A 143,021-nucleotide genomic window follows, 5' to 3' on the forward strand; every position below is an offset into this window, starting at 1 on the left:
AACAGGATATGGTCCTTAGCCTTCCAGTATAGTGCAGATCCAAACCAGGATGTTATCTCCTGAAGATTAGACGTGGCCATTTCCCCAGGTCTTACCTGAATTGCAAATAAGAGCTGGCCCTGGCTGCATCAACTCCTGGTCCACTACCTGCAGTAACATTCACACAGGCTCTAAGTCATTTGCTTACTTCAGGTTCGGGAAAAAAAAAAAAACAAAAAACCGAGGTCTGCATCCACGTCATTCCAGTGTTGCCATCTGAGAAAACTGACATCCAGAGAGATTGAGTTGACCAAAGCCTCATGGTTACTGAAAGGCCCCATATGATCCGTTTTCTTACGACCCCCTGGACTCTACTTCCCCTAAAGCTTAGCACCAGCTCTGGGCAACAGCAGAGTACTCGCACCTGCCCTGAAGGCTTTGATCTAGAACGACTTCTTGTGCGGTCGCAGTGCGGGGTCGTCTGGGCGGGGCGAGGTCGGGGGGTGGGGGGGGGGGGCGGGTCGGAGACCCGGACTGCGCGCGCCCTCTGGCGGTTACCTTGGAGACTAGACGTCTGCTCTTCTTTTCCTCCGGGAAAAGAAACGGGAAGTGGCCGTGGGCCGGGGAATTCCGTGTAGTGGCCAAGGTACGCACCGCCCCAGTACTATGGGGTGGGCGTCCTGGGATTCCTGGGCGCACGGTTGGGTCCGCCGCCCCAGGTTTTCTGTCGTCCACCGCCCTGGGTCTCTGGGCTGCGCAGGAGGCGCCAAGGCTGGGTTTAGGAAGGCCATGTTTTTGGCGTCCTAAACAGGAAGAGTCTGGAGCAATCAGCTGAGTCTGGGGCCTTTCTTCCCAGGCAAGGCGGTCCCAGGCCAGGCTATCGGGGTCCGGTTTGAACCCCAGCTCTGTGACCGCGAGCAGACTTCCCCTCGCTGAGCCTCAGCTTCCCCATCTGTGAAGTGGGGATGATGACGCTTACCCCTTTGGAGCCAAGACTGCCAAGTAGCCTGATCGACATCCAGGCAGTCTTGTGGGGTCTCAGGGACTAAGGGCTTGCAGGTGGGTACCAGTTCTCCACATACTGCTCCCTCCAAAGCCTGGGAAACCATGCACCCTCAGCCCTCTGGGAGACTAGGGTCAGGGGTACAGTGACATTCTTTACCTTTAATGTCTTTATTAATACAGAAAACATACACTAATTTCTCACAATACCAAAATAAATTAGAATTTGAGTCGACTGCTTCTAATACTGTCCATTAAAATAGTATTTAGTTATTCCCTGCTCAAAATGATTCATGATACAAATTACTTCCACCATCACTTTATCTTTTTTTATGTTTCACGAGATAATTTGACCCCTAACAAAATCCAATCCTTGCGTTAAGGATTTTTCTTATCTGGCTAGGTTATAGTTAGAGTGGGAAAATATATTTGCATTTCATCAACAGCTTATTTTAAGGTGATTTTATCTGTTTAATTCTCAGCTTTGTTCCAAAGAGGGGGAGGTGGTGACAGTCTCTTGCCCACTGATGTGTGCCAGACAGAGCGCCAGGCATGGGGGCAGAGGTGAATCAGATGACAGCCACCTCTCACCATGAGGAGTGGCTGAAAGTGTGACTGGACTACAGGCAATCCTGGCCTTGGCAGGTGAGACCTAGTGTTGTACTGAAGGAGGGTTTCCCTAGCTCATCTTCTGGTCACCTCCACAGGTGAGCTCTACTGTGGCCTGGAGGAAACTGTGATCCATGGAAGGCATGTGAGGCCTGGTACCCTCATTTTAGCTCAGCTTCCAGGACAGAGAGGTCCACTCCCTGCAGCTTTACAGCTATTCTGAAGGGTTGGGATAAAAAGAGGAGATGGAGACTGGACACGGCGGCTCACGCCTTTAATCCCAGCACTTTGGGAGGCCGAGGTGGTTGGATCACCTGGCGTCAGGAGTTCGAGACCAGCCTGGCCAACATGGTGAAACCTTGCCTCTACTAAAAATACAAAAAATTAGCCAGGCATGGTGGCGGGCACCTGTTATCCCAGCTGCTTGGGAGGCTGAAGCAGGAGAATCGCTTGAACCCAGGAGGTGGAGGTTGCCGTGAGCTGAGACCATGGCATTGCACTCCAGCCTGGGCAACAAGGGCAAAACTCCATCTCAAACAAACAAACAAACAACAACAACAGCAACAACAGCAAAAAACCCAAAAAGGAGGAGATGGGAGAAAGAATCAATGGGAAAGACCAGAATGCAGAGAATGTTGCCAAATGCCAATTTACAACCTTAATTTCCTGACCAGATTTGACCCTTTGGTGTCTGTGGCTCTCCTCCCACTCACACACGTGCTGGTGGCCTTCCTAGAAGAGAAATAGGAGGGCCTCCCCATCCCTGGTCCTGAGGGATGTCATTCTAAGAATGTTTTAGACTGGATGCTTAAGCCTTTTCCTTTTTTTTTTTTTTTTTTTTTTTTTGAGACGGAGTCTCGCTCTGTCGCCCAGGCTGGAGTGCAGTGGCGCAATCTCGGCTCACTGCAAGCTCCGCCTCCCGGGTTCACGCCATTCTCCTGCCTCAGCCTCTCCGAGTAGCTGGGACTACAGGCGCCCGCCACCACGCCCAGCTAATTTTTTTGTATTTTTAGTAGAGACGGGGTTTCACCATGGTCTCGATCTCCTGACCTCGTGATCTGCCTGCCTCAGCCTCCCAAAGTGCTGGGATTACAAGCGTGAGCCACCGCGCCCGGCCTAAGCCTTTTCCTTATTGTGCCCTCCACATGGCTTCAGGAAAGCTTGTGCTCTCTCTGAACCCTGCAGCATGTTTTTCAGAGGCTGTTGGTTGCCAGATTCTGCAGTGAGCTGTGGATGGGAGGGAATTCAATAGTGGGTGGGTGTGCAGACAGAAAGGGAGCAGGAGTGGGGCTCTGCCTTCCCTGTCATGCAATCATATGGTGACATGAATAAAACCCAGGGATAAACAGTTTTCTCTAACCAGTGTTCTCCTTGAGGTTCTCTCTCTCTTGTAAGCGCTAAGTACTGCTCCTTTTCCTGGAGTACAATTCCTGACTAAAGAAAGAGTACAAATGGGCTGGGCATGGTGGCTCACGTCTATAATCCTAGCACTTTGTGAGGCCGAGGCAGGCAGATTACCTGAGGTTAGGAGTTCAAGACCAGCCTGACCAACATGGTGAAACCACGTCTCTACTAAAAATACAAAAAATTAGCTGGGTGCAGTGTTGCGCGCCTGTAATCCCAGCTACTTGGGAGGCTGAGGCAGGAGAATTGCTTGAACCTGGGAGGCAGAGGTTGCGGTGAGCCGAGATTGCATCAGTCACTCCAGCCTGGGTGACAGGGTGAGACTTCGTCTCAAAAAGAAAAAAAAAGAAAGTACAAATGGCCAACAAATACATAGGAACATGATCTACCTCATTCGCAACCAGAGAAGCCAATTAAGGTGGTGATAATACGATAATGAGCAGTTTGACAATTTTAAATGTGCATAATCCAGCAATTCTGATTCTAGAAATGTATAAAATCATTGAATCAATGTGTCAAGATAAGTGTGTTAGGGTATTTTTGAATCACTGATTCTAACAGATGACCCTTAGCATGGGGTTGTTTAATAAGTTATAAAGCATGTATAGGCTGGAATGTCACATAGATTAAGGAGCTTGTCGCCTCATTGTTTCCTCCCTGTTTCACCAAGACCCATGTCCTGGCCTCATCTCAGCCCCTGGCACCCCTGACTCTCTTGGCCAAATGCTGGACATCCCTGCTGTGCGGGCTGAAAACAACCCAGGGACAGGTACCAAGAATGTGAGGGAGGGTAGGGAGGCACTGAACCAGCAGCTCCTCCAAAGGAGTGATGTGCTTCTTGAGGTCTACTCACAGAAGGCTACTCCAGAACAGCCTTCTGTGGATCCTAGCTATTCTGGTGTCTGAAGAGGGTATGGTAAACCTCACTGGGTCTGGCTGAATTCCTGAATTCCAGACAGTGAGGTTAAAAAAAAAAAAAATTCTGCCCAGCATCTGGGTCTTGAGGTGGATGCTGTTGTTTGGGGAACCCAGCACCCATTCTCCCTCCCCCTGACAATAATGTCAGTGTTTCTTTGGGCAACCACTGTTTCACACTTCCAGCCCCTGAAGTTCAGGTGAGGCTGGCTCTACTCCTTGGTTCTAGATGTGGCTACTTCCAAGCAAATCCCCAGGACTTCTGCTAGCATTACCAAAACCGAGTTCTCTTCCTCCATTAAGCCCTCCAAGGACGTGTGGGCAGGGTGGTGGAGATACAAGCCACAAGGGAAAGTGCAGGAATCCTGTGTTAGCAGTGGCTGAGCTTAGGCCAGGCCAGACAAGGAGAGGGAGAGGATTCTGGGCCCTGGAAGGAGAGTCACATAGAGGAGGCTGCTCTGTTGAATGGACGGAGATGACAATTTCCAAGGTCTCCTGAGGCAAAAAGACCAAGATAAGGCTGGGTCTGGGGGGAGTTCTGTGCAGCAGGAGCCAGGTGGTAAAGACAGAGTGGAAGAGAAGGCCAGTATGGATTTTATTCTAAATGGCCTTTGCATAAAAGCCACCATAGAACAGTTTTATTTATTGATTTTATTTTTATTAATCCTCCTCCAAACACAGAACACATAATTTTACTGTTTTGTTTGTTGTTGGTGGTGGTAGGTTTGTTTGTTTCTTTTTAGAGACAAGGTCTTACTCTGTCACCCAGGCTTCAGTGCGGTGGCAGGATCATAGCTCACTGCTGCCTCTAACTCCTGAACTCAAGCGATCCTCTAGGATTGGCCACTGCACTCAGCCTAGAGTTTTAATTGGGATAAGTCAGTAGTCTGATTTGTGTTTTTGGAAGATCACTTTGGATCCAGGCTGGAGAAATGTATCGGACACGGGGACAAAGTCAGAAGTAGAAAAAGGCTTTAGGAAGAGGAGGTGGTGTTCTTGAGGAAGAGGGTAGTGGAGAGGGACAAAGTGGGAGAGTTTAGGTGCTCAGATACAAGGCAAAGGGCTGGGAGGAGTGCAGCGAAACGCTGGATAGCTTGGGCTACTCCACTTCTCTGAGCCTCAGTTTCCTCTTCCAAACAGAAATAATATCCACTTCATGAGGGTATGTTTGACAAGTGTAGTAGCTGAGAGCATTGTTTTTAGTCAGGTTTGGATTGGATCTCAGGTCTGGCAGGTAACAGCTGTGTGACCTTATGAGAGTCAGTTAATGATAGATTGTAGCCTTTATGGAGCACTTGTTATGTTTCAACCAACAGAACTCTCCCCAGACTAGGATACTTATTCTAGCTTCCAGGAGGGTGATGGGGACAAGGGGGGGGGGGGGGGTGAGGAAGTACTGTGGAGACAGCAAGGCTTTTGTCCAAAGTCCTACTAGTAAATGTGGAGCCAGGATTTCTCTGTCACGTTCCCCTAACTTTTCTGCGCCTAAAACTGGGATAACAATAATACACTTCCCTGTGTGGTTGGGAGTATATAGAAAGGGGTCTGGCACATAGCAGGTGTTTATTAAATTATTATTAAAATTATTATTATTACATTCTTTGTGTTTTCCTCAGGTTTTGCATAGAGTGAGCATCACTTGGACAAATTCTTTGGATTAAAAAAGGATCTACTAAGTGAGGGGGAAGAAACTGCGGCTGCCAGAGTCTCAGCGGGGGCTTGGGGCGTGACCAGAGAGGCGTGGTCTGCGGGGGCAGGGCCACAACTGGATGGCCAGGCTGTGGGGGCGGGGCCAGCACAAGAGGACTGAGGGTGGGGGCGGGGCCCGGAGAAAGGGGCGGGGACCGGGCTGGTGACGCATGCCCAGTGCGGTCCCCTTCGCTGCCGCCGCCGCCGCGGCCACCGCCCACTCGGGGCTGGCCAGCGGCAGGCGGCCGGGTCGCAGAGAAGGGCCCGGCTGGACGAGCGCACGGCCATGGCCCCGTGGCTGCAGCTCTGCTCCGTCTTCTTTACGGTCAACGCCTGCCTCAACGGCTCGCAGCTGGCTGTGGCCGCTGGCGGGTCCGGCCGAGCGCGGGGCGCCGACACCTGTGGCTGGAGGGTAAGGCGAGGGCGGCGGGTTTCTTGCAGTCGCCAACTCGCGGGGGACGCAGCGCGCACAGGTGCTCGCGGGGAGGCGAGTCCGCGCCAACCTGTCTGCTCTTCGCGGGGTCCGCGGCCGGCCCGGGTCCCACTCCTCCCGCGCATCCTCCTGGTTTCCCTCCCAGGGCGCGTGTCCTCCGGCCCGGGCCGGGATGAAAGCGGCTGCCCGACCCCGGCTTTGTGTTGCTAATGAGGTGCGGCCGCCGGCCTGGGTCCCATTCACAGGGCGGGCGTGAGGGGCGGCGGGGCTGGGCCGGGCGCCCCACCCTTTGTTCTTGGCCCGGGACCTCTTTCGCCCCAGGGCTGCGTGTCCTGGGCTGGGATCCCCCAAGCCACCCGGACCGGGTTGCGCTTTGGAGAGGGAAGTGGGTATTCTCCTGGACTTGCAGTCCACAACTCTGCCAGGGCCCGGGCGAGCGGAGAGGGGACTTGGAGCACCCGGGAGGGATGCGCCCCGCTCTCCTGGTAGCTTTGTTCCTCCTCGCCTGGGGCCGTCACCCCACTCCTACCCCTCCTCTGACTCCGGGACCTCCTGAGAAACTTCGCCTCCCGGTTCAGCCCTTCGTCTTGTGAAGGTCTCGCGGCTGATATCCTCCTTCCCTGCTTCGAGTTGCGGATATTTTTCCGCCAAAGGGCCGCGTGGGTGTCACCTGGGTGAGGTGCCTGAGACGAGACTGGAGAGGTGCCCAGACTTTCGCCGTGTGCGTTGAGCCGTCTCCCTGGAACCGAGCGCTCCTTTGACACTGTCTGGGCGATGTGCGCGGGTCATTGCCATCCCCCTCTCAGCTTCCCGGCACCCTAACCTGGGCTTCTGGCCTTGGGCGGCCCCAGAACCCAGAGATTATGTCCGTCTGCCCCGAGTCTCCCACCGACGCCAGAGTGGGCCCGGCGTCAGGGCACTCACGGCCTTAGGCCTTGTGGAGAAAACTCAGGCTTTGCACTCAGGCAGCAGGGACATGACCTTGGCTCTGCTCCTGGGGAGCCATGAGCCTCAATGTCTTCATACGAAAAATGGGATGAAATGAGAATTTCCTTGGTATTGCTGGGCTGAGGGATAGGTATGGAGTGGTTTGCTTAGGCCAACGTTGACTCAACCTCTTCTGGGTGGCTCTAAACAGCCTCAGCATAGTCAAAACCTAGGACATAACACTCCCTTAGGCACACAGGCTGGTGCCTCCAAGCTCACTTGCCCCACAGTCCCAAGAAATGTGGTGCAGAAAACCAGGTGTGAGCCAGACAGCTGGGATGTCTTCAGACTCAATAGCTAAGCTATGGAGACAGCTATGACCCTTTCTCTGCCTCCGCCCCCGCCCCCGCCACCCCCCACCCGCCCCGCCCCGCCCCGCCCCGCCGCCCCATTAGGCTCTGTCATTCCTTCCTAGTTGAGCAAAGCATCACATTTTCTTACTCTGTTCCATTTTAGTAAAACATCACTGCTCTTGTTTTATTGTTTAAAAAAATTTTAGTAGCTAGCAAGTTTCCTCAAGGCTAATCTCATGTTGACTTACGGATCCTACTAGAATTTTGGATTTAGACTCCTGTTGGCTTTTGAATGACTACAATATCACAGGCGTTTTATTCTGAGTGTTCATGTGATGGCATAGGTAAATCAGTCCGATTTGCCGTTTTGCTGCAGTTGCCAAGGTGGCTTCTTATGCCACCGTACAAAACTCGTGAAGTTTTAATGCTGTGGGGTATGGTAGTGCCCCGACGGAGCCAAGCTGGTGATTTTCTTCTACCTGTGCGAGTGTGTTCTCCTCTCCCAAACCTGCACCCTCATAGAATGGTGGCTCTGTCCCAGTCACCTCACACTCATGCTGACCTTTTCTCCACCACAACCCCTAATTGGGGGTGACTTTTCTCAGCTGCTCCTGCCTTGGCCCCACCAATCCTTTCCTTGGGTCATCTTCATTCCCCTCCTGGATGATCGTAGAGACCTCTGGGCCATGTTCCAGATTCCAGACTCATCCAGGCTGATACATGGTTCCTTCTCTCCTGGATTTGCTGCATGGTGCATTTCATGGACCCAGTTTCCCCACATGCTTTGCATTCCCACCCTTTCCAGCCTCACCCCCTATCCCTCTCATCCTGCTCCTAACTCCGGATGGATGCCCTCTGTGCTTCCAAGACATGCTTTTCCCCCCTCCCAGGATGCCTTTTCCTTCTTTGAGAATTCCTTGCCTAGCTTAAGACTCAGTTCAGGTAGTATCCCCTCCTGAATGCCATGCCCCTTGCTTTGCCTGCTCATGCAGGTCCTTGCACTTTAGCCTTATCAGACCGCTTTGTCAGTATTTGTTCACTTCTATGTCTTCAGACTAGTTTCTTTAGCCAGGCACTGAACCTCATCTTGGTGGCCTCAGAGCCCTGTTAATATTGGCTGAACCAAATTAGATCCTGCTGCCTTCCTGCTAAATCCTGTATTTCCTGATAGATTTTAAGAAGTAGAGGCAAAGATCAGGGCATCAAGGTCCGTTGTCTTTGCAGCAGGCCTTTGCACGTGCTGTTCTTGCCTGTATTCCTTCGCTTTACACCTCTGCAGCTTCGCTTCTCAGCCCTAGCATCACTTCTGCAAAAAATTTTCCCTGTCCACACCTCCCTAGGTCATGTCTTCTAGAAGTTGCTCTGTCAGGGAGTCAGCTAGAAAGTACTGGTACACAGTGACTAGAGTATTTGATTCATGTTTGGGTCCCCTACCAAATAATAGGTACTTAGTCCGTAGATGTTGGCCTCAGCTCTAAGGTTGCTTACAGTGGGGCTATAGGAACATAAAAGGATAAGGGTCGACTATATGTGATGCAAATCAGAGGAGGCTTCCTGTGGGCCTGTGCCATACTCAGAACCTGAGAGGGGGCGCAAGGTGCAGCCCCAAGTCCTGAGAAACCAGATTTGGGTGCTGGAGCAGAGCTGAGCAAATGACCCCCTTGATCTCCAGGGAACATTTGTTGCAGGAACCCTTGCCCTTGCAGGAATGTGTATTTTTTTTTTTTTTTTTTTTTTTTTTTGAGACGGAGTCTCGCTGTGTCCCCCAGGTTGGAGTGCAGTGGCGCGATCTCGGCTCACTGCAAGCTCCGCCTCCTGGGTTCACACCATTCTCCTGCCTCAGCCTCCCGAGTAGCTGGGACTACAGGCGCCCGCCAACACGCCCGGCTAATTTTTTGTGTTTTTAGTAGAAATGGGGTTTCACCGTGTTAGCCAAGATGGTCTCGATCTCCTGACCTTGTGATCCGCCCGTCTCGGCCTCCCAAAGTGCTGGTATTACAGGCGTGAGCCACCGCGCCCGGCCATGGAATGTGTGTTTTTGCAAGACTTGCAAGGTGACTGCAGCCAGCCAACCCTCTGCAGCCCTGCTAACAGACCCTTCGGGGCTGCTCCCAGAGGAGCCAGGGGCTGGCCTGATTTAAGTGGTCAGGTTTCACAACCTCCCCGATTATTAGTGGGGCAATTAAGAGGCTGATACCATCTTGAACATAGGTCAGTATTTTAGAAATGAGTCGTGGGCACACTTCCTCAACTACTTAAAAAAAATTCTCTTAGGGTCCTTGCCAGGTAAGGTTGCTCTTTGAGTAATAAATACTGTGTTCGCAAAGAAGTAATGATTTGTAAAACCTCCAGAGGGACCGCCATCCTCATTTACACTGGCTCTTGCTTCTAGAGTGGAATGTTTTTGTTTGCAACTAGAAGCAAGTTTGGTTCATAACTTTAATTATGTCAGTCACTTGTAGTGACGTTCTCCCTCCCCTTGTCTTGCTGGTCTAGAAGCCTTTTTATGGAACAAGGAGTTAGGAATCTACTCCCACAGGTTTTTATTTAGTGACTTTTCCTGCAGTGGGGGAGGAGGGAACATTTCTTGCCTCCTTACCTAAATGGGGTACACCTTCTCTGGTCTATTATCCCTGGGACACAATTCCTACTCCCCCTGCAAGAAAACACTACTCCTTCAGGAAATCGGGAAGCCAGGATGCTGGCATCATCTTTACAATGAAATGCAAGTTTCCCATTTAAGGCAAATACTTCATCACAAAAGGTAGGAAGGAATAGGGTGGTACTTGGAAAAGAGAAGTTCCAGCTGGTTAAAATTTAGGTTCCTGATAAAAGTCCAATCCAAGAATTATCCTTGGCTGTGGGCCCAGGCATGTTTATTTGATTCTGAATTGGATGCATTTTCATTCACTTGCAGCTCATGGCTCCCAAGCCCACATCTGGTCTGCCTATCCTATGGCCATGTCGTCCATGTTACAGATGCTCTTGTGTCTGTTACAGAATTCTTGGTTAAAAAATTACTCAGCCCTGGTTGATACATTTTTTAGAGAGACGTTTTTATAAGCAGTGCAAAGCTTTCTTCCAGCCTGTTTTGCCTAGTTAATTGGGAACTCTTCTGGCCCATGTCCATCTTTCTTGAGCAGCCCTCCTTTCTCTCCCCACCCCCACCCATCCACCCAACCCCAAGCCCCTGCAGTGCCTGGGGCATTGTGCTAGTTATTAACTTGGGCATATAGCTCGGTGATCAGGAGACCAGCAGTTAACTTCTCCAAGTGACACCCAGGGCCTTCTAGTATCAGAATTGCCTCAGGAGCTTGTTAAAATGCAGATTGAAAGCTAATGGGATCAGAGTGAGAGTGAGGTGGAGCCCAGGACCTGGCATTTTAACAAGTTCTTTTGAGGATACTCATGTTGTAACCAGGATGATACCTATTGTTTAGGGGACAGGGGTCCCACAATTCAGAGAAGGGGAGAACACACATTCTAAACATTTTTAAATCAGAGTTTGGCTTTAAATTATGTCACTGGCCTTAGAGAAGAATGTGAAGACTTTCTCAGAGCCCTGACCAATAAAAGGGGCCAGGCTGGGTGGGGAGTGTGAGGATGGGAGGAGGGGGGAGGCGGAGGGAGAAGCTAGTTTGGATGGGTGCCTCTGGCCTGGGGCTGATGAGGAGGCCTGGAGTGAAGAGGACTTGACACTTCCCCTGAGTTCCTCCCTAGAACAGCTGGGTTTGTCTGAAAACAGTCTCAGGAAGGAGTAGCACAGGATCCAAATCAGATTCTCTGCAGTTCAAATCTTAAAACTTCCCAACAAAGGAAAGAACTGCTAATGCTTGTAAGTATTTTTCATGCTTCATTTGGCCTAAAAAACATGTTTTTTTTTTCTTTTTTAAAGCTTTCAAGGCTTTTTCCTCCTCTGTCCCTGAACTTTTTATATGCTGTGTCCCAGCAGATGTCTGCTCCTGCTGGGGCTACCCCATCAACAATTTTATTGTCCTCCTTCATTCCCTGCTGCCTCTTTTTTTGAGACAGAGTTTCGCTCTGGTGCCCAGGCTGGAGTGCAGTGGCATGATCTCAGCTCACTGCAATCTCCGCCTCCCGGGTTTAAGCGATTCTCCTGCCTCAGCCTCCCGAGTAGTTGGGATTACAGGCGTCCACCACCACACCCAGCTAATTTTTGTATTTTTAGTAGAGACGGGGTTTCACCATGTTGGCCAGGCTGGTCTCAAACTGATTTCAGATGATCTGTCCACCTTGGCCTCTCAAAGTGCTGGGAGTACAGGCGTGAGCCACCGTGCCTGGCCCACCAGTGCCTCTTCAGCCTGCTTCTGATGGATGGGTTTTTAGGCTTCTAGAAGTTTGAGCCTCCACCTTTGATTTGTAAGAATGTGGGGTGAGGAGAGGGCTCAGGTATCTCCAGGAGCTTGACAGGTTGAGAGGTGCAGTGGCCTTAGAGCAGACCTCTCTCGCCACCGTGCCCTGGCAGCCAGACCTTTTCCATTTCCCATCTACCCGCAAATTTGGAGAGCTCCTGCCCTCAGTCAGCCGGGGGGCTGTCTTTGCTGGAGCTACAGGCCCCATCTCCAGCCAGCCAGACTTGCCCAGCCAGTGGGAGGCATTGTCCTCCTGGGCAGTGTTTGTCTTGGCTGCTTGGATGTTCTGAATGGGCCTGACACACGATTAGGTGACTGATGGCCTCCGAAACACATTGTCTCCTCCGGGGCCCACAGCCTTTGAAGCTCTTCCCGGTGGGAAGTAAAGAGACTATTTGCTCTATTAAAATGCCTTGGTATTTCCTCTGTTTAACCACAGGCCACTTCCCCTCTGCCACTCTAAACCCGGCAGGGCCACCAGCTGATTGAAAAGACACAAGCCCTCAAGTGATCACATCCTATTGAAACAGATAGTCTTACTGCAGGTTAAAGCTAGGGCCAGTCTTGAAGAAACAAATCCAAGTGGGGAATCTTTGAGATGGCTCCTTATCTTGCTCAGAATTTAGTCTGTTGAACAGAATTCACACTTGAAGTCCTGAATACATAAATGTAAATGTGTCTTTAAAAAAAAAAAAAGAAGAGATATTGACATTGTAAATTAAGTCAGTGTGCGTTTTAATCTATATATGGCAGGTTAAAGCAATCCAATCAACAATTTCTCATTGTGTGAGTTGGAAACACTTTGGTGTCTGGGAAGGGCATGATGTCTGTTCATAGAAAACCACACCCTGCTGCTTTCTCTATTTGCAGATTCTATCTGTTCAGTCATATGCTGAGAAGTCCAAGAAAGAAAGAAGTCTGTAGCTTAAATAATACCAAGAATATCTCTGGGGAGACTCCTTCATCCTTTCCCAAACAATATATTAAAAGAAGGTTTTTAATTAATAACACCAGGCAGGAAACTAAAAATTGAACAATTAAAAAAATTACCTACGTAACAAAAACTCCATTTGTACCCTGTTTTTGTGAAGTGGCCTAAAAAACGAATAACTAGTTTCTTATAGAGACTGTTAACATTGATGTTTGCAACTCCATTGTTCAAAGTATCCATGATAAAAATGGATTCCCTTTTCTTTGGTTCCTTGTTTGGAAATGTTGGGGGAAGGTGGATGTAGCTAATTAAGGCTACAACATTTAAAGGGGGGACTTAATAGGTACCAGCTGTCCTCAACAAATCACTGGGTGGACGACAAAATAAAGATGTGATGTGAACACACATGTAATTCTCTTCTAAAACGGAAATGGGCTCATAAATTTTCTGATTTAATAGTGTAAATGAAAACCACCTCTACTGTGCTTATTTAAGAAGCATTCATTTTATGGTAAAACTAATGCTAAAATGTCTTATTTGCATATGGCTGGTGCCTTAAGACTTGAAAGGGCAGTAGATGGCAAGTATTATTGGAAGCTTAGTAAATTGTAATTTTATTGTACCTTTCTTCATCTGAAACCTGATCTAATAGACTTTAATCATGAGGCTTTTCATTAAAACTACTGCATGGTAGGGAAGCATGCTTGAATGTACCAGAAAAGCCATATAAAATTCAAGTATCAACTTTGAAAACGGAATGGAAATTGGTAGCATTAATTAAAATGTTTGGATGGATATTTACATTTCACACATTAAATGAATACTTCATATGAATCCTTTTGAAATCATGAGGGATTAGGCCTTAAATACAACTTTTTTTCTTTAAAAAAAAAAAAAAAGTACTTCATTGCCTTCAAAGCTAGGAGTGTTTCCAAGTGTTCTGTTTGGTCATTTTTGTAGATCTTTTCCCCCCATTGAATAGTAACCCTTTAAAAAAGGCTGGCAGTGTCCCCAGGCTTCTGTGCTGCGATGGACTGTTTTACTTGAGAGTGGGAGGGTTAATGGGATAAAGGGAGGGCTTCCTTGGAATGAAGAGGTGTGTTTTCCTGAGATAGGCCATATGGTTTAGAAACCCTTTCCCTGTGATTTTATTCTGTCTGGGTGATTTCTGGTTTCTCTTCTCCCGAAATGGCCCCCTTTTATCTGAGGAAAATGCAGTGCAGCACAGACCAAATGTAGCAGCAGTCCACCGGCTGAGCATGGTCTCTGTTGAGTGACGGTTTATGGCCCCTTCCTCTGGAGTGTGCACATTTGCTCCGGGTGGAGCACAGGCACTCACACGGTTAGGATTTATTGTAACTGCTCAGTATCTGAAGCTCAAAAAGACTTATTTGGAGTGAGGAGGCAGGAGACCCTTTTTTTGAGCAGCCACCCTGTGTTAAGTTGTGGGACCAGGGCCCCGTCCACAGTGGCTGCCTGTCTGGGCTGGGAGCAAGACAAAGGACTAGGGGCCTGGACAGCAGGGAAATTGAGGAAGAGATCCTGGGGCCACAGTACTGAGCACTCCCCATCCTCTCTCCACACTTCCCTACTTATTCCAGAGAAACATGAATGGGCTTCTGCTGCTCCTCATCCTAGGACTGCCCCGTGAAAAGCAGTTTGTTGACATTCAACTGCCTGAGGCCCTGCTTGAGGCCACCTTAGAACTCTGGCTTTTTAGCCCATGTCTCAGTTGGTTCCCAGTAACTCTGGCTTCTTGCTGTGCCTCAGTTTCCCCTGCTTTGGAGGAGGCCCTCTTTTCTCTGTGAGGCTTCTCCATACCACTCTCTAGCTTTCCCGTGTGCCACAAAGCCTGGCTGACCCCATCATCCCTCCAGATTTCATGAGAACGTGTCCAAACATTGCAGTGATGCATTGAGAAACAAACAAATTTGATGTGTTTATAAAGACGAAATTGAATTTCAATGGTTCGTGGGAGGCTTAGATGAAGAAGACAGGTCTTACCAAAGGGACTTTGAGCAGGGCCTGACCAGTGAGTGGACCCAGGTGCTGGGGGGACAGTTTGGGCAGAAAGTAAGATGTGGGCAAAGCTGGAGAAGGGGGCTCATTGGTGGGGGGATGGTAAGGTTGAAGATATAGGTACTAGATAACAGGGCACCTTGAAGTTTGCCTGTGTGTGTTCTGTCAGAAGTGGTGAGGCTTGGAAGATTTCTTCAACAGGTGAATGGTTTGATAAGAGGGACACTCAGTGGCCATTGATTCATTGAGTGAATATTGGTGCATTCTGTGTGTTAGATCTGATTTCTAGAGCTTAGATTTTATTTTATTTCCAGAGACAGGGTCTCTGTCGCCCAGGCTGGGGTGCAGCAGTGGCGTGATCATAGCTTATTGCAGTCTTGAACTCCTAGGCTTAGGCAATTCTCCTACCTCAGCCTCCCGAGTAGCTGGGACTACACGCAAGTGCCACCAAGCCTGGCTAATTTTTTACATTTTTTGTAGAGATGGGGTTTTATTATGTTGCCCAGGCTGGTCTTGAATTCCTGGCCTCAAGCGATCTGCCCACTTGGGTTTACAGACGTGAACCACCATGCCTGGCCAGAGCTTAGATTTTAGTAGGGGAGACAAATACGGTAATGAAATATCAGACCTGACCATGCTGTTTCCAGTAGCAACTTGCTGCTCACTGTCCTCTTTTCTTTTTTTTTTTTTTTTTTTTGAGACGGAGTCTCGCTCTGTCGCCCAGGCTGGAGTGCAGTGGCGCAATCTCGGCTCACTGCAAGCTCCGCCTCCCGGGTTCACGCCATTCTCCTGCCTCAGCCTCTCCGAGTAGCTGGGACTACAGGCGCCCGCCACCACGCCCGGCTAATTTTTTTTTTTGTATTTTTAGTAGAGACAGGGTTTCACCGTGGTCTCGATCTCCTGACCTCGTGATTCGCCCGCCTCGGCCTCCCAAAGTGCTGGGATTACAAGCGTGAGCCACCGCGCACGGTCCTCTTTTCTTCACTTTTTCTCTGCAGAACTTTTCACCATGGGACATACATAGTATTTTCTTTGTCCATCCTTCTTCCCCATTGCAGTGTCAGCTCCATGTGGGTGGAGACTTTACCTGTTTTGTTCCCTTCTGCATCATGAGAACAGTGCCTGGCACGTAGTAGGTTCTCCATACATGTTTATTAAATGACTAAGCACTCTACGGGAAATTAAAATGAGGCAATAAGAGCAATGGGTGTTTGCAAGTAGACACTCTCCAGTGGCCTCTCTGAGGAGGTGACATGTCAGTCAAGCAACTGTAATAAAAAGTTCCTCTGGGCAAGGAGTGGTGGCTCACACCTGTAATCCCAGCATTTTGGGAGGCCAAGGCAGGCGGATCACCTGAGGTCAGGAGTTCAAGACCAGCCTGGCCAACATGGTGAAACCCCATCTCTACTAAAAATACATAAAGTAGCTGGGTATGGTGATGTGCACCTATAATCCTAGCTACTCAGGAGACTGAGGCTGGAGAATCACTTGAACCCAGGAGGTGGAGGTTGCAGTGAGCCAAGATCGTGCCATTGTACTCTAGCCTGGGCAACACAGCGAGACTCCGTCTCAAAAAAAAAATAATTTCCTCTGAAATTGCTTTCTTAACATTGGCTAATCATGTGGCAGTTAGTGCTGAGAGTAGCATAAAAATATGCTTAATTTATTCATTCACACCACCGTTATTGGCACTCCTGCCAGGGGCCACATACTGGTTAGAGGCTGGGCTTCAAGCCAGGTTCCCACTCATGACAGGGAGAGTGTGGGCTGGTGTTGTGTGGGAGCTACACCTGGCCGAGTGTCTGTTGCTTGAGGGGGTTGCTTGGACCGTCCACTTTACCGTGCACTGTGGATGAGAAAAATGTGAAAAGTTACTGCTAAGCACTAACTAAGCATCCTGGTTTTGGACTTTCTAATCTCACTCCCTGGCAGCAGCCCGAAGTTTGTATGAAACTTTGTCTTCTTAACAGAGGTGCAGGTCTCGTTTTTGTTTGCTTTGTTCCCCTCTGGTGGTGAATGCATTTCATTTTCTGAAGCCACTTGAAGGTCTGTCCATAATCAGAGGTGCTCTTTGCCTTCTTTCCGGGGCTGCGGATTTGCCGGCCAGCTGTGGAAATGAGTTTTTGCCCGGCTTTGATTTTCATGGCTTGCCTCCCCGTGGGAGGAACCAGATATTTCTGATCTTACCTCTGCTCATATTCAGATCCAACCAAGCAATCAGTGACTTCCCGGGCTTTTTTGTGGGAGACTGTGGGAAAAGTCCTGGTTGGCTGGTTATGAATTAATGAAATCCTTAGAAGCCTTCACTAAAGATAGCTCCTGTGGCGTACAAAAAAAAATGGCATTGCCTTTTTAATTTGAGAAGGAGGTCATGGAGTTTTACTAAAATTAAGCAGAAAAAATGTAACATCTGTTTGTGCTGGCGGAAGACTGCTTCAGGGCCTCTGGAGCTATGAGTTCCCAGTGCTGGCATGCCCAAGGTGACTGTCACTGGCCCCTATAGTGCTGCTATGGACAGGCCGCCTCTCATTGTTCTCCTCCTTGGGTTTTGAAGTCATTGAGAGACAAATTCTACCTCCCACATCTTTTCACTTGAGCACATTTCCCATCTACTGAGCTTTCTTCTTTTAGTTAAAGGGTCACACATTTTAAAAAGTACAGAGTTTTCGAGTTGATCAAGACTAGTGTAATCATTGCTTTTATCTCATTAAAAAAGGATGGGGGTGGATAATGGGGGCAGCAGGCCAGCGAACTTTTGAAGAGTTCTGAAAAGTTTTTAAATTAGTAGGAATTCTGATAAGAGGAGAGGGAGAGTGGTAAATTGCTGGAGAGGAGTTTTAGGGAAAGGCAAATAGGAGATTTTAAATGAATTTATGACGTGTGTGTGTGTGTGTGTGTGTGTGTGTATATAAATAATTTTTTTTTTTTTTTTTGAGACAAGGTCTCTGTCACCCAGGCTGGAGCGCAGTCATGCAATTATAGCTCATTGTAGCCTTGAACTCCTGGGCTCCAGCAATCCTCCTGGCCCAGTCTCCTGAGTAGCTGGGACCACAGGCGTGTGCCGCCAAGCTTGGCTATTTTTTTACATTTGTTTTGTTAAGACAGAGTCTCACTGTGTTACTCAGGCTAGACTCGAACTCCTGGCCTCAAGCAGTCCTCCTGCCTTGGCCTCCCAAAGTGCTGGGATTACAGACATGAGCCACCATGCCCTGCCTAGGGCACACGTTTTCTGAAACGATACAGGAAGATGAAGTTGTTGCCATCCCAACCCCCCAACCCCTCAAGCAGGCAGCTAGTCACCTGTACAAAATACAGGTATATATAATGTATAAAATGTAAATATAAATGTATATAGTGTGTAAAATGTATCTATATAATGTATAAAATACAGTCACCTGTATATTAGAGTCCCTTACAGCCCCACGTTGGGGATTCCCCATTATTGTGCTGTTTCTCCCATCCTTTGTATTCTGAAAATTTTCGAACCTGTAGAAGAATTGAAATAACAGTAAAATGAACACCCATTTCCCCTTTGTCTAAAGTTACCAATTTGTAATGTTTTGCTACACATACCTCACTTGTCCTTTTAATGTCATTCATAATTTCTTTCTGCATCACATTCTAGGGGGCAGAGAAGGGTCACTCATTGCTTTTTGATGTCCTGTCTCTTTAGCCTCCTTTAATACAGAACAGTTCGTCTACCTATTTTTTGGTCCTTTATAGCCTACACATTCTGAAGAGTCAAGGCCACTTGTGTACACAATTTGGATTTTTGTTTGTTTCCTCATGACTAGGTTCAAATATTTTGACAAGACCCCTCTAAAGGTGATATTGTGACTTTGTTGGATTTTACATATCAACTGGTAACAAATGTGGATGCAGTTTTAGCAATAAGAAAAATTTGTTTTTTCTGCGTAAAATTGTTGTATTTAGAGATCTATACTAATGGTAGTACCCAGTCTAGTCTTGTGTTATTTGTCTTTTTAAAAATGCAGTGTTTCACATTAAGCCTTCCCTTTTACTTTATTGAGAGTCTAAGGAAAGTGCAGGATGTCATTTGTGCTATTCTGTAATAAACTTTTTCCTTAATGATTATTTGAAATCAACCACGCTCTCTCAAAATCAGGCGTGCTATTTCTCAAGAATGCTCAAGGCTTTTGCTATTCACATGGGCTTGTTGCAGTTATAGATGTCGCCCTCAGAGACGGGGAATGAGTTCCTATTAAAGACCTGTGTTTGGCCAGGGCAGGTTTACGGTTGACTGCTTCCTCACACCAAAATTCAGCCATTTCTTTCCTTTGTGCTAAGAAAACATTGAACTTTATTTCCAGTAAAGGCTACTTTACTAAAAACATATCCTTCAAGTCAGTTTCTAGCCTTTTAGTTCTGTGATTGCATGTTACCTGCATTATTTTATTAGAATCCCTTACAGACAGTTCCATTAGTTTAACTTGAATTATTATCTTCTACCTAATTACATGGCTTTTCTTTCTTTCATTTTACCCCACTCCAGATTTAAGGGCCAAGACATGTAAAGTTAATATTGGTCATTTTTCAAAGTAAGTTAAAATGTCAAAAAGTGACAAGTTGTTATTCTTACAGGGTACCAGGGAAACAACAGAGACAAAACCTCCATCTTTTATTCATAAGTCCAGAGAGACTACGAGGGCGCAGGCAGGCCTGTGTGCCGGGCGTTTGTTCAGCTTTCAGGACTGGGCCTCCTCCCCTGCTGGCCATGAAATGTCATGCCGAGATGTAATAGTGGGACATTCAGCATCCAGAGAATGGTCCGCAGAGATTCAACTTTGCTTTTCATTTTCTTTTCTGGCACCAAGTCCACAGTCCCCTCTGTGGCCTGACAGTGAAAGGCCAGAAAGCAGCGATTTAGATGCTGGCAGGAATGGTGTGCAGCCTCTGCCCAGCGGGCCGGAGCTCCTGGGCTGGAATGCGTGCTGGACACAAAGGTCCGGTGAGGGTATGCTTTGGTGGGGGGCGGGGGGCAGCTTGCCTTTGCTTGGTCTCGTTTGCTGTAGTCACAGCCGAGAGAGTTCTTGTTTCTATGGCTGTGCTACCTTTAGTTTTGTGGAAGAGGGAGTGCAAGGTGCTTTTGATTTCAGAAATCACTCAGGGTTAACCATTTTTGTGTAGAAGGAGGCACTGGGGGCACAGTGCTGAGGCTGCGCAGCTCCCCAGACTCTGACATTTCCTTCGGATGAAGAAAACGTAGGCAGCATTTGCTAAACAAGCCTAGACTTTGATTTAGAGCAGTGGTTTTTGATTGGGGGAATTTGGAGAATTTCTTTTTTTTTTCTTTTTTTCTTTTTTTTATTTTGAGACAGGGTCTCTATCAACCAGGCTTGAGTGCAGTGGTGTGATCACAGCTTACTGCAGCCTTAACCTTGATTTGGGGAATTTCTGGAGACATTTTTGGTTGTCACAGCTGGGGTAGGCTGCTCCTGGCAGTCAATGGGAAGGGCTCAGGGATGTTGCTAAACATCCTGAAATGCACAAGTCAGTCCTCCATGACAAAGAATTACCTGGCCCAAAATGTAAATAGCGCTGAGACTGAGAAACCCTGATTTAGGGGTCCCATCTTAGTATTTTGATATCTCAGCCCTCTTAGCCTCATAACACTTTTCAGCTTCCTATCTGTTTAACAGAAGCTGCTGGTTCTATAAATTTGCACTCAGGATGAATTTCCATGAAACTCTCCAAGACATATGATTAAACTATTGTGGTGCTCCTTGAAGATATGCCCTGAATGCAACTACTATTTTAAATGCAAAAGACAATTTTTTGCCATAATTTGATCAAAGTAGCATAACCTGTGCCTCTGTTTTTGTTACTCACTGATGGTCTGTGGATAACGTTACATTTTTTCAGCATGAAACCCAACACTTCAAATCCCTAAAGCAGTCTCAAATTTATGGTTAATAAAAGCATTTATTGTACTGGATGTCATCTGTTATATCACTCTGGGGCTAGAAACTGGCAAGCAGTGGACAGGAAATATTTTCATTTCAAATCGCTTCAATCTTATGGTCTAGGGGCAAAAGTGTCTGATTTCAGGAAAGCCGCAGTGAATAGCATAGTAATGAATGCATTTTTAGTTGATTAAGCAGGCATTCTCTCCCTTTCAAACAATCTTCCCTCTTTGGCTTGGAGGGGCTAAATAAACATGTGATATTAAATGATAGCATTTCTTGTGTTGGCCGTGCCTTTTCTTTGATCATCTTAAACTTTTCAAAGTGTTTTCCAGGAATCCTCAGCAGAGCAGGAGCAAGCCAGAGGAGAATGGCTAAACTCAAGTTTTGGCCCCCTTCGTAATTGTTTACTTTCTGAGCGGAGGAGGTTTTCTGAGAAGATGCTGACTCTTCTGAATTCCTCTTTAAAAATGGAATTTGGTACCTCACCCTTGGGATCATGATTTTAGGAGGAAAAAATATTTTGAGTTTTTGTTTGTTTTCAAAAAGTCTGCAATTTTATTGTAATTGGAGTCCCGATCTCTCACATCCATCAAGTAAATAGGGTGAGGAGAGTTCCATCCAGAGGAAATCTGGTGAGGTGATGACATATCCGGGACAGTGTACCTTTCGTCCTGGCTGCCCAGCCTTTGAACGTGTTACCTAAGTCATCACTTCCCAGCAAGCCTCGGAGGTAGATAGTTATTTCTGATGTGGTTCCGTTTTTTCCAGATGAGGATTCCATGGCACAAAGAGCCAGGAAGGGATTAAGATGAGAATCCATGTGACTAGGAGAGGCCTCTCTCTGCCAGAAACCAGAGCTGCAGAGTTCTTACCCTGCCCGTGCCCCCAGCAGTCGGGCTTGCCCTGCCTTCCAAGCACCCTGTCTCAGATGGACGGCTGCCATGTGCAACAAAGCAACTAATAGGGGGTGGGAAGAGAGCAAGACTAGATAGCACTTTGGAGATAATTATATTAAACTCAGATTAGGCAATTACCCCAAAGATTCCCAAACCTGGCTGAACACCAGAATCACCTGAGGAGCATTCTTGGAGTGGGGGGAGATTCCGGGCCTCACCCCAGACCTGCTTAAGTGGGATTTCCAGGGGAAGGCCAGGAATCTGAGTTTTTAAAAAAGCTGCCAGATTAGTGATTGCCAAGGTTTTGGAGGGATGGAGGGAGGGCTTGACTACCAAGGGGCAGTACAAGGGAATTTTTTGGGATGATGGGACTGTTCTGTATACTGATTATAGCAGTGGATACGTACATGTATATGCATATAACTTGTGGACCCATACACAAAACTATCAATTGTACTGTGTGTAAATAAAAGCAAATATGCTGCCCAGGTGAAACTGAGTTATCTAGGTGTCAGTTGAGGTGGCCTGTGGTGCCTGGTGACAGCTGGGAAGAGCTGCCCAGCTATGAGAGAGTGTCACCTGTTATTGCAGAGGCAGGCGTGGGCAGGTGCTGAACTCTTTAGCCCAGTGCTATCCAACAGAACTTTCTGTGACAAAAAATGTTCTTCCCGGCACTGTTCAATTCAGTAACCATCAACCACTTTTGGCTACTGAGTACCTGAAATGTGGCTAGCACAACTAAGGATCTGAATTTTTAATTTTACTTAAACTTAACTTAAATTTAAATTGTCACACATGGCTAGAGGCTACCCTATTGGACAGCTCACTCTCAAAGGTAGACATGGTGATATCCTGGAGCTTTGGCTCTGTGCAGGATGCACACCATGGTACTTTATACTTGAGGGACAATAGTAAGTCATCCCAAACATAGGGTAAAATGGAAACATGGACAGGACTTACCAATATGGGTAAGTACAGAGAAGAAGGAACCTTGAGATGAAGACTGACCTGAGATCTGCCCAGGCAGAGGACAATTCTGCCGAGTGAAGGAATCTGCTTTTTTTTTTTTTTTTGAGATGGAGTTTCGCTCTTGTCTCCCAGGCTGGAATGTAATGGCGTGATTTCAGCTCACTTCAACTTCCACCTCCCGGGTTCAAGCGATTCTCCTGCCTCAGCCTCCCATGTAGCTGGGATGACAGACAAGTGCCACCACACCCAGCTAATTTTTGTATTTTTAGTAGAGGCAGGGTTTCACCATGTTGGCCAGGCTGGTCTTGAACTTCTGACCTCAGATGATCGGCCCACCTTGGCCTCCCAAAGTGCTAGGACTACAGGCGTGAGCCACCATGCCTGGCCAGGAATCTGCTTTTTCTTCTCCAAAGATAGCACCATCTTTGGCCCACTTCCTTCCCCAACCTTTCAACCTTGTTCATTTTAAAAGGTGCAGAGGTTAGTTGGGATGCTCTTGAATTATGCTCCCATTCTTCTGCAGTGACAGGATATACAGGAAGCCATCAGAGGGGCCAGGTGAGCCCAGTGCAGAGAGGTGAGGGTGTTCTGGGCTTCACTGGGCCCACCAGCCTCCCTAGACAGAGTGTGATGAAGAACCTGTGTGGGCATATTGTATTCCTTTTTGGGGAAGGAGAGCATATAAAAAAGGCAATTAGGCATAAACTTCCTGCTTTATGCTTTGAGCACATGACCTTTACCTTGGCTTGTGTTCAGACGCTCCTAAACCCACCTCCTCTACCCCCATTGATTTATGTTATCTTAGTGTTACTTTTCCAAATGTGTTATAAAAGAATGAGATTCAGGGAGTGTGGACTTTTATTAGTACAAACCAAATGATGGCAGAAAGAATGTTCCAATTCGTAAACATATGTGTTCTTAAATAAATTTGCTAAATGGGTAACAAAAAATTTCATGAGCTATGGGCTTATAACTGGAGGTTTTGTTAATCTGATTTAAAAATAGGACTGACTTGAAAGTGTAAAAGTGGGGAGGTAGCTTTAAAATTAGTGTGTCTTCTTTCCTTTTTTCTTTTCTTTTTTTTTTTTTGAGATAGAGTCTCGCTCTGTTGCCCAGGCTGGACTGCAGTGGCGCCATCTTGGCTCACCGCAACCTCCGTCTTCTGGGTTCAAGCGATTCTCCTGCCCCAGCCTCCTGAGTAGCTGAGATTACAGGTGTGTGCCACCACACCTGGCTAATTTTTGTATTTTTAGTAGAGACGGGGTTTCACCATGTTGGTCAGGCTGGTCTTGAACTCTTGACTTAGCGATCTGCCCCGCTTGGCTTCCCAAAGTGCTGAGATTACAGGTGTGAGCCACCGTGCCCGACATTCTTTATTTTTTATATGAAAACTTGACTTCTTTAGATCAGGAAGAGAACATCCTGGATGGATCGTAGCATCTCTAAGGAGAGTTTCCTTGTGTTGCCTTTACAAATTGGTTACTTCTACCTTATAAGAAAAATGAAGCTTACTGGGTATTAAGCTCCATTACATACTGATTCTTCTACCTTTGAACACACAGACAGATCTTAATGCATAGCTGCTATAATCACTGTATGTATTTTATTTATTTATGGTTATTTTTTACTTATGTTTGTTTTCCAAAGATATTTCCACGTATTGATGTAGTGCACAGACATGTCACTTTTAGTGGCCATATGGTATGTTCATGTAGTAAGCTCCCCTCCCCTTTTTGCCAGTCCTCACCCCACATTTGATGAGGCATTTGGGCTGTTTCCAAGTTATTACTGTTACAAAGCTGCTATGAACATCTTCATACAGATGGGTTACCTGCCCATCTCCCTTGCCGTTTTGGTTTATTTCCTTGGCACTTATTCCCCAAAGTGGAATTACTGGGTCAAAGGATTTGTGGCTCTCATTACATACGTGTTTACCAGCTTGTCCTGTATAATGACTGAACCAGTTTACTGGGACGAATTGTGTTTTGAGAAAAGAATAGGTTTGTTTCATGAATCCCAGCTCCACCATTTGCTACCATTTATTTAGACCTTGGGCAAATTTTTCCCTGAGGCTATTTCTTCATCTGTAAAATGTGTTATTAATAGTTCATCTCCCAGGGTTGTTGTTTGTTTTAAGATGTAAGCAAGATACTGTTTTTGAAACATCCAGCTCTGTGCCTGGCCACATGGTAACTGCTTAGTGACTGGCTGCAGTCTTTTTATCGGCAGTATACATGTACTCATTCTTCTCCATCCTAATAATATTGACGTTTATCGGCCGGGTGGGTTAAGTCTGTGATCCCATCAGTTTGGGAGACCAAGGTGGACGAATCACCTGAGGTCAGGAGTTTGAGACCAGCTTGGCCAATGTGGTAAAACCCTGTCTCTATTAAAAATACAAAAAAAAAAAAAATTAGCCGGGCATGGTTGGCGGGCTCCTGTAATCCCAGCTGCGCGGGAAGCTGAGGCAGGATAATTGCTTGAACCCAGGAGGCATACGTTGCAGTGAGTCAAGATTGTGCCATTGCACTCCAGTCTGGGTGACAGAGACTCCATCTAAAAAAAAAAAAAAAAAACCTCTCACACACACATGAAATATTGATGTTGTTTATATATATATTTTTCTTTCTTTCTTTTTTTTTTTTTTTTTTTTTGAGATGGAGTCTCACTCTGTTGCCCAGGCTGGCGTGCAGTGGCGTAATCTTGGCTCACCGCAACCTCCACCTCCTGGGTTCAAGCGATTCTCCTGCTTCAGCCTGCTGAGTAGCTGGGATTACAGGCATGCACCATCACACTCAGCTAATTTTATATTTTTAGTAGAGATGGGGTTTCTCCATGTTGATCAGGCCGGTCTCGAACTCCCGACCGCAGGTGATCTGCCCACCTTGGCCTTCCAGAGTGCTGGGATTACAGGCGTGAGCCACCGCACCCAGCCCCATGTATAATTTTTCTTTACCTTTGTTATTTTGGTGGTAGCTTATACTTGTTTGATTTTGGATTTATTAGAGAAGGACTAAATCTTTCACCTGGTGATTTACCTTCTGAGTATGTTTTAGTGCCTTTAAGTCTAGTAATATTAAAGCTAGGTGTGGGCGAAATGTCACTTAGTAGAGAGTGTTAGGGAAGATGTTTTAAGTGAATAAATAAGAATTTAAAGTAAGAATTTAAAATAATTATTGATTAGTAAGTCTAAGAATTATTGATTAGTGAGTCTTCCTGACTTACCAGCATATTATGAAAATAATTGAATCTGAATATTATCATGGAAATTCTATTTGTACTGCCAATTTAGCCAGCAAACCTTTGTTCCTTTGTGCGTATGTGTGTGCGCGTGTGTGCGCGAGTGTGTGTGTGCGTGTGTGCGTGAGAGTGTGTGTGTGTGCACGTGAGAGTGTGTGTGTGTGCACGTGTGCGTGAGAGAGTGTGTGTGTGCGTGCACGCTTTCCCCAAAGTCTTTGGATTAATCACACATTACCCATAAAGAGAATATATATTAATTGTGTTTTATTGGAGTTTAAAAAAAATCCCGATCTTGGGCTAGAAGCCACCCTGGTTAGGCTGTCTCATTGAGGTCACGGCGACATGTGTGATGAGAGCATCTCAGGCTGACTGCTTGTGACTATGGACAGGGCAGGTGACCCATATGGCTGTCAGTTTCCTTACTACCTGTGAAGTGGGACAGTTAGACTAGAATTATTATTAAGATTTTACCTATTATTTTTATTGAGGTGATTTGAACCTTTAATTCAGAGGGTGTAATTGTCCTGTCCTACCCACTCCGTGTCCTTATTGAGTTGCCCACCTCTTTTGCTACCTAGACTCTTGCCCCCTGCACTGGGTGTCTGTTTTTCATCTCACTTGGGAAAGAACACCCAACCTCTGGCCATTGTTGCAGATCTTTCTCTAATACAAGAAAAGCATTTGTCCTACATATAGTTTTTATTTTTTAAATTGAGACACAGCTTTATTTTTGCAAAATGTGGCCTGTCGGCTCTGCTGATCACTTTTGATGTGCCTGTGTTGCTAGCATACATGGAGGGTGCCCACGTCTCCACCTGCCTCCATCCTTCACAATTTCATGTGTAATCACCCAGCTCATCCACATGGCCAAAGACCCGGTGCATCTCCCAATTTTTAACATCAACACTATTGTTAATGATTGATTACAACCCATTTAGTCTTCTGGGCCAGGAGCTTTTAGGGCCCAATCAATCACTGAATCCATAAACAAGGGGACTGCTTCAGACTCCCTGGGAGCTCTGAATCACACTGGGGTGTTGACAGTCCCAGAGGCCTTTCTGTCAGCAGCTGTCTGGGTTGGAGAGGATTTGGGTACTGTGCTAGGTGTTGGCAAGGGCAGGAGAAAGGCAGCCACACAGATATAAAAATAGTTTATTTGACAGTTGATCTGCATATGGGTAATTGCAGAACGGAGTCGTTGATTTTTTACCCTCTTTACTCCCATTTATACCAAGCTGTCTTCTTGTCAGGAAAGCTGGAAGTCAGAATAGTGATACACACATACACACACACCTACACCTTCCTTACCTGTTTTTAAAAATGACTCCTTGGAACCCCAACATGAGGCAGATAAGACTGCAGCAGCTCTGGTTGAAGAGAGTGGGGAGAAGGACTCTGGCTGAGCCCCGCCCCACCCACAGGTCCTTGCCCCTCACGCAGGCATGGCTGTTCTGTGGGTTTCCTTCTCAGTCCAAGAACACTTAATCCTGAGTGATTGTCCACCTGCCCTGGTTGAAGTGGCATTGCTTTAGTAGGTCCTCTGGGGACGATCCCTGGATATGATAAGAACATTTCTGGAAGAGCCCTGTAAAAGCAATTCCTTCCCCTCTACAAGGGTGAGTCTGCGACTACACTTAATACACCAGAGTGAAAATCCTGGACTTAGAGTACATGGGTGGGTGGACTTAAAGGGACCAGGGAGACAGAGAAGATGAAAACAGAGATAAGCTTTAAGAAGATAAGGTTATGGCTTGCACTGGCATCCTGTCGTGGGCAGGAGAGGAACCAAGAATGCCTGATAGGCTGTCAGGAAGATGGACACCTCCACAGGGTCTGTGACACAAGCCAGAGGAGGAAGAGATGGTGAGCAGCTAGGGAAGAGGTCACTCATTCAGAGACCAAAAGGGTAACTGTGTGTGATAACAGGCCCTAGAGCATGAGGGCACCAACAAGGCTGACTTGATGAAATACCTTATCTCCAGGGGTCACACCCTGTGGAAGCACGCTGAGCTTAGACAGGAGTGATGACAAGTTGTTTTGGGAAGGGACCGTGGTTGAAACCAGTGCCTCCACCTGCAGCAGTGGCAGAGCAAAGGTGTCTTAATCCTCTGCAGAAAGGACTGAGATGTGCATGGTATGTGCAGCTCATACCTCTGAATATCCTCACCTCAAATAAAGCTTGCTTGTGAACACCTTCTAAGAGTCTTTATCCAATACCCCGTGATTTGGCAGTCCCTCTTCTGTGGCTTATACCTCATGGTCCTCTGCCAGCAGAAAGCCGGACCCACTGGCCAGTCCTTTATGCTTGCAGGAGCCTTTGAGGTTCTCCCCAATGCTGGTCACTCATTGCATGAATGTTCATATCCTTAGGTGGCAGGGGCCACACTGCTGCTATGAGGACAGGATGCAAGGAGGGGAAGAAGAGGGGTCTCTTGCTTGGAGTCCACTCGTTACTAGGGGCTCTTTGCCCTCATTCTGCCCTGGGCTGATTGAAGCTTCAGCCACCTTTGCAGAAAGCTCTTGGCTCCTGGTGAGAACATCTTGAAATGGGCCTAATGTCTGTGGAAACTGAAAAATGAGACCAATGGCGTGGACTGTTTGCACAATTCTGATGCGCCTCTTGCCCCTGTAGGTACAGAAATATTTAACTCCAAATAATTGACTTGAGTTGTAACGCTGTGTTCTAATTTGGAAACGTGAAGCTGGCCACTTATAGAAGGTGCCCCCCTCGCCTAGTCTTCACTCAGAAAAGCCGGATGTGTCTCTTCCACCCCGAACATCACTGCCTTAGGCACATGGCACTCATTTTCCTAGGGCCTGGCCCTGGACTCTGCACATCCTGGGAGCTCTATGAAGAAGGGCAGGATTACCCTATTGAGTGCAGATATTCCTCTCACACACAGTGAGGGCTTTGGGTTAAAGTGGTTTATGTGGGGCCAGCATTTTTGGGTACATATGAAGCCTAGGGGAGTTGTTACTTGGCAGATTTGTGTGTAAGCACAGCTCCCCAGCCTCCTGCCTACTTCTGATAGGGGTACTGGCAGCCTTCAGGGATTGAGACTGTAGACCCTGGAGATGTTCCTCGCACTCTAGGGAGGCAGTAGCAGGGCACCTTCAGGACTGGCTCCCCTGAGGGAGTCCCTGTTTTTACCTCATCACTGATGAGAATGACGTAGCCTTTGTCGAGGTTGTCAAGGTAGAGTGGAGATAGTCCCTCCAACACGGAGGCAGTTTTTTGCCTGTGCAAACGAAACACTTCAAAAAGGATACTGCCCCTGCCTCCATCCTGGTGTGAGATGGCAGAAGGAAGCAGTGGCTGACAGCGGAGTTAAACACACTTTAAGGTAGGTCAAATTTTTGACATACCATTTTCCTCTGCCGTACCAGCAGCTGCTCTCTACTTTGAAAGGGGGCTTAGCTGCTCATATAAACTTTGGTTTGTGATAATGTAAACTATTATTAGGATTATCTTTTTATTCATAATATATGCCTGATTCTCTGTCTACTTTATTTATGCTCTGTGTGAAACACTCATTTACCTTCAATACTCAGAGCCAGCATCAACCCCTCTGAAAATGATGGGAAACTTTATAACAGATTATTTAAATCTCTCTGTGGTTAAAAAGGACTGGGAATGAAATCATTGGGTTGAGGAAGCTTCAAATCTCAGCAAAGCTTCCAGGTTAAAACTGGGATGTGATGTTGACAAAACATTCCAGTTTAAAGTTTTGTTTTTTTTTTTAAATGAAGGTTTATCCCCAGGGTGGTTGTTTTCATAAAGAAATGCTTGATTCTCGGTTGAGAATTTTTGACCTTCAAAGGCTCCTCTTCCCTCCCACCAACCTCCCCCCCCCCCACCCCGCCCAACTTTTCATCACCACCTGGTGGAACCATTTGTCACTGAGGACGTTCTGGAAGTTAGAGAAGTTCCTGAGGCTCAGGTTGGCGACACCAACACCGCGGTCAGCCAGGCCCTGTCTCCCTGCCAGGAGGCCAGAGTGGGGGAGGTCAGACGGGGCGGTTGGAGGGGGAGGGATGCCACGCGCTTCTGCCTCCGGTGTTCCCGAGTTGTTTGTCAGTGGAGAGCAGGTTAGTGGGTGAGCCAAGAAAAACCAATAACTGTTTCAATTTTTAATAAAATGTCCCTCCTACCCTTTGTTTCTCCCTCCACTTCTCCCCAAAAGAAAGAACAGAGTGAATTTTTAAGCACATCTGGACACTGTTTTTGTAAAACTTTTACCCTGAATTCCCAGAAGGAATGTATTGGCTCCCATTTTTCCAAGCAAAAACTGAAATGATTCCTTTGTTTATAAGTACTGTGCTTGCATATTTTAATAAAACAAGAAAGGAATTGCACTGATTTGAAAATCTTTAGCTAGGCCAAAGCATGCCTCTCTTGAAGTCTTTGAGAGGTGCTAAAAGTTTATGGTTGGTTATTTTTGGTGTCAGTGGGAAAGGGAGAGTTAGGAAGGCTCCGTGTGTCCCTTTTTGATTTTTTTTTTCCTGTGGCTATAAGAGCGTTCAGGCAATGGGGCAGGGGCTGCTCTTGGTCCTTGTTCCTCTGTTCTGCTTCCTCTACCATGCAGTGCCCTCGTGGTGAAAACCGTGCAGAAACAATCAGATAACAGTGTTCCAGATCTGAGAGCCCAAGGCCTGCGGTGGAAGACAGAATCCATCTTTTCCTTATCAGATAGTACTTGTTTTTTTCTTAGGTGATTCTTCTGTAAGTCTATTGTTGCCAAGAAAATGAGGTTGATCTTTGATTAATACCAGTCTTATTAGGATGTTGGCATGGTGTTCTAGTATGGGGAGAATTGCAAAAGAAACTTAGAGTGTCAAGCTTTTTTTTCTCCCAGAAATGTTTATTATAACAAATACTAAGTAATAACATTTAGCAGTTTGTGTATACAGATAATGTACAAAAAACAGATCTTCAAAAATTCCTAATCTGAAGTGACAATTAATGTTTAATAATCACTAGTTGTTCTGCTCAGGATTATGTTCAATTGTATATAGTATTTTTAATTCAAACAATACATTAGAGAACAAAGAGTATTTTAATGTTTATTCCATCCCTCAGAAATGAAAACTGCTAACATTACAAAAAATAGCCACATATTCCCTGAAAAATAAGTCCTGAGTGTCAAGCTTTTAAAGATGAAATAAGAGGCATTTACTATTTTGGGGAACTTGTAAGATGACATGGTTCTGTTCAGACTGGTGGTTATAGAAGTTCTTTTTTATGCCCTCAAAAATTATGTCTTTAAATTAAAGTTATATTGTCAGGAAAACATCAGTGTACTGTGGTTAAGTTATGAGGGTAGGCTGGGTGCTGTGGCTCACGTCTGTAATCCCAACACATTGGGAGGCTTAGGCAGGAGGATTGCTTGAGCCCAGGAGTTTCAGCCCAGCCAGGGCAACATAGCAAGACACCATCTCTACAAAGAATGAACTTTTAAAAATTAGCCAGGCATGATGGTACACGCCTGTAGTTCTCCCAGCTACTTAGAGGGCTGAGACAGAGGATCGTTTGAGCCCAGGAGTTTGAGGCTGCAGTGAGCCATGATTGTACCACTGTACTCCAGCCTGGGCAACAGAGTGAGACCTTGTCTCCAATTAAAAAAAAAAAAAAAGTTATGAAGGTCAGTCACAGCTCTGCTACTGCATAATAAATGTTCATTAGTGATAAGCATTGAACCAGTGTAATAGTTACTGTTTCCTGGAATATTACTTTCCCTAGACCTGTTCTGGGTGTCTGGAAATAAACTCTAGAGGTGAAATATTCCCAGAGTAGACTTCATCTCAGAGATCAATCAAATTTCAGAGATGACCACACCTCAGCTTTTCTACCCTACTTTTGAGAAAGAAAGTTGTTAGCCATGATGCCAAAACTGACCCACTAAGCCTTTCGGGGCTATGGATGTACATCTGTCAAATGGCAGCAAGTGTTGAATAATGTCCAAAACAGTATGGTCTGAAAATTAATACTTGTATTAGTGCCGTCATGCAAACATTCACCATTTTTGTGAGCTTTGAGCAAAAATGGTTTGCCTGAATTGAAATCTAATTCGATAACTTTGAGTCCTACTGATACCGTTCTAGCCAAGCTTTTGAACTTTTATTTCTCTTTGAGTTCTGGGAAATTGCCAGTTACTCTAAATGCTAGCTCTTAGACCAGTTGGTTAGGAGTAACTGGTTAAAAAAAAATAACCTGATTTAGAGCTCGTGGTTCAGTGTTGGTAGTCTCTACATTTTCCATGTAGCATTGTTTCAAAAACTGCAAAAAGGTGTATTTTAACAGTGGTTCAAACTGTGAAGTGCTGAGCAGATCTTGGGGAACATCAAGACATGGGTTCTCTGTGTTCTTCTCCATAATGTGGGAGATTAGAGGGCTGTCTGGCAGAATTGTGAGCTCTGAGCACAGCCTTGCCTCTAAGGTGCCCGGCTCGGTATCTGTACGCAGAAGCCTGACAGTGAACTAGCAGTCTTTTCAGTACCTTTTTCCAGTGCTAGATTTTTTTTTTTTTTTAAGTTTCAAACATATGAAAACATTTGATTTAAATGGTCCTAATAATATGTTTTCTATTTTTCCTCTAACACCAGGAGTTGAGTTTGAATAACAGCAGAAAACTTAGGAATTAATATGGAGGAGCTATTTTAAATGATCTAGCAATATAATTATTTGCTCAGAGATTTGTATAAACAAAAAAGTTTTCTGCCAGGTGAGGTGGCTCACACCTGTAATCCTCACACTTCTGGAGGGAGGCTGAGGTGGGCGGATCACCTGAGGTCAGGAGTTCGAGGCCAGCCTGGCCAACATGGTGAAACCCTGTCTCTACTAAAAATACAAAAATTAGCCGGGCGTGGTGGCACGTGCATGTACTCCCAGCTACCCAGGAGACTGAGGCAGGAGAATCACTGGAACCGGGAGGCAGAGGCTGCAGTGAGCTGAGATCATGCCGCTGCAGTGAGCTGAGATCATGCCACTGCACTCCAGCCTGGGAGACAGAGCAAGACTCCGTCCTCCCCCCCCCCCAAAAAAGGAAGTTTTCATTGCATGTACCCCATAAATAATATACATTTATTTGTATATATAATATTCACACTCAAATTCACATTCAGTTCAAAATTACACAGAAATTCAAAATAAAAAATTTAAACAAAGGAAAAAGTTTAAAAAGCATTTAAAAAGATGGTTTTCATGTCGAAAACATCCATCTTGACATTCTTTAACTGTAGCCTGTTTAATATTCTCTATTTTAACTGTATTTCATTCTCCTACTTTGCCAACCTCACTTTTTCAATCTTCTTTTTCCTCCATATGTGCCCTAACTATGGGTAGTCTCACAAAGCCCAATTCCTGGCTTTTTATTTTTTTACACTTTCTGTTAATTTTGTGTACCTCTTATGAATTAGCCTATCTGTCCTTAAGGTTCTGTGGCATGCCTTCATACATGACTTCCTGCCTTTTAATCCTGCATTTCTCCCCTCCCCCCAAAATATATGATATTGTAAAAAGATAGTGGGCACCTCACTTTCACTGTTTTTCTGCAGCCTACTTTTTTAAAAAAGACCCTCTTTCCCCAGTGTTCTCTCTTTTTTTTTTTTGAGACGGAGTTTTGCTCCTGTTGCCCAGGCTAGAGTGCAATGGTGCAATCTCAGCTCACTGCAACCTCTGCCTCCTGGGTTCAAGCTGTTCTCCTGCTTCAGCCTCCTGAGTAGCTGGGATTACAGGCATGCAGCACCATGCCCAGCTAATTTTTTGTATTTTTTTAGTAGAGACGGGGTTTCTTCATGTTGGTCAGGCTGGTCTTGAACTCCCAACCTCAGGTGATCTGCCTGCCTTGGCATCCCAAAGTGCTGGGATTACAGGTGTGAGCCACCGCACCTGGCTCCCAGTGTTCTCGTTATTGCCCTAAAATCACTATCTTCCAACTTCCCCAAATAAGAGCCTGCAGGTCAGTCACCTTTGAATATTTCATCATCACCTCTGTATTGCATTTGTCACCAAGTCCTGCTATTTTTTCCTTAAAAATGTCTCTCAGACCTGTCCTTTGATCCTCATCTGTACATTGCTGTCCCTGTCATGTTATATGTGTACTGCTGCAGTTGCTGGCTATCTGGTCTACCTCGCTCCAGTCTTCCACCCTCTAGTCTCTAGTTCTTCCTGCATATGTGGCCCTAACACTGTTTTGTTGTTATCATTCCTTTCCTGGTTCAGTTTCCTTTAATGTTTTTTTTGTTTGTTTGTTTTGTTTTTACTTTTTTCTTTATTGTGTTGAAATACACATAACATAAAATTTACCATTTTAACCATTTTAAGTGTACAGTTCAAAGATTTTTAAGTAAATTCACAATGTTTTGCAACCATCACCACCATCCACCTGTAGAACTTTTTCACCTTCCTAAATGGAAATTCCATAACCATTAAACAATAACTCCCCATTCTCCTCTCCCCGCAGCCCCTGGCTATCTCTATTCATGTCTCTATGAATTTGACTGCTCTAAATACCTCATATAAATGTAGTCATACAGTATTGTCCTTTCTGTCCTTTTGTGCCAATGTCAAATTTTTAAAGATTGTTTTTAGTGGTCTTGATCTGTACGGAAGTTGATGAAGATTTGGTAAAAGCTAACAAAGGGCCTTTGCTTTGAGTCTTATCTCTTTAGTATTTAGTGAGCTCTGTCTAGAAGCATGACACTGGTTTACTCATGAGTACAGACAGGAAAGTCAAGGTGTGTAAGAGCAACGGGAAGGTTAGAGACTCCCAACTTAGGCCTCTGTAGCACTAACCTAATACCAAAAGTTTTTTTTGTCACGGAGGGAAGAGAAGTGAAAATTGGAAGTGGCTGGTGACCAGGACTCACCTTCCTCCTTAAATACCTTCCATCTGTATTAGGGGCAGGGAATCAATTTCCATCTTGAAATGGATATATGTTTTGAGACCCCAGCTCCAGTCTTCTGTTTTATAAGTGTCACTTCTGCTCTCCAGGCCCTGGGGTTTGACTCATCCCATCTGTTCAATTCTTGGGTCCTTTGGATTCATCCTTTGAAGCTGCTGTTTCATTGCCTCTTTCTTCTTCCTTCCTCATCTCCCCACCTACCCCACTGCCACTTTGGCCTGTATCAGAGACCTTTTCCCTGTGCTTCTGTTTGCCAAATTTAGGCTTGTGCTCACATCTGTAAGGACCACTGTATTTGGATCTTGCCTGTCTCCAAGATGTACCACATGCAAAGCTGAACCCACTTGGCTATTTCAGCCCTACGGTGCCCATCTTTTCAGGCTAGCTGGGGGTGTCTAACACAGAAGCAATGAGGGTGTGTTGGTCACTTCCAGGGATGTGGGAAGTGTTTATTCTGGATGACCAGGAATGCTCTGTGTCATCCCTGAGAAATAGCAACCATTTCCTGAATGTTTACCATGTGTTGGCCACTGCGTGGTACAGTTGGTAGCATAAGCTTCTGGATCTGTGTTTGCTTGAAGGAATCTTCCTTCCCCTCCCCAACCCCAAAGCTTGACATGCCTCCTCTGAAGACACTTCTCTGGCTAGCCTTCCTCTGTTCAACTACCCGTTCTCTGAAATCTTATTACACATAGAGCTCAGTGGCATAACTTAGCCCATTCATTCTAGGCAGTGTAACCTTATCTACTGTAGTTTCATGTCTTTTAGCTTTGTTTTCCAAAACTAATTGTAAACACCTAGAGGCGGGTCTGGTTTAGCCTTATTCTCACTCAAAATGGCTTTCCCAAGTGCGAAAGCTTATTTCAAGCTCTTGAGACATCTGGTTGATAAATCCTGGGGCATTTGCAGAGGTTTTTCATGAATAAATGAGGAGGAGAGAATCTCAGGGTATAGTTAAATATTGCTTTCAGATCAGCTACGTTTTTTTTTTTTTTTTTTTTTGAGTGGGGGGTGGGGGTTGGGGAGGGGTGGACAGAGCTTAGCTCTGTTGCCCAGGCTGGAGTGCAGTGGTGCAACCACTGCATCATCAACCTCCTGGGCTCAAGAGATCCTCCTCAGTAGCTGGGACTACAGGCGTGTGCCACCACAACCAGCTAATTATTCTTATTTTTTAGAGACGGGGTCTGTGAGATGGAGTCCAGGCTGGTCTTGAATTCCTGGTCTCAAGCATTCCTCCTGCGTTGGCCTCCCAAAATGCTAGGATTACAGGTGGGAGCCACCATGCCTGGCCAGGCCGTTTTTGAGGCAGAGCTCATTCTTTCTTCTTCAACACCTGGGCTACATATGTGTTGTGATTCTAATCACAAAATGGAATTTACTGTGTTTTTTTTTTTTTTTTACCAGCGAGTGGTTTTTATCTCCTTAGCTTGGTCTGTAAAATCAAGCCACCCTGACTCTCTGGAAAGAGTTGGAGGTCTTAGGTTTCCACACGGCTGTAATGTGATTATTGTGCTGGAGAGAGGAAGACATTGTCATCTGCTTCCTGGATTTGTCAGTTTCCCTTTTAATTTTACACAGTTCTGTTATTCACTGGAGACCAGTCATCTAATCATAAAATCCCCTACATTTATGTAATTTTAAAGAAACATATAGGATAAATTATAGTAATTTGGTTACCCTGCAGAGCAGCGTTTAGGATACTCACATCAATAGGCAACCTACCAACGTATCAACGTGTGTATACTGTGCAAGTAGCCTTGTCACTACATGTGTCCTCTTGCCTTTTCCATGTACACAGCCGGCTCTGGAGCAGGTGACAGGGCCTGCTATACTACTTCCTACTAATGGTGTTTTCCCTTTGTAGAAAATGATGGTTGATGACAGTTGACAAGACCCTTAGAATTTTGCCCAGTGGTCCTAACTCACTTTATTAGGCTCTTTTTGTTATTTCCTCCATAGGTCTTACATATTTCACCCAGAAGGAACTGCATTAACTGATAGCTGGTGAAGATTTATGAGAGCAAATGTTATATATATTAGGATCTAATTTATGTCAAGTCACAGTCCATATGATGCAGGCAGTAAAGACCGTCTGGAAGAGTCTTCTTCAAAATGATGGAGTGGGAGAAGTTTCATATTCTTCTTTGTACTTAATTTTCTTTTACTTTGAACTTGTTATCTTTACAAAAATAATAAAGCCCTCTTCAAAAGAAAAGCCTATAGTTCTAGAAACTTGAAAACCCGCTCTTACGGAATCTCTGAGAATCACTGAGCATCCCACCACTTCACAGGCAGTTGGGGAAGTGGCAGACAGGAAGTGGCACATCCCGGCCTGGCCTTCTGCCTCCTCCCAGCCTCCTGCCCACCTTGCTCTGAACCTGCTGTGCCTTTGGGGCTTCACCTCCTCAGTGCCAGGAAATGCCTGAATCTGTGTCCCTAGAAGCAGTGCTGCTCACCTAACAGCTTGGCCTCACATTGACCCAGCTCCTCATTCTTTGTTTTTTTTGTGTGTTTTTTTTGTTTGTTTGTTTTTGGTTTTTTTTGAGACAAGGTCTTGCTCTGTTGCTCAGGCTGGAGTGTGGTGGTGTGATCATGGCTCGCTGCTACTTCCATCTCCTGGACTCAAGCCATCCTTCCACATCAGCCTCCCAAGTAACTGGGACTACAGGTGCATGCCACCATGCCTGGCTAATTTTTGTGTTTTTGTTGGTAGAGATGGGTTTTCGCCATGTTGTCCAGGCTGGTCTGAAACTCCGGGGCTCAATAATCCCCTTGCCTCAAAGTACTGGGATTGCAGTATTGAGCCACCGCACCTAGCCCCCATTCTTAGCTTGTTTGTTTGTTTGTTTGTTTGTTTGTTTATTTATTTATGGCAGGTAAAGGCTTGTTTTATTTTAATGGTTGATCTACGTAATCACTGAGGCCAGTATGTACAGACAAAGGGGGAGCTTTCACTTCTTGGTCTCTTCCTCCTTAGACAAAGTCTTGATGATCTCCTCCTTGGCCTGTAGGTGCTCTTCATGGCGCTTGCGTGCTTCCTGCGGGCCTTAGCCTCGTCAGCCTGGAGCTTCTTGTGGGTCTTGTCTGCCTTCAGCTTGTGGATGTGTTCCATGAGAATCCACTTGTTTTTGAACACATCCCCCTTCACCTTCAGGTATAGGCTGTGATATGTGTGGTGATCAGTCTTCTTAGATTCACAGTATCTTCTCATCAGCCGGCACGGAATCCTCATTCTCCTCATCCAAGTTACCTTCCCTGGCATTTGGGCATTGGCTGTACCCTTTCACTTACCTGTGCCCACGCGCCTGCCCTTCCAGCGGGCCAAGGTGTTTTCCCAGCATCAAGCCCGGGAGTGGACAGTCACAGGTTTGCAGATGATTGGCCTGTGTTTGATCAGATTCTGGATCTGCTGATGGGAGTTGGCATTGGCGATTTCATTGGTCCTTTTGGAGTCCAACCAGACCTTCTTCTTGCCACAGCAGAGGACACTAAAGGCGAGCCTCATCTGAAACCTGAGCATACTCATGGCTGTGGTTGTGGCTGCAGCAGCGAAAGCAATGAGCTCCCCGATTCTTAGTTTAAAGTCAGTTTAGCCAGAACCTTTGGACTTTCCTTTTAAAAAAATTAATCACTGCTTTTAATGTTTTCTGCTTAGCTTCTGTTTCATGCTAACTTCATGACAAAATGTTACAGGTTTCTAATTTAATTTAACCATATTACTTTGATTTTGTAAACATTTCTCCATGGGAAGCCTTAATGAAGGGGCAAGACATTGATTTCTTCCTGTTGACAGGTGAAGGGACAAGGTTGTATGTGCCGTTTGCTTGCCTCTGCCCTATAGGAGAGGAATGGGAACTCACCACCAGACCCACTTCATCAGGGGTGGAAATATGCTCCTACCTGCTGTTCCATTTGCTATGTCTGACTCACAATGGATTTGCTTTATAATTAACCTCTCTATACCACTCCTTGCCAGAAATCCTTGGAGAGGGAGTGCAGGGAGACCTTAATTCCTGGGAACACCCCACTGCCTTCTTCATCCACAAAAAAACATTTATCAAAATCTAAAATTGACCAAGACATCAATACTTCATTTTTACATCATTCTTTGCCTTCTCGGAATGACATTTTAGCAGTTCAAGGAAATTAAAACAAAGCTGAATACTCCTTGGCAAACATAATTATTTCCTGGCCTAAATGTCACACAATGATTTAATTGGTATGTCATTGTGTGTATGTGTGTTTGCATGTGTGTGTGTGTGCTTTAATGGAAATTCCATGTGGTATCTTTGGGAAATTAGGAAAGAGAGTCTTCTAGATTTATTGCTTATAGTTTAAGAACAGACTGCTGGCTTCCATCCAAATAGTAGGACGATGTAAAGTTACAGGGATCATTAGCGTTTGAATATATCCTTCCGATTGCCTGCTATTTTAAAATTAGTTTGGCAAAAGGTAAAAGTCAGAACTGACAGTGAAATTTTTTACCCTATGAAACTTGTAACATTCATCAAAATAAACTTGTGGGGGACTTGGCATCATGTAAGCGATGGTATCCTTTGCTTTATACCAATATCTTAATTTTGAAGCCGAATGAGTTTTGCTGTGGCTGGAGTAGGAGTCAGAGACATAGATTATTCATTTTGGAAAGTTGGAATTTTTTAGATTATCCTTCATAGTGGCTCATGCACAGATATTATAAAATATATCCCAAACCTAACTTAGTTTTGTGTGTTGACCACAAATACCATACTCTGCAAAGGCAGTTGAGCAGGAGTGGGAAAATCAGCTGTTTCCTTTATCTAGTGGATACTATGAGTATTTTCCTCCACACTCAGTGATGCAAAAAAAAAAAGAAGAAGAATTAGCCACATCCTAGTTCACTTTTTATCTTGATTCAGTGCCACTGACTTGGCTGCAGACATAACTGTTGTCTCCTGTGATCTGAAAAGTGATGGATATACCCCACTCTCTTGATGGGTTTATGTGCTCAATAGCGTAAGTGGTTGCCTTTCATGTTTCTACTTTGTAAAGTTCATGAGTCCCAGCATCTTGGACAAAGTGTTCAGTTACTGAGTTGTAACAAATACTGCCTATAAAGGATTACAGTTGGATGGCATTAATCCAAGAATTCTATTTAAAATGGAGATTTTACATCAACCACTTCCCTCCCCCATTAGAATTTTTTGTTTGTTTTTGTTGTTGTTGTTTTTGAGACGGAGTCTTACTCTGTGGCCGAGGCTGGAGTGCAGTGGTGCGATCTTGGCTGACTGCAACCTCCGCCTCCTGGGTTCCAACGATTCTCGTGTCTCAGCCTTCTGAGTAGCTGGGATTACAGGCGGGTGCCACCACGCCCGGCTAAATTTTTTTTTGTATTATTAGCCATGTTGGCCAGGCTGGTCTCGAACTCCTGACCTTGTGATCCCCCAGCTTCGACCTCCCAAAGTGCTGGAATTACAAAGTGAGCCGCTGCGCCCGGCCCTTGTTTTACAGTGTCTTGCTCTGTCACCCAGTCTGGAGTGCGGTGGTGTGATCTTGGCTCACTACAGTCACAACCTCCTTGGCTTACAACCTCCTTGGCTCAAGCGATCCCCCTGCCTCAGCCTCCCGAGTAGCTGGGACTACAGGTGTGTACCACCATGTCTGGCTAATATTTTTGCACTTTTTGTAGAATGGGTTTCACCGTTTTGTCCAGGCTGGTCTTAAACTCCTGAGCTCGAGCAATCCGCTGGCCTCCGCCTCCCCAAATGCTGGGATTACAGGTATGAGGCCACCGTGGCTGGCCTGAATTTTGTTTTTTACTCACCAAAGTAAAACCACTCTCTATTATTCAACAGACGTGGCTTTAAGCTATCAAGCTATTGAGTGGAGCTGGACTGTAAGGCAGGTGAGGTCTGGGGGCTTCAGCGGTCCAGAAGCCTCCTGAAAATACCGTGTGCCAGTGTGTGTGCACACATGCACCACAGTTCTCCCCCAGATAAAAAGCTGTGACTCTCGGTAATGAGGGGTAAATGAGAGCAAAGTGATTTTAGCCTTGGTGGTGATAGTATTGCCAAGAGAGGGATGATGGTAGGATTGCAGCTATATAGCAACTCACACTCACCCCGTTTTCAGATCTCACCAGTGTTTTTCTGAAGGCCTCAGGATATCACTCAAACCTTCAAAGTCCTTGCATCTTGAGGCCAAACTTTGCATTTCAGTCCATGAACACATGAACAGAGTGCGCCTGTGGTTGATGGGCATTGGGCTGGTTGTGGCACAGCCTGGGACTCCTGTTGGCTGAATACTTTAAACTTTCTTTGTTTCACCCTTCTTAAGGCAGGACGGTTGTTACACAGCCATTGTAACCAGTGGGCACTCAGCGAGTGTGAGTTGCATGCTTATACTGAAAGCTTCTAGGAAATCAGGTTTGGAGGCTTTTTCTGTAGAAAGGCAGTGCTGCTCACCCAACATTGAGACTTGATATTTCTCCCAAGTAACTGGGATTCCCACAGCTTGGGGAGAACCAAGACAGTTGAGAGTGGTGGGCTGGAGGAACAGCTGAGGTGGGAGGGGGTGGGGGAGGGGAAGCTTGTTCACATGCTTGTTAACATTTAAGGGTCTTTGACAAAGGAAGTCTAATGCCTTGCCCCGGTCAGCCGGCGATTGCCCCCCGGGAGGCCCCGTTGTGCACAGGAAGTCGGACACTAATGATGTTAGCGAGGGGACAAAGGCGCCTCGCCCGGGAAGGGTCTAATTGCTGTGTCCGGCTCCCAGGCGGCCGGCCTCAAGCTGGAGGGGGCTGGGCAGGATGCGCTAAGTGTTAACACCTGGAGCCGGCACTGCAGCCTTCCTGGTGCTTTTTTGTTGTGGTTGTTGGCTTTGTGGCTGGGCACACATACTGACAACACACACACTCAAAGGCACTCAGAAACCCTGGCCGCATCTCAGGGGGTTGTTTCAGGACTTGCTATCTAAGAGACTAGATGGAAATCGTTTGATCAGGAGGTCACACCGTGAGTGTCACCCCTGGGCCGGGCAGGACCGTGAAACAGGAGGCTTTACTCCTGTTTCTCCTCCCATCTGCCCATCAGAGCTTGGTGACTGTGGCTTCACCTCTGGGCTGATTCTTCCCTCTCCTCGGGAAAGCTTCTGGGAAAGGCCAGACCTTGCAGAGAGAGGCAGATACTTATTAGAAGGGTCACTCAGGCTTTAGCTTAGAACATTCTAGTCAGAATGAATGGGAGAATATTCGCTCTTGGAGGGCAGAGAGAACCAGCTAGGGTCACCCAAGGGTGGTTATGGTATATGTGTGGATATTTTATATGTTGCTATCTGAATTCACACCTGGAGAGGTAGTTGGAGGGTCTGCATCCCAGGGAACTGGCAAAACCAAGATGCACCCTTTGATTTCTAAGTGGGATCTCGGGATTTTTTGCATCTAAGCATGGCTTTGGACCTGGGGGCCTGTGAACCCCTCAGAGGCCCTTGGGTGGCCTTCATGAGCTCTGAGAACCTCCCAAAATTGTGTATGAAAAGTTTCTGGGGGAAATTGGGTAAGGATTATTTTTCACAGGATTCTCCAAAGGTTCTAGTAAACTTTTCCTCTTAACAAAAACAGGGTCATCAGTAATTAAAAGCAAATACACCCTGCCTTGGCCAGTAGTCCTGCAGGGTGGGATTAGAGGTTCAGTTCAGCAAAGGCAAGGCTACCTGGAGCCTGAGGTGGGCTACCAATGGCAGGCAGTTTTGAGCACAGGTTGGTTCACTTGGATTTTTGCAGCTAGAGAACAGGAGAGTTTAAAAGGATGCTTGAAGCCTGTCTCCTTCCTAGAGAAAGTGGGGGAAAGCCACAAATTTTGAAAAAGGGCCTAATGCTGACTTACTGCTTCCCACTGTTATTTTAAGGTTTTTCTGTCCGAGACCACCATGTGGACAGACTTAATCGGCTGACAGAAGGGGTTGCCTTGCTTTCTAGCATGTCCTGTAATGTTTCCATTAACACTGAAACCTAAAAGGATGGCCTTCCATAATTTCCAAATATGCGAAATCCACCTTGAAGGAAACGTGTGTGGGGCTTGCCGGGGACCTGTTGGGGTGGAGGAGGCTGGGTCCCCATGGCAACATCACAGTCCCCCACTTCTACAGGCATTTGTGCTGTAAAAGCAGAATTCCAGATGTGACATAGTATTTGGAGACTCAGTCCCCCGGCCTCGGAAACAGTGGTATTTGAAGTCGGCACAATTCGGTGCACCTCTCTGTGTGGTCCTAAGGCTTTTCATTAGTAGTTGTGTTCTGATCTGAACATTTCCTCTCACCTTAGGCATAACAATCATGTTTATAGCTTTAAGTTTTCCTCTATTGTCTAATCACTATTTTGCCCTCGTAGGAAGAGACTTTTTCGGCTTCTGGAGTGAAGTCTTTGTAACTGTTCCTTTCACAGCTAAGTGAGAGTGAGTCAGTAGCCGATTTGCTGGGTGGGTATTTGGGTGGTTGGTTGTTTGCTTCCTCTTTGTACCCAGTATTTATGGAAAAAGCATACACAGACACAGTTAGAATCTGAGTCTGTGTATGCTTTTTAAACTACAGATGGGTTGACTGTTACCTTGAAGATGCCAGTTCTCTAACATGCGGTTCTCATTTGACTGGATGGGAGTGGTGTGCGAAGCAGAGGGAAAGGTCTGGCTCTCTGTCCAGAGGCATGTTTTATAGCTTGTCTCTAACGTTTTCGGAATTGGAAAAATGGAACAATCCTGTCTATTTGTGAGTATCAGCCATGGGAGAACACACGGCCCAGATCCTTAACAGACTAATTGGAAAAAGTACTTGAGTTTTTGCTTTGTGAGAACTAAAGAGACTGCACAACTTTGTTTTGCCTTGTTTTTAAACCCAGGGAGAAAGTTTGCTTGTGTGCATTGTGTGTGTATGTGTCTGTGTTGATATCTCTGGGCTTTAGCTGCATGGCTGGTTCCAGTGGCAAAGCAATAAGAAAATCATAAAGTCAGGCGTGGGGAAGACCATTAAAAAATACATGCAGTTCCATTCAGGCCAGCATCATTTAGAGAAGTTGCTGTCGGAGAAACAACTCACACCAATGTCCTAATATACTTTTAGTGAATGGATTTCGGGGGGCAGAGTGGGTGGAGGGGTGGGATAGTGAAAAGAAATTTGGATGAAAACTAGAGCTTTCAGTTTGATAAGCAGGACACATGGTAACTTGGCATGGGTCGGCCTCATGTTAGAGCTCAGAAACAATTGTCCCTTCAGCTTTCCTTTGGAGAGCGTGAAATTAGGAACATGTGTGTGCTGATTAGCAACATGTCAGAGATGAATCATGATTATGGCTTTGGTCTGGTGCACAGGCCGTGCTCTGGAGTAGTGATTTCCTACCTCCCCGAGCAAATCTCTTTAATTAGCTTAAGATCTCTGGGTCTTTTTGGGCCAATGTGGTTATTGCTGGTTGGAACCCAGCAGCACACCCCAAGAGCTTGTGTGTTCCTTGCTACGCATCCAAGACCTCACCTCCAAATCAGACTGCTGGCATCCTTCATTTCTGAAGTTGGTTGCATCTCAATTTGAGAGAGAGAGAGAGAGAGAGAGAGAGAACAGCTCCTGGGAATGTGGAGGGAATATCTTGAATAGATCCAGGCCCAGGCTGGCTTTTGATTTATTTTACCTGTGTTTTGCGTTCATCAGCATTCTCTTCAGCTTACATCACCTGGGGCTTCTCTGCCTTTGCCGACTTTTTGTTGTTGTTAAAGGTTTGAACTGAAGTAAGTGGGGTCTGTCTTTGTTTAGGAAACCATCCGAACTGGCATGGAGTCAAATGGCCCCATATTCTGCTTCGTCTCACCCTTCTTATGTCCATTGGTCAGAGACAAAGATGTTAGTCCCGTTGTACATTTTAAGCCTCACAGCACTGTTTGCTGTTAAACAGTGGAAGCCCAAGATGGAGAAAACGTTATAGAAAAACAGAAAGTATGGCCGGGCCTGGTGGCTCACACCTGTAATCCCAGCACTTTGGGAGGCCAAGGCGGGCAGATCTCTTGAGATCAGGAGTTCGAGACCAGGCTGACTAACATGGGGAAACACCCGTCTCTACTAAAAATACAAAAATTAGCCAGACATTGTGGTGGGCACCTGTAATCCAGCTACTTGGGAAGCTGAGGCAAAAAAATCTCTTAAACCCAGGAGGTGGAGACTGCAGTGAGCCAAGATCACGCTATTGCACTCCAGCCTGGGCGATGAAGCAAGACTCTATCTCACAAAAAAAAATTTTATATCTATATATATATGTGTGTGTGTATATATATGTATATATATGTGTGTATATATATGTATATATGTGTGTATATATATGTATATGTATGTGTATATATATGTGTATATATATGTGTATATATATGTGTGTGTGTGTATATATATATATATATATATATATGAGTTGGCCTTAGTTTTAAGTAGTTACTAGACGTACCTTTAAAAAAACCCATCTTCCGGCCGGGCGCAGTGGCTCATGCCTGTAATACCAGCACTTTGGGAGGCCAAGGCGAGTGGATCACCTGAAGTCAGGAGTTGGAGACCAGCCTGACCAACAATGCGAAACTCTGTCTCTACTACAAATACAAAAATTAGCCAGGCATGGTGGTGGGCACCTGTAATCCCAGCTACTTGGGAGGCTGAGAGGGTAGGATCACTTGAACCTGGGAGGCGGAGGTTGCAGTGAGCCGAGATCGCACCACTGCACTCCAGCCTAGGCAACAAAGCAAGACTCCATCTCAAAAAAAAAAAAAAAGTCTTCTCAGTTCTTTGTGCAAATGCTCTTATTTAAATTTTCACTCTAACTCTGTTCACTAAAACATTACTGGCTTTCTGAAAGTTCCTTACTTGATTTGAAAGTTTGGCCTGCCTTCCACTGGAAGAGGCGTGCTATATTTAGCACAGTTCTTGTTGAAATGCATTTTTCCAAAATGGCAGTTAAGCTATGCTGGAGGTGAATTGGAAATGTTGCTCTGGGAAGTTAGTGTCTTCAAATGGCTTAGAATGCCCGAAGGCCCCTCAGGAAGTTGGCCATCTGATCACCTTCATGGCTGCCCCTGGCTGCTGCCTGTGGATCCTGCTCCGCTGCCGGCCTCTCTGTGTCCAGGCCTTTGCTTCTTTGCCATATGGCTGGAGCATGGTGTGGGTTTTTAGCTTTTGAATTTTATTCCTTTAGAGCACTTAAGGGTTATCCTCCCCTCCTTCCTGAGTTAAAGATGTTTTCTCCATTATGTTCCCATTTGCTGCTTCCGTCCCTACTGACCATAGAGCACCAACCAAAGGAATTTCATAGCAGCACTCCAGGCAGCCGGGGCTTGCTGCTTAGTTCCTTTTGGAACAAATTAAAAGCCACCCGTTAGTGCAGCAAATGGGGGTGCTTAATTAACTAAGAATGTGGCACCCTGAGGCCACTGCATTGGCATTTATAGTTTTTAAGTAACAGGCAACAAACAAGTATTTTTAATCGTCAGCTCATTAAATATCAAAAATGGTATAGTAGCTAAAAGCTTGGGATTGTTTCTTGAAGAACAGTTTACAAAGCTGGTCGACAGCCTTGTAAGTTGCCTTATCTGTTTTCTCTTAGTGTGGGCCCTCATTCTAAGCCCATAAATCAGTGTAACACCAAGCTAAGTTTTTGGGGTATATTACTTGGCTTAATAACGCATTCATTTATTCAGGCAGAAAACTTACCCTTATCAAGGACTATGTGTCAGGCCCAGGACTGTAGGCAGGGGTTTTGAGGGCTGTCTCCTGGGCTCTGTCTTCAGCCTCTCCTTTTCCAATCCAACCTATGCCCTTAACAAAACTGGAGTTACTGGGCCTCAGTGACCATCTGTTGAATGCATTTTAGTCTGGTGATCAGTGCCTACCAATACCTTGCCCTGACCTGTCTGTCTGTCTTATCTTCCACAATCCTCCAAGGTTCTGGATGCAGAAGACAGATGATACCTAGGAAATGCACCACCTGTGACCCTTCTCCAGTCTGCCTCATGTATCTCTTTGTAACTTGTCCTGCAGTACAACTGTCACCTGCTTATTGAGGCAGTAACCTTCTTGGGAAGGATGACGTAAACATTTCTGAGTTTATTGTGTGTCAGATGCTATGCTGAGCACTTGATATATGTCATCTCACACAGTACTTTCCACAAAGTTTTATTCAAACACTTTTTTTTTTCTTTTGAGATGGAGCCTCACTCTTTTTGCCCAGCCTGGAGTGAAATGGCGCGATCTTGGCTCACTGCAACCTCCACCTCCCAGATTCAAGCAATTATCCTGCCTCAGCCTTCCAAGTAGCTGGGATTACAGGCACCCACCACCATGCCTGGCTAATTTTTGTATTTTTAGTAGAGACGGGGTTTTACCATGTTGGCCAGGCTACTCTCAAACTCCCGACCTCAGGTGATCCGCCCACCTTGGCCTCCCAAAGTGCTGGGATTACAGGTGTGAGCCACTGCACCCAGCCTATTCAAATACTTTATAGATCAGGGAGGTTCAGAAATTTACCCAGAGTCACACAGCTGGAAAGCTGGTGGTTTAGACACACATCTGCATAACTCCAAAACCCACTGTCTTAACCACTTCTCTACTTCTGGGGGTCAGCCCCAGGTCAGCCCACAGAAGCCTGCATCTAGGACAGTAGAATCTGAAGCAGCAGCTCTGATGGGTCCATGTTCTATGCCTGCCTGAAGCTTGGGTTGGGGAGAACACAAGGACAGGGATCAGCTCCGGGTGTTGAGGGGCAGGGTGGAGGAATGGCAGCATGTGCCATGTGTGTGTGACATAGAGGTCTATTTTATCCATATTGCAGCTGAAATTACATGAGTGTATATTAGCTTTCAGTTGCTTCTATAATAAATTACCAAAACCTTAGTAGCTTAAAATGACATACCTTTATTGTCTTCTTATAGTTCTGGAGGTCAGAATTCTAAAATGGATCTTAATGTGGCCAAAATCAAAGTGTTGGCTGCGCTGGCTCCTCCTGGAGGCTGTAGGGGAGGATCCATTCCTTGCCTTTTTCAGTCTCCAGAGGCCGCCTGCTTTCTGTGGCTCCTTAGCTCCTCCTTCCTCCGTCCTCAAAACCAGTACTTCAAATGGATCTCTCTTTCTCTCTCTCCTCATTCCATTGTCACATGTCTTTCTCTGATTCTGACCCTTCTGTCTCCCTCTTATAAAGACCCTTGTAGTTATTGGGCCCACTTGGATAACCCAGAATACTCTCCCCATCTCAGGATACTTGAACTTAATTACATCTCCATAGTCCCTTTTGCTCTGTAAAATAGTATAGTCACAGGTTCTGGGGACTAGAATGTGGACATGTTTAAGGGGCTATCATTCGATCTATCCTGAGGTATAAAGAAAATAGAAGTGCACCATGGGCTAGCCTGGGATACCATTGCTAAGGTGGTTTCTGAGGGCTCTAGAGCAGCTGAAGCATTATTTGGGTGTTGAGCTAAGGACAGCCTGATAGCGCATCTGTGATGCATGTGCTGAGAAGCTGTGCACTTAAGGAATTCCAGGAACGAAAGGTTTTTGTTTGTTTGTTTGTTTGAGATGGAGTTTTGTTCTTGTCACCCAGGATGGAGTGCAATGGCATGATCTCAGCTCACTGCAACCTCCGCCTCCTGGGTTCAAGCGATTCTCCTGCCTCAGCCTCCCAAGTAGCTGGGATTACAGGCACCCACCACTACACCCAGTTAGTTTTTTGTATTTTTAGTAGAGATGGGGTTTCACCATGTTCACCATGTTGGTGAACTGTTGGCTGGTCTCGAATTCCTAACTTCAGGTGATCCACCTGCCTCGGCCTCCCAAAGTGCTGAGATTACAGGTGTGAGCCACCACGCCCAGACAAAAGGTCTTTAAAATGCATGTAAGAACTAATACCTGGGATGTTTTCTCCTGCTTCTGAGCTCCATGACCAGGCTTGGATGGCCACAGGGTCTTATGATCTCTGATTTTCTGTGGAATTGGAACTACCATTTTGCATCTACATCCCTAAAAGTGCCATGCTACTCAAATTGTGGGAATGAATTACCATGTTCCCCTCAAGTGAGTAGCAGGCAGACCGATGTGTCAGGAACACAGTGTGATGCAGCAAGCAGCCCATCAGGGGAGGGGACCTGGGTGATAGGAAGAGAAGAGGAGGGGATTCTGAGAATGCAGGCATGCCCAAGGACATTTTCCAAGCAGAACTGCAGTGCCCAAAGGGTTTAGAAGGTGCAAGAGGGAGTGACTGGGAAGGTAGGCAGGTGTCACGTCAGGAATGATCTGGAGGGACAGGGAGCCAGTGAAGGGTTCAAAGCAGGGGAGCGAGGGCAGATATGCACATGGCCAGAGCCCCTTGAGGTCAAGACCTGGGTCTGGTTCATAGCTGAGTGCCCAGCCTTGTGAGTCTTAGGCCAAGGTGGAATGCTCAGCAGAGAGTGAATGGATGCCACAGGTAAGCTTCACCTTCCTTCCAGGCCAGCCTCACTGGACCCCCCTCTGAACAGCTCCACACACATCACAGATACTTTATTTGGAGGGATTTAGGTTCTTGAATGCATGGCATAGCACACCTCACTGTCTTGGGCTCCTTTCCACAATGCATTGGCCATTGCCCAATAAATACCTGCAAATAACATGTTGCAACAGGAATAAGAGGAAACAAACAAACAAAAGAAATATAAGGGAACTGGAACAAAAAAAAAGCTACGTCTGACAAGTAAGGTGATTGGTTGCCAGGGTCCCTATGCACTAGGGAGCATAGTGTTAGATGGAATGTGTTTCCTTTTTGAGAAGTCCCTCCTGTACCTGGCTTCATTTGATCTTCCTCAAAACCACCTCCTAGAGGAAAGCCATGTAAATTCTTAAAAAAAAAAAAAAAAAAAAAAAAGGTTCAGGAGACCCAGTGGTGTAGAGCAGTGGTCCCCAACCTTTTTAGCACCGGGGACTAGTTTTGTGGAAGACAACTTTTCATGCACTGGGGGGTCAGTAGGGGATGGTTTTGGGATCAGACTGTTCCACCTCAGATCATCAGGCATTAGTTAGGTTCTCATAAGGAGCACAGAGCTCTAGATCCCTCGCATGCACAGTTCACAATAGGGTTTGTGCTCCTATGAGAATCCAGTGCCACTGCTTATCTGACAGGAGTCAGAGCTCAGGTGGTAATGCTCGCCCACCGCCCACCTCCTGCTGTGCGGCCTGGCTCCTAACAGGCCATGAACCAGGACCAGTCCAGGGTGGTTGGGGACCAGCCCGGTGGTTGGGGACCCCTAGAGTAGAGTGGTTTGCCATCTGGCATCCGGTGGAGGATGGGAGGATTGAGGTACTAACCTTGGCTTCTAGATTATAGTTTTCTTTTCCTCCCATGATGCTACTCTGCTTTCCTCTTCATTCTAGCCCAGTTATCCTTCTCCTTGTTAAGCTTCTGGAATCTGTTGTCTTACCCATCCTTCATTCATCCTTACTCAAGGGCTGTCTTGTGGCATTTCATACACTGTACTTACTTATGCCGGGCTCTTTCACCCTTGCTATATATACCTTGTTTTGCCATCTAAACTGGGCATTCTTGGAGGGCCAGGGTGTGATTTGAAATTTGTCTGCATGCCTAGGATATAATCTACCTATCCATTTAATCTTCTTTGAAACAATGAACCCCATGTTAATTCATTTCATGAGGGCAGGGACAGTGGCTGTTTTGTTTGCCAGCATAGCTAGCATAATGTCTGGCTCCTAATAGATGGGGAGTGAGTTTATGTCTTGGGGACTTATAAGAGCACAGAACAGTGTGATTTGGGGATCTTGGGCTTTGGTCTTGGGGGATTGGATTGTCTCGTTCCTGGTCACCTACCTGGTTGTGTTACACTGGTGTCTGCCATCTGCAGGTTGAGCAGCCTTTAGTTGCACAAACTGTGGTCTTGTCCCTAAGCAGTTGTAGACACTCTCAGGATTTTAATAAGTTCACAACACTTTCCAAAGTGTTTTAGTTCAGGTGAGGAATTCTGGAATCTTGTATATGTGGGGAAGAGAGGCTAGAAGGAGGAAAGCTGGAGAAGGAAAGTGAACTATGAAGAAGGGGAGCTTCAGTAGATTGTGGGCTGGTGTGCCGTGTGGATTTAGGTTTTCTGTTACTTATTCCTCACCTTAGAGTGGGGGATGGGTGGTGTGTCCATGTGCCCCTCTCTGCCCAGTTGTGCTTTCCCAAGGCCCATGTATATCTGAGTTCAGGGATACACTTTCAGTGGGTGTTCCTGGCTTCAGGATAAGCAGCTGAACATGCCTGTGGCATATGGATGTCATGTGGTTGTGGCTGAAAACCCTGGGCTCCATCAGAAGTGTTCTCCACATTTTGTTTTGGTGTAACAATTGCCCATTAAATGCCAGGCTGACAGCATATGATTCCCTCCAACATCCTTCTTGTTAAGTGGAAACTTTAGCTGTGTGGCTGGAATATTTTCCCATCATTTAGCATTTCAGAATTAACATATTTTGGAGAATTCTGTGATTAATGCTGAACGGCACATTTGCAGAGTATTACAGAAACAGTTAAATTAAGAGTTGGTAGATCTGTAGCTGCTCTTTCTCATGATGGGTAAGTGGTGGAAAAGGCAGGGTCAACGGGAGGATTCCGGGGCTCACTCTGTGGATGCTATAATTAAAGTGGGAAGTCTGGCACAGTTGTTAGCCCAGGTATTAAGAGTGCAGATGGCTGACGGCCACATCACCAAGAGTAAGAGTTAGGCCTTTTAAAGTCTTTTTTCTTTTTCTTTTATGACCCACACTATGTATTCCAAGCATAGGTATGGATGCAGTGAAGAATTTTCTCATTAAAAGTAACAGCTTATTCCCACACTCATTCCCAGTCTTGAAATGAGAAACCAGTTTCCTTAGAGTTGAGGAATTGCCTATCTGTCATGGCTTAATAGAGCTTGCGGATGAGGGCGTCTGGAGTAGATGAATTTTATAACCAATCAGTGCTCAAAGTGGATCTAACTGGAAGGGCTCCAGCTGGCAGCTCTTGGTCTCTCTCCCAATTTTACTGTTAATGAATTATTATTTAACCCCTAAACATAGAACAGCCTACCCTTATTGTTTTAGGGGAAGTAAGTGCTCATGATCCCTATGGCATGGCAGTTAGGAATCTCCTGGGCTGGCGGGAGTTTGACAGCTGTGGGGGGCCATGAAGCGGGCAGAAAGAGTGGTGCATGATGTCCGGGGACTGGCATGACCCTGGGTCTCAGCAGTGCTGCCTGCATTTGGACTCCATGGGGATTTGTGTTGGAAGAGCAAATTGGCTTCACTCTGCATCATGTTCTCTTGTTTTCCCACAGGGAGTGGGGCCGGCCAGCAGAAACAGTGGGCTGTACAACATCACCTTCAAATATGACAGTAAGTAACCGCCTTTATTGCCGAAGAATGGAGCCCTTTGAGTCATCTAGAGATTACATAGCCATGCTTAATCAAGGACGCTGCAGTCTTGGGGTTGATGAATTTTCTGAACCTGTTCAGGTTTGTCAATAGCTAAAGCAGCTCAGTCTCAATTAAGCCACTCAAGTATTTGGGAGCTTGACCAGGTCAAGTGTCTTCCATAGTGTTCAGAAAAGTTGTGTAAGGAGACTTTCCCTGTGTTCCTTGGGGTTTATCTGCATGTGTTGTTAAGGACATAGCTGCCAGTATGGCCCAGCAAGGAACACATAAACAAAGTTGCCCCAGTGCAGGGTGCTAGGGAATGGTGGAGAGTATGGCAAACTGGATAGCTCATATCTAGTCTGAGGGGAGCCTTGACTGCTTAATTCCAAATATTGTGGCCATGAGGAATTCCCACTGAAGGTAGCAAATTGATTTCCAAGAATAGTGGGAAATCTGTGCTTTTTGTGTAAACATTTTTTAATAATGGCAGTTATTTTTAAAATTTCACACAGAGTAAATCTGTGTGAAATTCACACAAGGTGAATCTGTGTGAATCTGGGTTCCAGATGGGCCAGGGATCTGCAGTCTGCAGTTGGTTGGCCATCGCTGACCGGGCCTGGGCTCCAACCCCAGTTCCCCGTCTATCAGTTCTTTTTTCTTTTCTTTCTTTTTTTTTTTTTTTTTTTTTTTTTTTTTTTTTTTTTTTTTTTTTTTGAGATAGAGTCTCACTCTGTCACCCAGGCTGGAGTGTAGTGGCGTGATCTCTGCTCACTGCAACTTCCACCTCCTGGGTTCAAGTGATTCTCATGCCTCAGCCTCCTGAGCAGCTGGAATTACAGGTGCATGCCACCACACCCAGTTAGTTTTTTTTTTTTTTTTCTCTGTCGCCCAGGCTGGAGTGCAGTGGCACGATCTTGGCTCACTGCAAGCTCCGCCTCCCGGGTCCATTCCATTCTCCTGCCTCAGCCTCCCGAGTAGCTGGTACTACAGGCACCTGCCACCACCACGCCAGGCTAATTTTTTGTATTTTTAGTAGAGATGGGGTTTCACCGTGTTAGCCAGGATGGTCTTGATCTCCTGACCTTGTTATCCTCCCGCCTCGGCCTCCCAAAGTGCTGGGATTACAGGAGTGAGCCACCGCGCCCGGCCACACACCCAGTTAGTTTTTGTATTTTTAGTAGAGACTAGGTTTTGCCATGTTAGCCAGGCAGGTCTTGAACTCCTGGCCTCAAGTGATCTGCGTGCCTCTGCCTCCCAAAGTGCTGGGATTACAGGTGTGAGCCACTGCGCCTGGCCCCACCTATCAGTTCTATGAGCTGTGGCTAGTGATTTGACTTCTCCAGGCTTCAGTTTTCTCTTTTAAAATAAAACCTAGTTTCCTTCTTCTAGCATCATTTTGAGGTTTAAATGAGGTAATGCTTATAACTGCTCAACTTGGGAGCTGACTGCAATGTACATTCATTAATTGATATCTATTAATATAGAAGTCAGTCCAACTGGAGTTGGAATGCAAGCACCATTTTTTTGCCCTTTCTCTCAAAAAAGGGTGACTCTTTCTGGCTGAATTGTTTTCTAAGGGCATGGGGGGTGCTTTTTCTAAGCAGCTCCTTTCCTTCATAAGAAGGTAGTTGTATAGAATTGTGATCATTTTAGCTTTATGAGCCATAATTTAAGTAAAAATGACAAGAAGGAATTTGACTCACATTTAGTGACTTCTGGCATCTGATTCATCTCTTGGACAGAGTTATGAATCAGTGTAAGTAAAGGGCTTAGGTTGCATTGAGGCCTCTGGAATAATCACTGCTAAAGCAGGATTGTAAAAGTTGCGGTTACAATCTAACAATTTTAAGATACAAATATATGTGTGTCAGATTCACACCCACAGTTGCTGGCATGGCTATTTTAGGCTAACCAGTGAGGACTTACACGTGCAACTCAGGCAGCTCACATTGGTGGTGTATATATGTTCTGGGTAAATGCTGGGTAGATGCTAATGAAAGATTTGCACATCCATGATACTTGGTTTAGCTAAGTAAAGACATGGAAGGGATCTCTTTGAGTTACAAAGTGAATTTCTAATATGTGCTCTTGGTCCTAGCAGATCTTGTATTACATTCAAGAGTTCAGAATTTTCCCATCAGCTGCAAACAAACATTTGTATCTCTAATTTAATATGGAGTTTGTGAAGGAGGATCTCTCTGTGTAAAACTTTAAAGTATCTTGCTGTTTTCTTCATAATACCAAATATTTGGCCCACATACCTATGCCTGTCCCTTAGTCATTACTTTCTTTTTAATTCTTCGACATTTAATTAAAATTTAATTCACAGCTTGTATTGACTCCTGAGATGTTTGAAGTTCATTGCATTTTGGGAAAATGTCATTTGGACGTAAAGTTTTTGTAACCAGAATCCAAAACTTTGGACTTGCTAATAATTGGATCCAGGCTGTGTAGAAAAACTTATTCCATATTTTCCATTGAAAAAGATATTTCTGTCTTCCACAAGGAAGTTCCTGTTACTGCTCAGTTGACTGGTTCCTAGTCTACTGAAATAACTTGTTCGAAATAACTAAGAAACAATTACTGGGTTTTGAACAAAATTACTAAAGATCGTATTTTTCTATTCCTTTGTCATTTAATGTTATATAGGAAGAAAATGTCTTGCCATTAAGTCAAAATTAAATTTTATAAGTCTCTCTGCCTCCTTTGGCCTTGAATTCCATGTTTTTTCCTTTACATTCTGAGGTGGTATGCCCAAGTAGGTTATATTAAATTTTCTTAATTCTTAGACTTTATATTGGCTGGGCTCATGCCTATAATCCCAGCACTTTGGGAGGCCAAAGAGGGTGGATCATCTGAGGTCAGGAGTTCGAGACCAACCTAACCAATAAGGTGAAACTCTGTCTCTACTAAAAATACAAAAATTAGCTGGGCATGGTGGCATGTGCCTGTAGTCCCAGCTACTCAGGAGGCTGAGACAGAAGAATTGCTTGAACCCAGGAGGTGGAGGTTGCAGTGAGCTGAGATTATGCCACTGCACTCCAGCCTGGGCGACAGAGCGAGATTCTGTCTCAAAAAAAAAAAAAAAAAAATCTTAAACTTCATATTGCATAACTATATTTACAGAAACCCAAACAATATTAATTTTGGCATTAGGAATGAACAAAGAAAACAATGACAACAACCACCATTATTTGCTCTTGTTCATGCATCTTTTCAGAGCTGTTCGATTCTCTTTCATTATGGACCACAATAAATCAAAATATTTGAACTTTACAAGTATGACAGGATCTTGCTTTTTTTTTTTTTTAAAATATTTTAGGAAGCTGGTCTCAGCCAGGATTTTTGCAGGCTGAACACCTCTGATTCAGAACTCATGTTGGTAGCAGTAAGCTCTGTGCTGTGATAGAAGTGGTAAGAGCTGATCTCTCATAGCTGCAGTTTCCTCATTTGTATAGTGAGGATGTTAAACCAGATGTTATACATTTTTTCCTATTCTAAAATCTCTTCTTTACCCAGAGAACATATGTTGATTGCTTTGAGAGTGAATTTTCACTAGAAGTAGAATTTGGTTTTATTGACATCCTTTGAAAGAAGTAATATTGAAATGTAAATATGGGCCAGGCGTGGTGGCTCACGCCTGTAATCTCAGTACTTTGGGAGGCTGAGGTGGGTGGATCACCTGAGGTCGGGAGTTCGAGACCAGCCTGACCAACATGGAGAAACCCCGTCTCTACTAAAAATACAAAAATTAGCCGGGCATGGTGGTGCATGCCTGTAATCCCAGCTACTCGGGAGGCTGAGGCAGGAGAATCGCTTGAACCCAGGAGGCAGAGGTTGCCATGAGCCGGGATTGCGCCATTGCACTCCAGCCTGGGCAACAAGAGTGAAACTACATCTCAAAAAAAAAAAAAAGAAGAAGAAATATAAATATGACTGTTTTTGAAGCTGACGGAGTTGAGTGGAGGAAGGGAGTGTGCCTAGTGTAGTCAGGCAATAAAGCAGAATACAGGCAGCATGAAGGATGGAGTTTTACAAGTATGGGGGGTGTGTTTTAGTGTGTGTATGTTATGCTTTAATACATTTAAAAGGAGGAATATTATGTGCATGTTAAAACAAGGCTTGGAAGGGTGTTCATTAGAATGTTCATTGCACCTCTGTGTGGTAAGAGGTTATGAATGCCTTTTATATTTTTCTTATAGTCTTTTGTGGTTTTTCAATGTCTGTAATGAACATTTTTAGTCATAAAAATGGGAAATGTGCAGGGAGACTCTACAGGGAGAAAAAGGGAGACTCACAGAGCTTCTTACAAAGTCCCCTGGAATGCTTTATCCCAAAGAAAAACACGCTCGCTTCAGAGGGGTAATGGACAGGTTTGGATGTTTGATGGAACTGATGATCTTTTGCAGCAGATACTAAAAGAGAGGGTGTTCAGGTTTGATCATTGAGAAAGAAATGGGGATGAAGCAGCATAAGAATTACGAGTGGTGTCTGCTGGGAATGATTCTCCCTGCAAGAGTGGCCAGAACAGCTCATGGCCATTCTCCGAAGTCACAGCCTGATTCTGGCCGGAAGCGTTTGGCAGCTTTTTAGGAAACTTGCAGATTTTGAAGGTGTATTTAGCAAAACCAGGTGGTGCAGCTGCTGTGGCTACATTGACAGGTGGCAGTGAGTAAACTCCTCAGGCAAAATCAAAGATTGGTGTGGCTTCTGTTTTTTGAGCAATGTGGGGTGCCTTGGATTTACTGGGGGTTGCTGGTGTCTTTGATGACACGTGGTGTCATCAAAAATTTTACCTTTGACCAATGCTAGTTAACATCTTTATCACTTGTCACTGAGTTAGTAGCTTGTGCTAACTGGGTTAAGAATCTTGCTGAGAATCTCTCCCCTATGAATTCATATCTGAGTGTTAGTTCCTTTCCCCCAATCACCTGGCCCTCTAGGTTTTTTCTAAAAACAAACAATGCCCAAGTTATTTAGCGATTGTTTTGTTTCATATCACTCTTTAATGCTGTAAATTGGTTGAATTGATGTAAATAATTACTGATTTAGGTTTAAAAAAAGTTAATGCCAGGTACACACACAAACTCCATACTGTATAAGATCCTCCCAACACTGCCCTGGAATTTAACATGGGATGAGTGGGTGGTGGTGGTTGTGCTACAAATCATTCCTCTGTAGCATCTTACAGTTTTCCAAGCATTAGTCAACCTCTCATGTCTTATTTGGGCTTTTGAGGCACACATCTTTAACAGAATGGATCTGGCCACCTTCAGACATGCCCTGTTTATTTTGATAAGATGAACCTGAAAATAAAAGTGAAATTTTAAATTTTAACTGTTCTCATTCTCCCTACTCTCTAGATTGTACCACCTACTTGAATCCAGTGGGGAAGCACGTGATTGCTGACGCCCAGAATATCACTATCAGCCAGTATGCTTGCCATGACCAAGTGGCAGTCACCATTCTTTGGTCCCCAGGGGCCCTCGGTGAGTGGTCAAAAATCGAGTGCATGGTGATAACCTGGGTGGATAGGGCCCAGTGCAAAGGTCCCACATGATGGTCTCCAGGAACCAGGCAGGTCTTGATGTGAGTGAGGCTTATGTTGGATTGGGCACAGATACACTTTGTTGCATATATTTGCTGGGCATACACATGGCTTGAGGCTGTGCCCTATGGTCTTTTGTTTCTTCTACTATTATTGTTATTCACATGGGCTTGAAAAGTAATATTGTGTGAGTAATAAATGGCACTGACGTCTTGGCCTCTGTCGCAGCCCTAGTCAGGGGTGGGAGGGCAGCAGTGCCAAGAAAGCCCATGGCCCATCCAAGGGCATAATGGCCATCCAGCATTAGCAGTCTCCGCGGACACAGAGACATGCCAGCCCAGCATTGGCACATGTTGTGATTTTTCAGGAAAATCCCAGTGTTCATGAAAAACAATGAAATCAATGAATTTTTAAATGTTGGCAACAAATTGAATTTTTTTTTTTTTTTTCAGATGGAGTTTCGCTCTTTCACCCAGGCTGGAGTGCAATGGCGCAATCTTGGCTCACTGCAACTTCCGCCTTCCAGTTTCAGGCGATTCTCCTGCCTCAGCTGCCCTAGTAGCTGGGATTATAAGTGTCCGCCACCACACCCAGCTAATTTTTGTATTTTTAGTAGAGATGGGGTTTCACCATGTTGGCCAGGCTGGTCTCAAACTCCTGACCTCATGATCTGCCCGCCTCGGCCTCCCAAAGTGCTGGGATTACAGGCCACTGCCCTGCCCCCAGCTTGAATTTTTATTTAAACTGTGTAAACCAAAAAAACAAAATAGAAAAGAACAAAAAAAAGCAGGCCAAGCATGGTGGCTCACACCTGTAATCTCAGCACTTTGGGAGGCCGAGATGGGAGGATCATTTGAGGCCAGGAGTTCGAGACTATCCTGGGCAACAAAGTGAGACCCCCATTTCTACAAAAAGATTAAAACATTTTCCGGGCATGGTGGCACAAGTCTGTAGTCTTAGCTACTTCGAAGGCTGAGGCAGGAGGATCAGTTGAGCCCAGGGTTTGATGCTACAGTTAGCTATGATTATCGTGCCTCTGCACTCCAGCCTGAGCTATAGAGCGAGACCCTGTCTCTTTATAAAACAAAACAGGCTGGGCGTGGTGGCTCATGCCTGTAATTCCAGCACTTAGGGAGGCCGAGGCAGGTGGATCACCTGAGGTCAGGAGTTTGAGACCAGCCTGACCAACATGGTGAAACCCCATCTCCACTAAAAATACAAAATCAGCTGGGTGTGGTGTCACATGCCTGTAATCCCAGCTACTTAGGGGGCTGAGGCAGGAGAATCACTTGAACCCACAAGGCAGAAGTTGCAGTAAGCCGAGATCGCACCATTGCACTCCAGCCTGGGCAACAAGAGCGAAACTCTGTCTCAAAAATAAATAAATAAATAAATAAATAAATAAATAAATAAATGAAAGAAAAAACTAAAAGAAAAAAGCAAACCTGTATTATATGGCTAGATTCGGGTTGGGGCTAAATCTGCTTGTCCTCTTGAATGAATTGAAGATACACAGGAAAGAATGGGTTAGCCAGGTGTGAGACGTAGGAAGGGGACCATTTGTTCAGACGGGCCTGGGTTTGAACCCCCAGAGTTGATCTTTCACATGAGGCTTTGAACCTCACTGAACCCCAGCTTCCCCATCTGTAGAGGGGAGATGAGAACTGCTTCATGGTTAGAGACACACATGGTACATTTTCAGAGAGAACTCTGAAAGAATAGTGGCTGCTATTAGATCAGAACCTGGTTCTCGGGACTGCCGCTTTGACACTGCCACCTGATGTTACAAGTCTGTGAAAACCTGGCCAAGGGAGAAGTAAAATAAAGTCTGAATTTCTTAATCTGAACAGGATAAATCTCAGAAGAGCCAGATTGCAGGAGAGGGAGGATGAAGCAGACCCATGGGTGGAACCACTTCTCCACATCAGTACTTCTGGGTTTTAACCTACTGGGGTTTCTAAAAATAATATTATCTTAACATTTAAAGATTAAAAACATTTTCTGTAGATAAAAAGGAAGTGGTCATTCCATGTAAGGCTTAAATGGTTAAGGAGTTGGCCTGACGAATTGCAGGCCCCCTTGTTAGAATGAAAGTAAGAGATGTGAGCTGGTGGCAGGAAAACTGAACATGGACCAATGAGGGCAGAAGTCTGTGCTTTTCCTGGACGCTGATTTATGGGTGGGGGTGGCTGGAGAGTTTCTGTTAGGTTCTATCAAGGACACTTCTTGGAAGGTAGAAAAGCATGTGAGTTAAGAACACTGGCTGAGAGCTAGACACTTCCTGGGTTCGAATCTCACCTCTGTCATTTTATTCCTATGTGACCCTGGGCAAGCCAGTTAGCTACTATAAACCTCAGTTTCCTCATCTGTAAAATGGGGATAATAACACCTTCCTCCTGTGTTTATTGGGAGGATTTGATGAGTTTAAATGATGGGAGAGAGAGCAAGTAAGTTCTTTCATGGGAAGCTGCTCTATAAAATTACTAATCATTACATAACGACAAGGTGTTAATAGTACTGTAATGTGTCACAGTGATAAAGGAATTACGTTTGCTGCCTCTTCCCTAGGCCTCAGAACCTTGGCATAGTGGGTTTTAGACTAATCTTTTAAAAATAAGAACAAGAACCACCCCTTGCCACCCCAACTGATGAATTTTTTTCCTTCTTTTTTCTTTTTTTTTTTTGAGACGAAGTCTCTCTCTGTCACCCAGGCTGGAGTGCAGTGGCACGATCTCGGCTCACTGCAAGCTCCGCCTCCCGGGTTCACGCCATTCTCCTGACTCAGCCTCCCGAGTAGCTGGGACTACAGGCGCCTGCCACCATGCCCGGCTAATTTTTTTTTTTGTATTTTTAGTAGGGACGGCGTTTCACCGTGGTCTCGATCTCCTTACCTCGTGATTCGCCCGCCTCAGCCTCCCAAAGTGCTGGGATTACAGGCGTGAGTCACCGCGCCCGGCCCCAACTGATGAATTTTTATGTAATTGTGAGATGTATGGCTGTTAATAGTATTAATCACCTGGCTTTTGTTAAATAGTCATTCTGGGAATGTTGCGTAAATTAAATCTTAGTATTAATACTGAGGATTTGTTTTAAAAAGTTTTTTTGGATCTCAAAAGGCAAGTCCTATGAGATCTAAAATAGTTGTTGGTCTAAGGACTTTGTCATCACCTTGTCTGAATCTCTGGCGGTTGCTCAGCTGGCTTTCACCCCCACAGGAAGCTTTGTAATTGAAATACAACATGGCAGAGTCCATACCTGTGCACAATAATACTCTGAAACCCTAAAATGTGAAGCTCTAATTGTTGCTCCTCTGCCCTACTCACCAAGAAATATGTATTCTTCATCAAATAATTATAGGATCGGAGAACCTATTTGAAAGAGAAAAAGATTTTCCTGGCCTTTATCATCAATAAATTTCCCACCTGGTTAATTGCATCCTGTGTAATTACTTTTGTCCTGGGAGGGGAAGGGTTGAAAATGTTCAGAAGGAATGTGAAATCGATATCTCGCCATTGCGGCAGGCTTTGGGGCTCTCCAGCTGCAGTTGGACCACTTCAGTCTCTGTGGGATACACAGCCCCGGTGCTGGCGCTTGTGGCCGTCAGAGCTTAATCCTTTTGAAAGCATCTAGTCGGACGTGCAGTGGGGGGAGCTCAGGTGGCAGGAGGCTGGGCTGGCGCCTTTCAGCGGCGCTGTGGGTGTCTCGGGGCCTCGGAGGCTGTATGAAGAGCACACACTGGGCAACCCTTGGGTGTCTGCCTTTCAGGCATGATTAGAGCAAGAACCGCTTTGTAAATCACACAGGCATTCCCCTAAGCTATTTAATCTCAAGCCTCAGAACCCCTTGGGTGCAGACACAATTTGTTGGGAATTTTGTATGTTGCTCAGTGAGATGTGCCAAAAAATGTAGAGCTAAAACTTAAAGTGGAAACATGGTTTTGGGGGATTCCCTAGTCAACACTGGGAATTATCATCAGCCGAATGTATTCTGTGTAATGACCTAGAAATTATATATTCCACTTCAGACTTTTTATGACCAATTGTAGCTGGAGTCTAAATATTTGAACCCTAATGCCAGAGAGGCAATAGGTATTTATGAAATAGTTGGCTGGATTAGGGATTAATTAGTAATGGTGGGATGGAGAAAAATCACCTGGTCTTTACCAGAGGAATGCAGGGGATGTGTTTTTTCCATTCTATAGACTCAGATACCCTGGCCAGAGTTAGAATTCCTTTAACTCTGGTGTGTAGGTAGAGAAGATGGTAATCTTGGAGGAAGAAGAGTGTGTTCAGAAGTAATTAGGTTCACTATTAATAAAAGCATTCTGCTTTGCTTAGGCATTGAATTCCTGAAAGGATTTCGGGTAATACTGGAGGAGCTGAAGTCGGAGGGAAGACAGTGCCAACAACTGATTCTAAAGGATCCGAAGCAGCTCAACAGTAGCTTCAAAAGAACTGTAAGTCACACTGGGGAATGTGCTCCTGAAGACATGCCATTGTTCCAGGGTCCTGAATAGTGTATTCAAAGTCTGAAATTGGAGAAGGAGGGGCTATGGGGTCCACCCCACCCGCCAAGGTGGGCAAGAATGGTACAGCAGCACCTTGAGCCTGCTCCACACTCCCAGGGAAACTCTTCAGCACCTCCCTTTGTAAACATGCCTCTCGGGTTACTGCTGGAGCAGCGATCCTGGAAGGTGTCTTTGTGCTCCAAAGAGTGTATGTGGGCTCACCCTGCCCCCCAACTCTGAGGTTCAGTATTAACAAGCCATGGGTTCTTTGCCAAAAAAACAGACTGCATTGTCCATCTTCATGGTTAAGCGATCCAAACCTCAAGTTGGTCCAGAAACTAGACCTGACTTCCTGCTTCCCTGGAACATGTCCTGCAGCTCTGGAGTTGTGTCTGGGTGGCAGTTGGGGTAGGAGCGAAGACCTTATGAAGGTGGAGGGGTGAGTAATTTCTCCATGATGTCACTGTGTTTTTGTTCCCTTTTAGGGAATGGAATCTCAACCTTTCCTGAATATGAAATTTGAAACGGATTATTTTGTAAAGGTTGTCCCTTTTCCTTCCATTAAAAACGAAAGCAATTACCACCCTTTCTTCTTTAGAACCCGAGGTGAGTATGGCCTTTCCTGCCTGGTTCCCATGGGAAGACTTTTCTCTGCTTTTAATGATTTTTCTATAGAAATGTGTTCAAGAACGTGCCAAGGCCAGGCGCGGTGGCTCACACCTGTAATCCCAGCACTTTGGGAGGCCGAGGCGGCAGATCACAAGGTCGGGAGTTCGAGACCAACCTGGCCAACATGGTGAAACCCTGTCTCCACTAAAAATACAAAAATTAGCCAGGTGTGGTGGCGGGCGCCTGTAATCCCACTACTCGGGAGGCTGAAGCAGGAGAATTGCTTGAACCCAGGAGACGGAGGTTTCAGTGAGCCGAGATTGGGCCACTGCATTCTAGCCTGAGTTATAGAGCAAGATTCCGTCTCAGGGGAAACAAACAAACAGAAAACATGCCAAATACTAGTATGAAACAAGCATGGCAAGGAGAAAAGCATCCAGAAAAGCACTTTTTAGAATTAAGGTTAGGTACAGACACTGCTCATCTAACCAGATATACCCACTCCTGGCTTGTTGTAGAACAGACCTGACAGTTGATATTTTTGAGGATGCTGTGACCACCGCTAAGACAGTCTGCATTACCAGGCACAGCACACGCCTATGCTCTCGGCTATTTGAGATGCTGAGGCAGCAGGATCGCTTGAGCCCACGAGTTTGAGGCTTGCCTGGGCAACATAGAAAGACCCCATTTCTAGTTAAAAAAGACAGCTGGCCAGGCGCGGTGGCTCATGCCTGTAATCCCAACACTTTGGGAGGCCAAGATGGGTGAATCACCTGAGGTCAGTAGTTCGAGACCAGCCTGAAAAATATGGTGAAACCCCATCTCTACTAAAAATACAAAAATTAGCCGGGCGTCATGGCGTGCACCTGTAGTCCCAGCTACTCAGGAGGCTGCGACAGGAAAATTGCTTGAACCCAGGAGGTGGAGGTTGCAGTGAGCTGAGATCAAGCCACTGTACTCCAGCCTGGGTGAAACAGCAAACCTCCGTCTAAAAAAAAAAAAAAAAAAAAGACAGCCATGTATCAAAACGATTAGATTAAAGAAAAAAAATTGGTCTGGCTCCGTGGTTCATGCCTGTAATCCTGAGGCAGGAGGATTGCTTGAGCCTAGGAGTTTGAGGCCAGCCTGGGCAATATAGCAAGACCCCATTTCTAGTTAAAAAAGACAGCTGGCCTGGCGCAGTGGCTCACGCCTGTAATCCCAGCACTTTGGGAGGCTGAGGCAGGCAGATCACGAAGTCAGGAGTTCGAGACCAACCTGGTCAACATGGTCCCCGTCTCTACTAAAAATACAAAAATTAGCCAGGTGTGATGGCATGTGCCTGTAATCCCAGCTTCTCAGGAGGCTGAGGCAGGAGAATCACTTGAACTCAGGAGGCGGAGGTTGCAGTGAGCTGAGATGGTGCCCCTGCACTCCAGCCTGGGCCACAGAGCAAGACTCCATCTCAAAAAAAAAAAAAAAAGGGGGGAGGGGAATAAAAAGTGTAAGTTGATTTTGTGGTAAAGGGTAGGAGCATGAAATGATTCCATCTTTTACCTGTTATCAGGAGGGTGGCCTGTCATTTTCAGGACTAGATTAAGAAAATTATTTTCTAGAAAGTTCTGTTTATTTAATGTCCATGTGCCAGGCCCTGTTCTAAAGGCATTCCAAATATTAACTCCAAATACCCTCTATGACAACCCTACAAAGAATATAATCGTACCATCCCCACTTACTAGATGTCGAATCCCACACAGAGAAGGTGAAGGGCTTGCTGGGAGTTGGATTTGAACCCCAGAAGTCTGACTCTGGAATCCATGCTCTGAACTCAACCACCCACTGTGCTGGGTCTGTTCACCTTCTGTTCTGTACAGGTTATCTCTTTAATCTTCCTGAGTTGCTGCTTTCAAACTTTGGTGGCTGGTCACCTTGCAATAGGCAGCAGCTCCTTCTTGCCTTCCTAATCAGTCTTTCTGTCATTCAAGGCTTTGGATGGTCAGTCCTGTCCAACATCCCCTCCTGTGAGGTCTGGTTGCAGCCCTCATCCATTGTGATGTTTCTGTTCACGACTCCAGCCTACATCAATGTTTCCCTCTGCAGAATTCTTACTGTGGTTGTTTTCTATGCAGCAAACTTATTTTAACAATTGGTCTCATAATTTTTTTTTTCTTTTGAGACGGAGTTTAGCTCTGTCGCCCAGGCCGGAGTGCAGTGGTGCGATCTCGGCTCACTGCAACTCCACCTCCTGGGTTCACACCATTCTCCTGACTCAGCCTCCCGAGTAGCTGGGACTACAGGCGCCTGCCACCACGTCCACCTAATTTTTTTGTATTTTTAGTAGAAACGGGGTTTCACCGTGTTAGCCAGGATGGTCTTGATCTCCTGACCTCATGATCCACTCGCCTTGGCCTCCCAAAGTGCTGGGATTACAGGCATGAGCCACCGCGCCTGGCCCTCATAATTCTTAAAATAAAATTCCATAGGGCAAAGACCATGTGTATGTCACATCATCTCTAGGTGACTTGCACATAATAACCAGATAGAAGATTCAAAGAATGTGTTTATGAAAGCCTCACCTAAATCAAAATTAGTGTAAATTAAGACGAATTTTTCCTGTTGGCATAGAATCAATGTGTCTATTTGGGGGTAAGGTGGAGGCAGGGGGTGTGTTCCTGGAATGCAAACATTTATCACCATTTCAGTGCACTGTGGTTTTGATGCTGCCCTCAGTTTTCTTGGCATTATATGGAGACTCTCCCTGGGTTAGCAAGCAGCATGGCATAGTGGACCAACTGTTTGGCCTCTCTCATTGTGTTTTTACTGCGTTTAGATTCTGTTTCAAAGCTATTGGCTTTGGTACCTGGTTTTCAGTGCTGACACTACTACTTATATGCCTACATGTCATTTCAAGAAACCATCAAAAGCATCTTACATTACAATACTAGTGAAGGTTAAAATAATCCTGCAGCAGTTACCAGGACCACTCCAAAGTTCTCTTGTGTCTAAACATCTCCACAGTGGGGTAGGGGCCGGCATCATTTCTGTTTACAGCTGAAACACAGCCTCCATGTGACTGTAGCATGAACATAGCTCTGCTGCCCTTGGCCACCAGCCTTGAAATTATGTAATGCCTGACAAGCTTTTAAAATCTGGGTGACTTTATACTGTTACCATTTATGTGGCATAAAGTGAACTGCATTAATATTTTTATATTGTACCATTTAAATTTTCATAAGATACAACTGCACAGTAGTGAAAATCCTCATTGAATTGATATATTTTATACCTTTTCTAGCATCACCCGGCACAGTATCTTTATATTTCATTGGGTTGTTGGGAGAGGAAAACGTCAAACTGTCCTAAAACTAAAAGCATGTATCTTTATTCTCTTAATAGCCTGTGACCTGTTGTTACAGCCGGACAACCTGGCTTGTAAACCCTGTAAGTAATAGTGTTCTTATCTATCAAGTCTCAAAGTATTGCCACTATGATGGTGTTGGGGTAGCCTCTGGTTGCTCACTCTGGCTCCTATCTCCTTCCAGTCTGGAAGCCTCGGAACCTGAACATCAGCCAGCATGGCTCGGACATGCAGGTGTCCTTCGACCACGCACCGCACAACTTCGGCTTCCGTTTCTTCTATCTTCACTACAAGCTCAAGCACGAAGGACCTTTCAAGCGAAAGACCTGTAAGCAGGTGAGCTGCTGGGTGTACATAAAGGAACACTGCGTGTTTCAAAGTGACCCCCTGGGCCACTGGAATTTGGGTTGCTCAATGGGAGCATTAGGCTTTGTTGGCTGTCAGTGGTTGGTACATACTTGAGAATGTAATCACTGGGCGTGTCTCAGGGCCATCTTGCCACTGTCCTTCATTCCCTAGTTATCTGTAACCCAGCTGTCCTGGTGGTGATATAGCCTGGTAACAGTATTGCCAAGGAATAAACAAGAAGTATTTCTCATTTGTTCATATATATATATCTATATTTTTTTTTTTTTTTTTTTTTTTGAGACGGAGTCTTGCTCCGTCACCCAGGCTGGAGTGCAGTGGTGTGATCTCGGCTCACTGCAGCCTCCACCTCCTGGGTTCAAACGATTCTCCTGCCTCAGCCTCTGGAGTAGCTAGGATTATAGGCGCATGCCACCATGCCCAGCTAATTTTTGTATTTTTAGTAGAGACGGGGTTCACCATGTTGCCCAGGCTGGTCTTAGACTCCTGACCTCAAGTGATCTATCCACCTTGGCCTCCCAAAGTGCTGGGATTACAGGCCTAAACCACCACCTTGGCCTCCCAAAGTGCTGGGATTACAGGCCTGTCCTGTCCTTTTATATTTTAAACATTCATCATGTGCTCTCTGTGTGGCAGGCCCTGAGCTTTATGCTCCTTGAATCCATACCACTCTATGAAACAGAGGCCGCTGTCATCCCCATCTTACAGATGAGAAAGCTGAGGCTCAGGGAGGTCACCTGGCTTGCTCAAGGCCGCACAGCTAGTAAGTGGAAAAACCAGATCTAGGAGCCAAGCCACTGATAACTCAGTGGCTACTGATTTTACAAATAGGCCAAGGTTAAATAGAAACTGCATAACCCAGCCTTTAAACTGGGAGTGGTCAGAAGAGTGGAAACCGTTTCATGGATGTTCACAGGACTGTCTGATCGCCACTGTGGATACCAAGAAAGTTTTTGGTCGTGGTGGCAAAGCCCAATACCTCCTTAGACATGCTCCTGTGTATGTCAGGTTCTGTCATAGTTTGCTCTCCTTGCTGGCTCTCATCTCTATCAAGGTCTTTGACCTCCTGCTCATATTAAAATTATGGCAAATAAAATACATATAAACACAGACTGGTAATTTCTTTCCTTACCCTTTTATTAAGTAAAGGTTGTTCAAACCAGTTTCTTTGTCTTCAAATCAAATATTCCTGCTGAGGGTGCCACCAGCTAAGCATAGACTATGGGAAGGGTCCTGGGCTGTCCTGGGCCTTTTATCAAAGGGAAGTTCAGATAACATGTGGTAGATAAACACAGTTACTTTTCGATCTAATCACATTTTCTGAAAACCGTGGTTGAGACTGGTGGCAAGTCTCCTTCAGCTCTGGGGGAGAAGAGGTGTCCTGATGACCATTGTCCAAGAAGTGAGTTTTTAAAGTGTTCTTTGGTCTGTTGCAGGAGCAAAATACAGAGACGACCAGCTGCCTCCTTCAAAATGTTTCTCCAGGGGATTATATAATTGAGGTATGCATAACACAAGAAAGCCCTATTAATGCTATAGAATGAACCCAGTTCATATAGAATTCCAACTGTTTACAACACTAAAATTTCAAGCTATTGAAGGTGTGCACAGTTATATTTTTATATGGTTCTTAACATGCTTTTAAAAAAAGTTTATATATAATTGATTTTTGATCTCTTCATTAAATATTTCAAATAAATATTTTTATGTAATCATATGGTTCATATATAACCATGGTTTAAAATCTCTAGTTTTCCTTAATACTACAAAGATATATTTTTAAGATTTTAGCTTAAATTTTTTTTGTTTTAGTATGAAAACAGCAAAATAAGTTATGCCCATTACTTTTGCCTACACTTCTCTAAGTTTCTGTTGCTACTTTTCTGTGTACGTATAAATGAATTCTAAATACTACTTCAAAGAACATGTAAATGTAATGTTTCAGTGAAACCCCGTCTCTTGTAAAAATACAAAAATTAGCTGGGCGTGGTGGCGGATGCCTGTAATCCCAGCTACTCGGGAGGCTGAGGCAGGAGAATCACTTGAAACTGGAAGGTGGAGGTTGCAGTGAGCCGAGATTGCGCCGCTGCACTCCATCCTGGGCGAAAGATTGAAACTCCCTCTCAAAAAAAAAAGTAATGTTTCATTTCCTTTTTAAGATTACCTTTTCCTGTATCAAATTGGTACTACAAATAATAAAAGTACAAGGAAAATAGAAAAGGAAATTAACAATTTGTCCATAGTGCCACCATTCAAAGACAACCAACATGTCTTAACATTTTGGTAGAAACGCCTAGTTCTTGCATTCCTTGGAAGTAGTGTGTGGTTTTCGACTGATACACCTTCTTAAAGCATTAATGGAGGCCCAGTAAAATCAGTGGAAGGATGCCAGTTTAATTGAGCATTATTAGAATGTGGGACTCACCAGCTGACTTCTTCAATGAATACACAGCCTTTTGATTAATAAAAGAAAACATAATGAAGCTTAGAGTTTCGAGTTGGTAAAGCAGAGATGAACCTGAGTACACATGATGCCTAGTCTCAGACTGGCAGATGATTATAGGCTCCAGCAGCTCTCTTTTCCAAAACTCAGCCATTCTCCACTACTTGCTTCCCACCCCTTCCCGCACTGCCCACTGATGGAAAAGATGAATGAAATTACCATTTTTTTCCACTTACCTGGTATATATCACTTAAAAAAAAATAATGCAGCATCCCCTGTTTTGCAGCTGGTGGATGACACTAACACAACAAGAAAAGTGATGCATTATGTCTTAAAGCCAGGTAGGTGCTTGTTTGTTTGAAATTTGGCCCTAGACTACTATAGACCAAGGTATGTGATACTCTCTGTACTTCATGATTTACAAAAACAAAACAAAATTTGGCTCCTCTCTCTTAAATGATGTTCCATCAAATCTGACTTTTCTTCCATTCTAACGTGGCTATCTGGAAGATTAAAGCCAGTTTGGTGTGTATAGCTCGGACTAGATAAATAGTCAATTGTCCTCTGAAGAAAAGTGGTGGGAGGGGAGATTTCCTTAGGCAAAATTCTCACTCAAAGGTATTTTATGTCCCAGCCTGACTCTTAACTGTTGAATTGTTCTTTGCAACTCTTTAAAAATGAACCTTTAAATCCTTTTTTAATCACCAAACCACACTAGAGAAAGGTGGTTGCATGGTCCTAGAACCTGTTATGCAGCTGATGTTTAAAAAGAAAAAAGTTGTTTCTCTTTGAACCTTTACACTGCTTAAGTTTAAAAATTTTCCCTTTGAAATTTCCCAGTGCACTCCCCGTGGGCCGGGCCCATCAGAGCCATGGCCATCACAGTGCCACTGGTGGTCATATCGGCATTCGCGACGCTCTTCACTGTGATGTGCCGCAAGAAGCAACAAGGTATCTCTTTGTGTCCTGTGTCTCCCCACAACAAGGGGCAGACCAGGGGTTGCTGCCAACAGAAAGAGAGACTGGGAGTACCTGGGTCCTCCAGGATGGCGCCTGGGAAGCCTCATAGCTCCTATTCAGTTCCCAGAATTAGTATTTGGCTTTTAACCTCAGGAGCCACTAAAAAAACAGGTATCATTATATATCTATTTCTTGAGACAGGGTCTCGCTCTGTTGCCCAGGCTAGAGTGCAGTGGCACAGTCATAGCTCACTGCAGGCTCGACTTCCCAGGCTTAAGCCATCCTCCCACTTCAGCCCCCTGAGGTAGCTGGGGACTACAGGCATGCACCACCATGCCTGGCTAATTTAAAAAAAAATTTTTTTTGTAGTCATGGGGTCTCACTATGTTGCCTAGGCTGGTCTTGAACTCCTAAGCTCAAGCATTCCTTCTGCCTCAGCCTCCCAAAGTGCTGGGATTACAGACATGAGACACTGCATCTGGCCCATAATTCTATTTTCAATGATAGGATAGTAAATTCAGGGACATGAAGGAAGCCTGAAGTATAAGTAAGGATATAGGTAGGGCTTGGTCATTTACAAAAGTCACCATGAGACAACCTTCTGAGGAGTTGGAAATGATCCATAGCTTGGTCTGGGTGAGGGTTACACAGTTGTATACTTCCATAAAAATTCACTGAGATGTACACTTAAGATTTATGTACTTTACTTTTGTAAATTATACCTCAATAAAAACTCTTTTAAAAAAATATCAGCTCTGCCCGTGCTTAATTGGTCTAGTAGGTGCACTTGGCTGCAAGAGCCAGTTCTGGGCACTCTGCTAACCAGGGTGACCCCTGCAGCATTTCTTAGTTTATCCAAGGTCAATTTCAGTTAAAGAACAATTTTTGACCATTCGTTGCTCCACTGCGGAAATCAGCTGTCCCATTCCAAGTGATGATCTGAGGGGGCTGATGGAGTTGGGGAATGGGACTGCTCTAGGTAGATATGTTCTTTCTTAAAGATAGCACTGGGTTTCAATTCTTAGGGAACAGAACAAAGTGTTGCTTGCAAGTGTCAACCTTATCTTCTTTTCCATAGAAAATATATATTCACATTTAGATGAAGAGAGCTCTGAGTCTTCCACATACACTGCAGCACTCCCGAGAGAGAGGCTCCGGCCACGGCCGAAGGTCTTTCTCTGCTATTCCAGTAAAGATGGCCAGAATCACATGAATGTCGTCCAGTGTTTCGCCTACTTCCTCCAGGACTTCTGTGGCTGTGAGGTGCAGAATCTAAAGTTCCTTCTCCTACCCTGGCCAGGACACTTGTCCCGTACTCTCTCCCCGCTGCCTTCTCCTCTCTTCGGGGCCTCCTGTGGTGACACCTGCCCTTGGCTAGTGCCACAGCTTTCAAACTGGGGATAGTCTCGCACTGTTTTTTCAGTCTGTCTTACACATCACCAGCACTAAATATTTCATAAGACTTAGTTCAAACTCTGACAAACTCCTGCTCTAAAGCTTTGAGTGGTACCCACCTGGCAGGAAGTTTTGTAAGCATTAAGAAGACCCGTAGCTTCCATGGAAACATGCAATTGGAGTTGAGGGGTGTCACTCATGACATCCTAGTGAGCATGTTCAGGACAGAAGCCCCACTTGGAGAGTCAAAGAGAGTGGCAAGTAAAGCAGTGAGTTCACACAATTGTTTGGAGGAGTTCTGCTGAGAAGGGGAATGAAGGATGGGGCTGCCATTAGAGGGGATCTTGAGGTCCAGGGAGAAGTGATAAACAAAGGGCTCTGTGAAGCTGTTTGACTATTGACTGGTGGAATCATAGACAGGGAGAAACTCATGATGCAGGAGAGGGCACTGGCCAGAGAGAACAGGGAGGTAGGAAGGGAGCACTCCCAGAAAACAATATTGTGTCAAGCACTGAAATGATCTGCTCTGGTTTCTTAGCTGTTCTCTTGAGTTATTAATATGTTATTAATATGCTTTTCTATAATGTCAGAATGTACATTCTTAGAGTGAAGTCTGAAACTCTTATGCAAGGCATACCCTGTTTCTTGCAAATGCAAGAATTGTACAATAATTGTGTGATTGGAAGTTGTTTTTGCTTTGAAACTGCCCATTGGCATGTTTTTCAGAATCTCTCCATGTGGTGAGGCTGCCCCCTAGTGTCAACATAACATACTACGCTAGCCTAGTTTCCCTCTGCGTGAAAGAGGTGAGGTTGGTGGATTAGCACGTGCTGAAAAATAACTGCACTCTAGCCAATGGCACACAGTTTTCAGATACCACGGGCAACCAAGTTTGCTCTACATCACAAGTATTTAGCCTCTGGGGAAAATGCTCTTCCAGTTATTAGTGTAATAGTTACTGTAGAAAATTTGGAACTAGAAAAGGATGATAAATAAAACATTGTCTGGAATCCCAACCTGATTGAGGAAAATCTTAGAAAGAGGAAGTCACATTTCATGTGTGGTTTATTTCCTTCCAGTCTTTTTCCATATAGGTGAACTCACATATACTGTTTTGCCTTTGGGGCTGATTGAAATGATTTTTTGCCGTCTCGATAATTTTTTTACACTATTAGTAGTTATATGTCAACTGCAATTTTAAATAGCTACATGATCCTCCATACTGATTTGCCATAACTGAGTTAATACAAATATTAAACATCTCAGTGGTTCAATATTGTCCCATTTGTGATGATTTCCCAAGAAAGATGCCTGGAAATGGAATTGCTGGGTCAAAAATAGGAACATTTAAAAAAATGCTTGGTATATACTCCCACTGAGCTTTTAGCATGTGTAATGTTAGCAAGAATTAAGGAAAGTATAAGAGAGTTCAGGGTTATTTTCAGCAAGTGGATGGATGTTGGGGCTTTTTCCCCATTGGTAACACCTTAGAGCAGAAGAGGAGAACAAAGTCATTTCAGAATGCCCTTCCCTGTAAGATAGTGTGGCTGCTGTGTTTGGTCATAGCTATTGGGAATTAATATCTGAGCTACAGAAGGAAAGACACCAACACAATAACCAAGAGATGTTTCCGAAAGTGGTCTGAGAAGGTGAAGTCCTCTGAGGGGCCACACATGTCTGATTTTCTCTCCTTTGTCAGCCACCCCCACAGTCTCCCTACCAGACCCCCTTTGCGGGTAAAGCTTTGTCAATTACCAGCCTTGTAGAGATGTAGCCTTGTAGACCTGTGTGAAGCCATAGAGGAAGGTGCTAGCCAGTCCTGAGTGAGTTACTCAGAATGACCATGTTAATGCAGTTCACTAGCCTCCTCTCCAGCCATGGACCAACTAGTAAACAACATAGGTGAGCCTGAGGCTATGAGAGTGTCGAGATAGGTCCCCTTTGTCAGTCACTGTCTGGATGTGTCACCTATAATTGTGGGTGATTGGCATTCAGGCCTGAGCCCCATCTCCCAGCTCACTTTGGAGTCACTCATCCACATCCTCCTCTCAGAGCCTGCCAGCCTTCTCTCCAGAATCTGCCCCTCCAATCTAGGCACCTCACTCACCAGATCAACCAACCTCAGTTTCTCTGTCCTGTGCTCTCTACCACCTGTTGCTTCCTTGAGGATGTCCTATGTAGGGTGTGACTTGGGCAAGGTGCCAAAAGCGCTGTGCTTCTGTCCCCTCACTTGTAGGGCACGAGTGGTAATAACTCCATGTGATACAAAAATGGATGGATGGCAAGTTTTTGCAGAGGGACTAGGGTATGACCATCACCCACGGAACTTTAGCTGTTCCTTGGTATAGTGTAACCTGGAGCCTGCACATAGCTGTGCTAATAAGGGTTAAGGGGCAGATGAGATGGCCTCCTTCTGACATTTCCCTTCCTGTTACTCACTTCCCGAGCCTCTTCCCGAGCCTTCTGTATGGGTAAGGTGCCTTGTTCTCTTTCCAGGTGGCTCTGGACCTGTGGGAAGACTTCAGCCTCTGTAGAGAAGGGCAGAGAGAATGGGTCATCCAGAAGATCCACGAGTCCCAGTTCATCATTGTGGTTTGTTCCAAAGGTATGAAGTACTTTGTGGACAAGAAGAACTACAAACACAAAGGAGGTGGCCGAGGCTTGGGGAAAGGAGAGCTCTTCCTGGTGGCGGTGTCAGCCATTGCTGAAAAGCTCCGCCAGGCCAAGCAGAGTTCATCCGCGGCGCTCAGCAAGTTCATCGCCGTCTACTTTGATTATTCCTGCGAGGGAGACGTCCCCGGTATCCTAGACCTGAGTACCAAGTACAAACTCATGGACAATCTTCCCCAGCTCTGTTCCCACCTGCACTCCCGAGACCACGGCCTCCAGGAGCCGGGGCAGCACGCGCGACAAGGCAGCAGAAGGAACTACTTCCGGAGCAAGTCAGGCCGGTCCCTATACGTCGCCATTTGCAACATGCACCAGTTTATTGACGAGGAGCCCGACTGGTTCGAAAAGCAGTTCGTTCCCTTCCATCCTCCTCCACTGCGCTACCGGGAGCCAGTCTTGGAGAAATTTGATTCAGGCTTGGTTTTAAATGATGTCATGTGCAAACCAGGGCCCGAGAGTGACTTCTGCCTAAAGGTAGAGGCGGCCGTTCTTGGGGCAACCGGACCAGCCGACTCCCAGCACGAGAGTCAGCATGGGGACCTGGACCAAGACGCGGAGGCCCGGCCTGCCCTTGACGGTAGCGCCGCCCTGCAACCCCTGCTGCACACGGTGAAAGCCGGTAGCCCCTCGGACATGCCGCGGGACTCGGGCATCTACGACTCGTCTGTGCCCTCATCCGAGCTGTCTCTGCCACTGATGGAAGGACTTTCGACGGACCAGACAGAAACGTCTTCCCTGACGGAGAGCGTGTCCTCCTCTTCAGGCCTGGGTAAAGTGCCTTTGGGGCCGGGTCCTAACAGGCCGCAGCCTTTGACCGTGCTTCTGAAATCGGTCAAAGCGTTTTTCAACTTTTGGTGCCAACTTACTGGGCAGTGAAACCTGATGAGAACACAGCTCGTTTGGTAGTCTTGATTTATACCAGGTGATGGGAGTACTCACATGTCTGAGTTGCAGAAATACTAATGCTAAATTATAGTGAGTTGTCCAGACCCTGCAAGGGGTGTTGTGCCACATACAGTATATGCACTGTATCACTTTTCTAAACTCCAAAAACATCAGACACGAAAACACATTGGGCCCCAAGGGTCTTGGGTAACAGTTTGTGGACGTGTGTCTTTTTTAGACCTGTAGTGTTCACCGCCCCCCATTGTCTTTAAAGCTACATTCATTCAGTCTGGGATTCATGGGTACAGTATTCTTTCTATCCTTCAGCATAGGGTCCCAGGTATGAGGGCTCTCTAGGAAGGCCTACTTTCTCAGGGAGCATCAGGTAGATGCCATCTCAGGCTGTGCCTTACCGCCTTACCATGTCTGTAACTAGTTGGAGTCATGCATACAAACCCTTGACTTTTTTTTTTTTTTTTTTTTTTTTTTTTTTTTTGAGATGGAGTCTCACCCTGTTGCCCAGGCTGCAATGGCACGATCTCAGCTCACTGCAACCTCTGCTTCCCGGGTTCAAGCGATTCTTTTGCACAGCCTCCCGAATAGCTGGGATTACAAGCACGCGCCACCATGCCCAGCTAAATTTTTGTATCTTTAGTAGAGATGGGGTTTCACCATGTTGGCCAGGCTGGTCTCAAACTCCTGACCTCAAGTGATCCCTCAACCTCGGCCTCCCAAAGTGCTGGGATTACAGGCATGAGCCACTGCACCCGGCCCAAACCCTTGACTTTTAAGAAAGATCTCTTCCTTCCTCAACTAAGGGAACTAGAACCTGTTAGGAGGATGAAAGTGCCCCATCTTGAGCTGGTTGGGATTCTTGCCTCATTTATACAGAGCCCATAGTCCAAACCCAGATCCAGCCACATTCTGGCATGAGCACCTGCCCAGCCCAGTGAAATGCAATGACAGTGTGACTGTACTCTCTTCTCTCCTTAGGTGAGGAGGAACCTCCTGCCCTTCCTTCCAAGCTCCTCTCTTCTGGGGCGTGCAAAGCAGATCTTGGTTGCCACAGCTACACTGATGAACTCCACGCGGTCGCCCCTTTGTAACAAAACGAAAGAGTCTAAGCATTGCCACTTTAGCTGCTGCCTCCCTCTGATTCCCCAGCTCATCTACCTTGTTGCATGGCCCACTTGGAGCTGAGGTCTCATACAAGGATATTTGGAGTGAAATGCTGGCCAGTACTTGTTCTCCCTTGCCCCAACGCTTTACCGGATATCTTGACAAACTCTTCAATTTTCTAAAATGATATGGAGCTCTGAAAGGCATGTCCATAAGGTCTGACAACAGCTTGCCAAATTTGGTTAGTCCTTGGATCAGAGCCTGTTGTGGAGGTAGGGAGGAAATATGTAAAGGAAAACAGGAAGATACCTGCACTGATCATTCAGACTTCATTGAGCTCTGCAAACTTTGCCTGTTTGCTATTGGCTACCTTGATTTGAAATGCTTTGTGAAAAAAGGCACTTCTAACATCATAGCCACAGAAATCAAGTGCCAGTCTATCTGGAATCCATGTTGTATTGCAGATAATGTTCTCATTTATTTTGATGTAGAATTTACATTGCCATGGGTGTTAAATAAGCTTTGAGTCAAAAGTCAAGAAAGTGACTGAATATACAGTCACCTTTTATGAAATGAGTCTCTGTGTTACTGGGTAGCATGACTGATTGAGGTGAAGCTCACAGGGCCAGGCTGACCGTCTTGACCATTCCACTTGAGATAGGTTGGTCAACGTGCAGAAGGCCCCAGGACCTCAGCACACACAGCCTCCTCTTGGTCTGAGTAGGCATCATGCGGGGGCCAGATCTGCCTGCTATTTCCATGGGTTACATTTACTGTGCTGTATCTCAGATGTTGGTGTCTGGAAGTTTATTCTTAAGAGACTGCTACCCAGCTGGTCTGTATTATTTGAAGTTGCAGTTCGTGCTTTGGTTGGCCTTCTGGTCTAAAGCTGTGTCCTGAATATTAGGGATCAGAATTCACTGAAATACAGCAGTGTGTGGAGGTGATGGCCAGTTAATCTGCTGAACTGGTTTTGACTAATGAAAAACCTCTTTTTAAGACGGTAGAATGGAGGTGATAGTCACAAAAGTAAGTGTTCCATTTTTATGAAGGACTTTCTACAGAGTTTCTATTTCTAAAGAAAAAGCAATTGTTCACATCCCATCTGATGATTAGCATGTGTGTAATGAATGCTGTCTTGGTCTCCCCTGTGGAAACCCTTCTCCCCGTGCCTTAGAGCAGGTGTGGACATCTCTCACTACCTTTCTCATGGGTGCTATTAGATTTTGGCACCCCGTTTTCTCAGCATTCAGCCCAGGGAATGTGGTTTTCACTCCTTCGTCAGATAAGACCAACATGAAGGGGTATATGGAGAAACATGCTGAGGCAGGGTGGGAGGTGGGATGGGGCAGGGCTTTCCCTTACAAGCACATGCATGGCAGGTGGGGAAAGGGGGGCTTGCACCCCTGCTGGAAAGAAAAGGTTTGTGTATATTTCTGATGCAAATGTCATACTCACTGCTCTGTAAAGGCAGCTGGCAGCTTTTTGGGAGAAGAACGTGCTCATCTGTTCTCTGGCATCAAGTTTCTTGCAGCTGCTCTGAGGGAGAGACAGTGAGCTGCAAGACTGCCTCCCCGTAAAAACAGGCAACTCAGAGAAGAGTCATTTCATGTTGTTCCTATGGAATCTGGAATGAGTGCAGAGCTCCTACCCATACACGACTGCCCGGCCATTTCATCCTAGGCATTCTGTGAAGGAGATTGGTTAGTCCAAACTTGCTAACATACGAAAATTCACTTGGAACATGATGAGAAATTTCTTACCGAGGCCAAGAGATGTTTCCTGTCCCAGAGGAACCATTAGGAGTCACTTTTAGGGTATTCAGCTTTGCTCATTAAATAAGGCATCTCTGAGAAAGTGGCCCCAGGGAGAGAATGGAGGACTGGGAGGAGAAGCATTAACTGAGCTCCAAGGGCGTGTGGGCAGAGAGCTTGCTATGTGAACTCACTCCTTAAGAAAACGGAAGAGAAAAAGAGAGTGCTAGTTAAAAAATCAGGATGTTTTAGTTTGGATGTAGGGTTTTGATACTTATGTTGAAATACTAGTGTTTTTGATCAACAAAATCAAACTCTTAATATACCAAGTAATGAAATGACAGTGTGATTGTCTCAGAATAAATTGAGAAGTCCAACTTCCTAGTTTTGTTTAATTAGTTTCACTTTTTCTCCTCTCCCCAGTATGCTAGAAATGAGAATCGTTGCCTTGCAGATTACGGCAAAACATCTGTTTTAAGCAAAGCTGCATTTTTTGACTCAGAAATTGTCCCAGACGGTGGATATAAGATGAAATTCAGAAAAACGTTGTGCCAAGTCACAGGCTTTTAGATATTGTGGAAACAAGAAATGGAAAATAGGGATGATCTCCATGAGAGGCCTTGATCCTGACAGTAAAAGGCTTGTGTGGATAGGTTAGACAATGTCCTCTAGAAAAGAGACCAGGGATAAGTCCAGGGTTCCAGGAAAACCAACAAGCCTGCGGGTAGCTGAAGGTAGAGTGCTAGTTGTTCATCTTAAATTACCAATGAGCTACAGAAAGGACTTAGCATCTGATGTCGTCAGCTTTGCCAGGAGAGTGATCAAGGAGGTTAAAGCTCAGGTAAAGGTGTGCCTTCTCAGAGATTGGCTACAAGCAACAGAGACCACCTCAACAGACTCAGCCCAGCCATACAGGGTGCAGAAGCTCCTCCAGAGGGCTGTCTTGGGCCTTTGAGGCAATTGATCTCCAGAAAGAATCAGAAGTCATTCCAGTCCAGGCCCAGGTATTCAGATGGTGACCCAGCCAGATAATAGTATCTTGAGCCAGAAATGAGATCAGGCCATAAAGTTAGGAGACAGAGTTTTTGATTGACATGTTAGCAATAACTGAAGACAGTCTCAGATCAGAAGTTCAATAAAATGTCTTTAGCAGTGGTGACATCATTGGAATCAGTGTGTACTAGTAAGTCATGGATATTTAAGTTCATATATGTTTGTCAGAGTTCAGTCTTGTAACTTCATAGCCACAAGTATGTTTTTTTAAAATACCAACTGTTAGTCTCAGGTCTCCTGACTTAAGTGCAAATAAACAGGAAGACTGTCCTTCAAAAGATGTGGGGTTACATGATTTTCAGAGCCTTTTTTTCAGAGTTGAGCATCTTTTCTTTTAAAAGAAATAAAGGGCGAGAGGACCAATTTTATTCCTTGAGGAAAAATGACACACCCTTCTCCCAAAAGAAAGAAAATTCTCTGGCCTCCCAACTTCAACACTAATTTGGCTCCCTGAAGAAGAGAGAAAATATTCTGTCTTTATTGAAGAGAAATGGGCAATGCCAATGTGAAGGTTGCTAGTCTTTTTTATTTTCTATTGGTGAAGACTACTACTGCTCTTATTTAGCAGATCTTATACCTTCAGTGGTCGCCAGTATAGCACGTGAGGTATAAGGAAAACAGCGGTGTGATGATAAATGGTAATTAATATATTTTGTCCACTGTCAGAGAGCAATAGGGAATGGTGGGGACTGTGGCAAACTGAAGCGCCCCTGTTCCACCCACAGGGGGTAATTTTCCAGTCGACTGTGGCCATGAGGTATTTCCTGATCTTCCCATTTTCAAGAAAAGCTGACAATCTGGATTTTTATATGAAAAATTCTGATTTTAAAAAATATTGACAACTAAGTTAAAATTCAAGTGAATTTAGACCCAGCAGAAGACATGGATGGACCTGATTTGGTCCACTGACTACCAGTTTGTTAACCTCTGCTTTATAAGATTTGAAGGAAAGGCATTCACGGTAATTACAAATGGTGCCACCAGGAAATGCTCTTGCTAAATGCAGCCAGTAGTTAGATTGCTTCTTTCTCCAATCTCCGCCACAAAGAAATTTGACGTGATTCTGAATGCATTGGACATGTCTTGATTGCGTCTTTACATTTCATGGTGTCTTAAAAGAAAGCCAAGCCAGTTGTTAATTTCAGAATCAGATTTATGCTCTCTCAATTTAAAAAATGCTGGGAACAATTTCTTTCTTTCTTTTTTTTTTTTTTTTAAGATGGAGTCTTGCTCTGTCGCCCAGGCTGGAGTGCAGTGGCACGATCTCGGCTCACTGCAAGCTCCGCCTCCCGGGTTCACGCCATTCTCCTGCCTCAGCCTCATGAGTAGCTGGGACTACAGGTGCCTGCCACCACGCCTGGCTAATTTTTTTGTATTTTTAGTAGAGATGGGGTTTCACTGTGTTAGCCAGGTTGGTCTCGATCTCCTGACCTCATGATCTGTCCGCCTCGGCCTCCCAAAGTGCTGGGATTACAGGCGTGAGCCACTGCGCCCGGCCTAACAATTTCATTTAAACTCCACAACCTAAAGGGCTTTGTTTATAGTTTTAGCTCTTGGCATAATAATTTTTTTTAGATGGTGTGCAATTCTGAGCATAGGCCAAGACATGATTAGGAAAGCAGGCATTTGTAGAGAGTAAGGCAAGGAACTTCCTAGCGTCCATCAGAGCCAGGTATTTGCATTACCTTCCATTTTAAGTGGTCTGTGAATTGACTATGTTTTGGAGGTGTGAAACAGTATACAGAGAAAAGCTTTTCCTGATACTGAGATATCAGTTAGGAGTCCAAATGAGGCGTTGGGTCATCCTTGCCATATGACCTCCTTTCCAGGCTCAGGGTGAAAATAGACAAAAGGAAATCTGACTGCAAGCCAGTGGCTTTGATTCCAGTTTCAGAGTTTAGGGACTAGGAGAAAGTTTAGATTATCTAGCATATTCTCCCCCTGGTGTCAGACAGGGCTGTGCCTGAATTATTCCAGACATATGGCTGTAGATGGTATTCTTTATTTTACAAGAAGGAGATTCTGTAATCTACCCTGCTGATCAGATAGTTCTTTGTATGTCTTAGAGAAATTCAAGCCGGCTTCCTTTTGTTCAGCTTGTAGTGGAGAAAGAACAGCTGGTCACCTTCCATGTATTTGAAAACCACAGTGAAGTCATCCCCCTGGTGTTTTTATTTCAGTGATAAATAATTCCACCCACTTAAACCATTCTTCATGGCTCTTGTTTTCCAGGGACCTAATAATCTTCACTGCCGTAATGTTTCTCAGCTTCACACTTAGTTTAGTTGCCCAAACAATGTTGGTGCCTTACTCACATTGGTGCCTTGTGAAGACCAGGCTCAGGATGGGGATTATGGGGAAATTCTTGCACACGCAGCTCCTCTTACCACTTAAAAATAAAATGGCACTTTTACAAAATTATATGTCGCCTATATTCATTGAGAATTATTTGACTACCACATTTTTTTCCCCCAGTGGTAGTCATCTAGCATAACTTGTGTTTGTTTTCCTCCTGAGATCAAACACTTGGTGCTTATTCCTGATGTGTACTCTGTTGAGACCAGCTCTTACCTTCTGAGTGGCAGCTACCCCTCCCTCCCAATTTTAGATCCTATTTTTACATATCTCTATAGATATCACCTTTATTTCATGACTCACAATATTAAATGGTGCAGACTTTGGTTTAACCACTGGTGAGGTAGCAGCAGTAGTTGCTAAGTACCACCTTCCCATTGCTGTTTGAGGGCTAATTTGCAAAGACATTTGAATCTCCCAGTGAAGATGTCCGGGGAATTTTGGCCAGTTGTCTTCCCTCTTGCCCTTTTGTTCTTTAAAATTCAGCTTGGACCACAGACACCTCCGGGATCTTGTTTATGTTCTGCTCTCAATTGACCAAGCACTGCGTTTTGCACAATCAGAAGTCTCACAAAAGCAAACAGTTATGACTGCATATCTGATGTTTATATCCTGTAAAATTTCAAGAAGATTCAGAGGCAATCTTCTATTTGTACGTGATGTAGACAAAATTAGCTGCTCCAATTGTTAGACAAAAAATTGCCATTGGACCACACCAGTGTGCTCATCTGTTGTTTTAAAAGTTTGGTATCAGGCGGGGCACGGTGGCTGACACCTGTAATCCCAGCACTTTGGGAGGCCAAGATGGGCGGATCACCTGAGGTCCAGAGTTCAAGACCAGCCTGACTAACATGGTGAAACCCCATCTCTACTAAAAATACAAAATTAGTCAGGCGTGGTTGTGTGCGCCTGTAATCGCAGCTACTCGAGAGGTTGAGGCGGGAGAATCGCTTGAATTCGGGAGGCAGAGGTTGCGGTGAGCCAAGATCACGCCATTGCACTCTAGCCTGGGCAACAAGAGCGGAACTCCGTCTCAACAACAACAACAAAAAGTTTGGTATGTTTCTCTCAAGAAAAAAGCATGGTGAGTCCAGACAGCAGCAGAAGCTTTTATGAAAACCAATTGTGTTCATCTAGATAGTAAGTAACTCCTATTTTTACTGTTAATTTTTTATTTTTTTTAATTTTTATTTATTTATATTTTTTGAGATGGAGTTGCACTCTGTCACCCAGGCTGGAGTGCAGTGGTGCGATCTCGGCTCACTGCAAGCTCCTCCTCCCGGGTTCACGCCATTCTCCTGCCTCAGCCTCTCCGAGTAGCTGGGACTACAGGCGCCCGCCACCACGCCCGGCTAATTTCTTGTATTTTTAGTAGAGACGGGGTTTCACCGTGGTCTCGATCTCCTGACCTCGTGATCCGCCCGCCTCGGCCTCCCAAAGTGCTGGGATTACAAGCGTGAGCCACCGCGCCCGGCTGTTAGTTTTTTAAAAGAATTTTTCCCTGTGGAAACTCCCTGTTACTACGTCCTAGGGGAGAAAGCCTGTGGAATACGGTGGTTATTGATGGCGTTGCCTTTGTTTCATCTTTGAGTTTGCCCTTTGTGGGATCTAGTGGGATAATGAGCACTGACGGAACTCTTAACAGCGTGCTGTATTTTTGACGTTGAAAATGTTAATGACTTGATTTGTACATAACTCTGTAAATAGGTGAAAGTAGATCACAGCTGACATTTACAAAATGTTTTTGTACCTTAGAATTTCTGCATTAAATAAAATGTTTTAAGGTTGTAGTGGCTCATTTTTCAGCACATCTTTCTTGTTTCCTGACTGTCTGGGGTTCCCAGCCCAGTTTTCGGAGGGCTCTGCCTCAGGACGAGGAGGCCAGGGGTGGCCAGTCTTCCTTGCCCTTTAGAGAACAGGATCCTGCTGCCCTAGACCTTCAGCTCGGCTCTGCAGGCAATCGGTCACTTATTACCTGTGTGGCATCAGGAGGCCTCCCTGCTACAACAGGGTTACTTATGTCAGAAAGAAATTTGACTTTTCAGAACAAATGGACTTTCTTTTTAGAAATTTGAAAAAAGCCACTGAGATTTGGGGGCTGCACACAAATTTTTTTTGTCACTCAGAAAAAGAGATGCCTGCTCAGTCTTCCATGGACATTCTCCCCTCCTGTGACCCCCATGCTCTGTGAGTTAACTTCTTGGTGTCCATCACCTTCAGGGTCAGGTCCCAGCTCTGCTGATTTTTTTTTTTTTTTTTTTTTTTAAAGAGGTAGGCTCTCCCTACATTGCCCAGGCTGCTCTCGAGCTCCTGAGTTCAGGCGATCCTCCCGCCTCAGTCTCCCAAAGTGCTGGGATTACAGGTGTGAGCCACTACGCCTGGCCTCTGCTACTGTTGCTGTGCCCCAGTGACTGTCAGACTCTGCCCCTCAGCCTCTCACCCGTAGAGAGGTCCTACTTTAGAGGGTGGTGAATTAAACTGCACGGTGAATGTAAAGTGCCACCTGCTCATTCCTGGCTCGTAGTCCGTGCTCAATAAATGACAGTGTCCACAGGAGGACAGTGAGGGTTAACAAATAGCAAGGACATAGAATACAAGCTTTTGACCATTGCCCAAGCAGGATATAGTCTTAAGTTTGGGGTCTTGGGACCATAATAGATTTTAAAAATTGGATCTTCCTTATTTACTTGTTCCTTCTCATACTTCACTGGGATGTTAATGTGCTCAGGGCCTACAACCTACCCTGTTTGGGGAACCCAAGGGAAACAGAAGGAGTGGTAAAAAAAACAAACCCCCCCGCAAAGAAAACAGCTCTGAGGGAAGCATTGTTGCTTCTGAGAGGAGGAAATTCTCACACATTCTTGCCTCCTGACCTTTGCATATCCTTCGTTTCTCCCGGGTAGAGTCACCCAGGAGGCTCCTTGTCATTTCTCCCGTTGATTTCCTTTTCCCCCACACTCTGTCAATTCTTCTTAGTTCCAGGAGTGCTAAGTGCTTTACACACATCATCTCATTCATCTTCATGGCTGCTCTGTAAAGTGACCAATCCTACTGTTCCCATTATACAGATGAGGAAACTGAGGCTCAGAGAGGCTATAACTGACTTGTGATCCCATAGCTGGCTAGTGGCAGAGTCCATCACAGGTAGGGATGGACTCAAAAATGTGTGGTCAAAGGGAATAGAGAGCTTTCCCATAAAATGAATGGCAGAGAGGAAGTGATGATTGCCAACCTCTGAATGTCAGCAGGGCTGGTTCCTGCTCTTAGTGCTCTTCATGTTTTTTCTCACCATGACCCCCTATGGAGGGTACTATCAGCAGCCTCAATTTTGAGATTCTGATGTCTAGAAATTGTATAGCTTTGCCAAGAGCACAAACAAGGAATTGGCAGCACTGGAGTTGAAGTCTCTGATTGAAGCATCGCCACTCCTGATCAATAGGCTGCTGTGTCCCTCAGTAACAGTTTAAGCGGAAGGAAGAACCTTGAGTGACTTGGTTCCTTTCTCTTGCAAATTCTGAGTGTAAATCTGGTTCAGAGTTGAAGCAAATGGATCTCGTTAGGCAGATACTGCAATACATGAATTTCTCTTTCCTTTTCTTTCATTAAAATAAAAGTTACAGCTGGGCTTGGCAGTGCAGACCTATAGACTCCCTACTCAGCAGGCTGAGGCCTCAAAAAATACAAATAGTTCAGGCATGGTGACTTACACCTGTAATGTCAGCACTTTGGGAGGCCAAGACAGGAGAATCACTTCAGACCAGAAGTCTAAGACCAGCCTGGGCAACATAGCAAGACCCCGTCTTTACAAAAAAATTTAAAAATTAGCCAGGCATGGTGGTGTGTGCTAGTAGTCCTAGGTGTTCAGGAGGCTGAGGTGAAAGGATCACTTGAGCCCAAGAGTTTGAGGCTGCAGTGAACTATATGATCACACCACTTTACTGCAGCCTGGGCAACAGAGCAAGATCCTGTCTCAAAAAATTTTAAGTTAAAATTAAAAAGTTAAAAAAAAAAAACACATTGCAGCTAGTACTTTCTATTAGTGTTCTCTTGGGACAGCATGAGAAGCCCTCATTTTTACCATGATATTAGAAAGCTGTCTGTTTTTACAGCTGCCTAGGGTTGTTGCAGTCCCCAACATCTGTGGGGCCCTGCCACTGGCTTTGCTTTGTTTTAGAAATACCAGCATTAGAGGAGCAAAGACCAGCTTCCTCTTACAGGCTGTAATTAGAAAAAAAAACGTTGCTTTAGTTGAATAAGAACTACAGGTGATAAGCTAAGCAGGTGGAGGAGGGAGGAGACATAAAGTCTATCTTTGCAGTCCTGGGCACAGTGGGTCCCCAATAAATGTGTTTCCCACTCCTCCCTCAGCATATTCTGTCCTCACTGTCCACAAGGAATGAAATCATAAGAGGCCCAAGAATAGGATAAGTTAAGAGGATGCAATGAAGGGGAGAGATGGGACACAAACACGGCATAAGAACTTTTGCAATGAGAAAATTCAAATGGGGCCTTTGGGATTAAGGAAAAGAAATGCAAGATCAGTGAGCTTGGCTCCCTGGCCTCCTTCTGGAAGGGACCTTGCACCATCTTTCACATTTATACATGATACAACTGCCTTAACAGGGTTAATTCCAAAGTGTGTGCTGGGAAACAGACATAGTGATGGAAATGGTACACAGTACTCCTGCCCTCCTGACTCCACCTCTTCCTATGTATAGAGTTGAGGGCAAGTCATGTAAATGTTCTGAAACTCAGTTTCTTCATCTGTAAGATGGGACTAATACCCACCACAAAGGGTTATTGTGAGGATTAAATGAGATGGAGTATATAAAGTACCCAAGGCTGTGTTCAGCAAATGCCAGGTACTTGGTGAATAGTAGCTATTAATTATTCCGTGGAAGAGCAGGTTTTGGGCTTTTTGGGGGTCATGTCTCAATGGGTGGGAGACAGTTCCATGCCCACAAGGAGCTTTAGGCCAAGTACTTTGTCAGGTGATAAATTATATCATTTCTATCCCCTAAAAGAAAAGGGTGGGTCCATGCCTGGCTGTTGCAGAGGTGAGGGTTGAAGAGGAACTTAATTTGGCAAAATTAAGACACTAGCTCTGGGGTTCCCAATAGCTGACCACACATAGCCTGTGACAGTTGACTGTGCACCTTGAGATCTGCTGATGTTCCATTCCCCAGACTCCTTTTTTCCTGGTTGCCATTTAATCCTGATAGAGATACATTTTTCTGGACTTGCTGCTGTAAGGTCTCTGTGCCAGGCAGATGACCACTCTCCACTCTGAATGTGAACAAAGGCAGGGGTTGTTTCTCAAACCGTCAGCACAAGGTCAGGGCAATTTCCCAAGTTTTAGAAGTTAGTGGAGGGAGGTGGGAGGAGATCAAATAACAGTCTTCCAGAATGAGATGGCTCTGCCTGGTCTTTTCCACTCTTGCTGGTCAGAGACATTCTGGGGAGTGGGCAGACATCAGCCTCAAAAAAAACCATAGACTTTTCCTACCAGGTTGGGCAAGGCCAGGCCAGAGGGAACTTGTAGAAAAGAAAGGCAGGAGCATGCCTGGCAGCTGAATGCAAATACAGTCAGGTCCTGCCTTTGGTTCTGTATCTCTGGAGGTAGATATGCTTCAGTATCCTGTACACCTGTGTATAATTGTGTATTATTATTCATGAGATGATGATAATTAGCATTGTGATTAAAGTTGAGGCAGGCTTTGGTCTGAGGCATCTTGAACTTAGATCTCAGTTTGCCATTTTCTATGTTTCCCTAGGCAGGTGGCTTGCCCTGTTTAGGACTTATTTTCTCCATCTAGAAAACAGTTAATAATAGGGCCAGGCACAGTGGCTCATACCTGTAACCCCAGCACTTTGGGAGGCCGAGGTGGGCGGATCACCTGAGGTCAGGAGTTCGAGACCAGCCTGGCCAACATGTTGAAACCCTGTCTCTACTAAAAATACAAAAATCAGCTGGGCATGGTGGCATGTGCCAGTAGTCTCAGCTACTCAGGAGGCTGAGGTGGGAGGATCACTTGAGCCTGGGAAGTGGAGGCTGCCGTGAGCCGAAAGCGCACCACTGCACTCCAGCCTGCGCGACAGAGCAAAACTCTGTCTCAAAACAACAAAACAAAACAAAAAAACAGTTAATAATTCAGTACCTAATGGGTCTGTTGTGAGGCTTGAAAGTGAGGCTGGGTGAAATTCTGGGCACAAAGGATGGATGGCACACGGAAAGCCCCTGTTCCTATAAGGATGAGTCATGGGGGCAGGTTAGGAGGTGTACAGTTATGAAATGGGATTTCTCCTGAAAGTCTCCCTTGGCCCTGGCCTGGGTAGCTGATGGCGTAGCTAACTGAAATGGAATTCCTGCCTCTTGGAGGTCTCAGTTCCACAGGGCAGCTGGGAATGGCCTTCAAAGGAGATGGGTACTTGATCAGATGTCACTTTCTGCTTAAAACCACCAGTGGCCCTGGAAGTGAATACCGAAGCTCTTATGCGATGCCTTGCTGACTTCTCCTCTCTGTGTCCCTTCTTTCTCTGATCATACCAGACTGTTGAAATTCCTCACTCCTGTGTTCCTGCCCCGGGTTCTTTGCATGTGCTGTTTCTTCTACCTGAATCACCCTCTCTCAGTCTCCATCCCTCCTTTGCAATGAGACCTTCCCTGACTACTGTCCACCTCTAGTCTAGATCCTGACATGTGTCTTCAGGAACCTCTTGCTCACTAGAATGCTGCTTCATGAGGGGAGGCCGTATCCCTTGCGGAGGCCTTCCATCTGGACTGGACTCCGGTTCTACTGCTTTAACCAGCTTGCACCCCACCCTACCACTGAGCAGTCACTGGGGCAAGTCACCTCATCTCCCTGGTTCTCAGTTTCCTCATCAGTCAGATGGGGGTATAAAAATGTACCTGCCTCATGGGGTGGTTGTGAGGATAAAGCAGGGGATGGGAGGGGATAGCCCACTCAGTGCCTGGCACATGACAAGTGCTCAAAAACATTACTGTCTGTTTTAGCTGTCATCAAGATAGGGAATAATAGCGTTTTTTTCTTTTCTTTCTTTATTATTATTATTTATTTAACAGGGTCTCACTGTGTCACCCAGGCTGCAAATCCACTCACTACAGCCTCAACCTCGCAGGCTCAAGAGATCCTCCCACTTTAGCCTCCCGAGTAGCTGGGACTATAGGCGTGCGCCACCATGCCCTGCTGATTTTTGTATTTTTTGTAGAGATGGGGTTTCACCATGTTGCCTAGGCTGGTCTTGAACTCCTGGGCTCAAGCAATCTACACGCCTTGGCCTCTCAAAGCGCTAGGATTACAGGCATGAGCCACTGTGCCCGGCTGAGAAATAACAGTTATTAGTAAATTTAAAAGGTTCCCTAGAAGAGAAAACTGCATCTGTGCCTCACTTTGCAAATTGGAACATGGCTCCCATCCATTTACTATGATCCCAGAGTGGAGAACGACTGGGCTGTTTTATGTATTTCCCCCACAAGGCTCTGTTATCTCAAGGTTTTACACCCTGTGGTTCCTGTCCTCAGACTGGATAATAGCTTGCTATAGACACGGGTTTTTTTAGCCACACGAGCTGTATCAGAATTACCAATGTGTATTGGATGCCTGCTACTAGGCCATGCATTGCATAGTGCCTGAGCTCCCCTCAGCCTCCCAAAGGGACTTTGGAGCCCATGTCCCACCTCAGGACAGGGCTCAAGTTGTATTTGAACTCAGGTATTTCCCACTCCACAGCCTCTCTCTGTCTTTCCACTCCCCAGCTCAACCTTGCTCCTCAGGTTTTCTAACCCAGATTATGAAAGCAGAAAGGACTTGCTTCCAAAGAAGCCTTTTAGTAGCACTTGAAGAGCATTGCTTAGGCCTGAATAATAAGATTGACGCCCAGGCCAGGCGCAGTGACTCACGCCTGTAATCTCAGCACTTTGGAAGGCCGAGGTGGGTGGATCACGAGGTCAGGAGTTTGAAACCAGCCTGACCAACATGGTGAAACCCCGTCTCTACTGAAAATACAAAAATTAGCTGGGTGTGGTGGCGTGGGCCTGTAATCCCAGCTACTCAGTAGACTGAGGCAGGAGAATCACTTGAGCCCGGGAGGCCGAGGTTGCAGTGAGCCGAGATCGCGCCATTGCACTCCAGCCTGGGTGATATAGTGAGACTCCGTCTCAAAAAAAAAAAGAAAAAAAAGACTGATACGCAGACGCATCACCATCCCCTGGGTGAAGACCGCAACTGGACACTGCGCACCTTTCAAATGCCAAAAAGTGGGGGAGGGGGAGCATCTGTACAGTGCATTGCTACAGGCAGAGAGTTAAATATCTCTTCCAGTAATTCCACTTCTGGGGTTTTATCTTTAGTAAGTAACTAAAAATGCATGTTTACATTTGTTGTGCAAAGATTTTCGAGGCTGGATATGGTGGCTCATGCCTATAATCCCAGCACTTTGGGAGGCTGAGGCAGGTGGACTGCTTGAGTTTAGGAGGTGGTGACCAGCTTGGGCAACATAGTGAGAACCTGTCTCTACAAAAAATACAAAAATTAGCTGGGTGTGGTGGCGCACACCTGTAGTCCCAGCTACTTGGGAGGCTGAGGTGAGAGGATCACTTGAGCCTGGGAGGTCAAGGTTGTACTGAGCTGAAATTGTGCCACGGCACTCCAGCCTGGGCAACAGACCGAGACCATGCCTCGAAAAAAAAAAAAAAAAAAGATTTTCAGGCCAGAAGTGGTGGCTCACACCTGTAATCCTTGCTTTGGGAGGCCAAGGTGGGTGGATCACTTGAGGCCAGGAGTTTAAGACCAGCCTGGCCAACATGGCAAAACCCCATTTCTAATTTAAAAAAAAAAAAATTAGCTGGGAGTGGTGGTGGGTGCCTGTGATCCCAGCTACTCGGGAAGCTGAGGCACGAGAATCGCTTGAACCTGGGAGGTGAAGGTTGCAGTGAGATCACACCACTGCATTCCAGCCTGCGCGACTGAGTGAGGTTCTGCCTCAAAAAACAAACAAACAAAAAATTCATTACTAAGCATTATCCTGATAACGAGAAATGAGGAACAAACCAAGTACCAGTCGGAATTGATTGTAAGAGGGCACATTCATACAATGGACCAAATGGCCTTTAGCAATCATGTTGCGGGAGAATATTTCATGACAAAGGAAAGCATTCACAATATGTTAAATGAAAAATAAAGGACACAGATTAACAGTGGTTACTGCTGGATGGTGTGATTGTGGGTGGGTTTTCTTATTCTTTGTACCTCTGCTATTTTCTATATTGCTTTACAATGAGTAGTGTTACATAAGCAGAGGGTTTTAAATGTAAGGTTACACACAACAGACACTCAGCAAGTGTTCAAGGTACCCAGTGGTTACTAGGTGGGCTGGGGCCAGTCGTCTCAGAGTCCCACCCTTGACCCTGGTTGTGCCTTCTCCTGCGGCTGCTTTCCCTGAAGGTGCTACCCAGCCCCTTGCCCTGGCCCCTCTCCATTGCTTTTCTGCCTGGTGTCAGTCATAGCTCATCCTCTGCCCATCCAGGCGGGGGTCTCTTGCAGAAACCCTGGCTTCCCCAATTGATGATTTTGTGAAGTAACTGCCCTGATCCCACCCTAGCCTGATTTTTTTTTTTTTTTTTTTGAAATAAGGTTTCTCTCTGTTAGCCCGAGTTGGAGTGCAGTGGTGTGATCATGGCTTACTGCAACCCCAAACTGGGTTCAAACAATCCTCCTGCCTCAGCCTCCTGAGTAGCTGGGACTACGGGAACACACCACCATGCCAAGCTAATTTTTAAATTTTTGGTAGAGACAGGGATCTCACTTTGTTGCCCAGGCTGGTCTTAAACTCCTGGCTTCAAGTGATCTTCCCACCTCGGCCTCCCAAATTGCTGGGATTACAGGTGTGAGCCACCACACATGGCCTTCTCCTCCTGTCTTGTAGTTTGGGGAGAGGGAACTGAACTTAAGAATGGGCCCTTATGAATAAACTGACTATTTCAAGGAGAGAAGATGACTGACCATCAGAGGCTTCTGGAGTCTTCACCAGTTTCCAAACTTTGTGGATAGACATCCACATTTCCTGCCTATCTTCTCTCTCACCCCATAAAGGACTGTCTTTGGGTGTATCACCTCTCCCCCCACAGACTCTCAGTCTGAGTCTAGGAACGAAGTCCTCCCCAACCCTAAGCCCACCTGAGGGCCAAGCACGGCATGGATGGGAGAGGGTGGGAGAGCTGCACATAGAAACCTTGTGGGTTAAATTGCTGTGTTGCTAATCTAAATATCCTACTTGCAGATGTGTCCTGCTTTCCGGAAACCCTGAATTATAAAACAGAGGAAGTCAAGGCATTTGCCTTTAGTAATAATAAAAAGGCACATTGCCTTTGGCTGTGTACAGGAGACTCACTTGCCACATTATCTCTCACTCAGCAGCCAGTGTGATGTCTTCAAACTGTAGCTCACATCCCATCATGTCTCTGTCTGAACCTTTCGGTGGACAAGGTCTAATGTCTCACTTTGGCCATCAAGGCCCCTCCAGCCTCTTTCTCCCCTTACCTCCCCCATCCATGGACTTCCAGCAGTGTGACCTGTGCTCTGCCTGGGCCAGTACTTATTCCAGGTGTCTGTCACCACATCCTGCTCCCTTGCTGCCTGGTGAGGGGTCGGTCGACTATCTCCCTCATCAGCTCATAAGCTCCATAAGGTCAGGGATGGTGTCTATCTTGGTATCCAGTCACTACTGTCCCCAGAGCCTAGCACACTGTGTGGCATGTAGTAGATGCTCAAATAATTGTTAAATTGAATCTCATGCAATGAAAACTTTTCTCTTTAACAAGCCTGCCTGGGTAGAACACCAGGTGTTGGCTGGAGGATCTGAAGGGACTGCTGAGCTCAGATGAGGGAGCAGGCACTTCAGAGAGAGGAGAAGCCCTTTGCTTAATAAATGTAATTACTTGATAAACACGGCTGGTTGTCGTAGGGATCTTCTGCTTTAGGGAGGAAGGAGAATGACAAAAGGGTTCTTGGGGACAAGGTTGAGGACTAGGGGTCTGGACACAGGAGTTGTCCTTGGAAATGGAGTAATGGAGAGAGTGTGTTCCCTGAACAGGAAACTGGTGGGTCATAACGCATTGAGTCTGGGGTCAAGGAACCCCATAGAAGCCGTAGTGGAATGAAGTTGCAGCTGTTGGAACAGAAGTTGGTTTGCTCAAGATGCCCAGTTTCTGGCCCAAAAGGTGGGCTGCAGGCCAGGAAGAGGCCACCCAGCACTGTGAGGCTGAGCACTTGCAACAGAAAGCAGAGGTTGCTGTGAAGTAAATCTGGAAGATCTGCATCCCAGCTGCTGCTGTCACGACAGGTGGCCTCCCAGGGAGCTCTCAACCCTCACCCCCTTCCTGCACCTGGGCAAGAGTCTTAGTACTTTGGGCTGATGCTCTTTCCTCTGTAAACAGGGGCCAGACTGTGATCCTCTGGCTCTGGGGGCTGGCTTCACCTTGCTAAGCTTCGATTTCTTCATTTGAGAAGCGGGCCCGCACAGGCCCTCCACCTTAAAGGCTGTCGTTAATGTTAACTTCGATCAAGCACCTAAAATGCACCGCTGGCACATGGGGGCAACTGATGAATTTTTGATTTTTAGCATCAGGGTTTACACTTTCTTAAGAGCCCAGTAACTACAGTCTGGGGCATTCTTTATTTCTGATTTTACGAGGTGGTGAAGACCGTCGGCGTTCATCTGTTGAATGAATGAATGCCTGCAGAAACTCGTTTTATTTAGAGTCCCATGTTTATTTCCGCATGCACGACCCAGGCCCCTCACTTTCAGGCTCTGCGTCCACCTACAAGCCGGCGATTCCTGAGAGCTTGCTGGGCGCCGGGGTTCACGCAGCTCGAGGCTCGTTCTCATTCTCACCTCCACCGTGGAGGAAAGTGAGGCTTGGGCAAGATCTGACACACCCAAGATCAGCCCAGCGGTGGGGGTGGGGGCTCCGCGTGCAGGCTCTGGCCCTGGACCGCTAGGGCAGCCCCTACCGCCCTGGCACGAGAGTCCACTACCACTCGGGTACCCATCCCTCGACCCGCCCTCGGGGTTTCCGCGGCGCGTTCTCTGGCGGGACAGTGGAAGCGAGGGGCAGGGCTGTTTACCCCTCCTCCGACTCGGTCAATTCTCTCCGCCTGAGTCTGATTTAGGTGGCGGCGGGTGAGGGATGTCCTGGGGTCTCCGCTCTCCTCTCTCTAGCCTCCCTGTAGACCTAGGCCGTGCATGGGGAGCTGGGGTGTCGAGCGGTGGCCGGGCGTGGCCACGTCCAAGTCCTGCGTCGCCCGGCTCCGGCGCCCGCGGGGGTCCCCGGCCCGCCTCCCGCCCACGTGGCCGGCCCGGCCTCCCCGCCCCCGGCCCCGCCCCGCCCAGGGGAGCCGCCGCCGCTGCTGCCGTGGTGAGTTTTCCAGCCTGGGGAGGCCGAACCAGCGCGGGGGCCGAGGTGAGTGCGGGCAGCAGTCGGGAACCCCGCTCCCCCGCTAGACCCTCCCCGGCTAGACACCCCTTTGGCGGGACACCCCCGCTAGGTCTCCCAGAGTGAGACCCTCTTCCGGGCTAGTCCCTCCTTTGCTCTGGTCCCCGAGCTGGACCCCCACTCCCACCTCCGAGTTACCCCGCCAGGTCTCGGCGCCCCCGGCGGGCCCTGAGCGCTGCCTGGTCTGGGGTACGCCCAGCGCACGGGGGCGCACTGGGCGCAGCGCAGGTGGGCAGTGCCACCGCCAGTCTCGACCAGCCGTGGCTCCTGCCGGGGACCCTGACTCTGTTCCCCGGGTAGCCCCTTGAGCGAAAATTCCCGGAGCCACTTCCGGGGAGGGAGGCGTCACCTGTCCTGGGACGCGCCCCTTTCGCTCAACTTTCTTCTCTAGCCCGGCGGGGCACCCGCAGGTCAGCGTCGCGTCGGGCGCTGCTGGTGGCGGCTCACAGGGCCGCGGGTCACTTCGCTGCGGGGGAGCCGGGCTCAGGGCGCTCCGGGCGGCGGGCGCCGTCCCAGCCTGCCTGAGGCCCTTGTCCCGGCGGCTGCATCTTTTAAACCGAGCAGCCAGAAGATCCCGAGATAGGACACCAGGGTGGCGGACGCCAAGGGGTTAAGGTCAGCGTGGGTGCCTCGCAGCCAGCGACGGGTGAGCGTTTTCTGAGGCTGGAAGCTGATTGAGCCGAGTGGAAACGGGTTCCCTTGAGCTTTGCGGTGGTGGAGAGCTGCTCTTGAACTATCCGCGGCCCCGTCACGGGCTTGAATGTTGCGGAAACGGAGCGCCTTGTTCTTAGAGGACTCGGCTTGCTGGATTTATTGCCTGGCCCAGGCTTGCTTCCTGCGCTGGGCGAGGACGTGAGAACTGCCAGACGGTAGTTGCCCTGAATGTACCGGTAGAAACTTATTTTTAAGCGTTCCATGCACTACCCAGGTGTAACCACTTTCTTCCCTGGGGTGTGGAGAAGGAGAGCTTTGCTAGGTCTTTGTCTTAGCTGTGTAGTCCTGGGCAAGTTACTTCACTTACCTATGCCTCAGTTTCCTCATCTGTAAAGTGGGGATGATAATAGTACAAACCTGAAAGAGTTGTATAGGGATAAAGTGCTTAAAATACTGACTGGGGCAGGGTAAATCCTCTGTGTTAGCTGCTCTTGTGATTATTATCACTGACATCTAACAGCGCGTGCACAGCCCTAGCTTCTCAATGAGGTGGGTGTGCAGGCTGTTGCTCCTTCCCCTTCTTCTGGTAAGGAGCTGGTGGTGTTTACACAGTAGCCATGGTGTTCCCTTCCGCACTGGGAAATTTGAGCTTTGCTGTAACACCTCCTATGGCTAACCAGCCTTGTGCAAAGTATATCTCAGAATGTGGGATTAGAGATGAACTTTGTCAAGGACACTGTTGGGAAATGGGGTCTTGGACCTTCTCTGGAAGCTCTGGGGTGTGATTGAATGTTTGCCTCTTGGTTGGGGGAAGGGTGGGTAGATTTCACTTGATTCTTTTAAGCCTTGGGTCTCCTGACAGGCTGACATTGTCTAGTCTCTGTGAGTGTGGGAGTCTAAAGGGTCCAGGGACCTGATCTTGTCTCCTCCTCCCGCATTCATTCATCTCTAGCAGATTGCCCCCCTCCATCTGTAGAGTTTTCCTGGGCTGCACACATTTGGTATCTTTCTTCTTGGCAATTTAGTTTCTGTCTTCTGAATCTCCACAGATAAGAGCTGTGAACCTGGAGCCCCAGAGAACATCCTGAAATGTACACGAGGCACTTGAAGCACAGTTATTTTTCCAGAGGTTTCCCCTTACATTGTATTCTCCATGAGGCCTGTGCCCCAGAAAAGTGGACTCTGAACTTCTGGTGGGAAAGTGGAGGTTCTTGCCCCCTGTTCCATCTCAATTCCCTACAAATTGGGGGCTGCCCTTTGTGCCCCCTCCCAGAACACACTTTTCAGTGGGCAATACAGGTCAGCCTTGACTTGGTCAATTACGGGAAAGAGAGGCAGGCTGTGAGGTTAGGGACTGTTGGCCTGTGATGAGACCTTTAGGCTGGGATGCAATTCATGAACATTTGAGTTCAAGTTTTCAGAACACTTCTCAGGGCCTTTGCACACGCTGTTCCCTCAACCTCGCATCACTTCTTCCATGCCAGGCACTTTCTTGCCCTTTTGCTCAGATGTCTCCCCTGTACAGATGGTTTTTCTGACCACTCTGTCCAAAGCAGCCCCTCCCCCATTAGTTTCTATCACACTCTTTCTTGTATTTTATTAATAGAGCTTGCCCGGGATGATCTTATTCATACATTGATTTATACGTTTATTGTGTGCATCCACCCAGGAGAATGTAGGATTCAAGAGGGCAGAGGTGTGTTGTCCTGTTCACTACGGACTCCTGGTCCATGGCATACAGTGGGTGCACAATAACTGTCCTGAGTGAATGAACACCCATTGACTGAAGCGAGGTGAGTCTGGAGAGTAGTGAAATGCAAAGGAACTGGTTGCTTGTCAGGAGCTCAGGGTTGAGAGTGACCATTAATGTAGCATACTTTCACCTCCAGATTAAATCACCTCTGCAACACCTCTTCCTAGTTACTGTTTAACCTAAGCTTGAATCCTCTAGGCACAGGAAACTTGTCACCTCCTGCAATAGCCTGTTCCATTGGAGGAGAGGGGGCAGAGAACCAGATGTAGTCCCTGTACCACTCTGATGAGGATGAGATGTGGCCTCCTGCATGCTATCATTCTAGTCCTTATGGTCTGCTTCGTGTCCTGACTATCCTGCATCCATCAATATCCATCTCTAAAGTTCTCTGCCATAACTAAGGTCCCTGAGCCCCTGACCAGAACTTAGTATGCTGCCCAGTCATGTCTCACCAGAGGGGGTCTGAGGCAAAGAAGCATGAAGCAGAAAGGCCATTGCCATAGTTTAGTAACACTTCAAGGCCAAGTTCTATATTGTTCAGGCTCCTGTAACTGATTGGGTTGGAGTTGGGGGTGGATAGGGGCTCTCTCTCTTTTGTTCTTTTCCTGGATTTTTCTGTATCATTCCTTAATCAATTTATTAATGCAACCCTAGCTATATTTAAAAGAAAATTAATCCTTGGACCCATTTTCTTAATGGTTTGTACACATATTCTTTAATTCATATCACTTCGCTTGCACAGGTTGAAACTCAACTGAAAATGAGATTTTTAATATATAATTCTAATCTATTGAGTCAGTTTCTTCATGGGAGAGTACCAGCATGATGAGTGGAGTGAGGTCTGCTGTGGAGAGGTTTGGTGACAAGCTTTGCTTTCTTCTTTACTTTGAGGAAAATTGTTTATTCAGTTGTGAAAATGGGTACACATTTCTTTTTCTTTTTTCTTTTTTAGAGATAGAGTCTTGCTTTCTTGCCCAGGCTGGCATGCAGTGGCGTGATCTTGGCTCACTGCAACATCTGCCTCTCAGGCTCAAGCGATCCTCCCACCTCAGCCTCCCGAGTAACTGGGACTATGGGCATGCACCACCATGCCTAGCTAATTTTGGTATTTTTTGTAGAGATGGGGTTTCACGATGTTGCCCAGGCTGGTCTCAAACACCTGAGCTCGAGTGATCATCTGCCTTGGCCTCCCAAAGTGCTGGGATTACAGGCGTGAGCCACTGTGCCGGGCCCATTTTTTTTTTCTTAAAAAAAGAAGAAAAAAAAGAGAGGACTGGCAAGACTGTTCCTAATTGAGGTTGTATTTACACATGTCTAAGCCACTTAGCTCATTTATTTCATTTGTTCAAAGACAGTTAGGGAGAGAGGGCTACTCTGTACCAGGCATTGCCCTGGTACTGACCACACAGCAGTCAAGGAAACTGACAGCATTCCTCCCTTGTGGAGTTTACCTCCCAGTGGTGGAGATGGACAGCAGATAACTAGATCAGTAATAAGATGTGAGGGAGAGTGGCCAGTGTAATGGAGATGAAGCTGGGGAAGGAGATCCAGAGTGATGGGATGGAGGCAGAGCTGGCTTCAGTCAGAGAAGGTCTCTCTGAGGAGATAGCACTGGAGAGAAACCCAGACAAATGAGGGAGCAGCCTCATGGACAATTGCATGCAACCTCATTCCATGAAAATGGAGCCCAAGGTTGTGGTCAAATTCCCCAGTGTGGCCAGTCAACTCTTGAGCACTGGCCATGGTCTATCTCACTGCAGAAGGGGAGGGAAAATGAGACAACGTAGGCAGAACTCTCCTCCTGCCCCCCAGGTCCTGGCAGGTGGCTGGAGTAAGATCTTGGCATTGTGTGTTCTGATGGTCAACTAGAAGGCTGGTACCTACATTTACAGGGTGAGACCTGAGCAATGTGTTCTGAAACTGCCACCTGGGGAATGAGCATGAGCCTACGGGTCATTACTGGAGTTATAATCCTGCACATTCTAAGACTTGCTCCACTGCACCTACCCTGGCAGTGGACTCCTTCCTCTTCTATGTCATTTGATACCTCAGCTCATCACCTAGTGGCACTCACCCAGAGGGAAAGTAATTACTTAGCAGGCTTTGATAGAAACAATAAAGAGATGAAAATGTATAGCATCCGGGATCAGGAGATGCATGCCTCCCACTCTTTCATTGATTGATCGATTGATTGATCCATTGATGTCATTTAATACAGTGTAAGTTTCCTAGGGGGCTAAGAGTATGAGATCTGGATTGTGTGACCTTGTGCCAGTAACTTAACCTTTCTGAGTCTTGATTTCTTCATCTGTGATATTGGGGAAGTGTGACAGGGAGGCTTCTTGGAAAAAGTGATATCTAAGAAGATGCAGAAAGGGATGGCTACGAGTCACCCCTGGTGGGGGTGGGGGATGGAAGGGAGGGCATAGCATGTGCAAAGGCCCAGACGAACAGCTGCCAGACTCTCAGATGTTGCAGGATTATTATTGATTACAGCTGTGTGTGTATGTGTGTGTTGGAGTATACTGTAGAGAGGGACCTGACAAAGCAGCCCTCAATAAATGTCAGTTGGTTTGAACGGCTGCACCCTGTGCTACTGGGCTCAGCATCTATATCCTCATACAGTCTCCACAACCATCCTGTGGTCCTCTCATTATCCTCATCTTCCATACCAGGAAATTGAGGTGTAGAGTTATGAATAGCTTGCTCACAACTGCCTTGCTGTATCAGGAGAGCCGGAGGTGAAGAGGGTCTTCCCAGAAGATTTATTTTGGGTACAGCGATGTCAAGAGAGATGGCTGTTTGTAAATATCTCTGACAGGTCTCACTTTGGCACACATCCCCCTGAAATGTCAGCTCTGGGAGGGCAGAGGCTGCTCCTGGCAGAACACCTGGACCCTGGCATGATGCCAGTGCACAGTGGGGTTTGTTGGGATGTTGGATGGATGACCCAAGGCCTCTGGGTGGCCATGGAACGAGTCTGGAATAGTCTAGTGCCTTCATTTCCCAGGTGTCTCCTGACTTTTCCAAGGTGGACCCACAAGTCAGGGCAGAACTGGACATGGGGCCCAAGTCAAAAACAGAATGCTCCAGAAAAGGAGGCCGGGGCACTTGGCCGGAGCCAGTCCCTGAGGAGCATGCAGCACTCTTGCAACCTGGCTCTGAGTGCACTGTTCCGATTCACCTTCAGCCACACCCCACCACCAGTCATCCCCGGGTGCTGAAACAGAGCCAAACGCCACAGTCACCCAGATACTGCGGAGGTTTTCCCACGTTCACATCTTTGCTCTTGCTGTTTCCACTACTTGGAAGCTCTTTCACGCTTGTCCACTTTCACAACTTCCCACGCTGCCCAACTCCAGTGGCTTTCTCTCTCTTTCCTTCCCTTTTGGCTAGAAACATAAATAGGAAATCCTGATTATATTCTTATTGAACATAAATGTAAACATATCAGAAGTTATGGAGTTAAAAGTAATTACAGGTATAATATGCTGAGATATAAAAAAAAAAAAAAAGTAAAAAATAAAATTCCACCTTCCCCATCCCAGGCTTCCTTCCAGAGAGAATGTTTGTGATCAACTGGGCATAGATTTATCTTGCTTTTGTTTACTCACACAGGCATGGGTACTTGTGAGTATCTTTGAAAACCAACATAATGGGCTCATTTTGTATGTATTGCTTACCAACTAATGTTTTTTCTTTTATTTATTTATTTTGAGACGGAGTCTCACCACCACCCAGGCTGGAGTGCACTGGCATGACCTTGGCTCACTGCAACCTCTGCCACCCAGATTCAAGTGATTCTCCTGCTTCAGCCTCCCAAGTAGCTGGGATTACAGGCGCCTGCCACTGCGCCTTGCTAATTTTTGTATTTTTTAGTAGAGATGGGGTTTCACCATCTTGGCCAGGCTGGTCTTGACCTCCTGACCTCGTGATCCACCCGCCTTGGCCTCCCAAAGTGCTGGGATTACAGGAGTGAGCCACCACGACTGGCCTGTTTTTATTTATTTTTATTCTTTTTTTTTTTTTTTTGAAGACTGAGTCTTGCTCTGTTGCCCAGGGTGGCATCTCAGCTCACTGCAACCTCTGCCCCCTGGGTTCATGTGATTCTCATGCCTCAGCCTCCCTGGTAGCTGAGACTACAGGCATGTGCCACCACACCTGGCTAATTTTTTGTATTTTTAGTAGAGACAGGGTTTTGCCATGTTGCCCAGGCTGGTCTTGAACCCCTGAGCTCAAGCAATCCTCCCGCCTCGGCCTCCTGAAGTGCTGGGATTACAGACATGAGCCACCGCACCTGGCCTATTTTTTTTTTTTTTAATTCTTTATTTGGCCTGGACAGTGCTAACAACTAATGTTTTCCCATTTAGTTATGTCCAAGAGTGTTTTCTTTGACCGTATACATTTCTCCTCTCTTTTACCTGCCCCTGGTTCTTCCCTTCCTCAGGGAAGAATATACAAACTTCTGTGGACATACGGTTTTATTTCTCTTGAATATATATCTAGCAGTGGAATTTCTGGGTATATGGTAACTCTAACATTTTGAGGAACTGCCAAACTGTTTCCAAAGTGGCTGCACTGTTTTACAATCCCACCAGCAGTGCACGAGGGTTCCAGTTTCTCCACATCCTCATCAACTCTTGTTATTATCCATCTTTTGATTATTGCCATCCTAAGTGGGTATGAAGTGGCATCTCAATGTGACTTTGATTTGCATTTCCCTGATGGCTAATGATGTTCCTTCTTTCATATGCTTATTGGCCATTTGTGTATCTTCTTTGGAGAAATGTATATTTGGTCTTTTATCCATTTTTAAATTGGATTATATGTCTATTTATTATTGAGTTGTAAGTGTTCTTTATATATTCTGAATTCAGTTCCTTATCAGCTATGATTTTAAAGTATTTTTTGCCCATTCTCTGGGTTATTTTTTCACTTTCTTGATGGTGTTCTTTGAAGTGCCAGGTTTTAATTTTGGTGAAGTTCAATTTATCTATTTTTCTTGGGTTGCCTGTGCTTTTGGTGTCATACCTGAGAAACCTTTGCCTAATGCAAGGTCGTGAAAACTTATGCCTATATATTCTTTTTTTTTTTTTTTTGAGATGGAGTTTTGCTCTTTCACCCAGGCTGGAGCATAGTGGCATGATCTCGGCTCACTGCAGCCTCCACCTTCCGGTTTCAAATGATTCTCCTGCCTCAGCCTCTCAAGTAGCTGGGACTACAGGTGTGCACCATCACACCTGGCTGATTTTTGTATTTTTAGTAGAGACGGGGTTTCACCATGTTGGCCAGGCTAGTCTCAAACTCCTGACCTCATGATCTGCCCACCTTAGCCTCCCGAAGTGCTGAGATAACAGGCATGAGCCACCGCACCCGGTCGTATGCCTATATATTCTTATAAGAGTTTTATAGATTTAGCTCTTAGATTTAGAACTTTGATCTGTTTTGATTTGATGTTTGTATGTGGTGTGAGGTAGGGGTCTAGCTTCATTTTTTGCATATGGAAATCCTGTTGTCCCAGAACCATGTGTTGAAAAGACTCTTCTTCTCATTAAATTGTTTTGACACTCTTGTCAAAAATCAATTTACTATAAATGTAAGCATTTATTTCTGCATTCTCAATTCTAGTCCATTCATCTATATGTCTATCCTTATGCCAGTATTGCTGTCTATGCTGTCTTGACTGCTATAGCTTTGTAGTAAGTTTTGAAATCAGGAAGTATGAATCCTCCAACTTTGTCCTTCTTTTTCTTTTTTCTTTCTTTCTTTCTTTTTTTTCTTTTTGTGAGACAGAGTCTTGCTCTGTCACCCAGGCTGAAGTGCAGTGGCACGATCACTGCTCACTGTAGCCTCAACCTCCTGGTCTCAAGCAATCCTCCCACCTCAGCCTCCCAAGTAGCTGGGACTACAGATGTGTGCAACCACACCCAGCTAATTTTCAATTTTTATTTATTTATTTTTTGTAGAGACTGGGTCTGGCTATGTTACCCAGGCTGGTCTCAAACTCCTGAGCTCAAGCAATCCTCCCACCTTGGCCTGCCAAAGTGCTGGGATTATAGGTGTGAGCCATTGTGCCCAGACTGTCCTTCTTTTTCTGGATTATTTTGGCTATTCTGAATCTCCCTATGAATTTTAGGATCAGCTTGTTCGTTTCTGAAAAAAGGACCTGAGATTTTGATAGGGGTTTCATTGACTCTGTAGATCACTTGGGGAGTTTTGCCATCTTAACAATATTAACTGTGGAACCTAAATTCCTTTTTGCTGGTGGCTTCCCTAGTCATTGAGTCTGCTGAGTAGGCACTCTGAGACCCATCCATCAAACTGCACAGACAAAACTCCAGGGACGTAAATGTCTCTTTTCCTTTTTGAAGAAAGTAGCACAGTATACTGTAGTGTCTAATTTAAGGCTTGGATAAGACATTTAACTCCTGAATTTGTGAAATGGAAGTGCATCTGGCACCTGGGCACACATATGACAGATCTGGCTTTCCTTCATGCTAAGGATGGGTTGGAGATCTCTAAGATACTCCCATAACCCCTTGCTTCATGCCTGGAGAAGTGTGGTGGGAACTGGGAGACCCCACAGCCCTGGAGGCACCAGGTGGTGGTAGGAGAATTGAAGCCAGTCTCCATTTTATCTTGTTTTATCTGTTGGGCAAAGGGGTACGATTTCATTTGAGGAAAGAGTTCTGCTGCTAAAACAATCTTTGCCCCTCCCCCCCAATTCACTCACATCATAGTTTGAAGAATGGAATAAAAATAAAAAGGGAGTAACATCACGTATTAAAAGTTTAGTTTAGGCCAGGCGCAGTGGCTCATGCCTGTAATCCCAGCACTTTGGGAGGTTGAAGTGGGAGCATTGCCTCAGGCCAGGAGTTTGAGACCCGCCTGGGCAGCAAAGCGAGACTCTATTTCTATAAAACAATTAAAAATTAGTTGGGTGTGACGGCACATGTCTGTAGTCCCACATACTTGGAAGGCTAAGGTGGGAGGATAGCATGAGCCCAGTCGTTTGACGCTGCAATGAGCCGTGCTCACACTAATGCACTCCAGCTTGGCGACAGAGCAAGACCCTGTCTCAAAAGAAAAAAAAAGCTTAGTTTACACCCCAACATGTACTTATGTGTTCCAGATGTAATGCTTTGGCACAGCACAAATACATGATTTTATTTTCAAGAAAGAAATAATAAAAAATGGAGTGCCTATATTTGTATCACTTGGAACCTTGTTTTCTAAACTTAAAGAATAACCTGGGAAACTACATTTGAAACTTCAAATCCATTCATACCTCGACTCATCTGGGGTGAGGAGCTCTCATTTTAAACAAACAATACGTATGTGTGTGTGTGTGCGCGTGTGTGTGTGTGTGTGTTTGAGAGATAGAGATTAGAGTTATTTATTGCAGTTTCAAAAAAGCAATTTAAAAAAGCATGAATTTGGACTGGGTTTTTAGTTTGTTTCTGGGAGAAGAGAAAGTTACATGCAATAGAGTATATGTTTTGAGGTCTTCAAAATCTCAGATCTAGACCAGGCGTGGTGGCTCACGCCTGTAATCCCAGCACTTTGGGAGGCTGAGGCGAGTAGATCACAAGGTCAGGAGTTCAAGACCAACCTGGCCAAGATGGTGAAACCCCGTCTCTACTAAAAATATAAAAATTAGCCAGGCGTGGTGGTGGGTCCCTGTAATCCCAGTTACTAGAGAGGCTGAGGCAGAGAATTGCTTGAACCCGGGAGGCAGAGGTTACAGTGAGCCAAGATCGCGTCACAGCACTCCAGCCTGGGTGATAGAGCAAGACTCGGTCTCAGAAAAAAAAAAAAAAAAAAAAAATCAGATCTTTTGCCTTAGCAGAATCCCTTACTTAAGTTGTTGGAACCGGCAGTTCATAGGGATTTTGTTTCCATCCTTTAGTGAGGGGGGTGTGTGCGTGTGTGTGCACATGGAAAGTTAGGGGAAAAACACAATGATATAACCTAACCCCAAAACAAGGAAGCACGTTACACAGTTGAGGTTTGGCGCTTCAGTTCCTGCCCAGTCTCAGAAGGTGCAGCTTGGCTGACCTTGTGTGACCTATCTCTATGACACATCTCCCAAGGGGGTGGGGAGGACTGTTTCTCTCCAGCATGGCTTTAGTTTTATAAAAGCCCTGTGCAGTCTTGCAAACTCAAATGGTTTTCTTAAGAAATCACTCACATTTCATGTGTTCTGGGCTGGGCAGGGCCTCGCTAATCCTTGGCCAGCTTTATGAGTCAGAAATTATTTAAATGACTGCCTGAGTCCTTTTGAGGCGAGAGAATTGGCAAGTTAATTTAGGGAGGTGCAGTGACTCTTAAACAGCACTGCAGTAAGTGAGTGGCAGCATTGATAAATGTGTTAGAAGCTCTATTTTATTGTGATAATAAATGCTAATGAAGAAAGTGAACGTATTACCTTTTAGAATGAGATAAGAATGATGATGCTACCAAATTTTATTAAGCATTTATTATGTGGTGGAGTATGGTGGCTTCTCCCATGTTTTTGACTGTGACCTATTGTAAAACATAGACCGCAACCTGGTAACCTGGTGTGTGTGTGTGCGCATATCTGAATTATTTGGTGAAACAATGGTTACCCTATGCGTGTCTAGTGTCCTCTGGGCTCAAGTGATCCTCTTGCCTTGGCTTCCAGAGTAACTGGGACTACAGGTGCATGCCACCACACCGGCTAATTTTTTTTTGTTGTTTTGTTTGTTTTTGTTTTTTTTGAGACGGAGTCTTGCTCTGTCGCCAAGGCTGGAGTGCAGTGGCATGATCTCGGCTCACTGCAAGCTCCGCCTCCGAGGTTCACGCCATTCTCCTGCCTCAGCCTTCCAAGTAGCTGGGACCACAGGAGCCCACAACTTTGCCCAGCTAATTTTTTTGTATTTTTTTTTTTTTTAGTAGAGATGGGGTTTCACCATGATAGCCAAGATGGTCTTGTTCTCTTGACCTCATGATCCGCCTGCCTCAGCCTCCCAAAGTGCTGGGATTACAGGCGTGAGCCACCGTGCCCAGTCTCACACCAGCTAATTTTTAAAATTTTTTGTAGAGACTGGGTCTCACCGTATTACCCAGGCCGGTCTCAAACTCCTGGCCTCAAGTGATTTTCTAGCCTCAGCCTCCCAATGTGCTGGGATTACAGGTGTGAGCCACTGCACCCACCCTAAAGTTGCATTTGAAAACAAATATATCTACTGTGATGGCTTTGATCAGTATATAGACAAATATTATTATTATTATTAATAATTATATTATTAAAATAATAATAATAATTAAAGGAAGTCTCGCTGTTGCCCAGGCTAGGGTGCAGTGGCGTGATCTTGGCTCACCATAAGCTCTGCCTCCCAGGTTCACGCCATTCTGCCGCCTCAGCCTCCCGAGTAACTGGGAGTATAGGCGCCCACCACCATGCCTGGCTAATTTTGTTTTTGTATTTTTAGTAGAGATAGGTTTTCACCGTATTAGCCAGGATGGTCTTGGTCTCCTGACCTCGTGATCCGCCTGCCTTGGCCTCCCAAAGTACTGGGATTACAGGCGTGAGCCACTGCGCCTGGCCGACAAATGTTATTCTTTCTGGGTTGCCATATTTTGTGGTTTTTAAAAAATATATTTTTATTCATTTATCTGGTGACTTGAAATTTCATGCAAGTACAGGTCCTTACAGACAATTTCTATTGGAAAATCACTTATTCTGGGTGTGTATTAGGGTTTGGAGAGAAACAGAACCAACAGGATGTATGTCAATCAATCGCTCATCTATCTATTGAGAGGTTGATTTTTAGGAATTGGCTCACGTGATTGTGGAGGCCAGGTGAGTCAAAAATCGGCAAGGTAGGCTGGCAGGCCTAACACTTCCACACTTCCACTTCCAACCATTGCACTTTTCCTTTCTTTCTTTCTTTCTTTCTTTCTTTTTTTTTTTTTTTCTGAAATGGAGTCTCACTCTGTCACCCAGGTACAGTGGCGCAATCTTGGCTCACCGCAACCTCCTCCCAGGTTCAAGCGATTCACCTGCCTCAGCCTCCCTAGTAGCTGGGACTACAGGTGCACACCATCACACCCGGCTAATTTTTGTATTTTTCGTAGAGATAGGGTTTCACCATGTTGGCCAGGCTGGTCTCGAACTCCTGACCTCAAGTTATCTGCCCCCCTTGGCCTCCCAAAGCGCTGGGATTACAGGCGTGAGGCATGAGCCACTGCGCCCGGCCTTTTGCAAGTAATTTCAACATTTAAGAGCATGGCCTACTGGATCGGTCCCATCAGCAAATAAACATGCAGTTATTTCTGCCAACTTAAAAACAACAGAACCCTCTCTCCACCCTACTTCTCCCTACAGTTATACACCTATTTCTCTTCAGTTTAGAGCAAAACTTTTTGAAAGAATTGTCTGGACTTACTAATTTTTTGCCTTCTATTGTGTCTCAAAAAAATTGTGATAAAACACACATAATGTAAAATTTACTGTGTTGACTATTTTTGTTTTCAGGTCAGTAGTGTTGCGTATACTGATATTGTTGTGCAACCAATCTGCAGAGTTTTTCATCTTGTGATACTGAAACACTGTATCCATTAAACAGTAACTCCCATTCCCCCCTGCCCCTAGTCCCTGGAGACCAGCATTCTACTTTCTGTCTCTGAATTTGACTGTTCTAGATACCTCATATAAGTGGAATCATGCCGTATTTGTCCTTTTGTGACTGGCTTATTTCACTCAGCATAACGTGCTCAAGGTTCACCCATGTTGTAACGTGTCAGAATTTCCTTCCTTTGGGCTGGGCATGGTGGCTCACGCCTGTAATCCCAGCACCGAGGAGGCGGACGTTGAGCCCAGGGGTTCAAAACCAGTCTTGGCAACATGGTGATACCCCGTCTACAAAAAATACAGCAATTTGCTGGGTGTGGTGGCATGCACCTGTAATCTCAGCTACTTGGGGGCTGAGATGGGAGGATCACTTGAGCCAGGGAAGTTGAGGCTGCAGTGAGCCGTGATCTTGCCGCTGCACCCCAGCCTGGATAACAGAAGGAAACCCTGTCTCCAAAAAAAGAAAAAAAAAGAAAAAAAGAAAAGAAAGAATTTTCTTCTTGGTTTTTGGTTTTCTGTTTTGTTTTTTGAGACGGGGCCTCACTCTGTCACTGATTGCTGCAGTGGCACAATCTCAGCTCACTGCAACCTCTACCCCCCAGGCTCAAGCAATCCTCTGACCTCAGCTTCCGGGGTAGCTGGGACCACAGGCATGCACCGCTATGCCCAATTAATTTTTTTGTCTTTTGGTAGAGACAGGGTTTTGCCACATTGCCCAGGCTGGTCTCGAGCCCCTGAGCTCAGGCAATCCCCCTGCCTGGGCCTCCCAAAGTGGTGGGATTACAGGCGTGAGCCAGCACAGCTGGCATGGAATTTCCCTCTTTTTAAGGCAGAATATTATTCAATTCTATGCATTTGCCACATTTTGTTCAACCATTCATCTGTCATGGACACTGAGTTGCTTCCGCCTTTTGGCTATTGTGAATGATGCTGCTATCCCATTCTCTTTTGAGCCCCTCATTTCAGGCAGGCTTGGCTTCCACTCCCCTCTCCCCAGATATCTCTTACCGAGGTCTCCAGTGAGTGCCTGGTTGCTCATCCCAATGGCCTGTTCTCTGTTGCCATCCTTCCTGACTACCAGCAGTGTTTGATGGAGTTGGTCACCTTCTCTTCCTCGAAGCCTTGTCTCACCTGGCTTCTAGGATGCTCCATTCTCCTGATCCTCTTCCCACATCTTTGTTAAGGAGCACCCCAACCTCCTGGTTGCTCAGGCCCAAAGCCTGGGGCGTTATATTTGACTTTTGTATCTCTCTTCTCTTCACTTGTCAAAAGACCCCACTGTGTATTTTTTCAAAATATACTTGGAGAGTGGCCACTGCTCCCCTCCCACTCCTACCACCCTCCAGGTCATTCTGCCCTCTCACCTGAATGACTGCGGCCTCCAAGCCTCTGCCTTTACCTCCTTTCAGCTTGTTCTCAACTTGGAGTCAGAGGGAACCTTCTGAAGGGTTGGCTACTTCTCTGCTCAAAGCCCTCAAATAGCTCTCATTTCACTGCAACAAAAGCCAAAGGCTTTAGGGTGGCTGCAAGGCCCCATGTGACCTGGCCACATTTCCTCTCTGATTCCTCTCTTAGTTTGCCCTTCCCCTTCATAACCCCACTCCAGCCACATCACCTCCATGCTGTTCCCTGCGTGGGCACCTCAGGGCCTTTGCACCTGCTATTCCCACTGCCCAAAATGCACCTCTCCCAATGTCTGCAGAGCTTGGTCCCTCATTTCCTTCAGCCTTCCCTGGTCATCGTGTCTAAACCGTTACCACCACATCCCAACTTCCACTCTGCCTTCATTGCTTTTTCTCCTTACACTATCGTTATCCAATATAAGGTGTATTTTGCTTATTTATCTTGTCATCTGCCTCCCCCACTAGAACGTAAATTCCATGAGGGCAGGGATTTTTCTTCTATTGTGTTCCCTGTCATGTCCCCAGTGCCTTGCCTGGTACAGACAATAATTTGTTGAACCCGTGAAGAAAAGTTTGGTAAACAGATTAAAAGCCATTTGATTCTTCTATTATGATATAATTCTTGCCTTTATTTTTCTTACCTGTGAATTATTACATATGTGTATGTATGTGTGTGTGCATGTTTGTTGTGTGTGTGTGTGTGTGCATGTGTGTAGACAGAGAAACAGCGAGTCCTGTCATTCCCACCAGATATTCCTGCTTGTTAAACAGCTACATAGTGTTTTGCTGAGTGGTTAGAGCAGCTTTATTTAACCTTGTTTTGTTCAGTACTACTGGGCAGCTTCCAATCTTTTGCTGTTGTAGATTACGCAGCATCTGTGCTGGGCACTTGCTCTGCTTCCTTCCCTCTTCTCTGAAAGGCTCCCCCATGCTCCTGAGCCCAGCCTGAGCCCGAGTGGGGGCCGTGGTCCTGGCTGGGCCTATCATGGTTCCCCTCTCCTCGGCTGTGGTAGCCGGTCTGGAGCTAGACACAAGCCAGCCTTGCCAGGCTGTGGGCTTCCTCAAGGTCATCCTAACCCACTCAGAAGTGGCAGAGAAGGTGCTTGAGGGCACTCACCCAGCGCTAGGGCAGTGAGGACAGGCCCAGAGTGTGGAGCTGCAACAGCGCGAGGGGAGGGTTGGGCACGTTGCCTTTGGATCTAGTCACATGACTGTTTGAGCTGTTCCAGGGACATTCCTACAAATCCCCTTTCTCATCCATCTAGATGGAGGTGGATTTCTCACTGCTAGCAGTGAGTCTAGACAGATCCAATCCAGTGGAGCACCTCTGCCCCACTCTCTTTTTTTACTTGATCCTTAGTCCAGAGCAAGGAAAGATGTGGAAACCCTCCCAAAGGCATTATTCAGGGCAGAAAATGCTTGTAGGCAGAGCAGCACCTTGTTTTTGTCACAACCGGAGAAACAATTTAAATCTGAACCTGTGCGGGCTCAGATGCTGATGCTGACATCTGAGGAGGACCTCTCTCACCTCAGGTTCTTTGTCTGTAAAATGGAGATGAAAATAATTACACCACACCTCAGGACTAAATGAGTTAATAGAAATTCCTAGAGTGGTGAGTAACACAGGATGAGAGAGTGCTCACTGAGAGTTAGCTGTGGTGGCTGCCAGAATCCTAAAAGTGTAACAGGAGTTAAACATAGAGGTACCATATAGTCCAGCAATTCCACATCCGGGTATATACCCAAAGAAATGAAAGCAGAGACCCAAACAGATACTTGCATTCCCATGTTCCCAGCAGCGTTATTCACGATAGCCAAAAGGTAGAAATAATCCAAATGTCTATTGACAGATGAATGGATAAACAAAATGTGGTATGTACATACAATGGAATATTATTTAGCCTTAAAAAGGAAGGAATTTCTGGTTGAGTGAGGTGGCTCACCCCTGTAATCCTGGCACTTTGGGAGGCCAAGATGGGAGGATCTCTTGAGCCCAGGAGTTTGAGGCTGCAGTGAGTTATGATCATGCCACTGTACTCCAGCCTGGATGACAGGGCCAGACCCTACTGCAAAAAAAAAAAAAAAAAGGAATTTTTGACACATGCTACAACATGACTGAGCCATGAAAGTATTATGCTACATGAGAAAAGTCAGTCACAAAAGGATACTTACGGGGGTACCTGGAATAGCAAGTTTAGAGAGAGAAGTATTAATACAGTAGGGGCTGGGCGAGGGGCAGGTGCAGGAGGAGTTACTGCTGAATGGGTACACAGTTTCTGTTTAGAATGACAACAAAGTTCTGGAAATGGATAATGGTAAGAGTTGTATAATATGGTGAATGTGCTAGATGCCACTTAACTATACACTTAAAAATGGTTAAAGTGGTATGTTTTATATTATATTTTACCACAATAAAAAAGAGTATAAGAGGAGTTGGACTCTCCTGGACTTTTTCTTTATAGATTGAAGTTATGTCAAAATGTAGCACAGTGAAAAAACAGGCACAGACCACCACCACCACTTGGTGGTGTGTGCTGGTGTGTGTGTGTGTGTGTGTGTGTGTGTGTGTGTGTATGTGGTGGGGGCTGGTAAACTACTCACAAGACACCAGAGGCTCCTTGTGAGGACTGATACTGCCGGCTGGGATCTGACACTGCAGGATCAGGAAGAGTGGAGGAGATGAGGGAAAGGTGAGCCTGCACAAAGAATTTTCTCAGTGACTATGGGCAGGGCAGTCAGGACCCTGGGTCACATAGGCCCAGCCCAGGACCAGAGCCCTTGTGAGTCACAGCTCAACTCCCAGCAAACAAAGGGATATGCCAGGGAGGGGCTGAGCTGTGACTCAGAGGCTGCTGCTGCTGTGAGCTTCCTCCAGGAACCCCATCCCTTCCAGTCCCTGATTCTGACTCCTACTGTGGGGGTGAGGACAGGTGTACCCACTTCCTGGGCAGGTTCTTGGGAGGGCTCTCCTGCAGAACCTAGAGTTTTTTGCAGCTCTTTTTTGAAAACCCGAGTAGCAGCAGCTATACCATTTAAGTGCTTGCTGTGTACAGGCCCTGGGCTAAGTTCTTTTTTTTTTTTTTTTTTTGAGACAGAATCTCAGCTCTTGTCACCCAGGCTGGAGTGCCGTGGCACAATCACGGCTCACTGCAGTCTTGACCTCCCAAGCTCAAGAGATCCTCCCACAGGGACTGTAGGTACATGTCACACACCCAGCTAATTTTAAAATTTTTTATAGAGATGGGGTCTCGCTATGTTGCCCAGTCAGCTCTTGAACTCCTAGGCTCAAGTGATCCTCCCGCCTTGGCCTCCCAAAGTGCTGGGATTACAGGTGTGAGCCACCATGCCTGGTCCCTCACTTCATCTATTTATTTTTATTTTTATTTTTGAGATAGAGTTTCACTCTTGTTGCCCAGGCTGGAGTGCAATGGCGTGATCTCGGCTCACTGCAACCTCTGCTTCCCAGGTTCAAGCGATTCTCCTGCCTCAGCCTCCCAAGTAGCTGGGATTACAGGCATGCGCCACCAAGCCTGGCTACTTTTGTATTTTTAGTAGAGATGGGGTTTCACCACATTGGTCAGGCTGGTCTCAAACTCCTGACCTTAGGTGTTCTGCCCGACTTGGCCTCCCAAAGTGCTGTGATTACAGGTGTGAGTCGCCACACCCAGCCCCACTTCATTTTTTTAAAGCCTCATTGTCACCCCATCAGGCATTTCAGTCCTACTTTACAGAAGAGGAAATGGGCTTATGGAGGGAAGCAATTTGCCTGAGGCTATGTGGGTGGCAGATAGCAGAGCCAGATTTGAACCTATCACTGACTAAAGGAGCCTGGACTTATAATCATGCCACTCACCACCCTCCGTACCCCTACCCCCAACTCATACACACACAGGGAAGAATAGACTCCAAAATGTGACCTATCTTTAGGCCAAGCTTGTCTAACATATGGCCCAACACAAATTCATAAACTTTTAAAAAACATTATGAGATTTTTTTGCATTTTTTTTTTTTTTAGTTCATCAGCTATCGTTAGTGTTAGTGTATTTTATGTGTGGCCCAAGACAATTCTTCTTCCAGTGTGTCCCAGAGAAGCCAAAAAATTGGACACCCTTGCTCTAGGCTTAAAGACAAGGCTTAAAATTTTTTCCTTGTGCTTATGAAAAAATTTAGAAAATACAAGTAATGAATATATTTTATAGTAAAAAAGGCATAGTTAAGTATGATTGCATGTCAGCATTTTAAGTTGTTATTTTTATGCACACTTTTGGGAACTTGAAGGGCAGGTGACATCAAACAAACCCATTGGGTATGAGTATCACTCATTTTGCTGGACGCCGAGAGCATCACAGTCTGTGACAGTTTTGTCCAATGTATGTAAAACTGTAATGGCATTTCAAAAAGACCAGACTGATTTGGAACAAGTTCTCAAAAATGTGAAAATAGAGAACATAGGTGTAATGTAGATTGGCCCTTGAGGGAGCAAGTGGTAATACTAATTTCCAAGGCATTCCTTATTTTTCTGTGTAAAAGGCCACATGTCTTATTTTATGGAAAGAAACTTGTTCTTTCAGGACTTTTAATTGAAAGAGATTGTGGGAAATATGTAACCCTCCCTTCCTTTACAGTCAGCTCTTGGTGAATGTGGCCATGGCAAGGACACGACTGAAGGGTTGAAGCCCAATCAATATGAGGAAAAGGAAATTCACTTTAGACAATAGTTTTAGTTTCATCTGAAATTTTATCAGAGTTGCTAACTTGGTGGCAAAACTGACTAACTCATTTAGGTGGCCCCTCCTCAACTCTCCCTTGTCTGTCTAGTATGGACAGTAAAATCAGTGAGAGCAAGAATGAAGCCCCCCAGTTTGTCTGTTATAGTAGGAGGCCATCTTTCATTCACTTACTCTGTATCACTTAAGTATGTATCAAGTGATACGATGGCTGGAGTTCGCTTCACTGGGTTGAGTGTAGAAGAAATAATATTAGGAATGAGTTGACCACTCAAATTGTATGATGTGTGGCACAGAGGGTACATTATATTCTTTCTACGTTTGTATGTATTTAAACTTTTACATTTAAAAAAGCTTGTGTGGGGGTGTGGGTGTGGGTGTGGGTGTGGGTGTGGGTGTGACTTATCCTGGGCCAGGCCCTGTGCTAGGTGCTGAGGAAGCCTAAGTGGCTAAGACCGGCTCAGACTCTACCCTACCAGAGTCAACAGACAAGACTCACTCAGGAAACAGATACTAATCAAATAGTCACATGAATGCAAGTAAAATTATAGTTGGGATAAGTGCTGAGAAATCATGAACAGAAATGCAGAAACCTGGACGGGTACGGTGGCTCACACCTATAATCCAGCATTTTGGGAGGCCAGGGCAGGCGGATCACTTGAGGTCAGGAGTTTGAGACCAACCTGGCCAACATGGCAAAACCCCTCTCTACTAAAAATGCAAAAACTAGCCAAGTGAGGTGGCACGCACCTGTAATCCCAGCTACTCGGGAGGCTGAGGCAGGAGAATCACTTGAACTCAGGAGGCAGAGGTTGCAGTGAGCCGATATCGTGCCACTGCACTCCAGCCTGGGCAACAGAGTGAAACTCCATCTCAAAAAATAATAATAATAAAAATTAAAAAATACAGAAACCTGCAGTGTAGACCCCATTTTACCCAGGATCATAACGGGACTAAGAGTCCTCAACTGGAGGTGCTACCAAGGGGTCAGGTGGAGTGACAGCCTGCTTGTGTTTAGACCTAAAGGAAAAGATGGAAGGGGGCAGGAGTGTGTGTGGGGTGTGTGTGGGGTGTGTGTGGGGTGTGTGGTGTGTGTGTGTGTGTGTGTGTATCGGCCTGCATGGTCAAGGCCAAGAGGAGCCTTTGTGTTTTGTCGCCTGCTTGAACCATGGTGAGATAGAAGGATTTCAAGGTGGACCAGTTGACTGAATGCCCTTCAATCCCATAGTCTTTTGTGGTGTATCAACCTCATAGAGGACCTTGTGGTATATGTTCAAGATAACAGAGACTGGGAGCTTGAGACCATGTCCAACATGAGGCAACATAGCTACATCCTGTCTCTACAAAAAACTAAAAAAAAAAAAGAAGAAACGATAACCGATTCTGCTTAGAAAAAAATCCACATCTCTTCTTGCCTTCACTAACATGCCCTTTCCACTCCTTGTCATGCCTCCTGGTCTCATGGATGTTCCAGCTATGTCCCAATCCCTTTGCTTGCTCAGCCTCTGGGTCTGCTGGTCCTCCTGTCCAGAACACTTTTGCCCCTTCTCTTAGGGCCAGCTCTCTCCCATATCTAGGTTGGCTCAAACATTGCAGGGAGGCTCCCCATGATCACTTTTCCCTACATACTTGCTCTGCTTCTATTTTTTTTTTTTTGATGGAGTCTTGCTCTGTCGCCCAGGCTGGAGTGCAGTGGCACAATCTTGGCTCACTGCAACCTCTGCCTCCCAGGTTCAAGAGGTTCTCCTACCTCAGCCTCCTGAGTAGCTGGAATTACAGGTGTGTGCTATCACACCCGGCTAATTTTTTGTATTTTTAGTAGAGATGGGGTTTCACCATGTTAGCCAGGATGGTCTCGATCTCCTGATCTCATGATCCGCCCACCTCAGCCTCCCAAAGTTCTGGGATTACAGTTGTGAGCCACCGCACCCGGCCTCTGCTCCCATTTTTATGGGTTTCTTCTCCAGGCTGTGAGCATGGTGACAGTAGGGGCTATGTCTGCTCATATTCTGTGGCCTCCCTAATTCCTAGCCCATAGAGGCACACGGTGCCCAGCAGATCTGACAGCCAGATGCTGTCTTACCTTGTCCCTATTCACATTCCTACTTAATCATTTTGCATTTTAGAAGGATTTTGACTCATGTACAGTTGTCAAAATGGACTTATGGAAAGTTGTGGAAGCTTTATATAAGGTGGGAGTTTGTGTCCTAAAATTCTTTCAAACAGTAGGGATGTGCATTGGAATTCTGTTGGGCTTCAGGGGTGAGGAGGAATCAGAGGCTTCTGGAGGATACAGATAAAGGATTGGGTGTCAGGGAAGCTGCACCTTCCTCTGGAGGTAACAGAGATTGGTCTTTTTGTGTGCCTGGTTTGTGGTCACGGCTGACAGGACTTTACCCTAAAAGTACATCCTACCTCCCTTCTACCTCACACCGTACACAAAAATAATTCAAGATGGATTGAGAACCTAAATGTGAAAGGCAAATCAATGGAGTTTCTAGAAGATAATAAAGAAGAATATCTACATGAGATAAGGCTAGGCACAGGTTTCTTAAATAAGTCACAGAAAGCATAAAGGGGCCGGGCGGGGTGGCTCAGGCCTGTAATCCTAGCACTCTGGGAGGCCGAGGCAGGCGGATCACCTGAGGTCAGGAGTTTGAGACCAGCCTGGCCAACATAGTGAAGCCCCATCTCTTCTAAAAATACAAAAATTAGCCGGGCGTGGTGGCGGGCGCCTGTAGTCCCAGCTACTCAGGAGGCTGAGGCAGGAGAATTGCTTGAACCTGGGGAGGCAGAGGTTGCCGTGAGCTGAGATCACGCCACTGTCCTCCAGTCTGGGTGACAGAGTGAGACTTCGTCTCAAAAAGGAAAAGAAAGGCATAAAGAGAAAAGCTTATAAATCATATTTCATTAAAATTAAGAACTCTTCATCAAGAGACACCATTAAGAGAGGGAAAAGGCAAGCTGCAGTCTGGGAAAAGATATTTAAAATACATATGTTCAACAAAGGATTTACATCCAGAATATATAAAGAACTTCTACAAACCAATAGGAAATAGACAACACAATTTTATTTACAAAAAAACTTTTTTGGCTGGGTGCGGTGGCTCACGCCTGTAATCCCAGCACTTTGGGAGGCCAAGGTGGGCAGATCATGAGGTCAGGAGATTGAGACCATATTGGCCAACATGGTGAAACCCCATCTCTACTAAAAATAGAAAAATTAGCCAGGCATGGTGGTGGTGTGCCTATAATCCCAGCTACTCGGGAGGCTGAGGCAGAAGAATCCTTGAACCAGGGAGTCGGAGGTTGCAGTGAGCTGAGATCGCGCCACTGCACTACTGCACTACTGCACTCCAGCCTGGTGACAGAGTGATACTACGTCTCAAAAAAAAAAAAAAATTTTTGAGATGGAGTCTCACTCGGTCACCCAGGCTGGAGTGCAGTGGTGTGATCTTGCCTCACTTCAACCTCCACACTGCTGGGCTCAAGCAATCCTCTCACCTCAGCCTCCCAAGTCACTGGTACCACAGGCATGCACCACCATGCCCGACTTTTTTTTTTTTTTTGTATTTTTTGTAGAGATAGGGTTTCACCATGCTGCCCAGACTGGTCTTGAACTCCTGGGCTCAAGCGATCCGCCCACCTTGGCCTCCCAAAGTGCTGGGATTACAGGTGTGAGCCACCGTACCCACCTGACAACCCAATTTTAAAAGGATAAAAGAATTGAGCAAGCATATCATCAAAATGAATATCCAAATGACCACAAAAACATTTGGAAAGATGCTTAACCTCAGGAGTCACCAGAGAAATGAAAATTTAAGTACAAGAAGATACTACTATATACCCACCAGAATGACTAAAATTAAAAAGACTCAAAGTGTTGGTGAAGATATGGTGCAACTGGAACTCACACACACTGCTAGTGGGAGTATGAATTGGTACAACCATTTTGGAAAATCATTTTGATAACATCTACCCAAACTTAACAGATGCCTACCTATGCTGCAGCAATTCCACTTTTAGATATATACCCAAGAGAAGGGAATGCATCTGAGCACCAAAAGACTTGTACACAAATGTTCATAGCCACTTTATCCATAATTACCAAAAGGTGGAAACAATCCAAATGCCAATCAGTAGCCATATGTATAAGTAAATTTGGTATATCCATACAATGGGATACACTCAGCAACGAGAAGGAAGGAACCACTGCTGCATGCCACAATGTGGATAAAACTTCTAAAACAGTGATGAGTGGAAGAAGCTAGGAACAGGGAGTCCATACTGTATGATTCCATTTATGTACATTTCAGACACAGGCAAATGAATCCATGCCACTAGAAGTCAAGATAGCAGTTATCTTTGGGGTAGGCAATTACCTGGGAAGGAACATAAGGAAGCCTTCTTTCTAGGAGACAGGAACTGTTTTATATGTTTTGATTTGGTTGGTGATCACATTGGGGTATAAATATCTAAAAATGTTATTTAGTTGTATACTTAAGATTGATGCATTTTATGGGTGTTGCAAACTACTTTATTGGTGTGTATATTGGGGAAACAAAGAACACATGGAAACTTTTCTAGAGCCCTTGGAAGAAGGTTGGGGAGATGAAACAAAGCCAGAGGCAGGGCAGGCTGGAGGGGAAGGTGAGGTGGAGGGCTGGGAAGAGGCAGGTGTTTTTCCTGCCATGGAGCTCCTCCCTGCCCCAGGTGTGGGCAGCCGTGATTGCTCCTGTGTGTCCCTCCCTGCCCTCTCCTATCCACGTGTCCTTTGGCAGTGAGCGCTCGCTAACCATCACCCATCCCTGGCACGATCCTTATCCTAAAGAGAGCAGGCGCTTGAGAGGGAGGGTGACCTTTCTTAATTCTGGTGCTGTTTAAGGAAGGGGTGCATTTATCTGGTGCTTCCAGAATTTGCACTCCTTGGATTTTCCCATATGGGAACCTGCCTAGCAGGCAGCTTTGCATGAAGCCGAGGATTAAATGGTGGTGGTGGATAGGGTGGAGGGGACCCAGTGAGGAGGGCAAATCTGCTTCTGTTTGCCCGGGCACATCACCTGCACCCACACCCTGGGCTGCTCCCCAACAAATTAAAGCCTGTTTCTCTTGATGGCCTGGGGCAGCCCTGTCAGTCTGCTGGGGCAGATCTCCAAGCTGGATGGGCCATGGTGCCCTGGGGGTGGTTTGTGCTCTAGATGGTCTCTGGCTTTCTGCTTGGGTACTCCTGCTGGGTGTCCTGACAGAAGGACGCACTTCAATTCCAGGCCTGTGTGCTGGCTGCCTTGGGACAGCCCGAGTGCCCTGGCTGTAGATCTAAATGCAAGCATACTGTGAATTTTATTTATTTATGTCTTTGTGTCTTGCCATGTTCCATAAAAGCTTTAAGCCACTTTATCTAGAGAAGACGAGGAAAGTATAGGGGTTAAGAATGTAGGCTCTAGGCCGGGCGCGGTGGCTCACGCTTGTAATCCCAGCACTTTGGGAGGCCGAGGCGGGCGGATCATGAGGTCAGGAGATCAAGACCACGGTGAAACCCCGTCTCTACTAAAAAAATACAAAAAATTAGTCGGGCGTGGTGGTGGGCGCCTGTAGTCCCAGCTACTCGGAGAGGCTGAGGCAGGAGAATGGCGTGAACCCGGGAGGCGGAGCTTGCAGTGAGCCGAGATTGTGCCACTGCACTCCAGCCTGGGTGACAGAGCGAGACTCCGTCTCAAAAAAAAAAAAAAGAAAAAAAAAAGAATGTAGGCTCTGGCTGAGTAGGGTGGCTCACGCCTGTAATCCCAACACTTTGGGAGACTGAAGTGGGCAGATCACTTGAGGTCAGGAGTTCAAGACCACCCTGGCCAACTTGGTAAAACCCTGTCTCTACTAAAAATACAAAAATTAGCCGGGCGTGGTGGTGGTTGCCTGTAATCCCAGCTACTACTCAGGAGGCTGAGGCAGGAGAATCGCTTGAACTCGGGAGGTGGAGGTTGCAGTGAGCCAAGATCACACCACTGCACTCCAGCCTGGGTGACAGAAGGAGACTCCATCTGAAAAAAGAATGTAGGCTCTGGAGCCAGAATGCCTGAGTTCTCAGGTGTGACATTGGACCAGCTAATATACAGGCACCGCAGGATGTGAGGGTGAGAGGCACAAGAACAACGAGCAGCACGCTGGCTGGCGGCCTTGGGCAAGATGTGCCTCCCTTTCTTTATTGGGTGGTCAAGAATAAATTAGGGATAAATCTGGACAACACGAGAATAGTAACAGTATCACCCTTTGGGTTGTTGTGTGGCTTTAGTGTGGTAATTACCATAAACTACTTAGAAGAGTGCCTGGCATACAGTTGATACTCAGTAGATGGTGGTGGTAGTGGCAATGATGAAGGGTACTTTTTTTTTTTTTGAGGCAGACTCTTTTTTTTTTTTTTTTGAGATGGAGTCTCGCTCTGTCGCCCAGGCTGGAGTGCAGTGGCGCAATCTCGGCTCACTGCAAGCTCCGCCTCCCGGGTTCACGCCATTCTCCTGCCTCAGCCTCTCCGAGTAGCTGGGACTACAGGCGCCCGCCACCACGCCCGGCTAATTTTTCTTTTTCGTATTTTTAGTAGAGACGGGGTTTCACCGTGGTCTCAATCTCCTGACCTCGTGATCCACCCGCCTCGGCCTCCCAAAGTGCTGGGATTACAAGCGTGAGCCACCGCGCCATGCCACACCTGGCTAATTTTTCTATTTTTAGTAGAGACAGGGTTTCACCATGTTGGCCAGGCTGGTCTCAAACTCCTGACCTCAGGTGATCCACACGCCTCGACCTCCCAAAGCGCTGAGATTACTGTGCCTGGACTGGTGTGCTAGAAAAATGAAGTGCATCAGTGCCTGTGGTGGGTTAGTGAGCCAGTTTGTGCAAAGCACCAAGAGCAGTACCTGCACATATGAGGGCTCAGTAAATGTTCACTGGTGTTATTATTTTTATTATTCCTTCATCCAACCCTTATCTGTAATTACAAAATCAAGAAAACCACACTTTTTTTTTTTTTTTGAGATGGAGTTTCACTCTTGTTGCCCAGGCTGGAATGCAGTGGCGCAATCTTGGCTCACTTCAAACTCTGCCTCACGAGTTCAAGCCATTCTCCTGCCTCAGCCTCCCAAGTAGCTGGGATTACAGGCATGCGCCACCACACCCGGCTAATTTTGTATTTTTAGTAGAGATGGGGTTTCTCCATGTTGGTCAGGCTGGTCTGGTACTCCCGACCTCAGGTTATCCGCCTGCCTCAGAAAACCACACTTTTTTAAATAAAAAAAGTTTGATGCAAACTCATTTGATGACCAAACCTGGCTTGAGTTAATAGGAGATTACTGATAGTATGTAGCAGAAGTAGTTACACATTCAGCTGTAGAAATACTTATGTACTGGATTTTGGGGTGCTGTGCCTGCTGGGGTTTGACATAGCATCCTGTACATACTCCATGCTGCCTTTCTCAAATGCAAACAGGTTATGAATTCCGAAATATGTCCAGCACCAAGGGTTGGAAAAGGGACTGTGGACTTGTCTGCCATAATTCATTCTCTGGATGGCCATTGAGGCCACTTCTTGCTTTTGCTAATAGGGAAGGATGCTGCAGTGAGTATCCTTGGTAGACTTGGAATTGCTGGGTTCACAGACATGCAAATTTAAAACTTTGGTGGTTATCGATAGATTGCCTTTCAAAGAGATGAGCACAGCTCATCAATACTGTATGTGTGAAGTTGATCGTGTTACTCCCCGGCTTTCAAGAGTCTCCACAGCTGACCACAGTTGTCCATAGTTGTCCACAGCTATTCATGGCCCAGGGGCTTACATCCTTGCTCCCTTCTGTGGTCTTCACAGCCCTTCCTTCCCAGTCTGGCCCCAGCCTGTCTGTCCAGCCTCTAACCATGGTGGCTTTTCCCCCACCATTATACTTGGACTTCAGACCACCTGTAGTGTCCCTCAGTCAGTCGACAACTGACCCCCCAATTCATCCCCCCAGTTCTGTCTCTCTCTTTCTTTATCTTTCTCCCCACTACCCCCGTACTGTGTGCCTGGGGCTCAGCCATAGGCAGCATAGAGCTGCCCTGCTCTGTGGCCTTGGCCTTCCAGGGTGGAAGCAGGAAACCCAACTTAGTTTTGATAGTCCTGAGAATAGAGAGTGAGAGGGAACAGCATTTAGGGGAGAGAACAACCTGTGGGAAGGCCCTGAGGCAAACTTGGGAGGAAGATTTGTATTTTTAGGGTTGTGGGAAACCCTTGCAGAGGTTTAAGCCAGGGAATGACTTGGCCTATTGGGCTTGTATTTTCAATACTGCAGGTGGTAATAGAGAAGGTGTTAGCAGCAGGGGCTGAGAGAAGGGAGTGGAGGGAGAAGGGTCAGGCCTTAGTTGCTGACTGGACCTACAGGGTAAGATGAGAGAAGGGTGGAGGACATCTTGCAGGTCCCTAGATTCAAAATCTGGGTGGATAAGGGTGTTCTGAGCCTGAGCCTCAGGGGGAGAGGGGCTGAGAGTGGAAAGAGCAAGTCCTCTGGCTTCCAGGGCTCACATCCCAGCCCCTGCAGTTGTTGCTGTCAATCCCTGACCCTCACTGTCCTCATCTGTAAGATGGGGATTAACGTAGCGCCCTTGCAGAGTCTTGCGAATGTGGACGATGCTGACAGCAGTCAGGGGGCTGCACATAGTGGGTGCTGGGCAGGGGCAAATGTTTCCCTTCTTGTGCCAGGAAGACACCCTCTGTTCCCCCACAGCTAGTTTCTCTGTTGGAACTGCCTTCCCAGCCATTGTAGTTTCTGATTTCTCCTCTTGTCAGGCTTTGCTTTTGTTTCCCTACTGGATTCTGAGCCCCTTGGAACTCCAATCCTAGGTAGTAAAGCCTAGACATCTGCATTTCTGAGCAATTCCCCAGGTGAACTCAGCTGCTTAGAACATTCTGCATCCCTGTAGGGCTGGAGCTGTGTCTTCTTAGAGCCAGACACATACGCAACCCTGGAATGAATGAACCACTAACAACCGTATGGCCTTGCATCTCCCACAGATAAACCCAGCAGGCTGGACTGCTCCAGTTTCGAGAACAGCCCAGTCACCTGGGAGGGATTTTTATTTTATTATATTTTTTCTTATTTATTTGTTTATTGGAGTCAGGGTCTCACTCTGTCGCCCAGGCTGGAGTGCAGTGGCACAATCATAGCCTACTGCAACCTCGGACTCCTAGGTTCAAGCAGTCCTCCCACCTCAGCCTCCTGAGTAGCTGAGACTACAGGCATGCATCACCATACCTGGCTAATTTTTTAGTTTTTGTAGAGATGGAGTCTCGCTATGTTGCCCAGGCTGGTCTTGAACTTCTGGCCTGAAGTGATCCTCCTGCCTCAGCTTCCCAAAGTGCTGGGATTACAGGCATGAGCCACCATGCCCGGCTCCTGGGAGGAATCTTGAAAGTTCAGATTCCCAGACCCAGCTTTGGCAAGTCTGTTTCAGAAGGTCTGAGCTGAGCAGAGCATGATTCTCTGCTTGGATGATTCTACCCAGCCATGTCAGGACACCTGTAGGCTCTTAACGCTGTGTGTCCTCCTGGTTCTGACATCCTCGTCCTCAGCCACAGGCCCTGGCATGTCCTGCCATGCTGGGTGAAGTTGGTTTTCTTGGTGCCAGGTCACCAGGTGGGGTTTCTGGGTAGTGGCAATGGCTGTTCCCCTCCTGCAATTAGCAGGAGTTAAAATGTCTGGGTTCTGAACTTGTGTGTCTCTGCTGCCACCAGTAATTACACAAGGTCAAGTATGTTTATCATAGCTGAAATTCTAACATTTTGGGGGCCTGTGTTTCCAATTCGCTTTGGTTTGCGGTCTCATTCTCCCAGCCAGTCTTAAGGAGGGGGAGCGTGGGGCACAGCTGCTCCTACCCCGAGAGCGCACAGAGCCCAAGTGCCAGGCTTTGCCTCCGGAAGCATCTGCCCATTTCCATTGTCTGCCTGTCCTTGGACACAGAGGAATGATCATAACCAAACGGAGGGGTCCTCCTTCACCTGATCTCCCTGCACATTTCCAGATGGCTTTTGTAGAAGGTGTGGTCTTGCTCTTGATGTGCAAATCTGTTGGGTGATAGAGGTCTCATCGTGCTGGAAGTAGTGCCTCCCCAGTTAATTCTCCTCCACCCAAGCAGTCAGTGAAGGTTCAGCAGCTGGCAGAATGGAAATTGATGGTGGACATGTGACTTGACTGGCTGAGCTGCATAATGCTCATTCCTCATTGTCATTTCTCATGTGCACTGTGGGCGTGTGTCTCTTGGACAAGAGGATTGGGGTCTGGAATCCTGGAGGGATCTTGCAAAGCTGATCCAGATCTTGGTGTCTGGAGTTAGGGCGGGGTGGTGGTGGTGCTGGATGGAGTGGGAGGGAAGACCTGGATCCTCTGAAGGCCTGCGCGTGTCTGGGCCAGCAGGAAGGGGCTGAAGTGCGTGAAGGCTCATCCAAGGGTTACTATCAGTCAGGTCACTTTCTTTGTGACTGTGGCTGAGCTTTACTGCCTCTGGAGATCCACGTGCCTGTACAGTCTTGCCTTCTGCGTGGGTCTGTAATTGTTCCTCATGGGTATTTTAGTAATCTCTGGATGTATCTTTCCCCCACTTCTTCTCACCCTCTTGTTTGCTCAGCATCCCAGCTCTGGAAGACTTCAGATTCTGTCTCCTGCCCCTTTAACCCAGCTGCCCTGGGTTCACTTCATTCCAACAGAGGTCTCCTCTCTTATATCCAGCTCCCAAAATTGACAGCATTGAATACAACACTGATTCTGAAACTTGCTCACTGGGGGATCTCCAACAGGCTTTTTAACTTCTCCAAGAGACCCTCTGCTTTCCCATCTTTTTTGGTTTGTTTTTATAAAGGAGGAAAGGACACTGACCTTTGCATGGCACTGTGCTGGGCTCTTTGCTTACACTGCTTCATTGGATCTCCATAATAGTCCCATGAGGTAGACACCATTACGACCCCTGCTTTCTAGTTGGGGAAACTGAGGCATAGAGAAGTCCTTTCCAAGATCTTATAGCTGCTAAGTAGCAGAGGTCGAATGAATTTAAGTCCCAATAGTTTCACTTTGTTGTTGTTGTTTTTGAGAAGAAGTTTGTTTGTTTTTGTTTTTGTTTTTGTTTGAGATGGAGTCTTACTCTGTCACCCAGGCTGAAGTGCAGTGGCAAAATCTCGGCTCACTGCAACCTCCACCTCCCGGTTCAAGTGATTCCCCTGCCTCAGCCTCCTGAGTAGCTGGGATTCTAGGCTCATGCCACCACGCCCAGCTAATTTTTGTAGTTTTAGTGGAGATGAGGTTTCACCATGTTGGCCAGACTGATCTTGAACTCCTGACCTCAGGTGATCTGCCCACCTTGGCCTCCCAAAGTGCTGGGATTACAGGCATTAGCCACCACGCCAGGCCCCAATAGTCTAATTTTGGAACCCCAGGCCTCCATTGGCTTTCTCTGTTGTAAATGTTTTTGCAATATAGATGTTTTAATAGCTTATGTAAAATCTTGTCATTGTGTAATTATGGTATTATGGAATCACATTTCTCTTGCATTTAGTTTATGCAAACAAAACTAGAATCTCTTAGGAAAAAAAGAGAAAAACAGCAGTTTAATCTCACTGTTCCACTTAATGAGTGTATGTTCTGAAGGATACAGGAGATTGGGGGTGGTGAATCTGCTGGACTCCCTATACAGGCCTCACATTCTGAGTGCTTCAACTAGGGTAGCTCTATGTGTGAGTCTGGGGGTTAGAGGTTTGTGTTTTCCTTTGGTTCTGACCACTGGCTTTACCTGCAGTGCAGCTGAACACACAGCCACCTGCTCTAGCACTGTGGGAGAACTGAGTTGTGTTCCTCCAGAGAGGGTGAGCAGCTCACTAAGATGCATCTTCCTGAGGGGTTTTCCAGGGGAATTTTGAACTCTGCAGGATTTTCCCACTAACTTTAGAATTTGCCCTCCAGTGTCAGAAGGTTGAGTTTGGTCCTCCCTTTTGCAGGGTCTTTCTCAACTGACATTTGGGTCAGAGCACAGAGATGTAGCTAAGATTGAGCCAGAGAGTTTTGTTTTGTAGGGGAGTTGGGCTGCATATTTACTCAGGTGCCAGAACCTATGAGATATTGGAAGTTTGAGAGGTCTGGACCCGGGAGTCAGACAGACCCAGCTGTTCAACTCCTACTGTCCGGTTCCAACTGCTGGACCTTGGCCAGGTTGCTTAAAGCTGTAGTTTAATTCGTTCTCGAAAATGTGGATAACAATGTGCACATCTCAGGGATCTTGTGTGAATTTGCAGTTAGAGAACAGGTCCTTGATATATCTTGGTCATCTGTGCCCCTTAACTAGAGCCTCATAGATTTCAGTGAATTGTAGATTGTCTCTAAGTGGCTAGCTAGGTATAATTTCATAAAGCATTATTTAGAGTTGGGCTTCTAAGCGAGCTCACCTTATTTTGTCTGCATTTTGAAGCACTCTGGGTATGAAGTATGCTCTACTTAAGCATTTGTCCTTGCAAGTAATGAATGATAACGAGACAAACCAGACTTTGAGCTGAGTTAGTGAGTGTGATGTGTGTTGATTCTATGAAGCTCATTTAAACAAATGCCCTGGTTGGTGAAGGATCAGGTCAGAAAATCTTTCCCTGCCCAAAGGATCCAGTTTTAACCTCAGTTAGAAAAACTGGCACAAGACCATTTCTAGGGCCATTTTGCATGTCTGCCATTTCTCTTTGGGACCTCTGTTTGGGGGAGAATGTTCTTGGTTTTTGTGCTTCTGTCCTGATTCTTCCAATCACTAGCTCTATGGGCAAATCTGTGCTTTCTGTGCCTAGGTTTCCTCTTCCGTGAGGAGATAAGAGTTCCTGACAACATTGCTGAGTGGGTTGAGCATTTGAAGCCCTCAGCAGGGTGTCTGGCATATGAAAAGGCCTCTATTGCCATTGCTTGTGGTGAGGAGGAGGAGGACAATGATGACAGTGTGACATAGACGACCCATTGCTAGGTCCATGTCTATCATACAGCAGGCAGCACAGAATGGGGAACCCCAGTCCTGCTCTGACCACTGTGTCCTGTTCCCTCCTACCTTTGGGTCCTCCGTGAATCCATAAGCATGCTCTCTGTCCATCAACAAAAACATACTGAGTGTCCATGAAAGGCATTACTGAAGAGACCCAGAGAGAGACAGGCTGATGGTAGTAGTTTTTTTTTTTTTTTTTTTGAGGCAGAGTTTCGCTCTTATCGCCCAGGCTGGAGTGCAATAGCGTGATCTCGGCTCACTGCAACCTCCGCCTCCTAGGTTCAAGTGATTCTCCTGCTTCAGCCTCCCGAGTAGCTGGGATTACAGGTGCCCAACACAACGCCCAACTAATTTTTTTTTTTTTTTTTTTTTTTGAGACGGAGTCTCGCTCTGTCGCCCAGGCTGGAGTGCAGTGGTGCAATCTCGGCTCAGTGCAAGCTCCGTCTCCCGGGTTCACGCCATTCTCCTGCCTCAGCCTCTCCGAGTAGCTGGGACTACAGGCGCCCGCCACCACGCCCAGCTAATTTTTTTGTATTTTTAGTAGAGACAGGGTTTCACCGTGGTCTCGATCTCCTGACCTCGTGATCCACCTGCCTCGGCCTCCCAAAGTGCTGGGATTACAAGCATGAGCCACCGCGCTAATGACAGGCTAATGACAGTATCGTACTTGCTCCAACAAGTATTTTGAACTCCACTCCCACCAGGCAGCCTACAGGTTTGGTGCTTGGCTGCCCTTGTGGCTTGATTACATGGATAGATTGAGTACCAGTTCCAGTTTTCACTGCTTATGTACAGGCTGGTACTGTGGGCATGGTCTCCATCACATGTTCATTTGGGGAGGTTTGGGGAGAAGCTTAGTCAGTCCTCAAGGTCATATCACAAGTCTCTGGTCTTCCCAGTGGAAAATCAGATCCCAGATCCCAGGATAGGAGGCTTGGTGGGGATACCACGAGCGGTCAACCCCTGCCTGGTTCCAGGATGCCTGTCCTTAGGCCAAAAGGTGTTCCAATTTCAACCAGGGCATCTTGATGCCTTCTTTTCCTGTGATTCTCGAATGGCCAGCCCCCCAGTGTGGACCACTTTGTTGCTTCAGCTGGTGGTGATGCCTCCATGGTGTGGGTGTCCTGATTCCACAGCAGGTTCCACATTCATTAGAGTGGAAGAGTACACAGTTCACTGAATGTGTTCATTTGTCCAATAAGTATTGCATTTGTGTGCTCAGGGTGCCACACAGCTTGGTACAGTTGGAGAGACACATGTGCACACATTGGTGTGATTGGGTGAAGGAGGAGTGTGGCAGGAGCACTAAGGAGGCACCAGAGCCTATCTTCAGAGTATTCTGGGAAAATCCAAGGGGGTGACGTGAGTGGTGGAGCTGACAAAATGTCTCTCAGATGATGGTCATGGGACCTCACTTCCAAAATCTTGCCCCAGCAATCTCCCATAACCTCCACAGTGTTTGGCGTCCAGGGATGATGGAGTAGAAATGCAAATAGAAATAGGTAACACTAACCATTAAGTACATCTTCTTGGCCAAACACTGGACATGGATGATCTCGTTTCATGCAAGGGTGCACAACCTGCTGTGATGACACACTGCGCTGCCCCAGCCTTCCTTATACTTTCTGTCACACTCCTCCTCACTCTTGTAATCTCTTTTTCCTCCTTGTTAATTACTTATGCTGTGTTCTTCAACATTTTATTTTACATGAGAAAGAGCTCCTCATCTCTCCCACTGGTATGCAGCGAATGAGTTTTGTCCTTTTTTTTTTTTTTTTTTTTTTTTTTAGATGGAGTCTCGCTCTGTGGCCAGGCTGCAGTGAAGAGGCTCGATCTTGGCTCACTGCAATCTCCGCCTCCCGGGTTCAAGTGATTCTCCTGACTCAGCCTCCTGAGTAGCTGGGATTACAAGCGTGTGCCACCACACCCAGCTAATTCTTGTATTTTTAGTAGAGACAGGGTTTCACCATGTTGGCCAGGCTGGTCTCGATCTCCTGACCTCATGATCCGCCCGCCTCGGCCTCCCAAAGTGCTGGGATTACAGGCATGAGCCACCGTGCCCGGCCTTATGCTGTGTTCTTTATCCAGAGAAGCCCTGGCTTGTTGACCTGGTAGGCTCTTATTCACCCTTCAAAACTCAGCCCAGTCATCACCTCCTCTGAGAAGCCTTCCATGATATGCTCAGGCTGACTTGGTGCTCTTCCTCTTACAACTGTATATCCCATCATTACAGCTTTATTACACTGTACCGTAATGGTCAGAGTTTTTTTTTTTTTTTTTTTTTTTTTTAACTTTGAAACAATTTTAGTAATCCTAACATATATAAACATTTTTGTTGGTGTTCGTGTTGTAAAAATGCTAGTGGTAGCCAGGCGCTGTGGCTCACACCTGTAATCCCAGCACTTCGGGAGGCCGAGGCAGGAGGATCACGAGGTCAGGAGTTCGAGACCAGCCTGATCAACGTGGTGAACCCCCATCTCTATTAAAGATACAAAAATTAGCTGGGCGTGGTGGCACATGCCTGTAATCCCAGCTACTCAGGAGGCTGAGGCAGGAGAATCGCTTGAACCCAGGAAGCGGAGGTTGTAGTGAGCCGAGATCGCACCACTGCACTCCAGCCTGGGCAACAGAGCAAGACATGGTCTAAAAAAAAAAAAAAAAAATGCTAGTGGTACAGATATAACTGAAGCCTGTCTTAGCCTCCAGCCAGTCCCATATCCCACTTCAGAGACAGCCACTTAAAAATAACTTTGAGGTTGTGTTTTCTAAACTTTAAAAAATATATTTATGGGCTGGGTGCGGTGGCTCATGCCTGTAATCCCAGCACGTTGGGAGGCCGAGGCGGGCGGATCACGAGGTCAGGAGATCGAGACCATCCTGGCTAACATGGTGAAACCCTGCCTCTACTGAAAATACAAAAAACTAGCTGGGCGTGGTGGCGGGCGCCTGTAGTCCCAGCCACTCGGGAGGCTGAGGCAGGAGAATGGCGTGAACCCGGGAGGCGGAGCTTGCAGTGAGCTGAGATCACGCCACCACTCCAGCCTGGGTGACAGAGTGAGACTCCATCTCAAAAAGAAAAATATATATATATTATATATATATATTTATGTACCTACAGTGTTTTGCTGGGACATGTTTAACAGTCAGCTCTTGGGGACAGGTTGGAGAGCGGGGAGCCATGATTTGCAGCGTTTTCTGATTTCCATGGTGTAAAACTCCCACCATGGCCAACAAACCCCGACATGACTGAACAGAGTTGGAAAGAGATGTGCACCATTGGCTTTCTCAAACTGTTATGTGCCGGCTCTCATCCGCCACTGCTTCATATAGCTGGAGTCTTGAAGTATGTGGGGTTTTTCTTTTGCTAGAAACATCATTATACTTTAGGTTCTGTTCTTGCTTTTTTTTCCCCTCTAATGTTGAGTTAAGCTGTGTTTCCCATGCTAGTGCATCTAGATCTGCTTTGTTGTTTTAGCTGTTGCATATTCTACACAAAGCAGTCATTATTTCTCCAGTGCCTTATTGATGGACAGTTCGGTTGTTTTTCATAGGGTATGTCTCCTCATAGTAGTCCCCATCCTCCTGGGGCATAGGAACTTATCATTTGTATCCATGTAGATGCTTCAAGACCATGCATGCGTGGACTCAGGGTGATAGTGGATGCTTGGAAACAATGCCAAGCTGGCCCAGATGCGCTGCTGTGTCCACACTGACCAGAGCACTGTTTGGTAACTGACCTAATGTCTTGGCTGCTCATGTCATTATCTCTGGTTCAGTTTAGTGGCCACATCAGTCCTCGGGGGTGGTGGCATCGTTTTTAGCCAAGGGCTCTGGGTCATGTTTCTTGGCCACTGGGGAGGTGAGGTCATCTGCGGCGGGTGGCTTGGGACCTTGTGGTCCCAGCCTGAGCCATCCAACCATCCTTTAGTTCTGATATTGGCTCTGGCCCTGAGATTGGCAGACAGCAAGAAAAAATGTATCCAGCTCTCTCCCTGCTCAGATAAAAGCCTGGAGGACAACTCTGACTGTTGTTTGCTGATAAAAGTTTATAAAGCTGTGAGCACCAAGCATGAGGCAGAGCAAGGAGTACACGGAGATTTTGTAAATTTCCCTGGAGGGCATGTCCTCTTTTGAGATCTGAAGATGAAAAGATCTTATTTGCTGGAGTCTTGATTTTGTTGTTTGTGTACTTATGAAGACTTTTTTTCTTAGTATATATAGTTTTTGGTAATTAAGTATGTGAAAGTGTTAAGCACCAACTGTATGCCTAACATCCCATTAGGGTGGGGTTGTTACGGAAGCAGAGTGGGGTCTGGCTTAAGAGCATGGGCTCTGGAATCAGATGGTGTGGGTTCAAGTCCCTCCCCTACCATGATACACTTTGGGATCTTGAACAAGTTAATTCACCATTCTGTGCCTCAGTTTCCTACTATTCAATAGAGGGATTGTGATAGTGCCCCCTTCATAGGGTGGGAGAAGGGGAAGCGAGATAATGCATGAGGAGTGCTGAGTCTGGTGCATATGAGGTGCTCAGTAAAGGCTGTTGTTATTAGTAGGAGTTATTATTAATTAGCACTAGAAGTTTACGTACAATCAGAACTAGGAACAGAATGGAATGTGCAAGACCTTGAGACGTTCTGCTCTTGAGACACTTGCAGTTTGTTTGGGGAGACGAGAGTAGGTGTTTGGTCCTATTAGCAATCAGTATATGACAGTCATAATCAAGTCCAAATGATATGGTTTTTATTTCAAGTTCTACAGAAGTTGGTGGGGAGCGCCTGAGAGGAGATGGGGCTCATAGATGGGGTCACTGTATGTGAGAGGCAGGTAAAGGAGTGAAGGAGAGACAGAGGAGGGCACTGTGCAGCAGGTGTCAGTAGCTGATCAGTTCCAGTTCAGTCTGGTGGGCAGCGGTTGGCAGGGTGGTGGGTGTTGAGGAGGTCAGCTGGGGTCTGCTTCATTCAGAGATGAAAGGACACAGGCCTGTGGAGTGGAAATGGGATGAAGCAGGCAGAGCCATTTATTAAAGCATCTTATTGAAGCACAGCATACCCACAGAGAAGGGTACCAGTCATAACCGTATCACTTGATGGATTTTCACAAATGGATCATACCTGGATTAAGAAACAGAATTTTGCGAGCACCCCAGAAGCCCCATCATCCCTCTTCCAGCCACCACTCCCCCACTAGAACCGCTATCCTAATTCCTAATAGCCTGGGATAGTTTTACCTGTTTTGGTATTTTCTCTTCTTTTCTTTTTTTTTTTTTTTGAGACAGAGTCTCGCTCTGTCGCCCAGGCTGGAGTGCAGTGGTGCAATCTTGGCTCACTGCAAGCTCCGTCTCCCGGGTTCACGCCATTCTCCTGCCTCAGCCTCTCCGAGTAGCTGGGACTACAGGCGCCTGCCACCACGCCTGGCTAATTTTTTGTATTTTTAGTAGAGACGGGGTTTCGTCGTGGTCTCGATCTCCTGACTTCGTGATCCGCCCGCCTTGGCCTCCCAAAGTGCTGGGATTACAAGCGTGAGCCACCGCGCCCGGCCTCTTCTTTTCTTTTCTTTCTTTTTTTTTGAGACAGAGTCTTGCTCTGTCGCCCAGGCTGGAGTACAGTGGCGTGATCTCAGCTCACTGCAACCTCCACCTCCCAGATTCAAGCGATTCTCCTGCCTCAGCCTCCCGAGTAGCTGGGACTACAGGCGCGTGCCACCATGCCTGGCTAATATTTTGTATTTTTAGTAGAGATGGGGTTTCACCGTGTTAGCCAGGATGGTCTCAATCTCCTGACCTCGTGATCCACCCGCCTCGGCCTCCGAAAGTGCTGGGATTACAGGCGTGAGCCACTGTGCCTGGCCCTGTTTTGGTACTTTCTGTAGACAGACTTGGACAGCACACTCTCTTGTGTTTGGCATCTTTAGCTCAGCATTGTTTTCTGAGGGTCCTTCTTGTTGCCGCATGTAGTTGTAGGTCATCCATTCTCATTGCTGGGAATCACCACCATTGATTTCATTCATTCTATTGCTGATGAGCATTTGGGTAGCTTCCAGTTTGGGTTTGTGGTAGGTCACATAATGGCCCTCCCAAAAGATGTTTCTGACCTAATCCCTGGTCACAGGTACCGTTCACCAGTAATACCTGGGACTGTGTTACCCTACATGGCAAAAGGGACTTTGCAGATGTGATGCCTTTAAGGATCTTGACATGGGGAGATTATCTTTGAGGGACCAATGTAGTCACAAGGATTCTTATAGGAGGGTCTGGTTCCAAGAATGAGATGTGGTGATTAAAGCAGAGGAAAGAGAAGACAGATTTGAAGATACCATTGCTGGCAATGAAAACAAGAGGAGGAACCACAAGCTGAGGAATGCAAAGTGACCTTTAGAAGCTGGAAAAGGCAAGAGAACAGAGTCTCCTCTAGAGCCTCCAGGAGGAATGCTGCCCTGCAAGGCCATGTAGACCCATTTCTGACCTACATTGCTATGAGAAGAGATACATTTGTGCTGTTTTAAGTCACTGAGCGTGTGGTAATTGGTTACAGCAGCAATAAAAGACAAATGTAGGGGAGTTGTGCATGGTGCTACTGAGGACGTTCTAGAATATGTCTCTTGGTGCACGTGCATACCTAGGAGCAAATGCAGGTTGACTCGACATTGTCACGGTCTTCCAAGATGGTGGGACCAATTTATGTTCCCAGCAGCAGCAGTATATGAGAGTGCTGGTTGCTTCACATTCCCACCAACACTTGGTGCTTCCTGGGAAATTTTTAAATGAAGAATTAGCAGGACCTGCTGTCCAATGGACGCAGTTGTGCTTTGCAGGTTGATGCAGGAGGTATCAGCAAATACCAATGGATGCTGATCCTGCCAGCTGAGGAGAGGAACGAGGGGGTGGTGGTGCCAGAGTTTTTAGCTGGGGAGAACTGGAATTCCTCTTCCATGCAGGTGACTGGGATGGGAAATACAGATGAATTTTAGATTAACATGAAACTTTCCATCCGAAGAGTTAGGACAGCGCTTATCTCATCTTTGTAACTTTGTGACTAACCAAGGGATGTGGTGGGTATTGTGTGGTGGGGAGAAAGCCCGTGCTGTTCATCAGCCCTCATTTATGTGCTGTGACTGTAAGCAAGTCACACCCTCTCAGATCTCTGGTTTTGCCATCTGTAAAATGGGTATGATCCTGGCTTTTCTGCAGGGCCCTGGCAGATGAGAGGAGCCTCTGTGTGAGAGCCCTGAACTTACCACCTATAAGTAGGAGGCAGTGAGTCAGCAGTGGCTGTGGTCATTACCAACAATGGTATAGGTCTGAGGCAGTGGCCGACGCCTGTAATCCCACCACTTTGGTAGGGTGAGGTGCAAGAATTGCTTGAGGCCAGGAGTTGGAGACCAGCCTGGGCAACATAGCAAGACCCCGTCTCTACAAAAAATAAAAAAAATGAGCCAGGTGTGGTAATGTGCACCTGTAGTTCCAGTTAACATGGGAGGCTAAGGCAGGAGGATCACTTGAGCCCAGGAGTTCGAGGCTGTAGTGAACTGTGATTACATCACTGCACTCCAGCCTGGGCAACAGCAACACTCTGCCTTAAAAACAAACAAAACAATGGTATGAAACCCCTGGGTTTAGAGTGTTCCTGGGGCTGAACACTCAACCTTGAGAGGGATCTGAGAGTATCACCTCTTGGTTGACATCCAGGGCAGATGAGGTTAAGCTCACGATCAACCCCACAACCCCCGGGGCCTCATTGAGACACTATTCCCTACCCGATTCCTGAAATGGCTTTTGAAATTTTTTGTTTATTCATTCATTTGTTCATTCATTCAGTCACCACCGAGCTTTCCTGTGCATGTCATGCCACAGTCGGGAGGAACACAGACTCCCAGGCCAAATGCCTGGGGTTCCAGTCTCAGCTTTATTATTTGCTACCTGTGTGGCCTTTGCCAAGTCTTAAATTCTTTGTGCCCAGTTTTCTGATTCTTCACGTGAGGTGGTAATAGTCCCTGCCTCCTAGGGCTGGTGTGAGAATTTGATGCAACAATCCATGTCAGTGTCTGTGTCAGGCCCTTGGGCATCCCTCAGTGCTAGGGCACAGAGATTGATGCCCCCAGTCCCTGCCCCTAGTCACAGGCTGAAGGGTGATGGTTTTTGGTTTTTTGTTGTTTTTTTTTTTTTTTTTTTTTTTTTTTTTTTTTTTTGAGACGGAGTCTTTCTCTGTCTCCCAGGCTGGAGTGCAGTGGCGCAGTCTTGGCTCACTGCAAACTCCACCTCCCGGGTTTACACCATTCTGCTGCCTCAGCCTCCCGAGTAGCTGGGAATATAGGCGCCCACCACCACGCCCGGCTAATTTTTTTGTGTTTTTAATAGAGACGGGGTTTCACTGTGTTAGCCAGGATGGTCTCGATCTCCTGACCTCGTGATCTGCCTGCTTTGGCCTCCCAAAGTGCTGGGATTACAGGCGTGAGCCACCGCGCCCAGCCTGAAGGGTGATGGTTTATTGGTGCCTGTCTACAGAATATTTTTGCCAATATGGGAAAGGAAAAACCTAAAGCTCTGACCTAGGACTAGCCAGTGGCCCCTCAAAGGCAGGCTCCGATCCCTCATGGCTGCTTGGGAAATGTGGCTTTGAGGAGAGTCCTGTGGTTGGCATCATTTTGGAATGTGGGTGTAAAGTCCCTTGCAGCAGTTACATGCTGCAGAGGAGCTTGGGACACTGAGCAAACTTGGTTTCTAGGCCAAAATGAGGTAGGTTGAGGTGTTCACAGCTGCAGAAGTGACCCAGGTATGGGCTACTCAATTCCTCTTCATACCCTTTGCAGATGCAGTGGCAACTCCGGGACTCTGAACTCAAGTCCCACCACCCTTCCATCTTTTCTTCTTCCAGGATCCACATTTTCACTCTTGCCCTAGCCTGGGCCCCTCCATAATGCACATGTCTCAGCTGATGAAGTTAGCTCTGATGGAAGCCAGAGCAGTGGCCCCTGACGGGGATCCAGATGCTAAAAATATTTCATGGTGTGCTTTTTGCAAGTTAAAGACCAGCATTGGCGGCAGTGGCTGGGGACTCTCCCCTACACTGACTGTCTAACGCCTTGGGGTACAAGGGTCCCAGGTATCCTGTAGGTCCTACTCACCTAGATTGGAGAATTTATCTAAATGGTGCTTTAATCTGGCCAGGCCTGTGGTAGGGCAGATGGAGGAGGCTGTGCTGGAGATGTGGCCAAGCAGGCCTGTGATTCTCAGTAATCAAAGTAGTGGATGCAGTGGTGCTGGACCATTCAGCCAGCACTAGCTTAGAAGAACATGGGTGGTCCAAATTACCCTGACCCCCCGTGCCTGGAAGATAACAGGCTGGAGACCAATACACTATCCCTCAGTATGATCTGCACAGCCAGTTCTCCAGTTGAAACTGATGGCTGTTTCTTTGGTTGACACTAAATGAAGTAGCAGGTTTGTGTTTGGGGCCATGTGGTACAAAGAAAATCTATCTTTTGATCCTCAGCCACACCCAGAGTGGTGAGGAATGCAGTGCCTGAGACTGAAGAAGGATCCCAGAGTTATGGCTCAGACTAATCCTGGGGCAAATGTTCAGGAAGCGAAATAGTGGGAGGAATCCTCCACGCCACTGGAATATTCTTCTCCTGTGCATACTGTCTCTGTCTCTCTCCCTTGTCTTTCTCTTTGCCTCTGTTGCTCCTAAGCACACCTGCTTGAATCCTTACCTAAACTTGGGCGTCATGCACCCGAATGGTATTTTACCAGTCCAGGTGGTCATTTTGTGACATGAAACTCACAGCTCATACTTGGAGATGCCCTCTGTGTTCTTCATTCTGTGCCCAGTGCTCTGCTCTTGAGAGTCTTCGCACTGGAAGATATTACCTGCTTATTAACATCCCCTCATTCATTAAGTACTGATTGAGTACTTACTATGCACCAGGCCCTCATTGAAGTTGCATGTAGTTTCACTGAAATTGTGGCCAAAAAGAGTTTGGCCTCACCTGTCTCTACATACATAGCGTGTGCCAAGCTCCAAATAACCAAACCCACCTGCAGAAGGGCCCCAGTGAGGATATGTAATCATATTCCCAGCTGGGATGACAGTTCACAACCCATAAAACCAGGGCGCATAAAACGATGACTTAAAGAACAAAGAAATTTCTCAGTAAGGTAGTAGTTCTAAGGTGACAGGAGTGGCTGTGCTAGATGCAATCACAGGCCCAGGTGGTTTCTACCTTGTTGCTTTGTCATTCCAAGTGCATTGTCATCATCTGCATGGGCAGAGCTGGGTTCCAGCCTGTGGGAAGGGTGCTCATATCCTAAGACCTAGACCGACAAGTAGCACACATCACTTCTTCTCACGTTCCATTGGGAGCCCAGACATTTGGCTATATCTCCCTGCAAGGATGCTTGGAAAATGTGGTACCTGGCCGGGCGCGGTGGCTCACGCCTGTAATCCCAGCACTTTGGGAGGTTGAGGCGGGTGGCTCACCCGAGGTCAGGAGTTCAAGACCAGCCTAGCCAACATGGTCTAACCCTGTCTCTACTAAAAATACAAAAATTAGCCTGGTGTGGTGGCGTGTGCCTGTAATCTCAGCTACTTGGGAGGCCGAGGCAAAGGAGTGGTGTGACCCTGGGAGGCGGAAGTTGCAGTGAGCTGAGATCGTGCCACTGCACTCCAGCGTGGGTGACAGAAAAGAAAAGAAAATGTTGTACCTGATAAAACTTGAATAATTATGGAAGAAGGAAAGATTGGATTTTGGTGGACACTGGGTAACCCTTGATATATTCCCCTTGTATTTAATGCAGCTCTTTGTGTATTTATAACATAAATGTACCTAGATGATAAATGTTGGTTGTTTTGCTTTTTAAAAAAGGAGACCTGAGCCTGCCATACTGAGTCTATGGACAGTTCCACAGCAATGAATCAATGCGTCTGTAGAGGAATGGAAGAAAACAAGGAAAGGTAAAAATAATTAAATAACTTAAATAATTAAAAATTTAAGAATTCCTGCATGCAACAATTAAATGCAACGGAGGGCTTCCTTTAAGCCTACATAAGTCAGTAGAGGCCATCAAGAATTTGGAGATAGTGCTAGGCATGGTGTCTCATGCCTGTAATCCCAGCACTTTGCAAGGCTGAGGTGAGAGAGGATCACTTGAGCCCAGGAGTTCGAGACCAGCTGGGTAACATAATGAGACCTAATTTCTACTAAAAATAAAATAAAAAAAAAGCCAGGCATGGTGATGTGTGCCTGTAGTCCCAGCTACCTGAGAGGCTGAGGTGAGAGGATTGTTTGAGTCCAAAAGGTTGAGGTTGCACTGAGCCATGATCACACCATTATACTCCAGCCTGGGTGACAGAGTGAGACCTTGTCAAAAAAAAAAAAAAAAAAAGAATTTGGAGATAGCAAAATTTCACGTATTTTCTTCCACATCTCTAATTTCTTACTGGAGATGTTTCTTTCACGTCTCTGCCAGAGGAGGAATGCCATTCAGTTTGAAGGGATTTTTCTAAGACTTAGAAGGAAGAGTTGGTATAAGTAGGACCAATGTGATATAGAATTAAGTATTTTATTTCAAACTATGGACATTCATTCCAAAACACTATGCCCCATGCTCAGATGTGTTGTGCCAGCATTTGTGAGTTGCCAGTCCCCCAAGAGGAGGCAAAGGCAGACCCTGAGCTCTTGGCAGCTCCGTCTTCTCTTTGACTCACCATTTCTTTCTCTTTCTTATGCCTTTTTTTTTTTTAAGCCAGTTGTGGTAGTGTGTGCCTGTAGTCCCAGCTACTCAGGAGGCTGAGGCAAGAGGATTGCTTGAGCCTAGGAGTTTAAGGCTGAAGTGCACTACAATTGCACTTGTGAATAGCCACTGCACTCCAGCCTGGGCAACACAGCAAGACTCCATCTCTAAAATAAATAAGTACATATAAATAATTAAAAACTTTTAATGTAATATCAATAATTAAAATTAATTTAATTAATTTATTTACTTTTCTTTGAGACAGAGTTTTTGCTCTGTTGCCCAGGCTAGAGTGCAATGGTACAATCTCAGCTCACTGCAACCTCCACCTCCTGAGTTCAAATGATTCTCCTTCCTCAGCCTCCCGAGTAGCTGGGATTACAGGTGTCCGCCACCACACATGGCTAATTTTTGTATTTTTAGCAGAGATGAAGTTTCACTATGTTGGCCAGGCTGGTTTCAAACTCTTGACCTCAGGTGATCTACCTACCTCAGCCTCCCAAAGTGCTGGGATTACAGGTGTGAGCCACCGCGCCCAGCCTAAAATTAATTTTATTTATAAATAAATAAATACATTTTCCTTGTTAAAAATACAAATGAAAATCCCATTGATTCCCATTTTCATTCCCAGCTCCTACCTCATCCCTGCCCTTCCCAGAAGTAACCACTGGGATCTACCTTGTACATTTTCTTCCATAACTTTGTTAGTTGTCTAGATACATAGAACAAAAGTCACTCTTCCCTTTCTTCCTTTTTTTTTTCTGTTTTTAAATATGTACTGTCATACTATGCTTGTTAGCCTATTTTGTAGCCCTTTTATAAATTCAATAATATATCCTAAAATATTTTTCAAGACATATGTGAATCTACATTTTTTTTTTTTTTTTTTACTGCAGCCAAGTGAATAGTATATCCACAGTACGATGATCCAACTGTTTATTGGGCCATTTCCCTGACGGTGGTGGTTAGCTTCGTTCTGCTTGTTGCCCTTATGGTAGTGCTGTGATGTGCTTTCTGGTATGTTCCACCTGAGCACATGGGCAAGAGTTCTCTAGGGAGGTTGCCAGGGATTAGAGTTGCTGGGTCATCCTGTAAGGTCTGAAACATCACCAGTTCATTCTCCAAAGGGCACTGCTTGTCACCTGGGCACCAGATCTCCTATTTGCCCACCGTCTTGCCATGCCTCAGATCTTCAGCTTTTTAATTTTGCTAGTCTTTTGGGTGAGCGATTGTGTCTGTCTGTGGTTGTAGTTTCCTCTGCCTCCTCTGAACTCTGAGGATGTTCATCTTCTCAGGACTCTGTTGCCTAGCTTCATCTCCTGATGGTGCCAGAAGCCTCTGTCCCCACAGGGACCCATCCACCTATCCAGAGTCCCAGGGCCCCAGGGCATCTGGGGAGCCTGGCGCTTCCCAGGAGTGATTGCTACGTTGTTTTCTCTTCTGAGAAGCATCCAAGGAGTATACTTATACTCCCCCAGGAGAGTCCAGCCCGGGATCGTCTGCTTCTCCTTCTAACCCTGAGGGGCTTCAAAGAGCCCTCAGCTGGATTTCCCTACTTTTATATCAACCACTACCATCATTGATGCCATCAGCATTGGTAATAGTTTGAGTATTTACTATGTCAGCCTCTGCGTGGATCACTTGGCCTGTTTATCTCATTTAATTCTCACAATGGTCCTCTAAGGTAGGGAGTTGTGTTGTTTCTCCCCATTTTGTGGCCATTAGGTAACAGACAGAAACGTATTCAAAACCAACCCAAAGAGTAAAAGGAAACCAGCAAAACTTTTCTCACCATGGAGCCCTGGTTTCTACCCAGTGCTCTCACTTGGAGTAACAAACAGACCACATTTGTTGAGTGCTGAGTTCTGTTTAATGAGCATGGCTTTGGGGCCATCATGCCCATGTTTGCAGTTGCTTTGACCACACTCAGTTGTTATTCAGAATCTGTGGTGTTTCCAGGGGAGAGCAGAGTTGAGAGTGATGGCTTTGTCCCTGTCCAGCATATGAACAGGGGCTCCTGCATATCACCAATACCACCGTTCTTGGGTACAGTTAGGGATGGCAGCCTCACCCATGCCCATCCAAAATGTTTCTCTGCAAAGGGGTTTTACAGGTTGAGCATATTTGTCATGGGGAGTACATATACTTGCCTATGAGGAGTATATAAACTCAGCTGTGCAGGGAGAGGAAATACTTCACTTGCCCTCCCTAGACCTAATCAGTCAACCTACCCTAAAATGTTTAACTTTAGGTCTTACTCTAAGATCAAGAAATTGCAGACAGAGTGCAATTTCAAATGCCTTTCTCAGTCCTCATCTTATTATTATATATTTCAGAGACATAAAAATTTAGAGCCGGAAGAAATCCTAGATTCATTGTGTTTAACTCTGCATTACAATTTTAAGCAGACAGACCTAGAGTGATGAAATGATTGCCAAGTTCATGCTCCCACATCTCCAGGGTCTGGCTCTGGCTCTTTCCACAACATCACAGCTACCTCTTGTGCAATTATTAGGAGACTGATCCTCTCTTCTTCCAAAACTGCCTCACGTGATCCACCCACCTCAGCCTCCCAAAGTACTGATTCAGCAGGTAATATCTTGCAGAAAACTAGCCCATTGAATGATTAATTGATTAATCGATTAATCAATTAATCGACTAATTGATTTTTCAGTCAGTGGGCACTGATCGAATACTATTGTATGCACAAGTGACAAAAAGATGGGTAAGATATGAATTCTTAGGGAATTCGGAGTCTGGCATCTGTGGGGGAGAGGTAGTTGCACACATCTGAGCAGTGGTTAAATGGAAACCCATGAATCTACGTTGGTCAGTGGGGATAATAATAGTATCCCCCACAGTGGGTCATTGGGGATGTTCTGAGTTAATCATTGGAAAGCTCCTGGCATATAGTCAGCACCCAGTAAAGGCGGCAGTTTTTGTTTTTGTTTGCTTATTTTTAGTCGCATATAGAGTGAAGAACCTAGGAAGACTTCTGTCAGGAGAATGATAGACTTGTGTTTCAGAAATGGTAATCAGTAAACACAATTTCTCATCTTACATGTATTAATCTTTTTAGTGTCTCTCTCACCTATTGGACTGCAAACCTCATGGGGCCAGGTCTCACCTCTCGTGTTCACTGTTATTACATAGTTCACCTCATTACTGTGTGCTTGGCACACAGTAGGTACTTACGAATATTTCTAGACCGATGAGTAAAAGGGGTGGAGTAACAAGATAGGGAGGGCCTAGGATCCTTGAGATGAGGTGCCGAGACAAAGCCGACCAGCTGGAAGGACCACAGATCAGCCTGGGCCAACCCCATTTCCTCAAGGACTGGGGCTCCCTGGAATCCCTGCCCACAGGCCATGCTTCCCTTTGTGAGATGCAGTTTTGTTCCTGTGATTTATGGGCAGTTTGTCTTTTAACCAAGTGACTTTATTGTGAGGAGAACTATTTGCATAGCATTTATTGACTGAGCAATACTTTCTTGCTGCTTCTACTTCTGGATGCTAATTTACACTTTAGGGGCCCAAGAGTATAGGATTTCTAGAAGATAAATACCCTGGAGAGTGCAGTTTTCTGTGGTCAGCAGTGACTGCAGGCAGATAGTGCATTTCTATGCCTCAGTTTCCTCATCTGTGTAGCAACAGAAGCAGAATTTCTGAACAGTTTCCTCAGGTGCAAAGGAGAGAATTTTGAGGGGGAAGTCCTTGTCCTTCTTGTAAATTCTTCCTATGAATGGACCTATGGTGAAAATGGTTGGATAGTAAGGACTTCACTTATGCTGGAGAAATGGGAAGGTTTAATTTAGGTCATTTATTCATTCATTCATTTGATCAGTCAGTCAACAAACATCCCATTACTCAGTGGCCGTCAGCACTTTAGGAAAATGCTTAAACAAGGGATTAGGCGTTCCCTGCAGAGTCTTCCAGGCACAGATTATATACATATATGTCTCTTTTTCCAAAATAAAAATCTCCCCTGGCTTGCTCACCTGTTCCATATGTGTTGAGCACCTCCTCCTTGCCGGTTCTGCTAGGCTTTACTCTCCTGGAGGGAAGGGCCTTGTCTGCTGCAGTGATGCCTGACATCTGGCCCAGGCCCTGCCTGTGTGTGGCTCTGGTGGACTGAATTGGCTAGAAAACAGAGTGATTTGTAGATGGCAACATGAAGGACTTGACCCAGAATTGCGATTTGCCCCAGCGCCGCAGGCAGTTTTCATGCTGCAGGGTTAGGCTGGTTTGTATAGTGCTCGAAGCCCTCCCCATTAGACGTGTTGGTTTTGCTGCTTGCTCTTAGCTGCTCTCTTCTCCTTGATCCACTTATCAGCTCCCATCTTGGCATTAGGCCAGGGCTGTTTTGGTCACTGATTTTTAGTAGCCCTTTGTTCACTGTCCAAAAGGCTGTGTGGGACCTGCTCTGCTTCCCCCACCCTCCGGAGGTTTAGCTGCTGACCTTGAGAAGCCAGAAACCCAACAGAAGGGAGAGCAAGAGCCCGAGGTTTGCAAACTCCCCTGACCTTGGGCTCTGTGACCCTGGGCAAGGCGACATCTCTCTAAGGTGTCTTCTTGGAGATCCCATCAGCATTCCCAGAGTCTGCTCCTTAGAATATGGTTTCCTTTTTACATGATTAGGTATGGCAGGGAAAAAGTGGGGTTTGTTGTCAAATTTGTTTGGCCAGTGCTGGCTTAACCTCAGTTAAATGGGGACCTTTCTGCAGACCTCATCAGAGCCTATAAAGTGTCACTGTGCATGCAGAGGTCTCTTAAGGGAGGGCAGCTCCCTACATCTGCTACCGTAGAGATCACCCCAGGGATGTGCTGGATTGGGTCTTTGCGCCTTCACCCAGTCCTTCAACTATGTGATTAAGACAATGAGGTAAGTAGATTTTTTTTTCTGTTTGTTTGAGACAGAGTTTCACTCTTGTTGTCCAGGCTGGAGTGCAATGGCATGATCTCTGCTCACTGCAACCTCCGCTCCTGGGTTCAAGTGATTCTCCTGCCTCAGCCTCCTGAGTAGCTGTGATTACAGTCATGTGCCACCACGCCCAGCTAATTTTGTATTTTTAGTAGAGATGGGGTTTCTCCATGTTGGTCAGGCTGGTCTTGAACTCCCGACCTCAGGTGATCCACCTGCCTCGGCCTCCCAAAGTGGTGGGATTGCAGGCGTGAGCCACCACTCTCGGCCCAAGTAGATGTTATTTACAGATGAGGAACTGAGGCTTATGGAGGTGAAGGGCTAGGCTGCGGTCCCGTAGCCAATGAGTGGAAGAGTTAAGCCCCAGATCGGCATGGATTGGAACACATCTTGGAAGATGTGCTGCAAAGTCACTAAAAAAGCTCCTTGGTCCTCCAGTGAGCATGGCTAATCCTCTACACAGCAAATTATTATTATTTTTTTTTTATTATACTTTAGGGTTTTAGGGTACATGTGCACAATGTGCAGGTTTGTTACATATGTATCCATGTGCCATGTTGATTTCCTGCACCCATTAACTCGTCATTTAGCATTAGGTACATCTCCTAATGCTGTCCCTCCCCCCTCCCCCCACCCCACAACAGTCCCCAGAGTGTGATGTTCCCCTTCCTGTGTCCATGAGTTCTCATTGTTCAATTCCCACCTATGAGAGAGAACATGCGGTGTTTGGTTTTTCG

The 143,021-nt window shown here is 46.1% G+C and overlaps 2 protein-coding genes and 1 pseudogene across 4 annotated transcripts; 1 reads left to right on the plus strand and 2 right to left on the minus strand.

Moving 5' to 3' along the window:
* Positions 1-555: 555 nt before the first annotated feature.
* On the plus strand, positions 556-77,943 carry IL17RD (interleukin 17 receptor D). 3 transcript variants are annotated; one of them, XM_003257217.4, is made up of 14 exons: positions 556-625; positions 1,464-1,626; positions 51,895-51,952; positions 57,337-57,462; positions 61,859-61,977; positions 62,514-62,634; positions 66,013-66,057; positions 66,159-66,310; positions 67,777-67,842; positions 69,070-69,124; positions 69,624-69,734; positions 70,822-71,006; positions 73,635-74,577; positions 75,687-77,943. In XM_003257217.4, exons 6-14 carry the CDS (start codon positions 62,517-62,519, stop codon positions 75,797-75,799), a joined length of 1,788 nt encoding a protein of 595 aa, XP_003257265.1. In that variant the 5' UTR covers positions 556-625; positions 1,464-1,626; positions 51,895-51,952; positions 57,337-57,462; positions 61,859-61,977; positions 62,514-62,516; the 3' UTR covers positions 75,800-77,943. The 3 variants fall into 3 exon arrangements, with proteins under 3 accessions (XP_003257265.1, XP_030667428.1, XP_003257266.1); XM_030811568.1 differs by lacking the exons at positions 556-625; positions 1,464-1,626 and adding an exon at positions 5,802-6,010; XM_003257218.3 differs by lacking the exons at positions 556-625; positions 1,464-1,626 and adding an exon at positions 29,723-29,755.
* LOC105740615 lies at positions 37,522-38,123 on the minus strand (annotated as a pseudogene).
* A 19,278-nt stretch (positions 77,944-97,221) lies between the features above and the next one.
* On the minus strand, positions 97,222-110,842 carry SPATA12 (spermatogenesis associated 12). Its single transcript, XM_012499202.1, has 2 exons — positions 110,497-110,842; positions 97,222-99,287 (listed from the first exon to the last, which is right to left on the minus strand). Exon 2 carries the CDS (start codon positions 98,956-98,958, stop codon positions 98,386-98,388), a length of 573 nt encoding a protein of 190 aa, XP_012354656.1. The 5' UTR covers positions 98,959-99,287; positions 110,497-110,842; the 3' UTR covers positions 97,222-98,385.
* Between the last annotated feature and the right edge of the window lie 32,179 nt (positions 110,843-143,021).

This window comes from Nomascus leucogenys, chromosome 4 (genome assembly GCF_006542625.1).
Source record: "Nomascus leucogenys isolate Asia chromosome 4, Asia_NLE_v1, whole genome shotgun sequence".
Classification (NCBI taxonomy): domain Eukaryota; kingdom Metazoa; phylum Chordata; class Mammalia; order Primates; family Hylobatidae; genus Nomascus; species Nomascus leucogenys.

Excerpts from the sequence above, each read along its gene's own strand:
- IL17RD (XM_030811568.1), top strand. The coding sequence starts at position 5,885 with ATGGCCCCGTGGCTGCAGCTCTGCTCCGTCTTCTTTACGGTCAACGCC. Across the intron at positions 61,978-62,513 it reads ACAGTAGCTTCAAAAGAACT|GGAATGGAATCTCAACCTTT; the intron begins GTAAGTCACACT and ends GTTCCCTTTTAG. Across the intron at positions 69,125-69,623 it reads GCATTATGTCTTAAAGCCAG|TGCACTCCCCGTGGGCCGGG; the intron begins GTAGGTGCTTGT and ends GAAATTTCCCAG.
- SPATA12 (XM_012499202.1), bottom strand. The coding sequence starts at position 98,958 with ATGTCCAGTTCTGCCCTGACTTGTGGGTCCACCTTGGAAAAGTCAGGA.